Below are 119,076 nucleotides of genomic sequence, written 5' to 3' on the forward strand. Positions count from 1 at the left end.
CCCGCGCGCGGCGGAGGACGACGAGGCCGCCGCGCGACGTCACGGGCTCGTAGCCACCATCTCCGTTTCCATCGGACCGGGAGAAGAAGCGGGCGACGGCGGCGGCGATGGCAGTATCCCTATGCCGCGGCGAGGCGGCGCGCACGAAGCGGATGCGCCCGCCCCAGAACCCGTACAGGGCGCCGATGAGGAAGGATGGCGGCAACTGCGGCGGCGCCGCCGCCGGTTAGGTCGTCGTCGTCTCCGCTCACCCGACACATGGCCGCTCCGGATCACGCCGTCCGGATCGATCTATATCCAAATCCAAACCCCGCGGGCTAGGGTTTAGCTGACGTTGTGGAGTAGAACGGGGCGCTTATCTGATTTGGACTGAACTAGCTAAATTAGCTCGATCTTTTGATATTTATAGAAATACAATAATTTTTTTCTGGAAAAATATAATGATATGTTAGACTTTAAACATACTCCCTCCATTTTTAAATATAATTAAGTATTGGATTGAACATATCTTTATTACTTTGAATCTGGACAAAAATTTGTTTTGATTTGTAATACTAGGATGGTTTGTCTAGATTTTTTATAATAAGATATATACAGTTCACTACTAGGTTGGTATGTTTTACGATGACAAAATATTTTTTTCATCTTATTAAACATTATTAAAATTTTATGACATGCATTTTAAATATATTACATTTTTTATTTTTACGTGCATTCAATTATTTGTTTTATTTAAAAAATAGGATAAATATACAAAATATATGTCATGCATAAATTACTTTTAACAGTACACAAGTTAAAAAAAATGGTGCTTACATATGTTTTAATAAGATGGATGGTAAAATGCCATGTCAAGAAGTCAAAAATGTATTTTTTAAAGAAAATGTCATAGTTCAAAATGGAGGAATTATAATTTTGGAGTACTATTACAATTATTTAAATTATTTTACTGGTGGTAAAATAAACCATGTGCAAGAGTTTTGGGGATGGAATGAGAGTACAGGAGAGATTATGTATTTCATGAAATTTCAACACAAACCAAGAGGAGCTTGATAAAATTTAAACATAACTCGAATGGAATTGTGAATCCATGAAGTGTGGCCTCGTTAAAATGAATCTTGAAAAGAAGTCATGAAAGAGACAAATATTGGCATACATGACTGAACCGCTAGAACATTACATGCGAATAGCACACGAAACATTTCATGTTTCACCAACATTCTGTACGCTTCTGATTACTGAAACCAATTTAAGGGAACTCTAAACTCTCCATAGTACGGGAATACAAATCCTGACACATAAGCAAAATGGCTCCAGATTTAAGAGCAGAGCACACGAACCTGAATCATATTCAGGACAGATAGTTGCCTTCAGCAGCGCTACAACGTACACTCCTGAGACAGTAGCAGTCTTACAAAACAATGCACAGAGCATCCAAAAGTGCAAGAGAAAACACAAGTAGTTCAAAAACTGAACCCGACTGCATCTAGGACAAATCAGTACGCAATCTAGAGTCATCCCCACCAATGGAACAGATATAATTAAGCTCCCATTTCTTAGATTTAACGTCTGGATATACAGACCATAACAACATCACGGCTAAAAACTTACTCCACACGTTCTGAAACATCAATCATTTGCAACCCCCATTTCTTCATGGGGAGGAAACCAAATCCTGAAAAGTAACAATAAACTTGTGTAAGGCTTCTTTTCAGGAAAAAGAAAAGGAAAATCTTAGTGGCTTATACAGTAATGACTCAAAACAAAGAAGTTAAATTAGAATAACATGAGTCTTTATCTAATTTACAGAACATATCTTATTAGCTACTAGTATAAGATGGCAAAATAATTGTGTTGGCTATCTGGAAGACAATATATCTGACATTTGAACATTTCCTCCTACTAAGCAAAACCAAGTGTGCTTTAGGCTAGATTGTTGGAATCGAAACGTATAAGCATTTGACACAAAGTTCTTGCCTCTGTATAAACATGATACTTATCAGTCTATACATGATGATAAAGGAAAGAAAAAAAAGTGTCTCGTACAAATTTCCTTATTAAATAAAGGTGTCAAACTTTACAGAGCTGACTGGACTAAAAGGACAAGACGAACCAGTACTGGGACAACAAATTGTCCAGTACTTAGAATGCCAAACTATTAGCTGGTAGCTTAGGGAAATGGATAGCTTTTATTCAAACAATTATCTCAAAATTGTTTCTTCGTTTTTAATATTAGTCCAAAAATTAAGAAGTGGACATACTAATCACAAACTAAGATACTACTGGTGCAATTTGTTTACTAAATAAAATCTCGGATATATTTCTTGCACATATCAGACCTAAAATTTGCTTACCAACTAGCAGAGCTCAAAAAATAACACAGACGAAACCTAGAAAGTTACCCAATAAAAACTACCTAATCAAGATACACATTAATTACTGGATTACATAAAGAGAAAAGAGGTTTAACAAATGTGTGTGCAACTAATACATTTCTTAGACTTGCACGTTTTAGTTAGCTTGATAATTTATTCACATCTTATATACCTAAACACAGAATTATGTGAAGCAAAGTAAGATAACTTACATCTAGGACGTCTCTTAGTCTGTAGGACGTTAATCTTTTCCAGAGGCACGCTGTTTTGGCTCAGGATCTTTAAAACTGTATTAACTCTTTCATCACCTTCATGACATTTGATTTCAACAATCTTGAGGTTCTTAAATGGGAATGCTTGTTTCAATGGCTTGTCACTATCTTCAATTTCCACAAAATTATAAGGTTCCTGTAGCAAGTAAACTTGTTGCTAACACAAACCAAGAAATAATTATAATTGTACAAAGCAATCTATCAGGAAGATATGTACCGTAGAAAGTTGAAGAGTGATCTTCTCTACAAGTGGTGCGTGCTCAAGAAGGCAAGCTAGCTCTGACATATTAGAATTCATGAACCACTCATTGACTAACAAAGTCTTTAACTTGCTAAACATGGGGCACCACCTCAGATCCCTTCTGAACATAAACTGGACAAGATGCAGTGGAGAAAGATGAAGTCAAGAATTACTTTGGAAACAAAAGGGAATTGTGCATCTGAGAATTAACAGCCAAAAAAGTACAAGTGATTATTTTTTTTTATCATATAAGCTCCTCTAGCTTATAGAAGTATGTCTAATTATATATACATTGGCGATTGGCCATATTGGATATGTTAATAAGATATACTATACTGAACTCCATCTAAGAAATTTCTTTAACATATCAATATAACTTTTCAATTGAACTAAAATTTAAACTGCAAGGGGGTATGGAACATAGTATGAAAAATTGAAAACTGTATTGAACTTCTTTTCTTAACAAAATATCAACCGCTTGGAATGCCATCAATGAAACATGATAATTTACAAGTATTTGCCGATGGAAATGTAGAAAAACACCTTATCTGAAAATAAATTAATATAGGGACATATGACAATGGATGCAAATATTGCAAGATAAGTAGTTGGATAATAAGAAGCAAAACAGCAGGGATGTGCCAGAAGTTGAGACATACCACCCTAGACTCAGCTTTCAACTCCAAAGTCGAAGTGCCTGATAAACCTTGAAGAAGCACACAACCGTCACAATCAATGACCTTATTAGCACCGCAATCAAAACATCCAGGATCACCACATTTCCCAAATTCAGTGTTCACACAACGATCCCTACAGTCATCACTTAGACTAACAGATGCTGTAACCAACAATGGCATGTCTTCGAGGAAAGGAGTAGCGCCCCAGAAGTGCTTTAGTTGCAGTGAAATAAGACTTGGGACAGAAATACGCGTGCGGAACTTCCGATTAAAACCACACCCATCCATAATCATATGTTTCACTGATGGGGACGAGATCGTGTGAGCATGTATGAATCCACCCCAAAACTTCAGGTGCTCCAATGCTGGACAACCCGAGAAATCAACCAAACTGTCTTTGATCTTCACATATTTAAGCTCCAACACCCTCAGATGCTTGGAGACGAGAGGCAGGTCAGGCAGGCACAATGGATCATCCTCCACATAGATCTCGACTCTGATCCACTGAGCTTGGCACGACACGGCGTGCCGGAGCCACAGGCCGACGTCCGGATCGTCGGGTAAATCCTGGTAGGATTCGAACTCACAGCAGTCGAAGTTGATCACGCAGGCGTCCAGCAGCGCCGCGCGGTCGCGGAGGAGGAGCAGGTGCTTGGCGAACTCGTTCAGCCCACGCACCGTCCGGAACCCGTCGTTGGGGAGGATCTGCAGGAGCGGCGCCGACCTCCAGAGGTGGCGCCACCGCCGGGAGAGCGCGCTCGTCTGCACGGCCTGCCGCGCCGAAAGCAGCGAGACGACGCGACGGAGCAGGTCGTCGGGTAGGTCCCCGATCTTTACCCTCCCCGAGCTCGCCGCCGACATTTTCCTCATCTTGGCTCGGGGAAACATTCCGTCGAACAGGGCGGCTGCACTGCGGATCACGAAACAGAGCGGCGGGTTGGAAAGCCAGGAGAGGAGGAGACCCGGAGAAGAGATCAGCGGTTGTTACCGGTGAGCTCCACTCGCCGTCGCCGGTGGCGGGGGGCGAGATTGCGCGGTGGAATTGGCGCGCGCTCCCTTCTCTTTTCCCGCGCGAGGGCGCGTTTTAGGGTTTCTTTTCACAGCCTTCGGCCCAATCCGAAGCCCAACACCAAAAGCCCAAATTGCGTCGTGCTCCGCTCAACTTCGCTGATTTCGGGCCGGGTAGCCTTCAATTCTGAGAAGCAGCTGTTTGTTAGCCAGCTTTCGAGAATCTGGAAAAGCTCTGAAACTCAGCTTCTCCAGCTTCTGGCTTCTTAGTTCATTTTTCAGAATATGTAACTACAGATTCTCAGAAGCTGTGAACTGTTTGGGGCAGCTTCTAACAGAAGCAGCTTTTAAAAAAAGCTGCAGCTGGGACAAGTTCCCCTAAATAGGGCCTTCATTACAATAGCATGTAAGTATTCTTGAGCATTCACCCATCTTAGAAAAGCTAGTCCTCCAACTTTTTTCCAATGTATGCAAAATCTCTGAATAAGCAGTTCTTGTGTTGTCCAGTGCTTCGTATACATCATCGATGATCATGGTGAAACTTTTTGTCTATTCAAGGGACCTAAACATAAAGTTGGAAATGAATGGAAGTCGTTATCAATCAGATGTATCAGCTGCAGTGTTGGAACATCTTAAGATTGTGGAAATCAAATGTGAAGTGGTTGATGAGAGAGTTCACGAAGTTTTGAAGTTCCTGAGTACACTAAACATATGTAAGATAACCGCCGGTGCTCATGCTTGTTATATTTATTAAACTTCAGTGACACGTGGGACAGAAATTCAAGAAAGTAAGAAACTCCTGGTTAGTTAGAGAAGTAATGAATTTTCGGGATGCCAAATCAGTTGAGAAACAAGAACTTTGCAGTTTGTACTTCGTTTTCTGAGGGCAAAGGGATAACACCAAATGAAACTCTGATACTGTGTTCATTGAAATAGCACCAAATGTTATCTTTTCTTATTACATTTCATAAATCTCACCCTCAATACTAAAGTTTTCCATATTTTATTCATTTTCTACAAATAGTTTTATTTAAAAACCAAAAAGAGGGATGGTAGCGATCACAAGTTTAATTGTTTCTAACAAATTGGAAAGAAATAGTACTGCCTCTCAACCATCTTTCCGGAGAAAGCTAAAAATAGTTTATAAATTTGCAGGCTCTTTACGAAGCACTTATGTGGCACTGGTACATATGATTGAATACTGATTTTCTATAATTCCCAACCGATATATATTAAATAAATTGGTGAAGTTAGCATAGGTCAACCGGTTAAGGTTTTCTTATGGAAGTAGATCATTCGGATTAAAGTTTTAGATTTGATATATATATTTATATTTACGACTAATTTTGTTTAGTGATAGATAACGTACTTGTCAACAACAAGAAGTCCTTTCTAGGGTGATCATAAGCATAGTATGCATGTATATCTTCATAAGGCAATCATAGGTGTAGAGTATGCATGTGTGTTTATAGGGGTGAGCATATACGCACTGTGAGTTTCTACGTTTCTTAGAAAATCACTTGAGGATATATATTATTAACAATATGGAGTAATAATTATCGTTAATTATTTTTGATTTTTTTCCCATTTGAAACTGCAAAAGCCTTTTCTTCTGGCCCGGTGCTCCATTTGCGAATTTTTTTTCATTTTTAAATTTTTATTTTTTAATATTTACAGAAATATTATACCATCTAAAATATTTACAAAAATGTCCCCTGCCGCCCAAGTGGAGAGCGGCAAGGTGTGCGCATTTTGCACTGAGATCCCTTGTCGCTCTCTGTAAGGGCTGAAGGGGGTAAATGCAATTTTCACCCGGCCAAAAATGTATTTTGCTAGTTTTTTTCCATCTTGTCCGTCCCTCACGTTACACTGCCGCCCTTGGTCCTGCCGGACGGCAGGGTCTTCTTCTGTAAATATTTTCGATATAATATTTCTGTAAATATTAAAAAATAAAAATGTAAATATGAAAAAAAAATTCCTCCATTTGCCTTCCGAAGTCCAACAGCCATAATAACCCAACAACCCTTTTTCTTGCTTTTAGGGCGTTCTCTGCTCCTCAACGGCTCAAGCTCAACCCAACCTCCCCTCCTCCGTCCAGGGTCCAGCCAGGCGAGGCGATTGGAGCCATCGGCGGCGAGGTGAGCTGAGGCGAGGTTGAGGGAGTGATCAACGAGCGAGACGCAAATCTTTCCCTCCCCTCCTCACCACACTGGGATGATTTCTTTGTTCCGCAGGTGCTCACCAGTCGTTCGACGGAATGCCTCCAGCAAAAAGGGCCAAGAAAGCGGCCGCGGCGGGCGGAGGCGACCTCATCGGCGCCCTCCCGGACGCGATGCTGCACCGCATCCTCTCCCTCCTCCCGGCGCACGAGGCCGTGCGGACGTGCGTGCTGGCCCGGCGGTGGCGCCACCTCTGGAGGTCCGCCCCAGGCCTGCGCATCGTCCGCGCCGCCGGCCGGCCGCCGGCGACCGTCGAGGAGCCCCAGGGGTTCGTCGACCACCTCCTGCTCCTCCGCGGGGGCTCCCCTCTCAACACCTGCGAGCTTTCCTTCGATCAGATCCGCAGACAACACATTCCCCGCGTGAACCTCTGGATTCGTCACATTGTCATGTGCAAAGTCCGAGTGCTCGTGCTTCACCTCAATCCTTATTGTCATGAATTGGACGAACTGCCTCTGGTCTCGCAGCACCTGACGAGGTTGGAGCTTTCTGGTCTGATCTTAAACGACAGCTTCCTCAATTTCTCGAGCTGCCTGGCATTGGATTATCTAGAGATTGTCCAATGTTACTTCTCTTCTCTGACAAAGATCACATCGCAGTCGCTAAAGCGGCTAAGAATCATTAAATGCTATACTGGTTCCCGCCCTCATGTGCATGCCACAAATCTCGTTTCACTGCATCTGGATGCCATAACAAGGACTCCTGTGCTTGAGAGATTGCCATCATTAGTGAAAGCAGACATCAAACTTAATAGTCAGTGTCGCGATTTCTGTAGTTTTATGACTTTTCTGGGGGTTGCAATCATGAATTCTGCAGCGGTTGTCGTGGCGTACAAGCTGAGAACTGCGTGCTTCTGCGAGGTTTATCAGAAGCTAAGAATCTGGCATTGGTAGCTGAAACTAAAATGGTACGCCACATGATCATATTCACCTTTGCATTTTATTTAACAGTGAGGATCATTGATCTTTTCCATATGCTCAGTTTGTTTTCAGAAGAGACTTGAAGTGGTGCCCTATCTTTAGGAATTTGAAGACTTTGTTACTCAATGAATGCTTGTGTGTGCCTTCCGATTTGAGTGCGCTAGCATGCATTCTTCAGCATTCACCTGTTTTAGAAAAGCTCACTCTTCAACTTTTTTCGATGGTATGCAGATTTTACGAATGAGCAGTTGTTGAGCTGTATAGAATTACTGTGCATCATTGATAATATTGTTTTCTGTTCATTCCAGGGACCTAAACATAAAGTGGAAATGAAGGGAAGCCGCCATCCATCGGGGGTGTCAGCTGCAATGTTAAAATATCTTGAGATTGTCGAGGTCAAATGTGAAGTGGTTGATGAGAGTGTTCTCGATGTTTTGAAGTTCCTAAGCTCACTTAACATATGTAAGATAACTACTGGCACTCATGCCTTTTATATCATTCGATTTGCATTTAAATGTGGAATAGAAAAGCAAGCAACTAAGAAACTCCCAGGTTAGTAAAAGAAGCAGTGAATTTTTGGGATTCTAAATAAGTTAACAATTGTCATATGGAAACATATATGTAGATAAGAGTCTTTCATGTTTTCCATGTGGGAATGAATGAAGAAACTATGTCATTGGAATAACACTGAATGTTACATCAATTGGAGAGAAAAATTAATACCCGCATTACATATGGTGGGTACAGAACAAAAACAAGTGTTAATCCTCAAAGCTGTACTTGATAAGTCCTCAAAACTTGCTGCATTCATGAGATGTTGACATGTGATTAGTTCAGATCATTATGTCTGAATTGAGTTGTTTCGAGCAGCAGCAGTGAGCTTTGTTATTGTTTTAACTGACCTTCTTATAAGAGAAAATCTAAGAAATGCCATTGACAAGCGTTCAAATCCTAGAAATGCCATCGACAAGTATGAGTTTCAAGAAATGCCATCGTATAAACAACTTTGTCCCAAAAATACCATCGCCGTTAGGGTTCCGTCCATTTTGCGCCGTTAAGTTCTATAGGATGTACAGTGTATATAACGGCGCAAAATAGACGGAACCCTGTCATGTTTTCGTATAACGTATGTCAAGCTTTCAAGTGAAATTGTTATGCGCTGAATCTTATTTCTGCCTCTTACGTTTCCTCGTCATGTTTTTTTCTACTCAGGCTTCACTTTCAAGAAATAGAAGGGTTGGGAAGAAGATGGACGTACTGCTCGAAGGAAATGGAATGCTCCATCAGGGAAGCACCCACAATACTTGAAATTACGTGTTTTATCTGTGGGATTCTGTTGAGATCTGCGTGTAGGAACAACATAAGTCAGCTATGAGTTTGTAGTTGTACCGTTTTATGTGGGCATGGATTACCGTACTACTATCGTATCTAGTCAATACCCCAGTTTATGCCTTGAATCCGTGGTTCTATTTTTCTTAAGCCATGATTCATTCCTTGATTCCCATAAGCACAAAATTTAACATGCTTCAAAGTTGATGTCCCATAATATAATATGGCATGTTGATTCCATCTGAATCAAACTGAACTTACCAAAGGTCGACTTCCATCAAGTTTCACATCAAAAGAAACCGGAAAGGTATGGCCATGGGTCGTAACAGAATTAAACAATGCACCTTAATTTCTTTCCAACCGGAAACTGTGAAAACTTTAGGACCGTAACACGGTAACAGAGGCTGTGTTTAGTTGTTTTGGCAAAAAAAATTTGATGTATACGGATACACATTTGAAGTATTAAATATAGACTAATAATAAAATAAATTACAGATTCCTTATGTACACAGTGTGATAAATTTATTAAGCCTAATTAATCCGTCATTAGCAAATGTTCATTGTAGCACCACATTATCAAATCATGGTGTCGCAATTTACATGCAAACTGTGCAATTGGTTTTTTTGTCCATATTTAATGCTTCATGTATGTGTCCAAACATTTGATGTGACAAAAAAATTGAAAGTTTAAAGGAAACTGAACACAGCCTGAATTAAACAGTGTACCTTAATTTCTTTCCAACCCAAAACTGTGAAAACTTTAGGCGTCCAAAGTGATCATTAGATTTTGCGAGTTTCTCCGCTTAGCTTGTAGGATAGTATCATCTAACGTAGTAAACCTGGCAAAGATGAAAATCAATAAAAGGACTTGAACTGAGCAGCCATTCCTTTCAAAGACAAAGACCACATTCTCCAAAGAATTACATCTGGATGACACATGCTACTAATCAGTCATACAAGCAGCATTAATTAGGACTGCATAGTCAAAAGAGCAGAAAGTATACAACATATACTTGTGGAAACCACTTCTTCAGTTCAGCGTAGAGAAGACGTCCCTGTGGCCTCAGAGATGTTTCGATTGCCCCTCATATACCGGGCCTCACACCACAGTTACCACTTCTCATCAATGATACTCCTTAGAGAACCAAAAAGAAAAACATATAAAAAAGAAAAACATATAAATAAAGAGAGAGAAAAGAGAAAGGGGAAAACTGAAAAAGAGAAAAGAGAAAGGGAAAAACGGAAAAGAAAAAAAATTGGGAGAGATTGGATTCGAAGAGAAAGGGGAAAACTGAAAAGAAAAAAAATTAGAACCCTGGTACATGGGGTTACAGCTGAAGCCTATAGGTGGTTCATTGGAAATGAATGCACAATAATTTAAATCGTCAGGACTTCAGTGCCAAATTAAGCTATGATGACTACCAATCCATGCCACCTCGGATTAGAGCTTAGTGCCAATGACGTTGGTGCTGAGACGTTATAGATCAACGCCAAGATCCATGGCGCTGAGTCGACGGCCTATTTTTAATTGAAGTTTTTTTAAGGACTAGTTTCAAAATAAGTTTTTGAGAAGGATCAATTTGTAAAAAAAAAGGGTACTCCTTCTGGGAGAAAGTTCCACGTCTTCTTTCCACCATTTTATTCCTCGCCTCACACCACAGTTACCGCTTGCGGCTTTGCCATCACATCACTAGTTGCTTGGGAGCTCTAACAGCATCAACCTATCATGAGTCATGAACAAGACCTGCATATAAACCTCCGACGTTTTGAATAAAAACCCCCTACATTACTTCCTATTATCGGGCATGATCATAGCATCTTTCTCAGTATTTTGTTTCACTGGTGAGAAAAATTGCTAGCAGAAACCTTTTCTCGAAAACAAACACATGGCAACCACAGATCAATTAGTGATTGGCTGCTCTTCAACCTACGGAAAACTCCGAATTATTATCAGTTGGACAAATTGCATCGATTTCCAAATCTTTAAAACCGATTTCAGGGACCAAACTCTACCTTACTATTGGGCCACGTGGAGCTCTGTAAGTTTGCCAATGCCCTAGCCAAGAATCTGACACGTGTCCATGTGGAGGAAACACTGGTACTAGGTGGGAACCGGAAGTTTCACCGTGAAATTGAAAAAAAAATGCATTGGCGTGTACAGCCCAATCGCACATGCCTGCCCTAGGCCTGGTCGTCCGGCGCCGTTGTTGCTACATCATTTTGCATTGTTGCGTTATCAGGCTAAGGGTGCACAGAGGACCAAGCAGAAATATATTTCTACAAAATAAATAATAAAAAAACTAAATAACAGAAATAAGGTGAAAGATTAGATGAAAATTTGCAATACTAAGAACCATTATTTCTTCAAATGTGTGAAGTGAGTATAACTCAACTGGATAAGTTACTCGTGGTGAAACCAGCCCAGACGACGAGTGCTCGTATTTACGGCTAATATTTTTTTTAGTGATAGGCAACATATCCATCAACAACGATGCAACTATGAGCCGTGCTGACTTTATCAATCTCAAAATATACCGACCTAGTCTTTTTAATATGCTCATATGGGTATGGTTCATAGGCATGAGTGTATGCGCGTTGTAGGCGTCTATGTTTGTACCGTGTTTAAAAAAAACAAATTTCTTTGAATGTGCATTTTACTATTTTACCTTATACACCATTTTTTGGTTAATAAAATTGCCACAGTTTTGAGGAAACATAATATTGCCGCATCTCATTATTTGATATGAAGTTTGCTAGAGTGATAAATATACCTCGATAAGAGGTACGTAAATTTTCTACATTCCAAATAAGCACTAAATAAAATATACATGTTATAAATTTATCGGTGCGCCAACAGGCGCGCTGATTTTTCTAGTGATTCTTGCAAAGGAGAACCCAGTAAAGGCTCTGTATCAAGGTTCATGGTGCGCCGTTTCCCAAGTGAGGAGCCTCTGTTTTTCAGCTGCTGTACAAGAATGAACGAACCTATTGCAAATAAACCAACGGTAACCCTGCATATTAGTCATTTTGTCACTGTCATCACCATCAGCACTGCAACAGCTATCCATCCACATACTAATAATAAATCATGCCATGATTATACTAGATAGGTCACCGAGACATCCAACTAGAACATATAGGCCTCGGTCGAGGACTGAGGTGATTACCACGTAAAGATAGGTCCATGCTACATGATCCAGGCAAGTTTACATTACCAGTCCTAAGCTAGAGGTGATTAGTAAGGTGAAGCCAGGTCCATAATACTACATGATCCAGGCAAGTTTACATTAACAGTTCTAAGCTGGAGGCCAATGGTGCAGGCGCACTGTGCATCTTTCTGGTAGACAAAATACAGCAACCTCGTTTTCCATGTTTTCCCTTCTGCTCGAAATTGAACCCTGTACAAGCATGAAAAGCACAAATAAGCACTCAAGAAGGGCCATCTGGGCCCAAATGGAAATTTCTTAAGTTTCAACTGTTTTGCAAGAGGAAATAATTGCAGTTATCAAATATGCAATGGGTAACCAATGCCTTCTCTTCTCGAATACATCTTGTGCCCCAAATGCGAGCAGAAGTGGCACAATTTCTTGTGAGCATGTTATCCATCATAAAATTCTCTCACACATGGTCTACTCAACCAATACATTCTTGTCCGAAGTTTCTCCCCTAACTGATAATCGAAGGCGCTGCACCCCAGAGGCCTGCCCACTGCAATCTATGTGAGCATAGCAACACATGAACACAGGGGTGGTACTCCTTGCCTCCTTGGCCATACTCCTGTGCTGTTTCGCTAATCTGCCAGATAATTTTGGCATTTTGATTGTCCAATCTAATCTGTAATGTGTACTGTCACATAAAACACAACTGCTGCTAAAGATGGACGGATGGATGGAAAGAGTGATGGTAGTGTTGTCAAGATATTTGGTCGTGACTTTTCCTGAATGCAATTTCATATTCACATTGATATTTGTCTTTTCTCTAAATCCACATATTTTCATATATACCAATCTGTTAACTCAAACCACCGGAGATAGAAAGGACTGACTGCACATCATAATTAAATTTAAGAAAATGTTGTCTCAACTCAATCTGCTTTCCAATGTCACTAAAATGAAAAATCTGGTGTATAATGTTTCTAAATTTTTTACCTTTACATTTAGATTAAGTATATAGTTTCTTCATTGCTTGGGTATATCTAAACATAGGGCAGTTGCAGAAAAAACAAGGTTCACGAGAGCGAGCAACTAATTACCTTACAATGGAATCATGGCTCAAATGTCAAATTAACCTTTCGATATTAAATTGCACAATATATCTCCCCCAGGTAATCAAGATCTTCCAAAGTTTGAAAATCTCTTCTTGAACAGATACTGGGCATTTAACTTCAACTATCCTAAGATGCCGCAGTACAACTGGTCTTTTGAGATAGCTGGATATATCCACAGTAGGGCCATGTATCTGTTCCAAACAAAATATTCTATACAGATCAATTATGCGTGTGATATACAAGGTAACACCAATTCCTATCTTATTTGGAAGGTGTATATGGCACATACATACCTTACGGAGTTTAAGTGTGAGCTTCTGTACAACAGGTGTCTGCTGAAGAAAGCAAAGTAGTGCATGGAAGCCACCGTCCAAATTATAATCACTGAGTACCAACGTTCTTAAATTACTAAATGTGGGGCACCATCTTAGATCCCTTTCAAAGGTCAACTGAAGAAAGTGCAAAGAAGTGAAATCAGTTCAATATTTGTACTAGTATCGGATGCAACAACAGCAAAAATGAACACAAGTATTAAGTATAGAAAGAAGATCACATGTATGAATAGAGGTGGAAGCAATTGCTACCATACATACCATCTGATAGGAAGGTGACAATTCCAAATATGTGCATCTTGACAAACCCCTGAGAAGCAGACAGGTACCACTGATGTTGTCATTATCACGGCAGTTCGCACACAGACCACATAGTGCATCATAATTGTCCTGATCAGAACAGTTGCCGTTATCACTACTATTGTTATCAGAACTGTTGCCATTGTCACTACTGTTGTTTTCAGAACTGTTGTTGTCATTATCACAAGAGTTTTCACATGGACGATGACATTCCCCACAAATACCTTCAGTACAGTGGTCCACAGCAAACCATCCAAGCCTGACAAATGCTCTTTCTAAAGATGGCATGCTTTCAAGGAGGGGTGTTTGACCATCACAATCATTTAATACCAACACTGATAAAGATTGGGAGAAGATCTTGCCAACACTGATAAAGCAAGCACGCAACTTCAGATATTCTAACGCCCGCACAGCACGAGAAATCCAGAAATTTGCCCTTGAACTTTGCCTCGCTAAGCTCCAATCTCACCAAGTTCTCCGAAACGAGAGGCGTGCCTGCAAGCTTAACGTGAATGCTGGTTCCAAGATTGATCAGTAGCACTCGAAGCTGCCACACATTGTCCAGAACATATCGGATCCACATGTCGACTTGGGCACCATCCATGTCCTTGAAACCATCAAAGCTGAACCTGCACTCATCCAGAGGACCCTGCTTTCGGCTGAGCAGCAGGTGGTTGACGAACTTGCTCAGCTTGTCCACAGTGGCCGGCGAGCTCCCCCCACTGCCGGTGGTACTAAGAAGATGGGGAGACCTCGATAAGCCCGCGATGCTCAGGCGACGGGTGGACTTCCAGAGCTCGCGCCAGCGCCTGGACAGCAAGCTCGTCTTCACAGCCTCGTGGGTCGGGAGGAACCACAGCACGCGGTGGATTACCTCGTCGGGGAGGTCGCTGATCCGGTCGCCGCCACCGCCGCTCCCCACGCAAGCTCTCTTGCTCCCGCCCCGTGTCGGAGCCATTCCGTCGAACGGGTGGCGGGCGTCGGCCGACCGCTGCTGCAGGAGAGGAGGGGGACGTGAAACGTGAGCACGAGGAGCTCCAAGCGTCGAACAACAGGTTGGTTCGCTGCAAGTGAAGTGCTCACCTCCCGTCGTCCGCTTCGCTCGCCGGCGGCGGCAGGAGGATCCATGGAGGGAGAATGCGTGGCGCTCCAGTCGCCGGCGACGAGGTGTGTGCGTCCCGGGGAGAATTTCGTGCGGAGATTGGAGAGAATCGAGAGGGGATATCGATTTCGGTCGAGAGACGGAGACGGGTGGGGAAATTATTAGGGTTTCATCAAATGCGGCGGTAGGCCTTTCCACTGGGTTAGTTCAGCTACAGGTCTTCAGTGGTGGTTGGTTCACACCAAAATTAAAAGTTTGGTTAAATTAGAACGATACGATGAAGAAAGATAGAAGTTTGTGTGTGTAGAAATGTTTTGATGTGATAGAAAAGTTAGAAGTTTGAAGAAAAAGTTTGGAACTAAACTCGGCCCTTGTTTAGTTCCCAAATTCCAAAAACATCACATCAAATCTTTAGATATATACATGAAGCATTAAATATAGATTTTTTAAAAAACTAATTATGTAGTTTGAATAGAAATCGCAAGACGAATTTTTTAAGCCTAATTAGCCATGATTAGCCGTAAGGGCTATAATAACCCACATGTGCTAATAACAGATTAATTAGGCTTAATAAATTCGTCTAGCAGTTTTTAAGTGAGTTATGTAATTATTTTTTTATTGGTATCCGAAAAATCCTTCCGATATCCTGTTAAACGTTCGATGTGACACCTAAAAATTTTCTTTTCGCGAACTAAACACACCTAAAACGCACCCGATCCCCGGTTGACTGTTGACACTTGACACGGCCGGGGTCAGTCAAACAGTCACCCACACAACACATTTTTCTTTATCGCCCCCTCAGAGCAAGTTTATAGTTTAACACATCATTGGACTCGTCAATCTTCAGATGTTCCAGCACCGAGCAGCTCCAGAAGTCGCAGAATCTGTTGGTTAGCACTATGCGAAACGAGCTCTAGCCTCTTCAAGTGCCGGGAGATCGACAAGAGGCAGGTTGTCCACCTCAAAGAGTCAAAGTCCTGCAAGTTGTTTTTGGAGCAAGAGAGCCCGAACCCGGGACGCAACGGCATGGCGGATCCAGAGACTCACCCGGCCGGCGAGCGGCGTACGTCGTCGTAGTCGTGATCTTCAAACCAGAACCTGAGCTCGCGCGTGTCGAGCGGCGCCGGCGCGCAACCCGCGGAGGAGGAAGAGGTGGTCCATGAACTCCATCATGTCTTGCACACGCGCCATCTCTCTCCGTCGTCGTCGTCGTCGTCGTCGCCGTCGCCCCCAATCCTCAGGCCCGGCCGTGGCGGACTTCCAGAGTTCGCGCCAGCGCCGGGCGAGCACGCACCGGCACGTCTGCACGGCGTCCCGCGCCGGCAGGAACGAGAGCACGTGGGTGGAGGTCCTCGTTCGTCCGGCAGCGCGCCGATGCGGTCTTCGCCGCCGTCCGGATCCGCCTTCTTTGCCCCTCTTCGCTGGAGGCATTCCGTCGAACGGGCGGCGTGCGCTAGCTAGCTCTCTGCGCAGAGCAGGCAAGAAACTCCTCAGCTTCAGACGACGAGAGAGCTAGAGAGAGAGAGAATGACGGCGCACTCACCGGAGCAACGCCGCGTCACCTCGCCGGAAGGGTTCAAGCTTGCGCGGCGGGGCTCGCTGGCGACGGCGATGCGCGGGGCGAATTGGTAGACAGACGGTAGGGTTTGGCCGGTTTTGGAGATGGAGGCGCCGAGGCTGGCAGCATATCCTCTGAGCTGTCACTGACATATGGGCCTGGGCCTCATGCCAATGGGGTGATTCTTTTTTAAAAAAAAACTTTATTTTTCTTAAAAAAACAATGGTGTGATTCTCTCTCTCTCTTTTTTTTAAAAAACAATATGCTGTGATTCAAAACCTACATGCAATGAGTCATACCCTATCATAGGAATTGTATAAGATTTGAACAACTCCTATCATAATCAAAAGATCAAATAGGAAAATTTCTTATAGGATTTCAATCCAATAAAATTCCTCTAAATTCTTTAATTAAAAGGGACCCTTAACGTACATTCGCAGTTACAACTTATAAAACTTGAATTTAACATTGCATGTTTATGAAGTTATATGTTTCATATTAACACATCTTATTATTTTTTTCATATTTTTATAAATATTTAAATGACATATGCAATAAACGAGGAATGAAAACACTTTCTCTTGTGTATGCAATGCACCCATATCAACGTGGAACTCGAGATTATTTTTATTCAAATGATAATATATTACTATGCCACATGATTTTTAGGCTTATCTGGATTGATAGACAATTTTTGGCCATACCCAAATGTTGACAACTTTTTAATACAGAGTAGTACCAAATGAATGTTTTGTTTGGTATCAATTTTTGTCATACTAGTTTAAATTACATACTAATAAATTTGATACGGTCACTTGTCAAGGATTCGACACTACCAAAATTTGGTACAAACCAAACATGTTCTTGATTTTTTTTTTAAAAAAAGGACTACAATACTAACACTTAATTCAGAAGAGCATTTTGACTATCACTGATGGCAGCTTAGAAAACGAGATAGATCATTAGTATATAATTAATTAAGTAATAATTATTATAAATTAAAAAGTTAGTTTATTTGATTTTTTAAAAAAACTTCTACATAGATTTTTTTTAAAAAAATAAATACATTGTTTAGCAGTTTGAGAATTGTGCTCACGGTAAACTAGGGAGTAGCAAAATCTAAACTCATATATGAACTCAGCCTAAATATAGCATCCAGTAAGAGAAAAAAAATCTAGCTATCATCTATTTTCATCTAGGGCTTAGCCTAGCTGGGGAAATAGTAAATTTCCTAGAACCAAATTAGTTTTGGCATGTGGCACATAACTTAGGTATTACGGTCTTAATATTTCATGAAACCACATCGTTGACTAATTTAACTAAACATTCGAGCACAATGAAAAATAATTAACTTAGATGTCTACAACATTTATACAATGGATCAAACAAGATATAAAAGTCTAGAATTTATATGTATAATATATAACAAAAAAATTGTTTAATGGTGTGGCTTTGTGAAACTATTGAACCATAATGCATATGGTTGTGTAACACGTCAAAACTATGCAACATGAACTTAAAGTATATGGGTTCAAATTTACTTGGGGAAAATCAAAGAGGAGGAGTGTGGCCCTTACAGGGGCAAAGTGTCTATCTGAGCTTATAACTTAACTTTCTTTGTACAACTCTTCCTTTTTTAGGACATGTATATGCTGTTTTTAAGGCTCCGTCTTCGGCCGGTTCATTAAAAAAAGGAACATATGGACGAGGCATGGCAACTTTGTAACATCAAACTTAATCCCTCCATTACAATTTATAAATAATCCAGTGATAGTAAATCTGTCGACAGTCCAAAATTTGTCCACCCCTTCTAAAAACTGAATCCTGTAAAAGAAAAGGAAAGGCACATTAAGTTCAAAATCAAGTATTATCTAGAGAAGTACTCCAGTGTTCAGTAAGTTGACAAATAAACTTTATGGAACAGATTTTGATCAGTATAAATTTTTGCTTGCCCACCATACAGCTTAATCTCATCGATATGTTACTTATGCAACATGAAATGACAAAATGTTATGGACATCAATTATCATGGATGGAGTAAGGGTCCAAAGTCAAGGATAAAGACAAGATAGCTCTCATCCACATCGGCCTTGTCCTGATGGCTACGAGATCTTTTAATAAGCTAGATCTAATTTTATAATCCTATACAATTAATTTTACAATCCTGATGGCTACGAGATCCTTTATTGCTTAATTAATAATGGGGTACATGGGGGAGGGTCTTCCTGCTACAACACCGCACATACTACTTTCCTAAGAAATAATATCTGTAATTATTAATTAAACCAATTATTTTCTAATCGTATTGTTAGTTGTTAACGTGCATTGTATTGGTCATGCTACAATTCCAATGCCCATAACAACTGATGTTTTTGTCATCAATGGGAATGTGAAGTTTCAATAAAACACAATCAGCTAAAGGTTTGCGTTCAAGGATAAAAGAAGAACCAAGAAAAAGCTAAAGGAAAAATATACATGTGTAAAAAACTCCTAACAGAAAGGGGTGACTGAGTGAGTACTGTGAAAATAATGTACTGGAGATGTTATTCATTGGCAATGCAAATGCATACAGTTAGCTCGTATAAAAAAACAACCAGATGATGCAAAATTCATTTCAACAAAGGTGTGCAACCATAACAATTCTTTAATAAATGTGAGGCATATTGTTTTATCGAATTGCTGCATAGAACGACCAATGGAAAATCGGTCAAGCATTCATTAAATTTCCCCTACAAGGTGTGCAGTTGATGATTTGCTACTTCTTCCGTTGCAATCGAGGATTTGTAACCACCAAGATGTAACTAGCTGAGATTTTGCACTCTTGGTGTGTAATTGTATTTTTACTTAAAACATGAACATGTAAAAATGGAAATGCTCATGTACCAGCTATTTTGTAAATTTTATTAATTCCAAAGCCAACCTTTTGTAACATGTATTCAATGCAGTCGTTCTTTAGGTGAGAACTAATCAGGAGTACAATATCCAGAACTATTAAACAAATCAACATCTTGGCATATACTATATATGCAACCCTGTTATACTAAATAACCCTATCCATGCATTTGTGGATATACCAGCCAGTTTATACCCGTGACCCACCAAATTATCTTGTAGTCCTACTGTACTATATCATTTTCCGGATAGACACAAGAAATTGCTGCTTTCATTCAAACACATAAAGGTGAAGACATTTTTTTAGATAAACCGAAAGTGTAAGAGCAGTTCTTAGTTAGCTTACGTAAGTTAAATGCACACAGGAATTTCAGAACTTTGGAGACATTCTCATTGACCTCTTCGCATTTGACTTCCACTATATTAAGGTGCTCCGGTATTTCAGCTGGTCTGTCCATCATACCAAAACTCCCATTCATTTCCACTTTATGTCCAGGTCCCTGAAGAAAACAAGGGCATTATACCAAGCTCAATCAATAGTGTATAACAACTTTAATCTGTTAAGAGAATACATACCCAGGAGAAAAGATGAAGAGTGAGCTTCTCAAGAACTGGCGAGTGTTTGAGAATGCAGCTTAATGCGTGGAACTCAGGAGCCACACACCAGTGGTCATTTAGCAATAAAGTCTTCAGCTTGCTAAATGTAGGGTACCATTTCAAGTCCCTGTTGAAAATAAACTAGACAGAAAACAGGACATGCAAAAGATCAACTAATATTACACCGAATACTATGTATAATCCAGTTAGTGGCATTGCATATGAGAATTTTTGTTTGAGACTTTGAGCACCTTTGTAAGTGTACAGCAGTGGATATAGAAACTACCAACAGAACAATGGGACTATAATACGTACTACGTAAAGGAGTTGGGGACAAAACAAGTGTGTAATCATACCGTTCTGCAATGAGCTACCAATGCCAAATTCTTTGCTTCTGATAAACCTTTCAGAAGAACACAGCTTCTGTCATCATTTATAGGGTAACAGTAGTTACAATCCTCAAAACCACAATAACCAGAGCCAGCATTTCTACAAAAGTCGGAACATCCAGAGTTGACCGTGATGGTTGCCTCCACCAATGATGGCATGCTCTCAAGCAGAGGAGTCATGCACCAATAGTCATCCAGCTGCAGTGAAACAAGACTTGGGACACAAATCCGAGTGCGAAAATTCCTAACGGCCCCAAAAGAGCAGTGACTGATGCTCAATTGTTGCAGTGACCCGGCAGATGAGCTAATCATGGGGCATGATATCATGGAGTCGGAAATCTTCAGATGTTTCAGCGCCGAGCAGCTTGAGAAGTTACAGAATCTGTCTGTTAGGTCGAGTTTAAAGAGCTCTAGCCTCGTCAGGTGGCGGGAGACAAGAGGCAGGTCGTCCAATTCAAAGACTCCACCGGCAATGCTTCTGACCACGAGATGCCGGACCTGCGAGGCAACAGCATGCCGGATCCAGAGATTTACCCGGCGGGTCTCGTCGTCGTCGTCGTAGTAGTCAGACCAGAACCTGAGCTCGCACATGTCGAGAGGCTCGCATCCGCGGAGGAGGAGGAGGTGGTCCACGAACTCCCTAATGTCCCGCACACGCGGCTTCTCTTCCACTCGCCACCAAACCCAATCCTCACTCTCGCCCCCAATCCTCAGGCCTGTGGCCGACTTCCAGAGGTGGCGCCAGCGGCCAGCGAGCACGCACGTCTGCACGGCGTCCCGCGCCGGCAGGAACGACAGCATGTGGTGGAGGATCTCGTCCGGGAGCGCGCCGATGCGGTCTTCGCCGCCGGCCTGGTCCTTCTTGGACCTCTTCGCTGGAGGCATTCCGTCAAACAGGCTGTGGGCGCGCGGGCGCTCACTGGCGCCGGAGAGATACGGTTCAGCTGCAGATGACGCAGGAGAGAGATGCGCACTAGCTCACCCGAACAACGCCGCCTCACCTCCCCGGAAATGGTTTGAGCTTGCGTGCCGCGGCTCGCCGGCGTGGGCGACGGCGACGGCGACGCGCGGGGGTGGGGGAGAGGTGTTTTGGGCCTTTGGAGATGGAGGTGGCGAGGTAATTCTAGTAACGGGGTAAGTAGCCGAGGAGTAGCTGTTGTTTTTTTTTCCTAAAAAAAAGCCTTTTAGTTTCTGGTTTCTAATTTACTTTTTTTTTAATTCTATAACTGTATTCTCTGAATTTAGATGAGAATTTAGATATATAAATATGTAAGAGCAGGTACAATAACCATGTTCATTAGGCTCCATGAAACGCCACATCAGACTTCAGATGAGCTAGAAGAGAGATTTAGAGAGAGAAAAAAAATGTCGGGGACAAGGTGGGTCTCCTGAGTTACAGACTTTCTCGTGAGATTTATATAAACTCTCCGGCACAATCTTCAAAGCAAGGTGGGTCTCGTGAGTTACAGACTTTCTCGTGAGCTATAATACAAATCAATGTGTGTGTTGCTTATTCAGATTCGTTGTATTTGGTTGTATCAAATTATCTCGTACGATTCAGATTCGTTGTATTTGGTTGTATCAAATTATCTCGTACGATGGAGGGGTACCTAATAGAGAAAAAAAAATAAGAGAGGAAGTTGGGACCCATCATATAATAAAATAAATTTTCTACATAATATAGGAGACAGTAAATTCTATTATATATTGTAAAAGTTATCAGTTAAGATATATACAGGTGACATGTCTAAAATTAGAGCCAGCAACTGATTGTACTATTCAACATCCATTAGAATCAACTGAATCTTTTACATGCATTTGGTATGCACCCCATGATGGCATTACCATTACCTACTCAGATAATTATATAAAATTTTAGAATTATAATAATATAAATTATATGCCACAAGTGTATGCACGAAATTAGTACAGGGCTAAATATAGTGTGCATTTGAATAAAAAAACATGCGAGAATAGTAATGCACAGTACAAATACATTTTTTTTTTATTTTGTTTGTCCGAGTGTTAATGGAATACTTGTCTTGATTTGTTTATCCGAAAATTTCTCGAGACCACGAAGTGAGCGTAGGTGACATATCCATTAACAACGAGACGCCCATAATGGCTTTATCAATCTTAAGATATGCGCAGCTTAATCTTTCAGAGGTGTTCATAGGATTGGGTGTGCGTGTATGCGCATGTTGTAAGCGTTTGTATTTATACTGTGTTTCTTAAAGACAATGCCTAGACTGTGCACATACATATATGCAAATGATTATAGATAAAGTGTTCAATAACGAGACATTCGTTATGACTTTGTCAATCTCAAGTTGTCTCCGGCCCAATCTTTTAGAGGTGTTTATAGGGTTGTGAGTGTGCATGTGTGAGCGTATGCATTTGTACCATGTTTTTCTTAAAAAAATATCTCGAGACCAAGGCGCACACATATATGCAAATGATTATAGACAATGTTGAACACTACAAATGGAACCATTGAAGGGGTCTAACAAACATATAAAAATATCGAAGGAAGCAGTTAACATCAGTTGACTGAAAACTTCAATTTCAAACGCCAAAATGACATTTCAAATTCCAGTATAAAATAACGGCTGATATTGTATGGAGTAGCTTGCTTATAGGTTACGGCCATTAGCTAGCATTGCCCCAGTGACCTCCAATTTCGGTCAAGCAACATCTTGTTCAAAGAAAGCTAGCTTGTCAGAAATGTCTGTCATTTATGAGTAGTTGAGAAATTATAAGTTTCAAGTAGAGTAAATATCATTCAAATAACTTAAGATGCTTTTTATGTATTTGCAACATTTGTTTAGGTTAAGTTTATTACTTCAAGGTTGGCCTCTTTCTTAATTTGTTTACCGGAATCATGTGTTGGTCATCTTGTTTAACCAAAGAAGAGTTGCAATTCAAGAATGCTTTCTTTCGTATGATTTTAGTTTGATATGGTTTATCTTGATCACCATACATGTTGTACACCACTAGATTATTTATCTTTCTTCCTTAAGCACACTTATCTCCGATATTTTTTACAAACTCTGGTTCAAATATTCAAACATATCATTTCTGTTAGTATGTATTGTACAAAACAATACTGCCACAAAGTTTACCACAAAAGCAAATAGTGTGCCTTAAATAGCTTTTGTACAAACCTAGCTAAGGTTCTACTCCCTCCGTTTTATAATGTAAGTCATTTTAGTATTTCTCATATTCATATTGATGTTAATGAATCTATATAGATATATATATGTCTAGATTCATTAACATTAATATGAATGTGGAAAATGCTAGAATGACTTACATTGTGAAACGGAGGAAGTAGTTGCATTTCCTTCCTTGGCAGTTGGTCCATAACGTGCCCTAAGTTTGAGCGGAATGCAAGTGTAACAATAGGCGAGCCAATTAAGCTGATCAAGATATGCTGAAGACACACTAGTCTATTAAGAATTTCAGATAACTGATCAAATCCGCACACAACAGAGGTTTACATCTGAAACAGCAAGGCATGATAAACAAGGAACAACTAGATGATCTAGAGCTGTAGAAAAGTGATATTGTCCACTCTGACTTAAAGAAATTGTCAGCAATAACTGCAAATGAAAGAAAAAAATACATATAGCTGAGACATGGCAACTTTGTTGCATCAAACTTAACCCCCTCCACTCTAAATATATATATAATTAAGAGATAGTAGACTGGTCGACAATCCAAATTTATCCACCCCTACAGAAAACTGAATCCTGTAAAAGAGAAGGAAAGGCACACAAAGTTCAGAATCAGTTCTCATATAGAGAAGTTTTCAATGTGCAGTTTAGTTGACAGATGAAATATGAAACAGATTCTGATGAGTATAAATTTCACTTGTCCGCCGGGCAGCTAAATCTGATTAATATGTTATTTATGTGATACGAGGTGAAAAAAAATGTTATGGACGTTAATTCATGGATAGAGGGTTCAAAGTCCAGGATTGGCAAGATAGTTTCATCTGCAAGGGCTAATCCTGGTGGCTGGGAGATCTTTTGATTAAGATAGACCTAGTTTTGTGATTCTTTATCTGCTTAATTAATAATGGGGTACATGGGTATTTTATATGGAGGGTCTTCCTGCTACAACAACGCAGATGCTACTTTCCTAAGAAACCATATCTCTAATTATTAATTAAAGCAATCTTCTTTCTAATTTTGTTGTTACTCTATTAGTACTGTCCTTGCTACAATTCCAAAGCCCATGACAACTAATGGTTTGTCATCAAATGGGAATATGAAGTTTCACTAAAAACAATCAGCTAAAGGTTTGCTTTCATAGATAAAAGAACCAAGAAAAAGATAAAGGAAAAATCTATGTCTAAACAGGGGTGACTAAGTAATGAGAAAATAATGTACTGGAGAAGTGCTTCATTGGCGATTCAAATGCATGCAGTTAGCTTTATGAAAAAGAGAAATGGATGATGCAAACGTCATTTCAACAAAGATGTGCTGCATTACGACCAATGGAAAATTGGATTCATTCATTCATTTTCCCCTAGAGGATTTGTGCAGTTGATGATTTTCTACTTCTTCCAATGCAATCAAGCATTTGTAAATTATTTTAGCTAGAAAGCTAACTTTTTGTAACACCTATTCAATGCAGTTATTCATTGATAGAAAACTAATAAGTCCAATATCCAGAATTATTAAACATATCAACATCTTGCCATACTGTGTATGGAACTCTGTTTAATGAAATAACCCTCTCCATGCATTTGTGGATACTACCTGCAAACAAAATGGCTTAGATTTTGTTCGTGCTACGTACCCACCAAATAAGTGCGGTGTATTCATTTCACAATTTATTTAGTCCTATTTTATTTATTTTTTCTGATAGACACAAAATAATTGCTGCTTTCATCCACACAGAGTTGAAGACAAATTTTAGATAAACTAAAATTAAGCATTAGAACAGTTAGTTAGCTTACGTATGTTACATGCACACAGGAACTTCAGAACTTTGGAAACATTCTCATCGACCACTTTGCATTTGACTTCCACTATGTTAAGGCGCTCTGATATTCCAGTTGGTCTGTCCATCAAACCAAAACTCCCATTCAATTCTACTTTATGTTCAGGTCCCTGAAGAAAACAAGGACATTATACTAAGGTCAATCAATAGCGTATAACAACTTTTAATCTGTTGAGAGAATATATATACCTTGGAAAAAAGATGAAGAGTAAGCTTCTCGAGAACCGGTGAGTGTTTGAGAATGCAGCTTAATGCATGGAAGTCAGGGGCCACACACCAGTGGTCATTTAGCAATAAAGTCTTCAGCTTGCTAAATGTAGGGCACCATTGCAAGTCCCTTTTGAAAATAAACTAAACAAAACACAGGACAAAAGATCAACTAATGTCACACAGAATGCAATGTACAACTCAATCATTCGCATTCTATATGAGATCAAAATGCTGTTTGAGATTTAGCTCCTTTGTAAATGTCCAGCAGTAGACACAGATAGTACCAACAGATGAACACAAGAATTAATGGCTCTATAACATATACAGGAGTTAATGTTAAAAGCAAGAATTTAAGCATACCGTTTTGCATTCAGCTGTCAATGCCAAATTCTTAGCTTCTGATAAACCATTCAGAAGCACACAGTTTCTGTTGTCATCGATGGGATAACAGTACTTGCAATCCTCAAAACCACAATACCCAGAATCAGCATTTCCACAAACGTCAGAACATCCAGCGGTGACTCTGACAGTTGCCTCTGCTAACGATGGCATACTCTCAAGTAGAGGAGTCTTCGAATTGCTGTCCAGCTGCAGTGAAACAAGACTGGGGACACAGATTTTAGTGCGGAAGCTAGTACCGACAACGAAAGAGCATCGAGTGATGATCAAACGGAGTAGTGACCCGGTGGATGATGAGATAATCCTGGGACATGATACGGTGGAGTTGGCAATCTTTACATGTTCCAGCGCCGGGCAGCTCGAGAAGTTGCAGAATCTGTTGGTTAGCTCGAGGTTAAAGAGCTCTAGCCTCGTCAGGTGGCGAGAGACAAGAGGCAAATCATCCAGCTCAAAGCTTCCACTGCAGATGTTGTTGAGCACGAGATTACGAACCTTGGAGGCAACAGCACTCCGGATCCAGAGATTCACCCGGCGGGCATCGTTCTTGCTCTCCTCGTCCTCCTCGTCGTCGTCCTCGTCGCTGTCAAACCAGAACTTGAGCTCGCACATGTCGAGAGGCGCGCACCCGCGGAGGAGCAGGAGGTGGTCGACGAACACCCTGATCTCCCGCACGCGCGCCGTGTCTTCCTCGTCGCTCCCAATCCTCAGCCCCGTGGCGGACTTCCAGAGGTCGCGCCAGCGGTGGGCGAGCACGCACGTCTGCACGGCGTCCCGCGCCGGCAGGAACGACAGCATGTGGTGGAGCACCTCGTCCGGGAGCGCGCCGACGCGGTCTTCGCCTCCGCCGCCGTCCAGGTCCATCATCCTCCGGCCCCTCTTCGCCGGAGGCATTCCGTCGAACAGGCGGCGTGCGCGCTGCACTGCGAGCGCATGCAAGAAGCAGGTTCAGTACGACGCAATGCAAGAGAACGGGAGAGAGATCGAGAACGACGGCGCACTCACCGGATCACCTCCGCCTCCGCCTCACCGGAAGGATTTGAGCTCGCGCGCCGAGGCCGACGGCGAAGCAGGGGGCGGTGCGGCGGGCGAGGCGGCGAGGTATGAACCAGGTTAGGGTTTTCGGGGATAGAGGCGGCGGCGAAGGCGATCGAAACGTCCGTTAGAATAGACTGGGATATTCTACACTTGTCTAATCTGCTGTGCATCCCCCGATTGCTGTAGTTGGAGACTTGGAGATAAAAGGGGTGAAAATAGTCGCGGAAATTTCTAGCGATATTAAATACTCCCTCCATCCTATTATAAAGGATTATTTTCTTTTGGATAAATTTAAGGATAGCAAATAAATACTACAATGCTCACATTAAATGATATTTGATTATAGGTGAGTGAGTAGTTGAGAGTTAAAATAGATAAAAAATTGAATTGGAGTTTATTGATGTGACAAGTAGTACACCAAAATCTCTTATATTATGGTACAACTAGAAGGGTAAAATCCTAGGACGGAGGGAGTATGCTCGTTTCCGATTTTTTATACGTTGAGCAATATGAAAATGGTTGGCAACAAAAAAAATAATTATGGAAGTGGAAAAAAATGATTTTACAGATCGTTTTCAAATTTTATCCTTACAACAAAATTATAATTACCATATTCCTAAATACGTTAATATTTATGATCCATTTCTTTATTTGACTCGTAGTTTAATTAGAGACTCATCAACAACTCAATCCACTTCCTAACTTGTGTACAAAGTTAAAAAGAAGATAATTTGTAATTAACATAGTGTAACCTTGAATTTATTTCGTTATATTGTATAGTTATGCAAAATTATATATTATGATTTTATGGTATAATATTTTCGATATGTATTACGCCATCCATCTCAAAATATAACTACTTTAGCCTTCAGAATTTATCTCAACATATAATAACTTTTTCACCAACATTATCTTCCCAACCAATCGTAACCTTCCACCATTCAATTTTCTACCTACTTCTTTTCATCCAATCAAAACCTTCTTCCATTCAACTCAACATACTTTCTTAATAACCATGCCCAACCCTATAAGTAATTATATTATGGGATAGAGGTAGTATATGGTTTCAACCATACTAACATGTTTCCACCAGTATGGTTTCCATTCCCTATTTTTGATATTTTCAATACTGTTTTCATTTATGGCTTTGTTGTTTTCGATTATATTTCTAGGAAAAAAAATATGGTTATGGAAATGGTAAGACATTTTCCGACCGTTTACATCCATAGTTTAAGACTTCGAGTTTACCTTGCAATAAGCCTTGTACACCCTCCAATTCAAAATGCATGTATGACGCTGTAGATTAATGTTGACGTAGGTTTTGACATAGATTCGGGAAGCGGAAGCATGAGACCAAGAAAAGGCATATGGATAGTGTGTAGTGGCAGCGTAAAAGTATCTACCATATATTCTCGATGCACCAATGGTGGAGGCATATGCTTTGACTTTGAGAGATGGCTTACTGTTGGCCCTAAGCTTGGGAATCAATAGGTTTGTTATTCAGTCCGATTGCATGCATGTTGTAATACCATGTTCAATGGAGTATTTTCGACAACGATGACGCTAGCTTGATATAAACGAAGAATGTAATCTACTATGGAGAGATTTTTATAGCATTTCTATTGAACATTTTAATAGGGAAGCAAACAAAGTTGCTCATGAATTGGCCAACGTAGCTTTTAGTAGAAAAGATTTTTGTATTGGGTCCATGAACCTCCTGACTTTATTCTAAGCACTTTAGTTAACAATGTAACTATGTTGTTCGAACAATAAAGCTACCAAATGACATTCTCTCTAAAAAATAGTAAATTTCACTTTAGGCCACATTTTATTACCAATGTTTCACTCTGAACCACCCTTTCACTAATGTTTTTATTTTAGACTGGGTAATGTTGCATTTGTTGTACTTTGAACCACCCGATTCTCTTTCATGCATATAAACGATCTCGAGTATGTTGGCTACTATTCGTCAATAAACTCTCATAACTACGTAAGATTATTTCTTTAACATATAACAAGTTGAATGTAGATGAATAAAAGAGTTGAAGGTGATCCAAAGTGCTACAAAGGTAAAGATACCCGGTCGAAAGTGAAAACATTAGTTAAAGGGTGGTTCAAAGCAAAATATCAGTAACAAAAAGTGATCCAAAGTAAAATTTACATTAAAAATAACTTGGTTGAGAGTTATTGCCTTATTGGACTTCTTTTTCCTTATCCTGGCTGTTTGAGGGAAAGAAATGCAAAGTATCTGCTTTGCACATCAATTTCGGATCAAAGCATTAATTTGGAACTAGATAGACACTAAGAGTTATTTGTATATCTCAAATTACACTAAGAGTTATTTCGGATCATGAAAAATGTTAAGCTCAAATCATGAAAAAACAATCCTCTAAATTCTATCATAATTTTAGTTTTTTTCCTTGTTGTAACGCACAACCACTTTGCTAGAATAACTTAATAAATCACATGGTTAAATGTTGCCAATGAAATATAACTTACATGTTGTGAAAAAAAAATCGATGCTCCGAATTTTGATAGATTGACTGGCCAAGGTGGATTAACAAATAACCGACAGGCATTCCTAACAAATAACTGACATCATTAAGTAGGCAAACTTCTTCAAAAGTACGTTCGAATATAGACAGCATTGGACATAGTGTTCATCCTATTTCTGCAAATTTAATATGTGATTTACTGGTAACTATTCGGGGAATTTGCAAATTTGCCATTGGTTTTTTCAATTTTGCAAGGATACCACTCGAATGACAGTTTCAGTGGCATTTTTATAATTTTCTAGTGGCAGTTTTGCAATAACGATTCAAAGTAGTGGTAATTTGGAATTGCCGCTAACTATTTAGTTTAAGGATTAATAATTACAATAAATAAAAAACTCTGGGCGGACGAAGAGGTCGTCGACGTCAGGGGACCGAGCAGCACTGTGAGGAACCAGGCATGGGTAGTCCCGTACCAGTTTATCCATCGTGCAGAGCTTTTGATCCAATAAGAACCCATAGGCACTAAAATGCAAAGCATTCTCCGAACATATCTAACTCCAATAGAGTTTTCACCTATGGGTAAACTGACAAACAGGTACCATTGCCATCCCTAATAGCAACCAGTTACGAATCCAGAAGTCTGCCCTTCAGGCTACTCACGGAGAAAAACACATCATGTTATCATCCTTGTGGTGTCAACCTTCTGAATAATCAAAAGGTGGTGCATCAATCATCTTCATCTTCGTCATCCTCTTCTTCCTCTTCCTCCTCCTCTCCATAAAAGTCGTCATCATCATCTTCCTCATCCTCTTGGTCATTGTCATCACTGTCATCTTCTTCAGAAATCTTGACTTGCTCAAAACTGAAAACTGCATGAATATGAAAAGCGTTGTAAGCTCCATTCACAAATTCACTTAAAGTTATAATTACTTCAAAAAGAGAACTTCAAATTCATTGACAAATTTAGTCCATTGGATCAGTTCTTCAAAATACAAATTGACATAACTACTTCACTATTTCTCCAGCAATAAAATCTGATTATATCCACTACTTATTCAAAGAAGAGAAACATAATAAAATGCCCTCCCTTAGAGAATGCACTGGCCCTTTACAGCATGGTTGCATCCTATACTGCAGAGTTGATGGATTCTCTATAGCCTAGCACATGATAATAAAGAAAACGACATGGTCCACGGACTATAACATGATAATTCTGGTAATTAGTAAACAAAGATGCTTACACTCCAGACTTCATTAGACATACGCTGTGGTCTCACAAATATAATATGGTGATGCCAAAAAAACATTGAGATATCTTGGCCAAACAAAAAAAAGCTAAGCAATCATATCTAATTATTGGCAATCATAACTAGCTGCTCTGACTAGCAAGATGGCAAAGTGCAGCCGTCTGGCATACTCGACACCTCTGGTAGGGTAAGCTTTAGCACTATAGAAGAATAGTATTTTTCTCACATTAGTAGAATTTGAAAAGGAGATAAGCAGCCTATGAGGTACTTTGTTCACATGGTAAATGACATGCGAGCGAGTTGTAAGAGCAAGACAACAAGTAATAAACTGGAATTCAAGACGACAGCATCGATATCTCAAAAATATATAACTGATGGGAAACAAAATCAATCAAATGTTTGAAACATATAATTAAAAACATATTACAAACATGTCATATTGGTTATGTGATGCAAGAAAATTTTAAGAAGTATTTGTATAGCTTGTGGATACTACCAAGAACCAACCAAAATGGTACATTAGATAATGTCTTCCAATGAGATCAAATACAGAGCATGCTTTCATTTCCCATTTACCCTGTTCATAGCATACATTTCCATCTAATAGTTGGAATACTGCTTCTTATGTTTCATGCATATGAAGGTAAAGGAAAAATTCTGAAATATAGAAAGAATGAAGTATGTTATTTACGTATGTTAAATGTAGACAGGTACTTCAAAACTTTGAGTACTCTCTTATCAACCACTTCACATCTGATTTCAACTGTCTCAAGGTGTCCTGATATTGCAGCTGATCTATCCATTGGATGACAGTTTCCTTTGATTTTCATTGTATGCTTAGGACCCTGCCAGAAATACAAACATTTTTTTCTAATATAAAAAAAATGTTTAATGACTTCAACAAGGTACTAGTTGTCCAATTAGAGAAGGTATACCTCGGAATAGAGCTGAAGAATGAGATTCTCTAGAACTGGTGCATGTTCAAGAATGCAGGCTAGTGCACTAAACTCATCAGGCACACACCAGTATTCATTGAGTAATAAAGTCTTTAACTTGCTAAATGTAGGGCACCATTTTAAATCCCTATTGAAAATAAACTGGACAATAGAAAAAGAAAGGATAAACAAGTCTCATACTGAATAAGATAATTCAAAAGACAATAATTGACTAGAATGGATGTGAATAAGATAATTCAAAAGACATCTTCATGAACATCCAGATGTTGATATAGAAACAACAATAGAAATAATGGGAAATATAATTGAATTAACATGCAAGCATACCGATATGGTTCCATCAATCAATGCCAAAGTCTTAGCTTCTGATAAACCATCCAGAAGAACACAATTGTTGTCGTCCTTGATGCCATGACATGACTTACAGTGCTCATTACCACAATCACCGGAGTTAATATAATCATACCCACAACAATCATAAGTCCTGTGGACAACTCTGACAAATGCCTCAACTAATGATGGCATCCTCTCAAGCACTGGAGTACGGCGATAAAAATCATCAAGCCGCAGTGAAACAAGACTTGGGACACAAATACGAACCCGTGATGTTTGACTGAATTTGCAGCGAGTGATGCGCAGAAGTTTTAGGGACTCTGATAAGATCTTGTCACATGGCAACTCACAGCGGTCAAATTCTAGATGTTGCAAAGCCGGGCATCTGGAGAAATCAAGGAAACTTCCCACCATCCGTACACCGTGAAGCTCAAGCATCGACAAGTGCCGTGAAACAAAAGGCAGGATGCCTAGATTAATCTGGTGATAGAAGGCTGTATTCTGCCGGATGGAGACCTGGAGAAACTGAACCATACGCAGCAGAGCATGCTTAATCCAGAGGTTTAGCCGGGATGTCTCGTTGAGGTCTTCGCTGAACACGATGAACCTGAGCACACATGTGTGGAGAGGCACACTTTCACGGAGCAGCAGAAAATGGTCCACGAACCCCTGGAGACCCTTCACGGTCCACAGCTTCCTCTTGTCACGGTCACCAATGCGCAATGCCGTGACAGACTTCCAGAGGTCGAGCCACCGCTTGGCGAGCACGCACGTCCTCACGGCATCCTGCGACGGCAGGAAGGAGAGAACGTGGTGGAGCACTGTGTCCGGGAGAGCCCCAATGTGGTCGGCGTCGGTCGGCAAAGGCTCTTCCATCCCCTCCTTCCCCGTAGGCATTTCGTCGAACAGGCCACGGGCGTTAGCGCTCTGCGAAACAGAAACCGATCAGACGACTGAAGAAGGGGGCGTGGATGGCCCGAAGAGGCTGAAACACGGAGGACGCCTCGCCAGTGCGGGCACAGCCACAGAGCACCTCGCCTCGCCTCGCCGCCGGCACCGTCTCCACCGGCCGGAGTTACAGCAGCAGCAGCAGCAGGGAGACGCAGCACGGCCCGCTACCAACGGCGGCGACGCTCGCTGGGTTCGAGGCGATCGGATCGCGCGGATGGAGGAGAACCAGGCGAGGGATCACCGTGGAATGGAAGAATCGGGAGGAGCGCGGCGGCGGCGGCGCGACGACCCCGAGAAAAGGAGGAAGGCGGTGGTTAAAGAGAGAGAGAGAGAGACGTGTGACACGTGTCCACGTCTCACGGAGGCGATAGGCCTTCACTTCACTTCGGCCTTGTTTGGATGGGCCTAGGCCCATACACGTTCATGGGCCTGTATGAAAGCCTATCCAAACGAGGCCCTCCTTTTTTTTTTTGCGAAATAAGATCACAGAGGAATTTTTTTTTAAGGTAAAGAGAGATTTCATTAATGACTATACAAAGGATTACATCCTTGGTTCAGGACTTCAGGAGATCAAGAATTTCTGCAGGAGCACATAATCTTCATTCCGCATCAATTCCTGAACCCATTACCATTTGGGCTAAAGCAATGAGCTATCTTGTTAGAATATCTCGTTATCTTGTGCATCTGCATCTGTGTCAAACACTGTGACGGAGCGTGGGGCTCCTCACCGGGAGACCGTGCAGGCCCCCTTGCCGGTTCGGCCGGGGGCCCTGGGTGAGATTCTAAGCTCCTAGTCTGTGTGTGGAAGGTTCGCGAGAATGGAAACACACAAGACACGGGCGATGTATACAGGTTCGGGCCGCTGAGAAGCGTAATACCCTACTCCTATGTTCTGGTGGATCTGTGTATGAAGAAGCTACAAAGTGCGAGCCAGCCCCCGATCGTTCTGGGATCGTTTTTTTCTCCTCTCTCTAAGTGGGCAAGGTCCTCCTTTTATATCTCAAGGGGATACCACATGCACCATCTCTCCCTCTCTTTCTTTTGTGTGGGGACTCATCCTCTCTTCCCTCCAACTTCACTTCTCTTCATTAATGGATGGAGATTTGTATGGCTGCCGTCCGAATGACCTTCTGATGGGACGGCCCATACCTACCTCCACTTCCGCCGGAAGCAGGCGCGACGTGGGAACATGGCTGTCTGCTGACGACATGACCATTGTCAGACCGGTCACAAATCGGTCATTCTTGTCCACCACGTGTCAGTTTAACAATCTGCATGTTCCCCCTTCTTCATACAATATCTTGCCTGTAATGGTTAGGATGAAGCCTGGCATATATCTGACCGGAACCAACGTGCCATCTCCAGGAGCTAACACGCCGGCTCCGGCTAGGGACGAGTGCTTGGAGGCTCTCGTCCTGACGGGATGGGGCGAGGCGTGCGTCAGACTGCCTGTCGCCACCTAACCCACGATCTGACCGGTCCGTGACTGATCACAGACCGGATGAACGAGCGCGCTGCACTGCGTTACATGCGGCGTGACGCGCTCGTCCAAACCGCAATAAATGCGGTTAGGTGAGCGCCGCCGCTGCGCTCACCTAACCCATACGCGCGGCGCAAAATCCACAAGGGGTCGGGGCGCCCCAGCCCTCGGGGCCGAAACGGGAGCGGTCCGACCCCCTCGGGGAGACAAAGAGGAGGGCGAACACATCACCCTCGGGCCCGACGCCCCCCGAGGGTGCCAGGCCACGTGGGCGATTGTGTCTGCCTCAAGCCTCTAGTCATGATACTCCCGGTCCCATGTCACCGACAGTAGCCCCCGGCGTTATGCCAGGGCGATCGCCCTCCCCGAGGGAAGCGGTCGGGCGTGACGCCACTTCTAAGGCCTGGTGACAGGTGGGGCCGGTTCCTACAGGTGCCGTCGAACTACATCACCCAGAGGGCGGTGTGAGGCAGCTGCGATGGGCTCGAGCTGGCCTCGGGGGCGGAGACGAGCTCGGGAGCTGGGGTCCACTCCACCACAAAGTCGGCGAGGGCCTGGCTCTTGATCGCGTGGCTTGGTTCAAAGCGCAAATCGAATTCAGAGAGTTCGATTGCCCATTTCACCACCCGTCCAGTACCCTCTCGGTTATACAAGATTTGGCCGAGGGGATAAGACGTAACCACCGTGACCCGATGCGCCTGGAAATAATGGCGCAACTTCCTCGAAGTTATCAGGATAGCGTAAAGCATCTTCTGGGCCTGAGGGTATCGGGTCTTGGCGTCCCGGAGGGCCTCACTAACAAAGTAGACGGGCCGCTGCACCTTTCGGTGGGGCCGATCCTCTTCGCTAGGGGCCACATCTCCAGGGCGCTCTCCATCCGAGAGGCCACGCGGGGCGCACTCGGCTTCTGTGCCGACGACCTCGGGGTCAGAGGGCGACAGGCGCGGCCTTCCCACAGTGGCCTCGGGGCCATCCTGGGGGTCGGGGGCGCCTGGCACCGTCGGACAAGCAGGCGGAGGGCCAGCTCCGGCCGTCGGGGGCCTTGGGCCGCCGTTCGGCTCGGGGGCCTCTCCTCCCTGCTCTCTCTTCGGGCAGAATCCCGGCGGTCGCAAATCGCGCGCATCAGCAAGGGAAAACCGACCGACAATAATGAGCGGCCCCTCGGCTCGCGTTTGCCTTCAACTCCGACGAGGAGTGCGGTGACGACGGTGCGGACGACAGCGACGGCGAGGCCGGCTACCCGGGCGCGTCGGAGTGAGCCCCCAGGCCTCCGCCAATCTTAATAGCTTTTCCTTCTTCTTCCGAGGCCTTCGGGCCCCCTTCTTGTTATAGGCTGATTTAATCTGCAATCAAATAAAGAGGAAATTTTTGTGTCAATTTCATTTGTTCTGTGTATGAGACGAGGATGGTCTGTGCCACGGTCCTTCTGTGTCTTGGCTTGAACAAGGGCTCGTGCCTAGGTCCCAGCCTCAAACGGCGCGGGTCAAGGCTAGTGCCTGGGGAGATCCACATGTCGAGACTGGCCAGGCCGGGAACGTGGTGACCGAGGGTTATGGGTGACCCGATTGTGGGTTTTTGCCGATTCCCTCCCGGAGTTCACCACGTCCCGGGGCACGGCTCGGTTCTGGGCCCCTTTTGGCGATTTTAGCCGACCCGAGCCCCCGAGGGTGGGATTGAGCACGAGTGACCTATTTCAAGTCAAGATTCTTCAAAAGGAAACAAAAGCACAGACACAGCCTTTAGGAAATCGAAAATGCTTTTATTGAAATACGGAAGAGAAAAAAGATAAGCCCCCGGCCAACCTTGCACGCCCGAGGGGGTGCGGGGTTGGCCCGAGCCCAAGACCTGACACCCGACCCCCACTAGGGGTAGAAGCGACGAAGGTGTTCGATGTTCCACGGGTTAGGCAGCTCTGTGCCGTCGCCCGTGGCCAGCCGAACGGAGCCCGGCCGGGGGACGCCGATCACTCGATACGGACCCTCCCACATTGGTGAGAGTTTGCTCAGTCCAGCACGCGTTTGGACACGGCGTAGGACGAGGTCGTCGACGCAGAGTGATCGGGCCCGGACGTGGCGCTGATGGTAGCGCCGCAGGCTCTGCTGGTAGCTCGCGGCTCGAAGGGCCGCGCGCCACCTTCGCTCTTCCAAGTAGCCGAGGTCAGGGAGCGTCGGCTTCCTTCTTTTTGTCGCTCGCAGGCCTCCCCTTTCGGGTGGCCAGCGAAACGCCTTCGACGGCGAGGACATGACCCTCGTCGTCGGAATGGGCTGACCTCTTCTTCCTCCTCCTGTCACGCCGCCCTGTCCGAGCAGCAGATCCGGGGACGGCCGAAGCTGCCACACCGGAACCGGAGGGGTTCCAGGTCCATGCCTCTTCCTTACGAGCCACTCGGTCCGCGAGCTGAAAAAGCTCCGCGGTAGTCTGGAGCTCTTTGGAGGCGATCTTTTCGATCATGCGGTTGTGCCGCACACCCCCCCTGAACGCGTAGATCACCGCGTGTGCAGGGATGCATGGTATGGTGTTGCAGACTTGACAGAACCGCTGAATGTATGAGCGAAGTGACTCATCATCCCTTCGCTGGACTGCATGTAAGTCCGCTTCTTCACCTGGGCGCGGATATGTGCCTTGAAAGTTCATGGTGAACTGTTGGCACAAATCCTCCCAAGAGTGGACGGACGCGGGTGGCAAGTTCATTAGCCAACCCCGTGCCTGTCCCTTCAGGGCCATGGGAAAGAAATTCGCCATGACCCTGTCGTCACCCCCGGCGGCCTCGATCCCGGTCGTGTAGACTTGGAGAAACTCGGCGGGGTTGACGCTCCCGTCATATTTTTCGGCGATGGTGGGCCGGAACCTTGGGGGCCAACGGACGTTCCGAAGGCTCGCCACAAAGGCTCTACAGCCGACACCACCAACCGGGGGCACGAAGGGCTGATCCCCGCGTCCGTGTTGATGTGACACTCCGGACGAGGAGGCGCCCTCCGTTGCGTGGGCAGCACGTCGACCATTACGCCGGCGCTCGATACTGATGCGGGCATCCGGCCCCCCACGCAGATCTTCCTGGGTCGGAGGCGCTGACGAAGGAGTGGCGGCCGAATGGCGAGCAACAGCCGCCGCTCGCCGCGCCCTCCGCCTTGACGACACGGAGCCGGTGGTAGCAGCGCCAGAGGTCTTGGTGGCGGAGGACCGCCCACCAGCACCTAGGCGCTGCCGTGCCGTCATGACCAAGTTGGCCACGTCGTCCAGCCAACGTTGGGCTGGAGACTCCGGGTCAGGGACAATGGGCGGGTGACGTAGGAGCGCGCCCGCAGCTTGGAGCGCGCCCTGGGGCGTGCTGCCGTCGCCGTAGACGAGGAGGCGACGCTCCCCACCTCGCCGCCCTTCCCCATCACCCGTGGATGTCGAAGTCGCGGATCCTTCGACCCTCTCGAGCGCCTCCTCCCGCCTAGGACTTTGGCGTGGAGGGGGCGGTGGAGTACGAGCTCGACGGCGTGGGTTTGGCTCCCCGTCGTCACCGCTAACACTCGGAGAGAGGTTGTGCGCCTTTGCTTGTTCAGCCATTGGGCTGAACAGGAAAAGCTTGGCGCACACGAAAGAGTGCGAGAGCTTAGAAGAACACACGCAGAACCCCCTACCTGGCGCGCCAGATGACGGCGCGTGGGGCTCCTCACCGGGAGACCATGCAGGCCCCCCTTGCCAGTTCGGCCGGGGGCCCTGGGTGAGATTCTAAGCTCCTAGTCTGTGTGTGGAAGGTTCGCGAGAATGGAAACACACAAGACACGGGCGATGTATACAGGTTCGGGCCGCTGAGAAGCGTAATACCCTACTCCTGTGTTCTGGTGGATCTGTGTATGAAGAAGCTACAAAGTGCGAGCCAGCCCCCGATCGTTCTGGGATCGTTTTTTTCTCCTCTCTCTAAGTGGGCAAGGTCCTCCTTTTATATCTCAAGGGGATACCACATGCACCATCTCTCCCTCTCTTTCTTTTGTGTGGGGACTCATCCTCTCTTCCCTCCAACTTCACTTCTCTTCATTAATGGACGGAGATTTGTATGGCTGCCGTCCGAATGACCTTCTGATGGGACGGCCCATACCTACCTCCACTTCCGCCGGAAGCAGGCGCGACGTGGGAACATGGCTGTCTGCTGACGACATGACCATTGTCAGACCGGTCACAAATCGGTCATTCTTGTCCACCACGTGTCAGTTTAACAATCTGCATGTTCCCCCTTCTTCATACAATATCTTGCCTGTAATGGTTAGGATGAAGCCTGGCATATATCTGACCGGAACCAACGTGCCATCTCTAGGAGCTAACACGCCGGCTCCGGCTAGGGACGAGTGCTTGGAGGCTCTCGTCCTGACGGGATGGGGCGAGGCGTGCGTCAGACTGCCTGTCGCCACCTAACCCACGATCTGACCGGTCCGTGACTGATCACAGACCGGATGAACGAGCGCGCTGCACTGCGTTACATGCGGCGTGACGCGCTCGTCCAAACCGCAATAAATGCGGTTAGGTGAGCGCCGCCGCTGCGCTCACCTAACCCATACGCGCGGCGCAAAATCCACAAGGGGTCGGGGCGCCCCAGCCCTCGGGGCCGAAACGGGAGCGGTCCGACCCCCTCGGGGAGACAAAGAGGAGGGCGAACACATCACCCTCGGGCCCGACGCCCCCCGAGGGTGCCAGGCCACGTGGGCGATTGTGTCTGCCTCAAGCCTCTAGTCATGATACTCCCGGTCCCATGTCACCGACACACTGCATCGCCGCTTTAACTTATGAGATTATGCCACTCCAATATACTCTTGAGACACTTGTTGCGTTTAAATCAGTAACAACGCTGTCATTGTCCGATTCTGAGATCACAGAGGAATTATGAGATCACATAAACAAGTTACAGAAGGAAGTGCAAAGCATACCGATAGCTGTGTTCAGTGGTGATTGTTGGGAACCTATCATCAACGCAAGGAAAAGAGCGATCCATTAGTGTATGATTAATTAAGTATTAGCTATTTTTTTAAAAAAATGGATCAATATGATTTTTTTAAGCAACTTTTGTATATAAACTTTTTTTAAAAAAAACACACCGTTTAGTAGTTTGACAAGCGTGTGCGCGGAAAACGAGAGGGGGAGTTGGGAACTCCTGTATCAAACACGAGAAGGGGGAGTTGAAAAACTTTTTAAAAAACACACCGTTTAGTAGTCTTGAGTATAGTCGAGAACCCTAACGAATGCATCAACTAATGCTGGCATCCTCTCAAGCACTGGTGTCCAGTCACATAAGTCATCCAACCACAGAGAAACAAGGCTCGGGATATCGATATGCACACGCGCAAGGTCTCACTGAAATTGGAATCAGTAATGCTCAAGAGCTTCACGGAGCTAGATGAGATCTTGGCACACTCAAGTATACAATAGTCAAACACTAGATGCTCCAATGCTGGACAGCTCGAGAAGTTGAGGAAGATGTCGTTTAGCTTTTGTACCGTGAAGTTGTAGCCTTGTCAAGTGCCGGGAGACAAGAGGCAGCTCATCGATCGGAACCGGGTCAAAATTGACATCATTCTGGCAGACTCCCGAGCTCGAGGAACCGAACCTTGCGGAGCAGAGCATGCCTGATACCAGAGGTTCAGCCGGGCAATGTCGTCGATGCCCTCGCACTCACGGAACCTTAGCACGAACGTGCCGAGAGGCGCGCTGTCACGGAGTAGCAGCAGATTCTCAATGAACCTTCGGCGTTCCTTGATGCTTCCCAGGGTTGATCTCCGCCGATGCGCAGCCTCGTGGCGGACTTCCAGAGGTGGCGCCAGTAGGAAGGAGAGCACGCGGTGGAGCACCTCGTCCGGGAGGGCCCCTATCCGGTCGACGCCGGTAGAACAAGGCGCTCTCTTGGCCTTCTTTCGCTGACGCATTCCGTCGAACAGGTTGTGGGCGTGGGCGTGGGCGCGCCCCACTGCGATGCAAGAAGCCAAGAACCCGCTCAGGCGACACAAAGAGCGGAGATACCGGGGGGAAACAAGCAGAAGTGGCCTCTCCGGGTCGCCGTCGGCAGCTTCGCGTGAGGCGACGGCGCGGCGGCAGGAGTACGTGTGAGGATGAACGGAGGAATCGCCGGATCGGAGGAAGACGATGGGCAAGGGCAGTGAGGAGATGGAGCCTGACAAGTGGGCCACCCTGTTTTTATGTTCAAAAAGAGAATCTGAATTCCAGCACAATTAGGGTTGTTTTAATCGCATGAGTGAAAAAAAGAAGGAATGTGAAAAACACATTATTCTAACAGAATACAAATAGAGGATTATAAAACGTAAAAAAAAAACTCATGAAACACCGTTTGATTAGATTAGCAGGAAAACACACAAAATCGGATAAGAGAGATACACTCGAAAAATTTTTTTCAAGAAATTAGAGCTCTTGCTAAGTTTTCTTCAAAATCTCTATAGAACTATCCATTTCATAGAAATTTCAAAGGATATGATAGTATTCTTTTCTCTATTTCAAAGGTCTTCATAGAAAAAATTTTCCTTCCAAAATAAAAACCTCCAAAATTTCTTGGTTTTTTCTAGAAATCAAATGGATCCTTGGTATGTGAAAGGATAGGATGCTTTTTTTTTCTGAAAATACTCTTATTCTTGGCTTCGAAGAGAAAAAAACAATGCTATCATCCTTGTGGATTAGGGCAGCACCACTGTCTGAACGATCAATCCATCAAATATAACTAGGCATGCAACGAACTAACTAGGCTATTGACATGTTAATAGCAGCTCAGCTATTGATTTGAGTCACAATGCATATAGCTTAGATCAGTCAAGAAATCTAGCCAAAAAGAAAGCAAACAAACTAAAACATGCATGATCCAGAGAGGAAAACAGCATAAATGTAGCCACTGGAGCCATTCTTAAAAGGGATAAATTAGCACTACTTGGTGAAATAGGTCCTTTTACAATCAATTTCAAACCATCCGCATATGAGAAACCCATTTCTAGGTAGACACTAGACAATGTAAACGGCCCATTACAAGGCAAAGCTAAAGTTCTTTGAAGAAACACATAGAGGAAAGATAACGTAGTTCCCAGCTCAAACTTCTAATTGTCAAGAACTTGTGCATCAAGCCTTTTTCGTCATCATCATGATCATCTAACTCTCAATCGTCGCTTCCTCCAAACTGAAATCTGCACAATATGAAAAGTGCCATGCATTAGAATTAAGTTCATAGCCATCCAAGGAAACCTGAAATGCACTAACAGACTTCTATTTAAGTTCATAGCTACTCAAACCACAAATTAACATGGCATTTTGTTACATTCTAGGAGTGACAGCTAGCAGTAGTAATGCACCAGTTCATGGCAAGAAAAATAATCCAGTGGCTCCTCAGAACAGAGTTACAGCCTAAATAGCAGAGTGGCATTCAGTGAAGGAAATTCTCAAAACTGTAAAAGAAAAGGTATGAAGATCTTACATATTTTAAATGTTGACAGGTACTTCAAAACTTTAAGAACCTGACCATCAATCGCATTGCATTGAACTTCAACTATCTGGAGGTGTTCTGATATTCCAGCTGATCTCTCCATTGGATTGAGAATTCCTTTAATTTTATTTGTACGTTTATATGCCTGTAGCAAATAAAAAACATTACACAAAGATAAATATAAAATGCGTGATGCTAAGTAATAACTTTACGAGGCAACAGTTGTCAATTTAAATAAAATATACTACCTGGTAACCAAGCTGGAAAACGAGTTTTTCTAGGGCTGGCGAGTGTTCAAGAATGCGAGCTAGCATGTGAGAATCATCAGGCACACACCAGTACCCATTGAGTATCAAAGTCTTTAACTTGCTAAATGTTGGGCACCATTTCAAATCCCTTTTGAAAATAAACTGAGCACCATGCAAACAAGAACATAAACAAATCCTCAGGGTTCAAATGGATATAAGCACCGTAGAAAGAAATAATTGGATAATATAACAGACTTAAAGATGGAAGTGCAAGCATACCGATTCATCTTCGTTTATCAGCACCAACATCTTAGCTTCCGACAAACCTTCCAAAAGCACACAATTTTTGTTCGTGAAACCATAACAAGATTCACAGCCGTCACGACCACAATCCCCAGAGTCAGATTCACCACAGAAGTCTTCACTAGAGCTTGGGACACTGACAAATGCATCAACTAATGATGGCATCCTCTCAAGCACTGGCTTACGGTCATAGATGCGATCCAGCCGCAGAGAAACAAGACTCGGGATATCAATACGAACCCGTGAGGTCCCAGCGGGGAAATTGGAAAACGTGATGCTCAGATGTTTTACGGAGTTAGATGAGATCTTGGCACACTCAAATACGCATGACTCAAACACTAGATGCTCCAATGATGGGCAGCTTGAGAAGTCAAGCAAGCCGTCGTTTAGCACTATACCATAAAGCTGTAGCCTTGTCAAGTGCTGAGAGACAATAGGCTGCTCATCTATCGGAACCGGGTTGCCAAATTCCTCTTCCTGCCAGACATCGAGTCGAAGGAACCGAACCTTGCGGTGGATAGCATACCTGAACCAGACGTTCAGCCGGAATATGTCCTCGAAGTCATCGTCGTCATACCAATTGAACCTTAGCACGCAGGTTTCAAGAGGCGCGCTATCACGGAGTACCAGCAGATGGTCAAGAAACTCCTGCTGCTCCTTCACACTCCCCAGATTGCTCTCGTCCTCGCCAACGCGCAGCCCCGTGGCGGACTTCCAGAGGTGGCGCCAGCGCGGGGCTAGCACGCACGTCCGGACAGCATCCTGCGCCGGTAGGAAGGAGAGCACGCGGTGGAGCACCTCGTCCGGGAGGGCCCCTATGCGGTCTCCGCCGGCCGATCCCTTGGCCTCCTTCCGCGCAGACATTCCGCCGAACAGGCGGCGGGCGTCGGCGCCACCCTGCGGAGCAACGAGCCAAGAACCGATCAGGCGACACAAGAAGTGCAGAAACTAGCGTGTGCGAGCAGGAACGAGGCCTCTCCGGGTCAAACCATTAGCATGCAGCTCACCCACCTCGTGAAACAGGAGCGCGCGCGAGGAATCGCCGGCGCCGCCGCCAGCGGAGGGAGCTCGGATTTGGGCGGACGAGGAGACGAAGAGGCGAGAAGACGACAGGTCGAGGAGGAGATGAGAGAGGTTGGTGCGTTTTCAATGCGGTGACGCCGACAGGTGGGCCAGCCCCATGGCGCCGTTTCCACTTTCGGAAATTTGGAGATTCCCGCTCGTTGCGTTCTGCATCAACAGAAACCAATCAAACCAATATGGTTTTGTGTGAAAAATTGTACTCATTCCAATTTTTACATATAATAATTCTGATGTGATTTTTTTTCTGAAAATACTCCAATTTACATGCTATGCAGCTCCTTTAAATCAATTTAAACATATAACTGGTTAATTACTCTCTCTAGTAAACTAGCGTACTGAAACAAGTTCGGATGACGGTGGTCATTATAGGTGAGTACGGCGGTACTTCCAGATGAAATATCTAGACCCCCTTTGTGGTTATTTTGATGATCAATGATAATATGATCATCGGAAGTGTATGATGATCCATCCGTCTAATTCATAAAATCGTTGCACTTAGCTTGAGTGCAAACGGCTGCTGCTTGTGTTGCTGGGAGAAAGGGAGAGAAAACCTCTCGTTTTTCATGCCGTTTTCTGAACTACTAAACAATGTGTTTTTTTTAAAAGTTTCTATAGGAAAGTTATTTTAAAAAATCATTTCAATCCATTTTTAACTTTAAAATAATTGATACTTAATTAATCATGCATTAATAACTCATAAGGATCTTCCCAATCTTCCCTTTCTCTATCCCAACGGGATTGTTTCAAGGTCTCACGGACAATCCGATTTATTGGTGATTGAGTCGGATTGTCATACCAGCATTTTTTTTTCCGGAGGAGGACGGACGAAAGGATCCTTGCTCGGATTGTCCGGAGCAGTCAACAGACAATTACGGTAGAACAGTTCGATGCTTATTGGATTGTCCGACCTTTTCAGGCCAACACCTATAACGTTAGTTACCGTTACTAAAGTATAAAGAGGTGGAATATCCGCTCAAGTGTTGCTGATAGCAAACAGCTACCCCTCCGCCCTATAAAACATCAACATCTGGGGATGAACCTGGACAAGCATTTGTCCAGATTCATTTCTAGGAGTTGTTTTCTTTTTGAAACGGAGGGTGTAGATGACTTGGTTTCGGGTATAAGGTGGTGTTTGGATTTAGAGACTAAAGTTTAATCTCTGTCACATCAGATGTTTGGACACTAATTTAGAGTATTAAATATAGAATAATAATAAAACTAATCGCATAAATGAGAGACGAATTTTATAAGCCTAATTAATCCATAATTAGCACATGTTTACTATAGCATTATATAGGCTAATCATGGATTAATTAGGCTCGATAGATTCATCCCGCGAATTAGTCCGGGGTTATGGAATGGGCTTTGTCATTAGTCTACATTTAATACTTCTAATTAGCGTCAAAACATCCGATATAACAGGGACTAAAAATAGTCCCAGTAATCCAAACACCACCTAAATAGCTTATGTCCTTGTCTCTTGGAACCCTATACAACCTGAGAACCTTAGTGGAGTATCCAAGAGCACAAAGAGTCATTCAAGAGTCTACTTTGTGAGAGGATTACCACTAGAGTGTGTTTTACATCTTGTTGATCTAGTGTGCATCCACCAAAAAAATTGTGCTTAGAACTCTATGTTTTTTTAAAACTGCTTAGAACTCTAAGTAAAGACTACATTTTAATAATCTTGGCATCTTGGCGTGCCTAGCAATTCTTGCATGTGAATCTGGTGATCTCTCAATTCTCAATAAGCTTGTGGGAGAACAACTAATTATTTTGACATGTATAACGGCATACAACCTCATTGTTTGCTTATTGGCTTACAAGTGGCAACTAAAAATTGAATTTTTTCATATACTTGAATTTTACTCTACTCTTAACGCTTTAGAAGCCAAGGCCCAAGGTTCCAAGGTATTGTAGTGCAAATCTCCACACATGGCTTCTTCAACCTTTTTGCTCTTTCTCACAATGAATAATGTATTAGAAAGGACTATTACAACGTAAATTTGTTCGGTGCCTCTGGCGAATTCAAATTTACAGCTAGGTGAGCTCAAAACTGATATTATCTGCAATATCACCTACTTTTCCCCCTCATGTTTTTGTCTCGTAAAACAGTCTAAAGTTCCAAATCACATGGTTCGGTATTTATTTGCGTTTTCTCGGATTTGATACATCTAAATGGTGCATCCATAGAGCACAAATGCTTTCAAGGATTATATGATGTTTGCAGTTACTGTACTGTAATATTGGGCTTTATCAGCTGCATGAGGGATACTAGGCGCCTGTTTACCAGACGATGTAGGTTTATCGGTACAGAGGACTGCATTGTCAAAAGAGCAAAAACTAAAAAAACGTCGAACAGCAGGTAGAAAGTAACCCGCATTACAAATCCAAAAGTCTGCCCTTTAAGCTACTCGGAGAGAATAAAACACCATGGCATCATCCTTGTGGTCTCAACCTTCTTAATAATCAAAACAGTGGTGCATCAAACATTTTCCTCTTCCACTTCGTCTCCATCTTCATCGTCGTCTTCATCTTCATAAGGGTCTCCATAAGAGTCTTCATTTTCGTCTTCGTCTTCATGAGAGTCCTCATCTTCATCTTCCTCCACTTCGTCCTGGTCATTGTCATATCCTTCCAAAATCTCGATTTCCTTAAAACTAAAAACTGCACAAAGAAACAAATAAGAATAGCACAGTAAGTTTCAAGAGGTCCAACCTGAAAATTCACTCCAAAATAAAAACTTCAAATCCATTGACAACCCTTCAAAATACAAATTGACATAAAGACTTCATTACTTCTCCATAACTAAAATCTGATTATGTCCACTACTTCATTCAAAGAAAGGAAATATAATAAAATGCCCTCACTTGGAGAAGCATTGGTCCTTTATAATATGGTTGCATCCTATGCTGCATAGTTGCTGGTTTCTCTATAGCCTAGCACACGACAAGGAGAAAATTGCATGGTCTAGGGACTATACGGATACTTATGGCACTTCGTAAATAAGATTTTTGGACACCAGGCCACACCAGGCGCTGGACATAACAAATAAAATCTAGTGTCACCGAAAAAGACTACCTTAGGCAAACAAAACTGCTAAGCAATCTTTCCCAATTATTGTTTTCTAGTAGCTGCTATGATATAACCAGGATGGGTAGTGCAGCAAGCTGTCACACTCAGCACCTCTGGTACGGTAAACTGATAGTTACAGCAGAACAAAGTTTTCTCACAATAATAGAGTTTGACAACGAGATAAAATGGTATGCGAGGTAGTACTTGTGTACATGGCAAATGACATGCAAGTTATAAGATGGCAACATCGACTTTCACAAATATACAACTGATGGGAAAGGAAATCAAATCAAATGATTGAAAGATATAATAACATACATCTAACATACATGTTGACATACTAGTTATGTGATGCAAGAAAATTTTAGAAATCTTAATATGTTTTTGTAAGTAATACTAGCCAAAAGAGTAGTCTAGATAATGTCTTCCCAATCATACCAAATACAGTGCATGCTTTCATTTCCCAATTAATCCATGGTCCTAACATCCGTTTCCCAAGAACTTACAGTTTCGATACTGCTTACTACATTTCACGCGTATGAAGGGAAAAGAAAATTTCAGAAATGTACAAAAAATGAAGAATGTTACGTATGTTAAATGTAGACAGATACTTCAAAACTTTGAGTACTCTCTTATCAACCGTTTCGCATTTGATTTCAACTATCTCAAGATGTGCTGATATTACAAGTGAACTATCCATTGAATGGCAGTTTCCTTTGATTTTCATTCTATGTTTAGGTCCCTGTCAGAAATTAAACATTTTAAGGTCAATAGAAAAATGCCCAAAAATATCAACAAGTAATCAATTGGCCAATTAGAGAAGGTATACCTTGGAACAGATCTGAAGAATGAGATTCTCTAGAACCGGTGCATGTTGAAGAATGCAAGTTAGTGCACTAAAATCATCGGGCACACACCAGTATTCATTGAGTAACAAAGTCTTTAGCTTGGTAAATGTTGGGCGCCATTTCAAATCCCTTTTCAAAATAAACTGCGCGGAGTGCAAAAAAGAAGATAAACAAAAACCACAGAGTTCAAGTGGATATAAGCACATTAATATAAATAATGAGATAATACAAACAACTTAAAGATGGAAGTGCAAGCATACCGATCCACGTTCACTTATCAGCCCCAACGTCTTAGCTTCCGATAAACCTTCCAAAAGCACACAATTGTTGTCCTTGATACCGTAACAAGATTCGCAGTTCTCATGACCACAATCCCCAGAGTCAGACCAAATGCAATAGTCTTTAGTCCAGTTGAGGACTCCAACAAATGCATCAACTAATGATGGCATCCTCTCAAGCACTGGAGCCCTGTCATGGAAGCCATCCAGCTGCAGAGAAACAAGACTCGGGATAGCGATACGTACCCGAGATATCTCACTGAAATAGGAATTGGTTATGCTCAAACGTTTTGCAGAGCTAGATGAGATCTTGGCACAGCCAAATTTACATGACTGAAACACTAGATGTTCCAATGCTGGACAGCTCGAGAAGTTAAGGAAGCTGTCGTTTACCCTTATATTTCGAAGCTGTAGCCTCGTCAAGTGCTGGGAGACAAGTGGCATCTCATCTATCACAAATGAGTGGTAGTATCCGACGTCGAGCCAGAGGAACCGAGCCTTGTGGATAAGAGCATGCCTGAACCATAGGTTCACCCGAGCTGTGTCCTCGATGTCCATGTCGCCGTAATAATCGAACATTAGCACGCACGTGTCGAGAGGGGCTCCATCACGGAGTAGCAGCAGACGGTCGAGAAACTCCTTCTGTTTCTTCACGCTTCCCAGATAGTCGCAGTCCTCGCCAATGCGCAGCCCCGTGGCGGACTTCCAGAGGTGGAGCCATCGCCGAGCCAGCAGGCACGTCCGGACAGCCTCCTGCGCCGGTAGGAAGGAGAGCACGTGGTGGAGCACCTCATCCGGGAGGTCCCCTATGCGGTCTCCCCCGGTCGAGCCAGGCGATTCCTTGGGCATCTTCCGCGGAGACATTCCGTCGAACAGGTTGCGGGCGTCGCCGCGGCGCCACCCCTCCCCTCCCAGCGTAGCAAGAACAGCTCAGGTAACAGTAACACCAGGAGCGAGGGCTGTAAGGGTCAGGACCAAGCTGCCCACATCGCCACCGGCAGCCTCCCCCCGGCCACCGGACACCGACCAGAGAGTGGAACGCGCGGCGCCCGCGTTGCAAGGATACGGATACGCCAATGGCGCGGCGCGACGCTGGAGAGGAGAAGCGCGACACGAGCGCGGGAAGCGGACGGAGAGCTCTGGATCGGAGGGGAGGAAAGGGTGGGATGCTGTGCTGGGTGGAGAAGACGGAGAGTTTGTAGTCAGTTTCTATCTCTACTGAGGTGAGTCATGACTGGGGAGAGCCTGGGAGTCAGTTTGCTGTGCATATAGTTTTATTTTATTTTTTTGTTACTAGCATGAAAATAAAGTTAGGACGCGGGAAAAAATATTACCGCATTATTAATTGAGTTTTCATTATTATAAACTTACAAATAAATTTATCTAATATTTTTAAGCAACTTATATAAAATAATTATTTCATATCAAGCTTATAGCCTTAGGTTGCGTTCGGTAGTCCAATGCTGCCCTCCAGCACAGAAAACGGAGTGGTCCATTAGCGCGTGATTAATTAAGTATTAGCTAATTTTTTTCAAAAAGAATCAATATGATTTTTTAAACAACTTTCGTACAGAAACTTTTTTTAAAAAAAGCGCACCGTTTAACAGTTTCAAAAGCGTACGCACGGAAATTGAGACAGGAGAGTTCCGAACCTGGACTAACGAACGCAGCTTAATAAGCCAAAATAAGTTATTGGGAAATAAAAATTAGTTTCTAGATAAAACTTTTATATATTGGTTCATAGCGATTTAAAGGGCAATGCTAAAAAGAAATTACGTTGAAATATCTTAAAATCAAGTTAAAAATTTAAATTTTGGCTTTTGCTTTTACTTATTAGGCTAATTGATGGGGCTCTCAGTTTAGAGCTCATTTAAAATATATTTCCTCTGTCCCTATATAAATGCACTCTAATACAGGATGTGACATATCATACTACTACGAATCTGAATATAACAGATAAAAATAAATTACAAGACAGATGATTACAAAATAAAAAAATATAAGAATAATCGTTTAGCAGGATAAGATACAAGATGGATGAGAGATAGACTTAAACTAAAATTCCAAAAACGTTAGAGCTCTTGGTAACTTTCCTCCAAAGTCTTTATATGATTGTACATTTCATAGAATTTCAAAGTCTTCATAAATAAAACAAATTGATTTAACCATTTGTTTTAAAGGTCATTTCAGAATTTTTTCTACAGAATTAAAATCCTTAAACTTTTTATGTTTTTCCTATGAATTAAAAAACCCTCGGAAGCAGGGGCGGATCTACCCATTAAGCAGGGTAGGTCGACTGTCCCAGCTACGACTCGTGTTGCCCCACACCCTCAAACCCCCCCTAACCCCTTATAATAGTTGTGGACCATCAAAATTAGGTATAAGAAGGTGTAAGCACTCAATAGATGTTCGTTTCTTCACAACATACGCACGCCGCAAACAATGATTGAGACAGTTATATGCGATTGAACTATAAATACGATATGTGTTGTGTTTAATTGCTCTTATCGAGTGAACATCTCTTTTCTCCGCCCCATCTATATTTTGAAGTTGCGTCCACCACTGCTCGGAAGCCCAGGTAGTGAGCACATGGAAGCTTAACCTTCTTAATAAATCAAAACAGTGGTGCATCAACCATTTTTCTCTTCCTCTTCCTCTTACTCTTCATCTTCATCTTCATCTTCGTCTTCGTCTTCATCGTCATCGTCTTCGTCTTCGTCTTCATTGTCTTCGTCTTCATGTTCGCCTTTGTAAGAGTCTTCATTTTCGTCTTCAAAAGGGTTTTCATAAGAGTCCTCGTCTTCATCCTCATCTTCCTCCTCTTCATCCTGGTCATTTTCATCTTCTTCCAAAATCTCGATTTCCTCAAAACTAAAAACTGCACAAAAACAAATAAGAAGAGCACAGTAAGTTTCAAGAGGTCTCACCTGAAACTTCACTTCAAAACAAAAACTTCAAATCCATTGACAAACTTAGTCCATTGGACCAATCCTTCAAAATCCAAATGGACATAAAGACTTCATTACTTCTTCATGACTAAAATCTGATTGTATCCACTACATTTAAAGAAAAGAAACAAAATAAAATGCCCTCACTTGAACAAGCATTGGTCCTTTACAACATGGTTGCATCCTATAATGCATAGTAGTTGGATTCTCTACAACCTAGCACACGGCAAGAGAGAAAATTGCATGGTCTAGGGACTATGTGAGTACCCATGGCAATTTGTAAACAAGATTTTTGGACACCAGGCTATAATCACCAGGCGTTGTGAGCTCAACATAACAAATATAATCTAGTGTGACAAAAAAAAATTACCTTAGCCAAACAACACAACTAAGCAATCTTGCCCAATTATTAATTACTAGCTGCTATGATACAACCTGGATGACTAGTGCAGCAAACTTGCATACAGCACCTCTGGTAATGGTAAACTGATTATCATAGCAGAACAAAGTCTGTGAGGTACTTGCATACATGGCAAATGGCATGCGAGCTATAAGAGCAACTAATAAACTGGAATTCAAGATGGCAACTGATGGGAAAGAAAATCAAATAAAATTATTGAAAGATATAATTACACACATACTGGCATACATGTTATCATACCGGTTACGCGATGCAAGAAAATTTTAGAAATCAGAATGGTTTTTTCGAATACTACTAGCCAAAAGAGTAGAATAGATAACGTCTTCCCAATTGTACCAAATGGAGTGCATGCTTTCATTTCTCAATTAATCCATGTTCCTAGCATCAATTTCCAAAGAACTTCAATACAGCTTGCTATATTTCATGCATATGAAGGTAAAGGAAAATTTTAGAAATATACAAAGAATGAAGAATGTTTACGTATGTTAAAAGTAGACAGAAACTTCAAAACTTTGAGTACTCTCTTATCAACCGTTTTGCATTTGATTTCAACTATCTCAAGGTGTGCTGATATTACAAGTGATCTATCCATTGAATGGCAGTTTCCTTTGATTTTCATTCTATGTTTAGGTCCCTGTCAGAAATTAAACATTTTAAGGTCAATAGAAAAACGCCCCCAAAACTTCAACAAGTAATCAATTGGCCAATTAGAGAAGGTATACCTTGGAATAGATCTGAAGAATGAGATTCCCCAGAACCGGTGCATGTTGAAGAATGCAACTTAGTGCACTAAAATCATCGGGCACACACCAGTATTCATTGAGTAACAAAGTCTTTAGCTTGGTAAATGTTGGGCACCATTTCAAATCCCTTTTCAAAATAAACTGCGCGGAGTGCAAAAAAGAAGATAAACAAAAACCTCAGAGTTCAAGTGGATATAAGCACATTAATATAAATAATGAGATAATACAAACAACACAAAGATGGAAGTGCAAGCATACCGATCCATGTTCACTTATCAGCCCCAACGTCTTAGCTTCAGATAAACCTTCCAAAAGCACACAATTGTTGTCCTTGATACCATAACAAGATTCACAGTTCTCATGACCACAATCCCCAGAGTCAGACCAAATGCAATAGTCTTTAGTCCAGTACAGGACTCTAACAAATGCATCAAGTAGTGATGGCATCGTCTCAAGTACTGGAGTCCTGCCATGGAAGTAATCCAGCTGCAGAGAAACAAGACTCGGGATAGCGATACGTACCCGAGACGTCTCACTGAAATAGGAATCGGCTATGCTCAAACGTTTTGCAGAGCTAGATGAGATCTTGGCACAGTCAAATTTACATGACTCAAACACTAGATGCTCCAATGCTGGACAGCTCGAGAAGTTAAGGAAGCTGTTGTTTAGGCCTATGTTCTTAAGCTGTAGCCTCGTCAAGTGTCGGGAGACAAGTGGCATCTCATCCATCAGAAACGGGCTGTGATAGCATATATCGACGTCGAGCAAGAGGAACCGAACCTTGTGGAGCAAAGCATGCCTGAACCAGTGGTTCACCCGTACTGTGTCATCGAGGCCCTCGTCTCTAAACCAAACGAGCCAACGGAACCTTAGCACGCACGTGTCGAGAGGTGCGCCATCACGGAGTAGCAGCAGACGGTTGAGAAACTCCTTCTGGTCCTTCACGCAGCGCAGATAGATATCGTCTTCGCCAATGCGCAGCCCGGTGGCAGACTTCCAGAGGTGGAGCCATCGCCGGGCTAGCAGGCACGTCTGGACAGCCTCCTGCGCCGGTAGGAAGGAGAGCACGTGGTGGAGCACCTCGTCCGGGAGGGCCCCTATACGGTCGCCGCCAGTCGAGCCAGGCAATTCCTTGGCCTTCTTCCGCTGAGACATTCCGTCGAACAGGTTGCGGGCGTCGCCCCCCCCCCCCCCCCCCCCCCCCCCCCCCCCTGGCGTAGCAAGAACCGCTCGGGCGACACGAGGAGCGCAAAGTCCTAGCGTGAACGAGCAGGAGCGAGGGCTGTTCTGGTCAGCACTGCGCAAGCTCACATCGCCGCCGGCAGCTTTCCCCCGGCCACCGGAGACCGAAGAGAAGAGAGTGGAACGCGCGGCAGCAAGGATACGCACGCCGACGGAGCGACGCTCGCTAGCCCGACGAACGGTCAGGTCGCGCGGAGGGGAGAGAGAATTCCGGCGAGGCGAGACGGATGCAGAAACAGCGCTGCGATGAGCGGAGGAATCGCCGGATCGGAGAGAGACGTCGGCTGGGTGGTGAAAGTTTTTTTTAAAAAAAAAACGGGAAAAGGAGATGAAAAAGGTCGAAATTTTTTTAGGCCGTAGGTTTACTTCACGCACATTCTTTTTCTTTTTTTTTACGCTTTTGTTTTTTTATCTGAGGCCGCACCTTTTCATTAGCGTTTGTTTTTAATTGCTTTCAATTTTGTGCTATTACTTCCAACTCAAAATTTAACACTTTTAACTGATATTTGAAAACTTAAAACTCATTTAAATTTTTCTACCCATTTTAAACCTTCAACTCAATTTTTTTTAAACTTTCAACCCAAAATTTTGAAACTTTCAGTCTGAAATTCAAAATTTTGAAACTTTTATCTTAAATTTCAAAACTTTCAAATACAATTTTCAAAAAAATTAAATCATTAAAAACTTTCAACTCAAAATTTAGAACTTTCACTTCAAAATTTAAAACTTTCAACTATAAAATTTAAAAATTTCAACTCAAAATCTTGAATATTTCGATTTCAATTTTAAAACCATTAACTCCAAAATTCAAAATTTTCCATTCTAATATTTTAAAACATTCAACTCTACATTCAAAATTTAAATTTTCAAATACTAATAATCTATTAAAACAAGTCACGGTTGGTAGTAATTGTAATTACAGTTAATCACGTCATTAGCGCTAATCGGGGGCGTCGTGTGCGCGGGTTAATTAATCGGCGCAGCTGCGCCTGCTAGCAACCGTGGTTGAGTTTTGAAGAATTTTTTTCATTTTTATTTTTTAAAAAATATTTACAGAAATAATCTATCATCGGAAAAATTTACAAAAACAGATCCTACTGCCCTCGAGCTGACGTGGCAGACGGCGGCTCGACGGTCGGTGACGGCCGATTGAAAAAGTTGAATGGGCGGCAAGGGGCCTCCACGCAAAAAGCCAGCCCGGAAAGGGCCATTTTAATGGCAAATTGCATTTCGCCCAAAGCGCAAAATGTGCACATGGCGCCGTCGAACCGTCGTCTGCCACGTCGTCTTGCTGCCCTCCACTAGGACGGCAGGGTCTATTTTTGTAAATTTTTACGACGATAGATTATTTTTGTAAATATTTTTTTAAAAAAATTAAAAAATAAAAATTCGAGTTTTGGAGTGGGTCGGCTTTATTTTGGTTGGGCCTATGGGGGTTTTTTTTGGAATAAGTTCACTTTGGGTCCCTCTATTTGTCGCTCAGACTGATTTTCGTCTCTCGACTGTAAAACCGGATACGACCCATCCCTAACTTCCGAAAACCAGGCAAACGAGATCCCTCAGCGGTTTTGAAGGTGGTTTTAGCTGACGTGGTTCCTATGTGGCTTGTTTGTCTAGGTATTCGTCCCACGTGGCATTGATGTGGCGCTTACGTGGCAATTATATCTCAGAAAAATAATAAAAAGCATGGCCCCACATGTCAGCTGCACACACAAAAATAATTTTAAAATGGTGGGGCCCACGTGGGCCCCACATGTCAGCCTCACTCCACTCTTCCCTCTCCCTTCTCTCTCTTCTTCCCTTTCCCCCTCTCTCCTTCCGGGGTAGCGGACGGCGCGGGTGGGCGGCGGAGCAGGCGAGCTCCGGCGGCGGCGGCGGGCATGTTTGGCGCCGCCCCCCGACTGGAGCGCCGCCGGTCCGCGTGAAGGGAAGTCCGGGGAGGTCCGGCAGTCGGCGGCCGGCGGCGGGAGCGCTGGGCGGGCAGATGAACGGGGCGGCGGCGGGCAGAGCGGAGCGCGATGGACGGAGTGGCGGGGCGGGGCGGGCAGAGCGGCGGCACGAAGCCGAAGGGGCGCCAGCCTCGTCATCGTCGTCTACCGGCGCGTACCGGCGCGAAGCCAGTGGGGCGCGCGGGGCGGAGTGGGGCGGCGGGGACGACATGATGCGTGGCGCCGCGGCTCGTTCGGGTTCCATGGTCCCCGCCCTCGTTCGAGCAGTAGGACGGACATGGTCGAGCTCTACCGGAGGGCCTTCGACGGGCTCGCCGCGCCCTTCTCGGAGTTCTTGGGGTACCGCGAGGACGGCGAGGATGCCACCGTCCGCTGGCTCGACGCCCAGCCGGCCAAGTCCGTCGTGTACGTCGCGCTAGGCAGCGAGGTGCCACTGCGCGTGGATAAGGTCCACGAGCTCGCGCTCGGGCTGGAGGTCGCCGGGACGCGCTTCCTGTGGGATCTGAGGAAGCCCACTGGCGTCTCCGACACCGACCTCCTCCCCGCCGGCTTCGAGGAGCGCACGCGCGGTCGCGGCGTCATGGCGACGAGATGGGTTCCTCAGATGAGCATACTGGCGCACGCCGAGAAGTCGTCGCGGCAGCGATTCGTGCAGTCGCGGTGGAGGAAGAAAGCAGCAAAGCGTTTTAAGCCAATACCAAGAAGATGCAGGAGATCGTCGCGGACATGGCCTGCCGTGAGAGGTACATCGACGGATTCATTCAGCAATTGAGATCTTACATGGATTTTTTTTCATTTTTGTTTTTCTTCGTTATTTATCAATTCGAAACCGCAGAACGTCTGATTCTTTAATTAGTGGAGAACTTAACTTTGCACTCAGATTGACAAATTGTACAGGCAAGATATCAAGATCATGGGCTTTTTCATCTCCAAACGGCGAGGGCGGGGACACGGCGGCTCGTTCGAGTTCCACACGGCGGTGGAGGCGGCGCAGCAGGCCATCGCCACCAGGCACGTAGAAGGGCGGCGGACGGCTTGGCGAACGGCGCAAGAAAGAGATGGCCGCCGCCGCCCCATGCGCCTCGCGCGCCGTTGCCCGCCGCCGGCCATGCGCTGTCCGCCGCCGCTCGCCGTGCTGGACACCGCCCGGCGAGAGGAGGGAGCAGAGAGATGGGGAGAGCCGGAGAGAAGGAAGAAGAGGATTGGATTTGGTCATTTGAGAATGACTTGTGGGGCCCACGTGGGCCCCACCATATTTATTTTTTTTAGCTGACATGTGGGACCCACCATTTTAAAATTATTTTTTCTGTTGCTGACATGTGGTCTCACGATTTTTATTATTTTTCCGGGATATAATTGCCATGTCAGCGCCACATCAATGTCACGTGGGATGAAGAACTAGTCAAAACAAGCCACATAGGCGCCACGTCAGCCAAAACCGCCTTCAAAACCATCGAGGGACCTTGTTTGCCTGGTTTTCGGAAGTGGGGGGACGGGTCATACCCGGTTTTGCGGTCAATGGACGAAAATCGGACTAGGCGACAAATAGAGGGACCCAAAGTGAACTTACTCTTTTTTTTTTTGACGAGAATGCTAATTCACGCGTGCCAGCGTGCACTTCCGGTCCACACGGCCCACGCGCGCACGTTTCTTTTCTCTTTTTTTTTTGTTGCGCTTCTTTTTTTCCTTTTTTTTTTCTCTTTTCGTAGTTTGCTGCCGCACGAGTATGACAAAAAATCGTAATTAGTTTACTAGTGATTAGTTTCCTATTTTTACTAGTAATTCCTATTTTTACTATAGTAATTTTTAAATCTTAACTTATAATTTTTAATTTTGGACTTGAAAGTTTTTAAATCTTGAGGTAAAAATTTTTAAATCTCAAGTCGAAAGTTTTCAAATTTTTCAAATCTGAACTTAAAAGTTTTCGAATCTCGAGTTGAAAGTTTTCGAATTTGAGTTGAAAGTTTTCAAATCTGAGTTGAAAGTTTTCAAAATTTGACTTTAAAATTTAAATCTTAAATCGAAAGTTTTCAAATCTAACTTAATTTTTTTTTCAATCTGTTAGTAAAAAATCTTTAAAAAATCTTCAAAATATTTCCTAATTACTGTCTTTAGTATTAAGTGTTAACTAATAGTGTTAAGTGCTAAGTGCTAAGTGCGTGCTAGCGGCGCGTGCGCCTGCTAGCCACCCCTTTTTTTTTTTTGAGACAAAGAGGCTAAGCCTCCGATATATTACTTTACTAGTATAGCCAACTACTAGCTTCAAATCATACTCCCTCCGTTTTAGGTTATAAAACGTTTTGACTTTGGTCAAAGTCAAACTGCTTTAAGTTTGACCAAGTTTGTAGAAAAAAGCAGTAACATTTTCAACCCAAAAAAAATTATTATGAAAATATGTTTAATTATTGATTTGACGAAACTAATTTAGTATTAAAATATTACTATATTTGACTATAAACCTAGTCAAACTCGTAACAGTTTGATTTTAACCAAAGTCAAAACGTCATATAACGTAAAACGGAGGGAGTAGCTAATTCGTACAATAGTTAGCTATAAACAAATACTACACTATTAATACTTGGTCCCACGTGTCATACTTACATTTCGTCTTGGAGTCCGTGTTACGGCTGACTACGAATCTGTAGCTCACTGTTCTTCTCTTTTTTCTTTTATCTTCTTAAAATATGTTTATCGTTGGCTTATAGTCTGCTATTGTATTTGCTCTAAGGCTAAGGCCCTATTTAGTTCCCAAAACAAAATTTTTCATCTATCACATCGAATGTTTGAACACATGCATGGAATATTAAATGTAGATGAAAAAAAACCAATTACATAGATTGTGTGTAAATGGAGAGATGAATCTTTAAGCCTAATTGTGTCATGATTTGATAATGTGGTGTTACAGTAAACATTTGCTAATGACGGATTAATTAGACTTAATAACTTCGTCTCGCAATTTCCTGGCGGAATCTGTAATTTATTTTTGTTATTAGACTATATTTAATACTTTAAATGTGTGAAGCAACAATTTTTGCCAACTAAACAAGGCCTAAGTATGTTCGTTGTACAGCACAGCTAAAAGGAACATGCATGTATTGAAAATATAAGCACATATTGATTTATTTTATTTTATAAATAAATCATGATATTGAGCATGTAAACACATAATCGCATCATGCGATATATAATTGTAAACTAAAACATAAATAGTTCGAATATGCGAAACATGATGAATGCGTACGGATGGTTTCTGTCGTTCGGATACATAGTAGAAAGAACTCGCGATACCAGACGTTGACGACGGGCACAACACCCGAGCGAAGTGGAAGATGAGCCGTGGTGGACGAACAACAGGCAATCACACGAAGCATTCCCTAAAAACCTTATTACCGCATTCTCACGGTGCAGGACGTCGAAGGCAAAGGTTTCGGAGACCTACTATCCCGATCGCCAGTGCACGTCAGCGAACGGAACGGAGTAGACTACGTGCGATGACATAGTACAGAGAAGGAGGTAAATTCTAGATTGCTTTGCACGTGTGTTACGAGGTGGCAGCGGCTCGGTTTATATAGAGATATCAGGACACGTGATTAGGACGCCTTCATAATCTCCGCACTACATAACCGAACCGGATAAGTCGCGTGTAACTTATTTGGTCTCCACGCTGCTCCACGCACTAGATTATTCGGTGCGTTTCTAAAAACTAGGTTTCCAAAAACAAAATCAAATTTTGTAGCAAAACAAAACCTCAAAAGGAAGTTGCATTTGTGCAGGGGCGATGAACCAATTTTGGTAGGCTATTCATGTGCATGTCGCATACACGCATTGCCTTACTTGGCCAAGCAAGGCGAGCAAGTGTGTGTCTTGCTCTTGTTATGACCACGGTACATGTCTCAAGTGGTGGCTAGTAGAGTAGTCTTCCTTATAAGGATGCCTCCGCTTTAGAATAGGCAAAATGGTAAACATTTTCATGCCATGCCGTTTTGTGTTGTGGGGGTTTAATGTTCTTTTAAAAAATTAATCTTCAAATAGGTCAACACCAGTCTATTAATTCTAACGAAACATCATCCAAACTATCTTGGTTTTAGGAATTGAGTATTTAGGTACGTGCCATATAAGGCCTTGACGACAATTAAGGGATAAAAAGTGAACTTATTCATCATAGATTCGCATGGCCTGGCCCAAAACGAGCAGACCCATATCCGCGGTAAGCCTCACAATATATAAGACAGAGAGAGATGGGAATGGGAGCTGTGGAGCCTAGGTTTTCCTTCCAATCCGCCGCCGCTCACCACTCGACCGAGCGGGGCACCCACCTCCGGAACCAGATCCCTCCTCTCGCTCCGAGCTCTCTCGCGGTCTCGCCACTGTGCCGGCCGGGTAAGCCCCTCTCCTTTCCTCTCCCTCTAGATCTGAAATGCACATTTTTAGCTAGCTAATCCCATCGTTTTCTCGTTTACTACCGGCATTTTTTCATTGGTACTTTTTCTTTTTTTAGATCTGAAATGTCCTCGAGTGAAGGATCTAAGTGGGTTTCGCGATGTGTCTTTGGCTCCCCTCCGAATCTTTCTGAGCTAGATGAGTTGGCGGTTCTTTATCATGAACAAGCTGCAAGGAACACTAGAGACTACGTTAGAAGCTGGATCTGCCCCGACTGTAGGAAGGAGTACAAGCCTATTCAAAACATGCTTGTTGATTTGCCGCCTTTCAGCTGTGATGACTGTGGGTTGAAGGTGAAATTTTTTCTCATCATCATTTTCTTCTAACCATGACTCTCTTTTCTTGTATTTTTTCTCCGCTAACCATATACCTCTCTTGTGTAGAATGATGCTGCTTATGAGTGGAGAATTACCCAATGCCTGATCAATGGAGTTTCGTTGGACTTCAAGGTTTATGACCAAAATCGTAAACGTACGTAATTCTTTCTCGTTTTCTTTTCTCTCTGTCTGTTCTTTATTTTCTTTCACATCTTTCCGTCCTTTCATTTTAACTCTTTTTTGGGTCTCGGTATGTTCTCTATTTTCTTACACTTTTTTCCCTCAAATCACTATCATCACGCCACATTGTATTTTCCTTTTTTTCAGCACACTGTACCCTATATTCAGTTGCTGCCACAATTGACGCCACTCGTAGGGTAGAAGGGGCCAAGAAAGGATTGATAATCTCCACTCCACTTGACGTACCAGAGATGGCTAAAACATATGAGCAAGTCACTGGTTTTGAGCTTGGGAAAGAACCCCCGGAGGAGTTGTTTGAGACGTACGACAACTGCTCTCTCATTATGGAAGTTGTTAAAGCTCATGGGATTTCTTTTCTCCTTGGAGAATATGATACCTTGCTTCAAAATAAGTGTGTTGATTTACCTCCAATCCCACGTCTTAGGATCAAGAGTTACTTTCGTGTTGACCGTAACAATGTTCTTCTTATTACTCGATTGTTGGCGAGTGGGTATCCCTTGACAGCTGGAATGCTTCATGGCACCTTATATTGGTATCTTAAAGGTGACCAATACTATTATGCTCCTAAATGTGCAACTACTGCTGATGCTCACGCGATTACATTGATTGGATCTGGGTTGGCTTCTAAGAACAATATGCCTGAGACGTTCTATTCAGCCAGAGATTCACATGGGACTAAATCCCATCCTGACCATAAGATGCGTGACTTCGGTGCAGACTTTTTTCTTTGGGCATGTGATATTACTGATGTTTGGGGTCTTAGGGGCTGTTTGGTTTCCAGGGACTTATTCCAATTCCATGTCACATCGGATGTTTGGATACTAATTTGGAGTATTAAACATACACTAATTACAAAACACATTCCATATCCTTGGACTAATTCACGAGACGAATCTTTTGAGTCTAATTATGTCATGATTTTGACAATGTGATGCTACAGTAAACTTTTTATAATTATAGATTAATTAGGCTTAAAAAATTCGTCTCGCGGATTAGCTCTCATTTATGAAATTAGTTTTTTTATTAGTCTATGTTTAATACTCTAAATTAGCGTCCAAACATCCGATGTGACATGAGCTAAAAAGTTTTAGCCCCATCTAAACACCCCCTTACTCTGGCATGAGTAGCTTAAGCTTTGGTGGAGACTTATTTCTGGCATGAGTAGCTTAGGCCCTGTTTCTTTGAGGGACTTTAAGAAGAAGTCCCCCCACTTAAGTCCCTAAAAGTTCCTAGAGAAACAAACAGGAGGGACTAAAAAGTCCCTAATAGTGCATTTTCCAGAAGTCCCAAATGGAGGTGCTTATTGGGAAAAAGTGGCTCTATTCCAGCCACTGCCCCTTCACGCCAGCCATCCCTATCCATTTCCTCGCCCACTCTCTTTCCTCGCCTTATCTCTTCCTCGCGTCGTCTCTCTCTCGCTCCTCACAACGCCGCACCCTCGCCGCCGTCTCTCTCTCGCTTCTCACAACCCCGCGCCCTCGCCGCCGTCCTGCGTTAGCCCCCACCGCAGCTACGTGCTAGCTAGTCCTCTGCCCGCCGCTTGGTTCGCCTGGTCTCGTGCAAGCCGACGCCGCTCGCGCAAGCCTCACGAATCGCGCATCAACAATGGCGGGTGGAAATCCTCACGATTTCTTCTCCCAGTCGTTCAATGAAGCTCCAACGGGCCACATGGACGGTTCCGACTACGGCTTCTCGCAGGGGTCTTCAGGATATGGTGGATCTGGCGCCGGCATCCATTTTGGGGGAGGGGGATCGGGGGGCCTCGATCTGAACTCCCAGGCCGACGCCTTCCCTGATTTCGCCTCCTACCAACAGATCCTTCAACCGGGTAGCCTTGTGTTACCTCCGATTCGGGCAGGGAGCAGATCCACAGTCCCCCCGTCACGTCCTCCTCCAGCGGCGGGAGGGGGACGTGGCAGAAGTCGTGGAGGGAGAGGAGGAGGACGAGGCCGTGGCAGGTCGTTGACCAATAGCGCTGGATCTGGCAGGGGAATGGGAGGATTTGTTCCTCCTGGCTCATCGTCTGGCCAAGGAGGCGTCCGAGGTCATGGGGCATCCATGTCGCACAGCGGGCCACCCGCCTTCAACTTTGGAGTCTTCGGAGGAGGACGGCGAGCCGGTGCCTCGTCGTCTCAAGGGACAAATGTGTCCGAGGACGACGGCAACGAAGAAGACGAAGAGGACTTTGGTCCTGATGGTTAGCATATGGTAAACCCCCCATGGTTACTTTCTGTTATGTTTGATTTGTTCTATTGCGAAATATGTCAATTGTTGCTCATGATATTGATACTGCTATGCATGCCGTGATCTAAGCATTTGTATTACAGTATATGTTGTTCATTGGTTAATTTAGGGTTAAATCATGTTTTTCTTTCCTAGAATACGTATGACAAGGCAAATTGGACAGAAGAAAAAACTTACACATTGTGTGAAATAGCATGTGAGGAAATAAGGGATGGGCATTGTCCTAGTGGAGCATGGACAACTAGAGGGTACCAGAATTTGAAGGCCAAATATTTCCAAAGGGCTAACCTAAGGCATTCAACCAAACAGATAAAGAATAGATTCACCCATCTAAAGAATTATTACATTGCTTGAGTGTGGCTGAACCAACAAACTGGAGCTGGTAGAAGTGCTAGTGGAGAAATAATTGCATCAAATGCTTGGTGGGAAAAAAAAATTAAGGTATGCAGTTGTCAAAAATTTAGCTAGTTTACATGATTTTAGAGTTTTCTGTGATATTGATTTAGTGTCAATACAGGAGAAGGGGGACGCCAAGAAATTTCGCCATGGCAACCCTGAGTACTTAGATTTTCTTATAGAGATATTTCAAGGAGTTGCAGTTGATGGTTCCACAGCATACATCCCTGGTTTTGAAGATGAAGATGAAGAGGAAGGAGAAGATGAAGCAGGGGATGCAGGGGAGGCAGCTAGAGGGGAAAGAGCTGTAGGTGATGGTTATGAGAACAGCCCCATGAGCACTAACAGCAGGAAGAGAGGGAGTAGCAGCTGTGATGTGTCCACAGCTTCTAGTCCTGGGAAAAAAAAGCAAGAGCCCAGTGGTGAAGCTCATGAAGGGGCCGCTCAATTCTTTCAACTCTGATTGTGATAAGTCAAATACCCTAATTACTGAACTTGTTAACAGCAAGAAGTTAAAGGAGCAGAAGAAAGAAGAAATTGCTGAGTCATTGACAAACTGTCAGAGGTTGGCAGTAGAGTGTGGTGCAGCAGAAGACAGTGTGGAATACTTTTGTGCCACATAGTTGTTTGCTTCCAATCATAACAGAGTTATGTTTAAGAACATTAGCACTAAAGAAGCAAGATTTATGTGGCTGAGGAGATGGTGCCAGCAGAAGAATTTGTATTAGATGGTCCCTTTCTTTAGTTGCATATCATGGGTCTGGTCTGCATTAGTTGTGTCTTAGCTGCATTAGTTATGATTTACTTTTGTGTTGAACTATCAACTTGTTTGATGTGATGTGACGTAATGAACATGTGATGTGTGGACCTATTTAAACCTTCCCTTCTCTTCTTCTTGAAGTTTGTTCATATTATATTTATGATGTGCTTTCTTTCTATGCATATGTCACTCCTGCAGGATGGTGAAGGCAGTGGTGATGAACATATCTCTGAGGAAGATAGCAGTGATGATGAGATTGATCTTATCATTTATATTTTGAAGAAAAGAGAAATGGACAGGAGAAGAGCATGTATGCTTGCCGCCATGATTGGTACGTATTACTTGGAACTTTACTCTAATAAGGCTCCAAGAAGGGGAGCACCTGAGTCTGGACATGATTGGGTTATGAGAACATTAGCCAATAGAACTGCTTGTTACAACATGTTTAGGATGCACAGGCCAGTTTTTGAGAGGTTACATTCTGTGCTTGTGGAATCATATGAGTTGAAGTCGACAAACAACATGGATTCCTTGGAGTGTTTGGGTCTTTTTTTATGGATAGTAGGTGCTCCCCAATTAGTTAGGCAAGCCCAAGACAGATTTGTTAGGTCTCTTAATACAGTACATAGTAAGTTCAAAGCAGTTTTGACCGCTCTACTGAAACTTGCACAAGATATCATTAGGCCAAAAGATCCCTTATTCACAACAGTCCATAAGAAATTGCTTTCTCCTCAGTACACACCATATTTGGATAATTGCATTGGAGCAATAGATGGTACTCACATCCAAGTTGTGGTGCCAAATTCAGCTGCTGTTCAACATAGGAATAGACATAAGGAGAAGAGTCAGAATGTTATGTGTGTCTGTGACTTCGATATGAGATTTACTTTCGTGCTTGCTGGGTGGCCTGGTTCGGTTCATGACATGAGGGTATTCAATGATGCACAAACTAGATTTAGTGCCAAGTTTCCAAAGCCACCTCCAGGAAAGTTTTATCTCGTAGACTCAGGATACCCAAATAGGCCGGGTTATCTAGCACCATACAAGGGTATAACATATCATTTCCAAGAGTACAACGAAAGCACATTGCCAAGGGGAAGAAGGGAGCACTTTAATTACTGCCATTCTTCGTGTCGGAATGTCATAGAGAGGTCATTTGGGGTCTTGAAGAACAAGTGGAGGATTTTGTTTAGTTTACCTAGCTACTCGCAGGAAAAGCAAAGCAGAATTATCCATGCATGCATAGCACTTCATTATTTCATTAGAGACAGTCAAATGGCTGATACAGAGTTCGACAATTGTGACCATGATGAAAATTATGATCCATTGGGTGGAACCTCTTCTCCATCTAGCGAACCAACAAACGAATTGGACTCGCGTGTCATGAACCAATTTCGGGACTGGATTGCCGATGGCTTGTGGTATTTGAAAGGAATGTAATGAATGGTTCAATTTTTCTTGTGAATTGTATTTGGTTTAACTTGTCAATTGAACCATGAGTGCTTGTAATTTGTAACATTGAAACTTCTGTGATGTATTTCAACAACTTGAGATGTATATGAGCTTCTTTGAATTTCTGTGATTGGGCTGTGATATTGATGATGAAATTGATGTGGGGGTTATTGCTTGTGATTCGGCTTGTTGAAGGTGTGTGTTTGTCCAAATTATGATGGATTAAATCATGTGATGTTGGGGTCAAACATTGATTTGGCTTGCATTTGGTTGTGCTGTCATGCAGCAACAATGGTTTGCTTGTAAAATGCTAGCAGCGGCAGCAAACAGCATGCTGCAGCAAGGGCATGGTGCAGTCCACTTTGCATGGTTTTAGGGGGTAATATGGTCATTGTGCAGTGCATTTAATGAACTTAAGTCCCTTTTAGTCCCTATAACCAAACAGCCATGAACTTAATTGATTAGTCCTAAGACTAAAATAAGTCCCTAGGACTTATGGATCCAAACACCACCTTAGTCTTTGGTGGGGACTTATTTCTATGGGCATGGTGTTACTGATGTTTTGGTGTCTTAACTCTGGCATGACTTAGTTGTTAGGAGCATGTGGCTCAGATGTAATTTGTTGTTGGGAGCATGTAAGAAACTAGTAGTAACTAATTATATATGGTATTCTAATCATGTGTTGGGATTACAATATGTGTAAATGTTCCTTAGATTTTCTATTTGCATGCTAATATTTTTTATCAAAATGTATTCGGTTGGATTTGAATTTTATTTCATGTGTCCTATAGTATGCCTATGTTTAGTTCCCAACTTTTTCTTTAAACTTCGAACTTTTTCTTCACATCAAAACTTTTCTACACACGTAAACTTCTAACTTTTTTCTTTAAACTTTCAATTTTAGTCAAACTTTCAATTTTAGCGTGGAACTAAACACACCCTACGATGTTATATTTGGTACTACTGGTCGGTTACTTTCTTTGAACAAACAATAGTACTACACCTAATCCTGTGCGCGCCACAAAGATTCAAGGTATGAAAGGAACAAAAAGAAAAAAAATCAATTCATTCAACGAAAGAGCGTGTCACATTCAGGTCACAGCGTGGCAAGCTTCCGTCTCCACATCGACTCTTCGTTCTCCACGTTGACTTAGATATAGATCCACCGTCCATCTCATCCGACAGTGCATACTCTCCAATTCCTTTCTTCTTCCTTTTGCTCCCTTCGCTCCGTAGTTTCTAGGCCAACGGCCGTCGTCTGCTTATAAACTACTTCGATCTCATTATGGTAATCGCCGAAGCAGAAAACACGAAGGGGCTCATCAGTCATCACAAGCAAATCTTTTGGCTTTGTACCCCGTCCGGCCGTCCCAGACTTAGCCTTCTTGGCCACCAACAAAATCCAACGCCGTGAAGCCATCTCGTCCATGGAGCGGCGATGGCGAGCACGTTTGATGATGATATATGCCAACATGCCAACAATACGATGTGCGTCGTCGTGACTTGTTGTGATGGTCGAGTATATAGGTGAGAATGCATCGGTCCATAGAAGGCTGAGTCAACGTGGGTGAGAATGCATCAGTCCATAGAAGGCTGAGTCAACGTGGCTGAGTCAACGAGTGTATTTTAAAAATTGCTGCTCACAATCGGTGATTTGGGTAGAGATCGTGCAAAAGGAGAAACTTCTACTGGCTTCAACAATCAGTCAACTGTCATTTTCCTTGTTACAACAGCAATCTAACTGAGCTGTAGCGTATTTTTAGCAACAACGTAGTTACACCTTTGCAACGGCAGAAATTTGCGATGTGGCTAGGAGTGGCGACAGCCATGGCTGCCGGCGGAGTGGAGGAGGAAGAAGAAGATGAAAGAATTTCAGGGGAACACGAGTGGGACCATCCGATGAGAATGGACGGCGGATAGGATGGAACTGTACGGCCGATAGCAAAGTTAGAGGATCCGCGTGGCGCTTCCCCTCAAGAGTGGGCTCATACATCTCCAGTTCTCCACAACTAGGGATGAAGACGGTCGGAAACGATCGGAAAACAGCCTCAACCATTTCCGTAATCATATTTTTCTCGGAAACGAAATCGGAAATGGTAAAGTCGGAAACAAAAACGATATCGGAAATATCGGAAAACCAGAAACGGAACAATACGGACGGAAACATGTCGGTACAGATCGGAAACCGATAACAAATACGGAAATATTAAACTATAAAAACATATATTTAACTTTACATAAGTATGTTATATATATACATAAATTCAAGCTTATACTATATAAATTATAAATTAACTTCATTTTAGCCATGTACAGAAGTTAGAGATTTTATTGAAGAGTCATTCAATCTATAAGCTGTGGGTCAAGTATAGACATGTCCTATAATATCGACATATTTAGAATACGGTAATTACCATATTATAAGAAACGGTAATTTCCGCAAGAATACGGTAAATACGGAAACGATCGGTATAACAACAAAACCATTTCCGTTTTCATTTCCATATTTTTTACCATTTCCATTTTTGTTTCGGTCGATTACCATTTCCATATGGCTCGGCCGGTAGAAAGTCGAAAACGAACGCCGGTCGGCCGGTAATTACCGTTACCGTTTTCACCCCTATCCACAACCATAAGGATCCACACAGGCGGGTTTACGGGTGATCTCAAAGGCCTTGAACTCATATCGAGGACATATAACTCATCGGGATATCATTTTTTGAATTCCTCTATGATTTCGGCTACACGTGCATTCCGCACGTGGTCCCACCACAGCACGAATAGTCGTCTCGTGTGTATCCGGGTGTGCCTGCATTGTCCGAGATAACAACCGATTTCTTTATCTATATACTCATTAAACGTTTATATAGGCCATGCTTGTGCCAAATTTTTTCAATTTTGCTATATAGTTGTCGATAAATTTTCTCCTCAAAATTTGACATATATAATTACAGTACAATCATTGTGTAATTACACTGTAACTATAATGTAACTTGTATGAGACTTTAAAAAATCTCTCCGTAACATGTTATTTTGGTAAAATGGAGGTTGTGGGAACAAATCCTTTCACATATGTGTGTGATGTGATTTTTTTCCTCACCAGAACAAATCTTGTAATAGATCTAACGATTCAAAATTACATGAAACTTACATACAAGTTACATGCAAGTTACAGTGTAATTACATACAAATTACAGTGTAATTACACTACGATTGTACTATAATTACATCTGCCAAATTTTTAGAAGAAAATTTGTTGACAAATGTATAGGTGGTCCCATTTTTTTATGTATATGGACACACATTTGAAGTATTAAACGTTACAGATTTCGCATGTAAACTGCGAGACGAATTTATTAAGCCTAATTAATTCATCATTAGCAAATGTTTACTGTAGCATCACATTGTCAAATCATAGTGTAATTAGGCTCAATAGATTCGTCTCGCCATTTACATGCAAACTATTCAATTGGTTTTTATCGTCCACATTTAATACTCCATGTATGTGTCCAAATATTTGATGTGATGGAATTTTTATAAGTTTGAAGGGAACTAAACACCGCCATAGGTGGTGTCCGTTCTATTGTGTGTATCCGCTGGCATGCGGGACCTGCAATGTTGGTGGAGGAGTTAGGACAGTCCGGTCGATCCTTTCCCGCCCTGTCTCTCGCCGGTCGCATCACTCCCCGCATGCCTCTCCATCTCGCTCTCGCGCGTGTGCTGCTGCCACCGCGCCACTGTGCCTCTACCAACGCGAATCGACACGCTGAAGTCCGGTCGATCCCCATCCCACTTCCGTTTCCCATCTCTCGCTAGTCGCACGCGCCGCTTCCTCCGCCCTGGATTCACCACCGGTCCCACCGCGCCACTGCGCCATCACCGTTGTGAATCGCTCTCAGGTGCCACTGTGGTCCCCCTTGCTCGTCGCGGGAAGCTGTGTTTGGAGCAGATCGAGGGTGGCGGTGGCCGATGGGGCATGTGAAAGTGTGATAGGGTTCAACACAATAGGTTGGTTTATCACATATGGTAGAGTACATATAGGCACATGCCTTCCATATCTAACACAACCAATTTATAGAACAATATCGGAGGAGATAACGGAAGAATGGCAATGGATAAACACAATCTAACACCTCCCGCAAGTTAGAACGTCGGTGGAACGGATATTCAGACTAGATCGAAACTCCGAAAAGATAACATTGGGAAGCCCCTTGGTGAAGATGTTGGCGAACTGAGACGTAGTGGGAACATGCAACACCCGAACGGACCCGGCGGCGACGCTTTCACATGTTTAGTGCGTTGGTGTTGCACCGGGTTAGTGGCGAGATAAACAACACTCACATTGTCACAGTATACCGGTGTAGAATGACTCGGAGGGGTATGGAGCTCATGAAGAAGCTGTCAAAGCCTGCAAGTAATAGCCGCAGCATTAGCCACTGCCCTGTACTCAGCCTCGGCGCTGGAACACGATACAGTGCGCTGGCGCTTGGAAGACCAAGAGACCAAGTTGTCGCCAAGGAACACGGCATAACCTGAGGTGGATTTCTGAGTATCTGGACAACTTGCCCAATCGGCGTCAGAGTACGCACTCAGGTCAACTGTGGAAGAGCGTCGAATGTGAAGATCATAGTCAACTGTGCTGCGAACATAGCGCAGGATGTGCTTGAGATCAGTGAGATGCAGCTCCCATGGGTCATGCATGTGAAGACAATCCTGCTGCACAACATGTGAGATGTCGGGCCTGGGGAAGGTCAAGTACCGCAGGACTCCGGTAGTCAATGGGTGTTAACGACCAAATTTGGTAAGCCATGAATTAGGTTCGACATTGGAATTGAAGCGGATTCGGCAGGGAATCATATTCCAAGAACAGAGTGCGCATCGGCTGCGAAGGTATCGGCTGAAGATCGCATCGGCTGAGATGGATCGGACAGAAGATAGCCGATATAGCCGATTTCGCTGAGATGATTGCGTAACCATCTCTAGGAGTGCTACACAAGGATTGCCACGATAGACAATTGTATCTATTAATTAGGATACTTTAAATAGTTTCTTTAGAGATATGTGTGGGCAAGAGTCTACCGTAAAGACTTGTTCGTATCTTAGAAGTTTGTTAGAGATAAGAGTCGTATCCGACAAGGACTGATTATGTATCTCGGGTATAAATATAACCCGATCCCATGTGATTTAGAACAACAGTTCAATAATACTTTCGGCGCATTGCCATCCTTTTTTCTACTTTCATTGATTCGACAAGTTCTTGCTTTCGGGTTGAGCTGCATCGATTTCGATCTTCAACAAGAGGTAAAGCTTGTCATGACGGCTTGCATTCTCGGGATTAGTGCTTCCATCTTCATGATACTCTAATCTTGTTTATGTAAATCGTCGAGTTATCATATATGCTTTATAATGTTTATTGATATTGTAACTTAACCCGCGATCGGCTAATATCTATTTCTAAAGAGTAGCTGATAGAGCTAGGTTTCGTTGTTAATTTAGATTATATAGAATATCTACCATCTTTTAGAGGTTTTCGTCGTTTTGTTTAGATCTTGTATTTATTCTTATGCTTAATGCTGCATTGGTTGGGTTCGATCTGTTAAGTAATATTCATAATTGCAATATCTAAACTTATCTTATGATTACCAATAGAGATAGTATCGGGTTTCAGCCGATCTTACCTGATTTAGCTACCTTCTCTTTAAATACTCACTTGACATACTAAATCCGCCCTTTATATTAAGATCTTATTGCACTGAAGTATATTTGGCTTGTTGTTTGATATATTTTGCCTGTTTTAATATCTTAATATAGAGTGGTATCGGAGTATTAGCCGATACATGTTAGATTTATTTGATCGGCTATGCTATAAATGTGTATATAATTTTTATCTTAAAGCATTTTAAGTATAAGTGATTTATACTGTCTCGACTTGCTGTTCGTTCTATTCCAATCACTTAGCTTAAATATGTTTCGAGAAAAGGATTATATATTGTTAATATCTATATCTGATCGAGTAGATCCAACTTTATATTGCTTTATTCTTTATTGCCGATCTATTAATAATAATACCGGCTCAATGTTTAACGATATGTCATTGGCTACTAGCCGATCGGCTATCGTTTATGGATTTAACCACGGTTTCTTTGCGTTTCTTTCTTATTGATTGCAGGATCAAATCAACTGGTATGCCTTTGAACTTAGGAGCAAGATTTAGGACCTGCACTGGAGTTAAGCAGATCTCCTAGGCCAGTATGTGTTTTTCGCATCAACAGTGGGGTCAGCAATCGGATCACCATCGACGAAAGACCGCTTGGTGTTGGTGTCAACAGGGGTGGATCACGGCTTGCAATTTGTCATGCGCACGCTCCAAGACCTCGAGACAGTAATGGCGTTGGCTGAGATCGGGATGGGCCAGGTCGAGGTCCTCGTTGCCTTCGTTGTCTTCCTCTCGCCCAATCATCGGCCGCCTAGCTCATGCTATCTCTCATCGTCCTCGTGGCCGCCACCCGTGCGCCGGCGGTTGTGGCGTCTGGAGATGGTTTCCGCGCCGACTGCTCGGTAGTGGCGGATCCAGAAAATTGATTTGTTGGTGTCATAACGTATCTACTGGTGTCATAGTATGTTAATTATGCTTAGATCATAGTGTTATAATATATGGATAAACAGTTTAACTATAGGTTTTGCTAAAAGTCGTCGGTGTCGCCTGACACCGGCCGTTTCATCGTAGATCCGCCCCTCGCTGGCCGTCGCCTCCTCCTACTTCTCCGCGGTGCCCGCCTGCACTTTCATCGTCGGCGCCATCCCCTACCCGCAGTGGCGATACCTACGACGCCAACCTCACCACCGCCACGTGGCTGGAGGCCACCAACACGTACCCGCTGAACAGGTTCCCTGCCCCTCCAGGGGTCAATTTCACCAGTGCTATGGGTTGTTCGTCACCTACCCGCTTGGGGCCGGGGGAAATTTAACTATTCGCCACTTTTAGATTGCGCAATTATCCAAATACCTATTTTAGTTTGCACATATTTATTTCCCCTCTTAAGAGATGTCTTCTTAACTATTTACTACTTTTACCCACGTGGCATGCCAACATGGCAACGGGGTGTAGAAACCGGTGTGGGGCCCGCTAGTCAGCCTCTCCTCTCTTGCCTCTCTCCAGTCCAGCGTGGCGCGGCACCACGCCCACTGCCGCTGCTACGCCTCCTCTGGTGCCACCGTTCCGCCAGCGACGCCGCCACAAGGGGCCCGTCCGCCGCTGCTCCGCCTCCTCCGCCAGCGCCGCCGCCGCGAGGGGCCCGTCCGCCGCCGCTCCGCCTCCTCCGCCAGTGCCGCCGCCGCGAGGGCAAGCTTCCTCCTCCGCCGGCGCCGCCGCTACGCCTCCTTGGCCATCGCGAGGAGCCCGTCCGCCGCCGCTACCTCCTCCTCCGCCAGTGCCGCTGCTACGCGTCCTCCACCGACGCCGCCGCTCTCTTCACCGCCTCCGTGAGGAGCCCGTCCGTCGCTGCTACGCCTCCCCCTCCGCCGGCGCCGCCGCGAGGAGCCCCGCCTACCGGCTGCCGCTGCTCCTCCTCATCCGTCGCCGCTGCTCCGTCATGATAGTGCAACGCCGGATCGGAGGGAGAGAAGGAGAGAGGAGAGGCTGACTAGTGGGTCCCACACCAGTTTCTCCCCTTCGTTGCCATGTTGGCATGCTACATGGGCAAAAGTAGCAAATGTTAAGATGGTATCTCTTAAGAGGGGTAAAAAAAAATATGTGCAAACTTAAAATGTGCATTTAGATAATTGTCCAATCAAAAATGGCAAATAGTTAAATTCCCCACTGACGGACAGCCGCTCGAATCGGTGGCCACATAGTATGGGGTTCTCATCATTGGCGGAGATGCAGAACGACCCTGGAATGGAGGCCCTCTCTGGAAATGGGGTTGGGTTCATCCCGGTGAAAGGTGACTGGTGAGTCCTGATTTCTCGGTTTGATTTGAGCATGTAAAACTGTGAGTTCTGTATGGGTTTGGGTGACAATGGTTTATTGTAGGTAGTTTTTGAAAGGAAGTGGAAATATGATGAAGTTTTATTTCTGCTTGAACGTACTTAGCATATTTAATGTTCTTAGCATATTTTCCGTGATTGGAACTTCAGAGTTAAATCATACTAGCAAATCGCCAGTGCGTTGCTACGGGTGTAAAGTATATATCACACATACATACTCTATAAAAACGCAAAAATATTCTCGGATTGCAAAATCATATGTCAGTAACGAGAAGTGGCTTGATGTTGAGTAATATACATTATGTCACATGCAAACTGTACATCATACTTCAGTGTATAAAAGTTTCAATCACAAATAAACTTAGGAAAAAGTACGAATTACCCCCATAACTATCATAGTCGATTGAATTACACCCCTAAACTTAAATGCCAGATATTTCACACTCTAAACTTGCAAAACCGAACGAGTTACGCCCTACTCTAAACCGGAATGGTTTTTGTCCTACGTGGTATACATGTGGCGCTAACGTGACAATCCAATCCGAAAAAATAAAAAAAATAATATGTGCCCCACATGTCATATGGAGTACAGGAGTAGTACTAAACTCTCTCTCTCCTTCCCTTTGATGTCGCGGGCGAGGCGTGGCGCAGAGCCAGACGCGGCGTGGCGGCGGGGACAATGGGGATGGCAGGAGGAGCCATGCTCGCCGGTGAAGACCAAGGAGAAGCTGCGCGCCAGCAGATGCGGAGGAGAAGCCACGCACGCTTGCGGAATCGAGGAGGACTCGTCGCCATGGAGCTCGCGGCAGACTCGTCGCCACAGAGCCCGTGATGGCTGCAGAGGGCAGCCGGCACAGTTGGGGAAGGCGGCTCAGCTCGGTGTGGGGGGGGGGGGGGGGAGCGCCGTGGAGGTCTGCGACGACGGCGACCACCCCGTTCCCGTGGGCTCCCTCAAGCGCCGCGTGCCGACGTCGCTCCACCACTCCATTGGGCCGACGACGCTGCAGCCGTGGGAGGATATGGGTATGGACCAAGCAGCGGCGAGGCCGGTGACGACGACAAGCTAGGTGCAGGCCCTCCAGGAAGGTGACCACCGTGGTGGCCGCCAGCGCCACGACGGCGCGCGCCATCCCCGCAGCGCCGATTAAGGGGGGAGTAGATGGAGAGGGGAAGACGAGGGAAGAAGGGGAATGGGAGGGAGACCCCCGCGCGCCTAAGGTCGTCCACCCACCTTCATGAGCCGCCGTGAATGCCAACCGCCGGCGCACCCCCACGCGCCACCGCCCACTGTCCGGCCACGTGCCGCCCTGTGTCCTTGCGCTAGAGAGAGAGAGAGAGAGGCGGTATGACAGGTGGGGAATAGGTGAAGAGGAGGGAGAAGAAGAGGGGTTGGGCTGACAAGTGGGTCCCATATCTTTTATTTATTTGTTTTGGCTGACTAGACTGTGACGTATGCGTCCACCCAAAACCACCTTGGATCATCCTAGGGGGTAATTTATCCGATTTATAAAGTTTAGGGTTAAAAATAACCAGTATTGGAGTTTAGGGTGGTAAATCGGACGGCCGCAATTGTTCAAGGGGGTAATTCGTACTTTTTCCATAAACTTATAATGGACTAGAAAAATGCCCGTGCGTTGCAACGGGTAAATGCTATTTTAATCTTATTATTGCTATACGGTATAGCTAGGGTGAAATTCACCGTTGGAATTCGCTTGGATATTTTTTTTAGAAAATCAAAAGCTGCGATTAGGAGTCCGACTTTTATCTTAAGTTAGCATGTGAGCTTTTTTTTTTAAAGAAAATATTATACGATTCCTTTTATATTTTCAAAAGCAATCGAACTCAAAATCCGATTCAAACATGGATTTGTATTTCCAAAAATGAACAAACCTGAAAACTGAATCAAATACGGATGGCGTACCAAAATACTAGCAAAAACATCTTCAATTTTTATAATAGTAGAGATTAGATTTGGAATTTAACTATCAGAAGTTTAAAGCAAATATGACAATCAGGAGTGTTGTTTAGCTTTCCATAGCAGCAATAGGGGTCCACATGTTGCAACGGCCTGTATGTTGGCTCACTCCCGAACATCGATCACCTCACCTTTGCTGCTTTAGCTATGGTACTGGGCTACTGGCCAATTTCATCCGTACTTTAGGACTTAGTATCCATTTTTCCGTTATATGTTTTTAATCTTTTTTACCACTAAAGGACACTAACACGGGTTCGGTCATATGTAAAGGGAGGCAAGCCTCATCTCTATCAAGTAGGACCCCCGTCACAGAACAATGGTTACTGATATGGTAAAATATCTCAATCGGGCAACGGCGGATCCAGTGGGTGGTCCCCGGACCACCCAAAAATTTGGCGACGGACCCTCACTACCTTATATCCGATTTTCCGATTTTATAGAAGGAAAAAAACCAATCGCGATTCTAATGGCGCGCGCACGCAGAACGCAACCTGGATGGAAACCGAAGCGCCGCGCGCCTACTCGCTCGATCAACTCCTCGTTTTTCGCTTTGCAGTTAATTCGCCCCGGCCGTCCGCATTCGCTTCGCAAATCGCAACAGTGCCAGTTGCCCGCAGACGGCAGTCACGGAGTTGCCCACTTGCCCTAGTCCCGTAGTCCGTCGCCGCGCCGCGAGGAGAGACCGAGACGGCGAGACTCCGAGCGAGGACAGAGGAACCGGTCAATCGGAGCCAGCGAACGAGGTTGGAGCGCCGGCCGCCGCCCGACACCCCGGCCCCGACCCCGACGGCCAGACAGCGGTGCTCGGCCGCCTGCGCCTCGGCCCTCGGCTGCGACAGCAACCGACGGGGTCTGTCACAACTTTAAAGTTTTATTTGTATAGTTTTATTATTACCGTATGTGTATCAGGTGAAAGTTTGATGTGTGCTTTGATCCTCACAATGTCAGGCCGTCAGGTGCCAGGGCCTCATGGACAGCGAGGCAGCAGCGAGCGATGTATTCTTCGAAGTGGATGAGAAGATATAATAAACATTTTCGTGGTCATTAGAAGGCGATGACCCGACAAAAATAAAGAGTACTCCTAGCATGGTAATCTTCTTTAAACTTTTATCGGCATATAAGTTTCTTTAAGTTAAAATTTTACTCAATTGCCAATTTTATATATTTTAGGTTGTTTTATTAATAAATCATGGGTACACTTATAATCTATTATATTATCTATATATTAGCATTGTTAGATTTACGGTGTTTAAAAAAAAATTGGGTCGGACCACCCATAACCTAAATCCTAGATCCGCCGCTGCAATCGGGCATCCGGCCGTTACGGATGATACACATCTCAATCGGGCCAACACAAAAGCCCGTCACGGATGACTTTCATCTCAAACGGGCCTAAACTATAGTCTATCATGGATGACTCTCATCTTAATCGGGTCTAAATTATAGCCCGTCACATATGAGAAAAAATCGCCAAAAAAAGAAACCCTAGCCATAGGCGGCGGCACCGCCACCCAAGCTCGTCGGCCGCTCCCGCCGCCACCTGCCCCTGTTCCTGTCGCCGGCACTGGATCCGTCGCCCCCGCCGCTCGCTGTCGTCGCCGGCAACGGATCGGCCGCCTCCGCCTCCCGCCGCCACCGGATCGGCCACCCCCACCGCCTGCCGCCTGCCGCGCCGGATCGGCCGCCCCCGCCGCGCCAGATCCACGCGGGGCGGGGCCACCTGAGGCGGCAGAGCCTCCCTCGCCGCCGCAGTGGTGAGAAGGGGGGAGGGGCAGTAAGGAGGGCGGGGAGCGGCGATAAGGAGGGGATGGCGGGCACCGGACCGGCTGCCCCCGCTGCCCTTGGTGACGGATCCGCGCGAGGCGGTGCCGCCCGAGGCGGTAGAGTTGTCCCCGCCGCCGCGACGGTGAGGAGGGGATGGCGGTGGTGCCGCCGCCCGAGGTCGTCATCGCCGCGGGGGTGGGCGCCGCCGCCGGATCCGTGTTGGAGGAGGGCGGGGGAGTCGCCGACAACGACGGAGGGAGGTAGAGGCAGCAGATCCACGCACGCATCCCGCCGGCACCAGATCGAGCTCCCCCTCCGGCCATCGAGGCCGCGGCCACTCCCGCCCACTGCCGCGCGCCGCGCCCGCCCCGCCCTCCTCCAACGCGCCGCTCTCGGCGGCTCTCGGTCTGAGAAAGTGAGAGAGATAGAGAGAGAGAGGAGATAATAAGTGAGAGAGAGAGAAGAATGATAGGAGAGGAAGAGAAGATAAGGTTAGATGTGAAAATTTTTGAACTGGTGGAGAGGGAAGGAAGAGGGACCATTTTTACATACGGGCCACTAAAGCGTCCTCATGCAAAAATTATTATTTTTTGCATGTGGCTCTTTAAATTTTAAATCGATTTTTATGGCACTAGATTAACTCATATAAAAAAGTTGCCAAAAACAAAGTTGTAGAACTCATTGAGATCTACCATTTTTCTTTTGGTCATTTCTCCATCTGGGTTTGATTGAAATATATAAAATTTGAATTTTAAAATGAAAGAAACTCAAATAATTTTTTGGGTAGTAAATGATTTCAAATGGAAAAGTCATCAACAACAACAAAGTTGTATAACTTATCAAGATCTATAACATTTATTTTGGTCATTTCTTCATCCAACAAAGTGATAGTAACATTGTTTATAAAATTCACATATCTCTCATCTGGTTTATAAACTATAACACATATATGTAAATTTTGGGAACAATATTACTAACACTTTGTCGGATGAAGAAACGATAAAAATAAAAGTTATAGGTCATGATGAGTTATACAACTTTGTTGTTGATGACTTATTTTAGTTGAAATCATTTAGTATTTGAAAATGCTGTTTGAAGTTGTCGTATTTTTAAATTCAAATTCAAACTTTTCAAAAAAAAGTTATATAGAAAAAGGACTAAATAAAAGTTATCGATCTTGATGAGTTATACAACTTTGTAGTTGATGACTTTTTTAGTTGAAATCATTTAGTATTTGAAAATGTTGTTTTGAAGTTGTCATATTTTCAAATTTAAATTTGAACTGTTCAAAAAAAATTATATAGAAAAATGACCAAAATAAAGTTGTAAATCTTGATAAGTTATACAACTTTGTTGTCGACAATTTTTCCATTTGAAATCATTTAGTATTTGAAAATGTTGTTTGAAGTTGTCATAAGTTGTCATATTTTCAAATTCAAATTCAAACCGTTAAAAAAAAGTTATATAGAAAAATAACCAAAATAAAAGTTGTAAATCTTGATAGGTTATACAACTTTTTTGTTGACAATTTTTCCATTTGAAATCATTTAGTACCAAAAAAATATTTTGACTAATAAAATGAATTATTATACTGCAGTTAATTATTTTGCTATAGATCAACTCACAAATATAAACATTTCATATGAAAAATAGAAAAATACTCATCGGTGATGGACATTAGTTAAAACCCGATAAAGATTAAGTCATCTCAATCGGTCATTTAGTATAGAGCCCGTCACGGATGAGTCATCTGTGACGGGCCTAGTTGTTATCTCAATCAGGCCCATGTTAGTGCCCGTCACGGTTGATGGTCATCCGTGACGGGTGCCAACTTGAGACCCGATTGAGATAACATTCCATATCTCAATCGGGTCTAAACTACGGCCCGCCACATATAGGTGTCATCCGTGACGGGCCTGAGATTTATGCTCATCTAACATGTCTGTGCAACCATATCTCAGTCGGGTGCTTTTTCATCCTAATTTAGATGACTTCCTTATGACGGCCCGCTAATTCCAGACATGTTAGAGACCGTCACAGATGGAAGGTTCTGTACTCGTGGGAGTAATAATCCATAAACTTTGTGGATATTTCTAGAAACAATTCACACATGTTATATATAGTTCATGACAAAGTAACCAAGAAACCAACCCAATCGTACCCGCTATATATGACAGAGATTAGTAGCACTATAAAACGGGAAAAAAGGTGAAAATTACCAAAACCACTTCAAATGGAAGGTCTGACGTGAATTGTTTCACCTGATCTACTCACCACCAAATTGAAACGCCAAATCACTGGAGGATGCATGCGAATTCAGAACAGAATATTCACAAAAATTGAGATGAACGACAACAGTAATGCGTCAGTTTGCTCACCAAGAATCAAGAAGCGGCCATATGTTGTTCAGCAACCAACATGGTCGTTGCGCTCGGTTATCCTGCTCTCCCTGTCCATGAGCCGTGCCCCTTAGGTGCTCAGTTATGCGAGGATTGCTCGGAACTTGCTGCCTCTCACCCGTGGACATGCAGCGTCTTGTCCTATAGCTGCGACCAAGTGTTCTTCCATTCCATCAACTCGATCATAGTTAGCCCTGAGATTCGAGAATCATCATTAGTATGATATAACTATGAGGAATATGTAATTCTACCTAGGCATTTGTAACTTACAAAAGTTACATATAACCACCGGTCGCATGAGCGGGCGAAGTTGCAAAGGCCGCGCAGACTTACCACGAACACCAATTAACTCGTTGATAAGACGCGTCAACTCATCACCGAGATTCGCTGCGCCGCGACCACCAATTAACTCGGTCATGACGAGCGTCAGCTCGTTAGACCCGAATACCGGGAAGTTTGAGTCAATGATACGAGAGGTTTTACAGCGTTTGCAAGATACTTGGAGGTATTGAGACATGAAGTAATATGAACCGTTGATCAAGAGAGGGGCAAGATATAGAATAAAAATTATCGTAACCAATGGTAATGAAGTAATTAACTACTCCATCCGTCAAAAAAAGACAAACCCTGATTTCCGTGCCCAACGTTTGACCGTCCGTCTTATTTGAAAAATTATGAAAAAAATTAAAAGACAAGTCACGCACAAAGTATTAATCATGTTTTATCATCTAACTACAATAAAAATATGAATTATAAAAAAATTTCATATAAGACGGACAGTCAAAGTTGGACACGAAAACCTAGGATTTGCCTTTTTTTTGGGACGGAGGGAGTAGTGAATATTGCCATTATCGCTGAATTGAATACCTTGCTTCGTTGATTGTTGATGTAAAATAGAGACAATATGTAATTCTACCTAGGCATTGATTAGATCTACACGGGAAAAAAATCAGGTTGTGTCTTCTTTCTCTTCTCCCACACTGCTTTGTTATTACTAGGGTTTGACTTGGTTCACTAGAAAAAAAAATCAGAGAGAGGACTGTCGACATGGTCGAGGATTGAAGCGCAGACGAGGTCGGCCGGTCAATGGCAAGGCGAAGCGCATCCGCTAAGATTCCATTTACGCAGTTGATTAGTGATTTATATAGCTCACAATTTCATTCATATAAGAGACTGGAATGAGTTCTTCCCCTGTTCTTCTTTGAGGGTTTGAATAGGTGCATTCGCAACGAGACACGGTCATCATGGTTGAGCATTTGTGCAATTTACAGCGAAGATATCTCTGGATATTTGGCCTATGGTGCGGATGTTGCGGCCGGCCTTCTAAAGTGGCATGCACTGGACTGCATGCATGCACATATATGCCCAATAAATGGACTTGCAATCAGGAGGTGGTTTTCATTTTATCAGATATGAGGTAAATTAGGGACATGGTTATTTTCGGGTCAATATTAAAATCTAAGTATATGCATGACATTATAAAATAAGTTATTTAATTCTCTAAGACATAATTTTTTTGTTAATTAGTTTATTCTACAAAACATGTAAATAACATAATGAATGATTACCGACCGAATCTGTTCTTAGGAAAAAATTGTAAATCTTAAAAAGAACATGTAAATAACATCCTGGAGATGATAACTACAAGTACGATGCGGTACCTATATAACTAGAACTAATACTTAAAACAATTATACCCTTCTCTATCTCCTAGAAAACTATATTTTTACTACCTAAGTACCTATGCCAATATTTTAATACTTTTTAAGTGATACCTTTTACTGTGGAGCGTTGAAACCTCTCCAACGATATTTGCCTCTGGGAGAAGCTAGGCAGCTAGCGGCAGTACGACGACGTTGTAGGAGGCAGGGATGAAAACGGACGGAAACTAGCTTTAGCTTTATTATATTCGTTGTCATATTTTTTTTAAATCGGAATCGGAATCGAAAATTTGGATACGAAAATGAAATTGAATATTATCGAATACAGATATGGAGCGAATACGAGATGGAACGAATACGGTAGCGAATATTTACCGTTATATAAAAAGCCCCTCAAATTAAGTTTCTTGATCAACAAAGAGATATCACTTATTATTTTAGTTCAACATCTCCAACATTTATGTCGTCAATTTTATAGACGGTCTCACAACCATATGTGAAAACCAATTTTCAGGGCTGTTCCTCTATGAGATCCATATGCAAATATGATTATCATTTTCTATTCTCAAGACCTTTTACTAGATGTATAACTTACTTGCCATTGTATAAATTGGAGATGTTATTTATTTTACTTCACATATTTGAAACTTGCAATATTTGTTTTATGCTTTAAATGCTTTCAAATACAAATGTTATAAACTACAAAATGGTAGATCCCGTTGAGCTCTACAACTTTGATATGGAACACATCTCCATCATATATCGTTTGAATTGTAGATCTGAAACTTTGTAAAAATTAATATGATATATTATAATGAATATTTAGACCCTTAAATGACCTTAAGTAATAAAATAGTCAATAAGAAAGTTTAATATCTTATCGAGCTCTACAATGTTGATATAAAGTTTGTCTTCATTTGATTCTTTATGAAAAAATTATGTATATGCACGTGTTTTTTCTAAAATTTGCTCAATGTCTACGATATCCGAAAAATTTCCGGAGAGTTCCGACCGTTTTCCGATTCCGACGGATAGTACCCTTCTGGGGAAGTATCAGGTGCAATCACCTAATTCGGTGCAATAATGCAACTCTCATTCTACACCGTTGGATCGAGAAATAGACGTCCGAGATTCGTCCACGTCACCCTGAGTTAAAATTTAACTCGCAGATTCACTCATGAGTTAAAATTTACTGAGAGTTAAATTTTAACTCATGGTGACGTGGACGAATCTCGAACGTCCATTTCTCGATCTAACGGTGTAGGATGAAAATTACATTATTGCACCGAATTAGGTGATTGCACCGGATACTTCCCCGTACCCTTCCTGTATTCGTTTTAGTTTCCGAGAAAAAAAAATCCGAATTCGTTTCTGAATCCGAGAATTTCCGGATAGTTCCGACCGAAACTATCCGAATCCGAAAAATGGTATGGACGGACGGAAACTATCCGAACCAGTTTCATCCCTGGTAGGAGGCGACGCAGCATACCACACCACCATATCGCTGCTGGCCGCTAGCCTACTTACGTTGAACGTGAGGACGCGACACTACTAGGAAAAGCATTATTGCAAGCGGCTGAAAAGGGTCTTCGCAGGCGGGGCGGCCGTCCGCCTGTAAGCCAACGACTGTGAAGATCGCCGATCTTCGCAGGCGGGCCGGCCGTCCGCCTGCGAAGATAATTTTCGCAGGCGGACGTTGGCTAGTCCGGTCCGCCTGCGAAAATAGGAACCGTCCGCTTGCAAAAAAAAAAACTTCCGCCTGCGAAGATAGGTAGAAAATATTGAAATTTAATTATAATTTGGCCGTAAATTACTTTTAAATTATTTATTAGAAATTCTTGCAGGTACATATATTGGAAGAGTATCAAGCATTTGGTACTGAGAAATCTACTTATATTGCATAAATCAAAAGTGTTGCCAAAATTTATATATTACAATATTGTTTTACATTGTCACTTCAAATAACGTCATCTAGTTACATTATGGCATAGCAGTGTTCCACTCCCGAAGATCCTTGAATTCGTCACTTGCCGCTAGGGCACCCTCTGGGTCGAAGAAATCTCCTTTGACATGACATCACTCATGTGGATGAAGTGGCACAGATCACGCTGCACACTTGTGATACCTGTATCGTCAAAGCTTGTTCAACATTCTAATCTTGGCAACTGCATGCATTGAAATTAATCAATATATTAGTATCATAAATATCAAGAGCTGTCTAGTACATAGTACAGAGACTTACATCCTCCGCGTTAGTCCTGTACCGTCCATTAACCCTAAGGAATTCGCACGCATAATACCCGCAAAGGACCGTTCCTCGCGGTTGCTTGTGACACTGCAGGACATATCATAGAAAAAAGTAGTTATAATTTGCAATTAGTGAAACTATTGGAATACATAAAGTGAGTGGAGTATTACCGGCCAATAGGTACGTACTAGCAGCTTCTCCTGTGTTCGGGTCTGTTCTCCACCCTTGAACTTGTAGTGTTGGTATGCACTGTATGGATGTCATACCGTTTCAGAGTAAGGAGGATATTTATTTGTAATACATCCATATACAAATGCAAGAGTCATAATAACTTACTACTGTAAGATTGTTAGAAATTCTTTGTATTGCTTGTGATTGTAATCGAGAGGATCCAAGACTACCACGGTTCCGTCTTTAGGGTGGATGAGTAAACAGATATAATTATCGCTACATATTAACAACATTATAATTAGTTAGTAACAGCTAAAATAAGACATATGTGTACAAGATAAATGTACCGGACTTACTTAAAATTATAAGCGGCCATGACGACTCTCTTATTTTGAAAGTGCAAGAAGGCTTGTCCAATGTACTGTGCGATAGTAATCAATTTCTCCTTGTGCATGCCCTTCTTGTATTCTGCTATCTCTTTCGGATTCTTGCCCTTCAGCTGGTCTGACCCTGGTGCTAGCGTAACGGTATGCTGTGTTTGGCAGATCCGAGTTGGATCCAAGAAGCCGATGGGTTCTTTTTTCTTCTTAGCATCCATGTATTGCATCCTACAGAAGAAGTTTGTTAGTAACAATCACATGGATTTGTATTGTACATATTTTTCATCTAATTAATTAAAACTCGTACTCACATGCACCAAACACCGACATAGTTGACGTCCATCTTATCCCGACGATATATGGCGTGGAGATCTGAGAAATCTAGCCATACGTAACCTTCTTCGCCGAAACAATCTGCCGGTGATCGAGCTGTTATATTGCCCAAGCCTTTCTTGCTGGCCTCCATGTAGAAGTTATGTAACCTTCTCATCTCCCATGGTGCTTCTTTCAGTGCCCATTCCGGCAAGAGTGCTTTCCCATGTTCGTACTTTTCCGGGCAATCATCGGTTGCGAAGTATGTTGGCCCGGCTAGCTCAGAAGCCTTCTGGGGGTTGTCATCTCTGAGCTTGGCACGTTCCTTACCCCCTCTGAAGACGGTTAGCATGAACTTCTCCTTGTTCGCATCTTTTTACTTGGAGTCGTGGCTCCTAAGCACTCGTGGCACCTCGGGTTCTTTCGCAGGAGAAGGGTCTTCAAATATCTCTGGCTTTGTACCATCCCATTCCAATCCTGGTACTTTATCTTTGTCTGACCCGACTGATGCCACAAATTCCACCTCTGGTTCTGCCACTCTAATCTCTATGGGCACATCCGGCACTTGAATCTCCATGGCTGTCTCCGGCGGTGCAATCTCCTTGGCTGTCTCCGGCAATGCAATCTCCGGTGGCACTTCCGGCACTGGATTTTCCTTATCCATCTCTGGATCATCCGCCTTATCAGTCACCTTCCTCTTAGGAGGCCTCGGAGGTTTTCCCAAACCCGGTTTAGGCAACACAGGTTTTTCCCCGGCGTCGGTGCCCAATCCAAAGAATATGTCATTCTTGTGCCAGAGAATTACAAGATCGACCGCATCCCCAAGTACGGATATACCATCTGCAGTCGGGTAGTCAATGTCGTAGGACTCAAACCCTTCGTGGACCACTTGTGGCTGCACCTTGGCATACGCATCGGGTATGAACTGTTCATTGTATGTTCTACCAGGGATAGCAATGGCTGTAGCGGCCTCAAGAGTTTTACCGGAGCGTCCAATGGGAACGTGCAATCTGCAGGGTGTATTCTCCTTGAGGTCATCGAAGGGGTAATCTGGCTCAGTTTCTTTGGTTTCGGGGCGAGGCAAAATCATGTGCTTGATGCAGAAATCCATCATTTGCTTTTCAAACTCCGCAGCCCCTTCGTCTCTAAGTTTATCCTTGTACGCTTCACGTTTCTTGTGGGGGTCATTTTTGAACCCTTCCTTCCAACTTATCTTGCTCAACACACCTCGAACCCTTCCCCCATGCTTAGGAGTTCCCAGCGCCGTACTTAGCACATCTTTCTCCCTTTTAGGCTTGAAATATCCTTTCTTTTGTGAACTGGATAAATTTTCTATTTTATCGGCAACACTCTGCAGCTCCGGATTTTCAAACGATACTTTTCCCTCATCCGTGATCTTCGGAGTTCTAGCTCTTACCCAGTTCCTTGATCTCTGTGTCCACTCCTCCATTGGTACCGGTTGCCCCTTCTTCCTCATTTCCTCCTCCTCTTTTGTCCACTGTTCCACCTTTGGTGCGTAGCCCGCGGAGCCTAAGCGATGAGGAAATTTGTTCTTCTTGGCCAACTCTGAATACTTTTGGCTCCTTTTAATTTCTTCCGGGGATTTCTTCAAGGTCAGAAAGTCGTCCCACTGATTGGGGGTTATGTTGGCATACGTCGAAAACGGTGTGCGTCCCGTCTTCACAAATTTCTTGTTCAAGGTGATTTTCCAACCACGCCAAGACTTGGCCATTGTTTGCAGTGCACAATTTCTCACCGCTGCCTCTGATCCTTCCGGGAACTGGAAGATTTTCTTCAACTCTTTCCACAGGACTTCCTTATCCCCATCCGTTACATGATCCCAGTCCTTGACCGTGATGGAGATCTTCTCCCTTACTATTATGCCACACTGTGAACTGAATTTCGCACGTGCCGTCTTAGGGGCGAGCGGCTCTCCTTTAGGCGAAACATGGGTAACAACATGGAACCCTTCATCCTTTCTATTCACGCTTCTCTCGCCCTTCCTTCTCTTCGCCTTTGCTGACCGTTCGCTTTTCTGTGTGCCGGTTGTGTTAGCTGGTACGTCATCGTCTTTCGACGGAACTTTTTTCTTCGGCTGCCGTTTTGATCACCGTGGCGCCGTTTCCTACGAGAAGGTATGGATGGAAGTTTCGAATTAGCTCGGGCTAATAGCTATCACTGTGAACATTTTACGCCAATAGTTTACTTACCCCTTCTTTAGGGGGAATGTAGTCCTTGTCGCCTTCTTCACCGTCGCCCTTTTTCCTTCTCTTCGGGCTTGGGCTTGGACAAGGATCGCTTAGCGACGAGTACTCCTCGTCTTCGTCACCTACGTCGCTGTCGGAACTACCATCCAGTGGGACCGTTGGTTCCGGAGCAACCACAACAGCAAGGGATTGCTCCTGCTCCCCTAAACCCTTCTCTTCAGTCCCTTTAGTACTTTCGGCCATCGTTTCAAACCTCTAATATAAAAAAAAAGTGTTATCGTCAACATTTTATATTACTCAAATTAGTACAAACTAATTAATACAAAAATAAACCGTGTATTAACAATATGTCGTATGAACAAATATAAATGCGAAGAGATTTCCAAATTTAACTAGCACTTACTATTATGCGAAATTAATTAGTACAAACAAATTTAAATAGCGAAAATAATGACTACTTACTATTATTCTAAATTAATTACTACAAACAAATTTGTACAAAATTTGATATGTTATTATCAAGTAGTGCACTAATTCACTTCCTTATTTCATCGACATGTTGACTAAAAAAAATGGAAAAGGCAAACATATCCTCCACATTTTTTAAAAAAAATTGTTAACATACCCTCCAACATGTTATTTAAAAAATTTGACAAATTCACATATCCTGCAAAATTGAACATACCCTCCCAATTTCATTAACATATCACCCACATTCCCAAATTCACATTCACAATCAACATATAACCCCTCATTCACATATCACCCACCCCTCACACCCACATGCACACACATATATACCCCCTCACACCCACATGCACACACATATAAAAGGAAACACCCACATGCATGCACGTCCGTGTTGGATGAACGGCCGACGACGAGCTTCGGTCGTGGACGACGAAGGAAGGGCCGGCGACGAGGTTCGGCCGTGGACGACGAATGGCCTACGACGAGGTTCGGCCGTGGACGACGACCGGCCGAAGACGTCGTTCGGCCGAGGACGTATTCGCTCGTGGACGACGATCGGCCGATGAAGCCGTTCGGCCACGAGCGGAGGGGTGACCGACGGCGGTGGAGGGGCCGACGGCCGGCGCCGGTGGAGGGGTGGGCGACAGCGGTGGAGGAGCCGGTGGCGGCTGTGCGCGCGGTGGAGGGGCTGGCGGCGGCCGTGCGCGCGGTGGAGGGGCCGGCGGCGGTGGAGGAGCCGGTGGCGCGCGGTGGATGAGCCGGTGGTGGTGGAGGAGCCGGCCGGTGGCGGTGGATGAGCCGGCGGAGGAGGAGAGCTCGACGGTCGGCGCCGGCGGCGGCAGAGAGCTCGACGGTCGGTCTCGGTGGTGGACGACGACGATCGGCTGTGGCGGAGGACAGTGGTCGGAGACCGAAGGTCGCAGGCGGGGCGGCGGCGGAGGACGGTGGAGGCGTGCGGCGGTGAAAAATTTCGGCAGCCTGACGGCGCCAAATTTTCTAGGGTTCCCGCCTGGACTTAGAAATTTTGGCGCCGCGGGCTTGCCCTTATATAGGGCAAAGATCTTCGCAGGTGGGCGGTCCGCCTGCGAAGATCATCTTCGCACGCGGGCCGTCCGCCTGCGAAGATCTCTTTTACTATCTTCGCAAGCGGGCGGTCCGCCTGCGAAGATCTTTTTAACAAACTGGTAATTGCACATAAAAATAATTACACTTTTCAAATATTACTAACTTTAAATTTTTTTAACTAAATTTTCACAATTCAAATGGTAATTGCACATAAAAATTAGTACTTAGAAATTAATATGCAAAATGTTGAGTACAATTGTTCGTCAATTTGCGATACGATCACACATCACCTTACATACGACCATTACATAACTACTAACTTCTTAGATGCTTACATGCCACTCAACAATCATTACCCTTTAACATTTTTGCCCACACCGTCCGTGCGCATGTAAGGCTTCACGGTCTTCTGAGTAGATGTCTCGACATTCTTAATCTTCTGTACAAACTGACTATAAAGTGGCATACTATCGAATTGGTTGTAATCTTCGACATCTTCAACCCCATCCACTCCCAATATCTTTTGTTTCCCTGGTAGCACTATATCTTTCTTCAAATTTGAAGGGTCTTTCACATAAAACACTTGTGCCACGCGATTGGTGAGTACCCAAGGATCATCCTTGTGACCCACACTCGCAAGGTCAACAATAGTAAGACCGAACTTATCAACATTTACCCCGTTCGGGTATTTTACCCACTGGCACTTAAATATGGGGAATTGCATTGTGTGCCCATAGTCAATTTCCCATATTTCTTCAATAAACCCGAAGTATGATTGTTTTTCCCCGGCTTCATCAATTGCCTCCACACGGACACCGCTGTTTTGCGTATAGGTCTTATTATCTCGGGCTCTTGTGCTAAACGAATATCCATTAATGTCATATCCCTGCCAAGAATTTACTGTAGTTGATGGACCACAAGCCAACCGCTTCATAGTTATTTCATCGGTAGTTTCTCCCTCAGGTAAGTCTAGGTCTCGCAACCAATCTATGAAGAGACGCTTGTGTTCTTTCATTATCCACTCGGTGGAGCGACCCTTATTGTTAGCTCGTATTAGTTCGATATGTTGATCGATGTACGGCTCGACGATAGCAAACTGATGAAGCACGCTGAAGTGAGCTTCTTGAAATGATTTGTGATCATGGGTGACGAATCTCTTCTTTCCTATCGTTCCCCTGCCACTCAATCTGCCCTCGTGTCGGGGCACAGGTACTCCAATTGCATATCCATCCTTGAGATAATCGATACAGCACTCGACAACCTCTTCAGTACTATAACCCTCAACCATTGATCCCTCTGGATGTGCATGATTTCAGACGTAACCCTTCAGAACCGCCATGTAACGCTCGTATGACCACATTTGATGGAGGTACAATGGGCCAAGCGCAACCATCTGCGGCACAATGTGAACAATGAGGTGCTCCATCATATCAAAAAATGACGGAGGGAAACACATCTCAAGTTGGCACTGGGTCTCATGTGCGAATGTACGGAGATTTCCTAACTCTTCGAGACTAATGACCTTCTGTGACACTGCGTTGAAAAAGTAGCACAACCTTGTGATAGCAACCTTTAAATGCTCCGGTTTTATGGCTCTTATTGCAATTGCAAGAAACACGGTGAGCAAGACATGGCAGTCATGTGAATTATAACCAGATACTGACAAATGTTTCATTGATACTAGTCGACTGATGTTTGATGAGAAACCTATAGGCACTCTGACATCACGGAGTGAGTTGCAAAATGACTTCTTCTCCTCAGGTGTCAGTGTGAAACAGGCTGGTGGAAGATATACTTTGCCATTCTTTTCTCCTTCTTGAGGGTGTAACTCTTCCCTGATTCTCATCTCGACTAAGTCCATCCTTGATTGCAGACCATCTTTAGTCTTCTTCGGCATGTCCAACAATGTTCCAACTATGTTGTCAAACACATTCTTCTCTAGATGCATGACGTCTATGGCATGCCGAACCTCCAGATCTTTCCAGTACGGGAGGTACTTAAAAAATATGGAATGCTTCTTGAATGGGGGAGGGAGTTTATCATCTGGCTTCGAACTGTCATCTTGCTTCTTACTATCCCTTCCTTCGTATTCTTCTCGGGTTTCTTGTGCTTTGTCCCCTTTGATGGTTTCTTAGTCATTTTTCCAAACTCGCAAACAATTTTCTCTGTCATTGCACACACATTTTTCTCCCGATGTAGGTTTTGGTGCAGGATCAGTCTCTTCAGTACCATCGAACTCCGCCTTCATCTTACGGTACTTGTGATTTATGCGTAGGAACCACCGGTGCAGCATGTACACAAGCTTGTTGGAACCCGAGAGATACCTATAGTACGTTCCATTCAAGCAGATCACACATCCTGTTTTACCTTTAATTTGACCTGAAACTGAAAACATTGCTGGATAATCGTTAATGGTCACGAAGATGATGGCCTTCACTGTGAAGTATTCCCTTAAGTACTCGTCCCACACTTTCAATCCCTCTTTCCATAAATCGGCCATATCTTCGAACAATGGTTCAAGAAATACGTCTATATCAATACCAGGCTGACGGGGTCCCTGTATGAGGATACAGAGTAGTACGTATTTTCACTTTTGACAAAGTCAGGTAGGAAGATTATACATGGTGAGAAGCACTGGCCAAGTACTACGTGAACTGCTCATGTCTCCAAAAGGATTAACTCCATCAGTACTCAGGGCAAATCTAATGTTCCGTGGGTCTTTAGCAAACTCTCTATACTGCGCATCAAAGTTTATCTATTGACGAGCATCTGCCAGGTGTCGAATCATCCCATCCTTCTTGCGCCCTTCTTCATGCCAGCGCATTAGTTCCGCATCTCGCGGGTTTGAGTATATCCGTGTAATGCGGTCTTTCACAGGAAGGTACCACATCACAAGCTGCGGGATTTTTCTCTGTCGTCCCTCAGTTGCTTCAGAGGGTTCTAGGCCAGTATTGCTATTCGACTTGTACCGGCTTGCACCGCATGTTGGACATTCATCCAAAGAAGCGTACTCTTTCCTGTACAATATGCAGTGATTTACGCATGCATGAATCTTTTCCACACCAAGTGAAAGGGGGCATATGAGTTTCTTTGCTTGATATGTGCTGGATGGTAGTGAGTTAGGCCTCGGTAGCATTTTCTGCAGGAGTTCTAAAAGACTGTCGAAACTGGTATCAGACCATCCATGTCTCGCCTTTAATCTCATAAGTTCAAGAACTGACCGGAGTGTTGTGAAATCACTGTCACAGCCCTTCGACTCATCGTACAAAACTTCCTTTGCTGCCTTCTGTAAAGCTTCAAAGTTATTTAGCCCTCTTGCCGACCCCATCAGCACCTCGGGTTCTGCATGACGTAACATTTCCTCTAGGTCGATTTTGTCCTCAACAGAACCATCATCATGCACCATGTCTTCAACTTGTGTCGGAACTACATTTTCAGGCCCGTCCACTTGTTCTTCGCCATGACGTATCCATATTTCATACTTGTCCATAAATCCACGAGTTACTAAGTGCTCCTTCACTTTAAAAGCATCGTCAAAGTCCCAGGCTATTTCATTCTTACAGTCAGTACATGGACAAATTATCTTCCTCATATTGTTCTTCTCAGCGTGAACCTTGGCAATACCAATAAATTTAGCCACTTCGTTTCTATATGGAGACAAAAACCTCGGCCAATGATACATCCATTCCCGACTTTCCATATCTCTAAAAAATATACGTAAAATATTTGCACAATTAATACCAAATTTGTAGGGTTTATTGAAAAAACTTATCGCTATTCAAAACTAATTAACTAAAGGTTAAGTGTAAAGTAATAAAAAATCATAGTTTATTTCAATTTTTTTTTACACAGACATGCCAAATTAGTACATTAGGAAAATCTAACAAAATGAAATCATCGGCATATTACAAAATACTATAACTATTTTTTGATTGCACCGAATAAATAGACATTTAAAATTTTTTTCTCTCTCTATACATGACAAGATCTAGATCTAGATCTAGAACTACGTGGTGGATATGATAGCAAAAAATTAAAAAAATGAGAATTTATGTTACCACATTAAACCACTACAACAAGAGGCATCAAGTATTACACATACATCTAACATAAACATATGAAAAGAAATAAAATTAAAAAACATGGAGCTCTTCCTTCAAAATTTTGGATGCATAAATCCATTACAAATTAAGGTCTAAAATCTTAAAAAAATACATACCTAGTGTGAAAATGAGTAGATCTAAGTACCGTAGAAAAATCCCCCGAAGATTTGAAGTTCAAAACCTCCCCCCCTATATTTAAGTCACTTTAGGAGAGAGAAACGTCGGGGAGAATGAACAGGGCTCAGGGAGGAAGAAGACTATATAGGGGCATCTTTGCAGGCGGGCCATATAAGCGTCGCCTGCGAAGATCGATCTTCGTAGGCGGACCATATAAGCGTCGCCTGCGAAGATCTATCTAGCCAGGTCGTCCGAGTGCCGCGCGATGACGGGCGAGATGAGCTTGGCTTGCTCCACTTCCGCTGCTCGCGTCTTCCATAAGGACAATGACGTACATAAGCCAGATGCCGAGTTTTCACCAGCTGTTTCTCAGAATTTTAAACTCCTCGAATAGGCTATAGTATATGTCAAGAATCATTAGATCAAAATTGGACTGACTAGGGCTGAAACGACGGAAATGTCTCATCCTTTTTCACTGGAAAATTCGGAATCACAACGCTTGGGCCCAAAGCCGCGCACACGCACGAGTGGGAGTCGGACGATGTACCTAGCCGCCGGTAAAAACATATCCAATTTTTATAATAATAGGTATATCAGTATATGGTACTCCAGCATTTTGTTGTGCCTTTTATTTTATGAAGAAACTGGGAAATTGATGAAGTTTGATTACTGCCAATTTTGTTTGCTTGTAGGAGTACCTGTGATTGATTAAAAGTAATGGAGTAGCTGAGGTTTTGTTCAACCCCTGTCACATACTATTTCACATACACGGATCGACTTTGTGCCATGGTATGTGATAGTTTTGATGTTTGGGGAGTGGTTATCTAACAAGTTCTGTTAGCAGGACTTGTAATGGGGTGCCTCATGCTGTGAGTCCTAGCTCAAGTGATGTTGAAGTTACTCAATGATGAGCTCTTATCAGAATGCCCAATGTAAGTAGGTCTAGCATAAAGGGATTGATTAATCTCACAGACTCACACTGATGCTTGCTTATCGATGGAACAATAATAGGCATTAGCATGAAACAAAAGGCATTATGCCTTTTCTATTTTCAAGCATTTAGTTTGCCAACATTGATGTTATGTACCCTTAGTAGTATTATGTAGTAGAATATTATTTATTTCATGTTCTTCGATGACAAATTTACACTACCTGGTGTGGTTCGATTTTTTTAATTTAAACGAAACGGCGAGCTGCCATTTTCATTGAATAGAGAAAGAGTAAAACTATACAAGTGTACATAGTGAAAAAGGAAATAACTTACATGCTCAGGACCTTCAGTCCGAGCTTAATAAACTCTAGCCAACTGCCGAGATGTTTCGCACCCGCCAAGGCCCAAGTCTTGGCTTCTTCCTTAATTTTGGCTAGGAGGGTGCCCGCGGGTAGCTCTTTATGATGGAAGATTGTGGTTCCTTTCATTCCATATCTCCTTGACGACAAACAACAATAGTGTCCGCAATGCCTTCTTTGGCGCTCCGATGGTGCCTGCTGTATTCTCCCACCACTTAAGGAGGGTCGTTGCTTGCTGCCACTGGGACGGCATGTAGTTCGAAATTGAGGAATAGGTTTTTTTTTTCGCGCTTCTCTTCATGCCGGACAGAGTTCATGTTTTGGCCTTGATGGCCGAACGATCCACTTTGGTGCTGAATATTTTGTTCGTTGTTTCTGCAATGGCAGGGAGGTATGCGTTTTTCAGGCTGATCACATGAAGAATCACACTAGGCTGTGTTCTTTCTCATGGGTTCCCAACCCACCTTTCTCGTTTTTTACGTGCGTGCCTTTCAAACTATTAAACGGTACACATTTTACAAAAAGTTTATATAGGAAAATTACTTTAAAAAATTATATTAATCCATTTTTCAATTTTTTTAATACTTAATTAGTCACATGTTAATCTATCGCTCCGTTTTCCATGTGGAGGGGAGGATTCCTCATAAACTTTGATCCATAAGGAGACTCGTGCACTTTCCGATTGCGCTTGTTGCTGTGGCTGTTTGTGTCACCACGGCGGCGGCGGCAAAGGTGCCGGCGATGTATGTATTCGACGACTCCACGGCTGAGGCTGACGTTGGCAACAACAACTACCTGGCCGGCACCGCCGTGCCGCGGGCAAACTTCCCACACAACGGCAATGACTTCCCCACGTCGTAGCCCACCTGCCGGTTCAGCAACGGGTGCAACGGCGTCGACTTCTTGTGAACGCCCTCGGCTGTGCTTCCCGCACGGCGTGCCTGTGGCCGTCGCCTCCGTGCCGCGCCACCCTCGGCCGCCGCCGCCGCCACCTCCGCGCGCGCGCCCACGGTCGCCGCCTCGCGCGTGCACCCGCCACCGGCGCGCTAGGGTTTTGACCTGCAAACCAACGCACTTAGTGGGAGACGCACAGGGTGGGAGACTCACTCAACCTTATCCATTCCCTCAGGGGTACAAAGATAATTTCATAATTCCTAAAGCTTTTTTTAGTTGCTTTTGTATTTCTTTAACACACAACGTGGGACTGACCGATCGGATGTCACAAGTGAGAGTAGACGGTTGCTTCAGATTTAAAATGTGGGAGTAAAACTACAAACCCTAAAAAGTAAGGTAAACCAGCAATTGGCTTTTAAAGTGGGGACACAGATACAATTGTCCCTTTGGTTATGCATAAAGCAAGATGCGACAAGTATTTTGGATTGATGATACGTAGGATTTTAGTCCAGCTCGTGATTGTTGTAATAGCACAACACACATCGGTTTTATGGCTGTTATTTGATCTAGTTATTGATAATTATAAATTATGTATTCTGGCCTGTCACTACAAGATCCAAGTAATACTGGCATTTTGGTACATGGGTGCTTTGCAGACAATTTATGTAAATTTCACATACACAATCATTTGGTATGTGCTTTGTTGGGCGTCCTTTGTGCATTAATTATACTTGATCTTAGGGCCTAAAGAAATCAAGCCTTAACAAATCCTTTTTTATGAAAAAAGGTTCATGTTATACAGATAAGATGTACTCGGTAACTATTTGTAGATAATGATAAGTTGTAGCTGTTTTAAGGATTTGATGTGACTTCGAAATTGTATATATTGAACTATAATATGCATTCAATATTCATTCATCTGGAAGGATTACAATGATGGTGGTTGTTGGATTTCGTGGGTAGGGCACCCGAAGGCTACCAGAACTCGACAAGTGATACACATCATATATAGCAACATCTACAGTGTTAGTAGTGTACGAGCTCTTCAGATTTTCCTTAGCTACTTGAGTCATCTAGAGCGTTGTTATTGCAGATAGCTCACTCTTGTTACAGGATCATATTCTTCGGTTTGGATTTTATTTATACTTGCACTAATGAATGTAAGGTTGAGTGACATAGATGTTCTATGCAGAATTCTCAAGGTTTTTGATTGTGCTTATTCAGCGAGATTTTCATTGTTCGTGTACTGCAATACACATCATTTTTTTTCTGTTGCAACGCACAGTCACTCAACTAGTATATATATATAGATGGTTCTTTCTCCTGCGATGACTATAGGTACAACTATTTATCGAGATCTGTCATTTTGTAAGTGATCATTACTCAGTGGTTCTCAGGAACACACTCATATTGGCAAAATGACCGTGCAACTCTTCTAGGGGACTTGAACTGGATTTTCACTGCTATCACGGTCCACGAATACTATTTCATGCAATGTTCTTTCTTCATGGTACTTATGGTCATTTTACTAAAAATTAATGCCACTGGTGTGTTGCTTTTCTGATTCAATTTTATGGAGCTGTTATGATTCTACTTTCACTATGCAGATCTATTCCAAAGACTTCTCAGGCAGGATCTTTTGGTTGCTACTCTCTTTTGCAACTTCTTTCATTTTGAGATAATCATGCGCTCTGCAAATTGCTCCCCAATTTCATACCCTTTGTTTTTTTTTTGATAGAACTTTTCATACCCTTTGTTGCCAGCTCGCCAGACTCATCCACACATAATTGATGACACCAGATGTCCTCATTTTTGCTAACTCTCTTTGCTTTTTTTTAATGATTTAATACTTCAGAAAACATCAACATTTGTTGTTGTGCCATTTGAGGACTAATACTTCAGTACCATCACTTTGTTTATCTCCTACTGAAACCACCCAAGTCCATTTTTCACGGAACAGTTGACAGACACCCTGAAGTGTGGCTTGATCATGGCTCTGAAGACAATAAACCCCCTGAACAGTTACCTATTGTTCTTCAGGAAAGCCACTTTTTTTCCGACCAAATCTTGATGCTACTGTTGTTTTTGTTATTTGACATGGTATATGACTCTACAAATAAATTGGGTGAACGTCTGAGAGAATTGTTTACTCTGTGTTTTTTTAGCTGATTATATGCGTAGAAGAACTCTTAAAAGTTTGATTATTGGTAAAATATAGGATCGAACTATTCTGTTCTGTTCTGCTCTGCTTTATAAGATGATAACTGAGTTCTGGATTATAGGAACTTGATTAATAAATGTTGTGCAGAATATTTGTTGATTTGTGGTGAAAAGCTTTGCAGGAAGAATTAATGCCGCGTACTACATATAAACTTTTTCAGCAGCTTCATTCAATTTTGTACGGCATGCGCTGCTATCAGATCTGTCATTCGAGCGGTTTTGCCTATATTGTTAGTTGCACCATTCTTGTTGTTAACGTTGGGCACTAATTGGCTCACTTCGTTTTGGATTGCTGAGCACATTTGATTTGGGCGTTCTCAGCTGCACCATTGCAGAACCTACTCCTGGACAAGGTATTTTGACACCAAATATTAATTCTGGATAACTTGCATGTTTCAGATGACTGCTAAACATCCACAAGAAATAATTAAAAATAAGTTGCATTGAGGCTAAAAAGAGAGCTCTCTTTAGATGAACACGAGAGCCTTTTGGGTAGTCTTAAGTTCTTAACATGGGATTGGGGGCGGCAGAGTTGACCAACAGACGGCAAAAAAATATGGTGGCGCAGGGGAACACCACATGATAATGGTACTAATACTACTACCTCTGAAGAAGGCGCACCGCACCACCTAGCCTTGAAGTTTAGTACTACCTCCGTCCTAAAAGGATTCACTTTTGTGCACGAATGAAAAATGAACTCTTTTTGGATGGAGGTAGCTAGTATCAAAATACTGAACAGTTTAGTATTTGACCGAGACGACAAGCCATAGATAGGCGACAGGTCGAAATCGGCCGCCAGTGCAACGCACTTGGATCACCATACATGCATCCAAAATGATAGGTGGCCTCGACGCGTAGAAGAGACTTTAAATGGTCATGTCCACTGCTCATGGTCTTCTCCAATCCATGGCTTTTCAGGATTCCCTTACATTCAAAGCCCTCGGTTTGTAAGCTCTCTCTCCCACTGCAGAGTCATAGCAAGTTCATAGAGTTGAGAGCATATTGTTATATAAGATCACTGGGATATATAGGGACCTGCAACAAGAAAATCATATCTCACCATAGGGTTTGCCTCCAAAAAAATGGGTGATACCGATGCTCTTGATTACTGCCAAGGGAAGTATCGGTTGAATCCAGCAATTCCTGGTAGCCGCTCCTATAAAAGAAAAGGAACAGTCGTTTGAGGTTTTAGTCCTTGCCCTACACAAACACTAAATCCTCATATAAGCCATCCTAATCAACCTAAATATCATTCCAATCATCATTCCTAGTTAAAAGCTATAAATGACTCAGAAAACAGAAATTACCTCGGTCTTTGAATCCGGTTTAGGCTCCTGGTAGGACACATTTGGAACCGTTGGAGTTTCAATGTCATCCAAATTCCTATCACTCCATTCTAGTTGGATATACATTCGATTTGTTGCCGTCATTTTAACGAAGTGATTCAGAATCATTGCGGCAGATTGATATGTCAGGAATTCCATCTCCAAGCACCTTTTGCCGCTATCGTCCAATGCCGCTCCTCTCATCCTTAAGATTGTAGCTTGCTTTCCCACAACACGATGGACCGCGGGTGCAACCAGATGGAGTGGCAAGGATTCATATACGGCACTAAACTTTACGACCTTCAAGGTTTTGATACCTTTGGCCAAAACAGCAGTAGGCACCTGAGAAGACAATTAGATATGTAGGGGATGAACTTAATTATATCAAATAGATAAATATGATCTTAAATAATGACTCTAGACAGGATATGATATATAGAACGATATGCCTCATGCAAGCAATAGTACTCCCATAAAACTATCAATATTACTTATTTTTTAGCATAAAGGATGACTTAAGCATACTAGAGAGATGTCAGATTAGATGTTTCCTTTTGCCCCTTGTGAAATCCAAATTCAATATAAACACAAGAAAGTACAGAGTCTTGTCCATTATAATTTACAGATAAGGGTGTACTCATAGTACATGTTTCATGTCTACTCTCTCTGTTTCACACTATAAGTCGATTTGACCATTTTCCTTCACTAAATTTATACAAACATATAGAAACATTTTGAACACAAAGCAAACATGCTATCAAACATTTAATGGAACTAATTTTGTGTTATACTAGATGTTACTAAAATTTTCTATAAATTTATAAATTTAGTTAAAAGTAAAAAAATTGACTAAAAAAAGTCAAAACGACTTAAATGGAGGGATATATATCTCTACAGACATAAAAATTCAGACCCACTATTTGGGAATTAGCCAGGCCCACTTATTGCTAATTAGCCAGGCAGGCCCACTAGCCAAGCCCACGAAGCACACTATTCTTCTTCCTCCAGCCGCTTTTCTCAACGCCCCACGGCCGCCCCTCTCTCGGGCTGCATTACTAAGCTGCTAAGAGGCCGCCGGAGGAAAAGCCCCATGAATTCCAACTAGCCCTAGCCGCGCCCCTCGCAAAAGTCCCTAAACAAACTTATGACAAAAGAAACACACACACACAGAGACAGTAGGAGTACTGATGATTACCCTATTTGCAGTCAGAATAATAAACAAATTAATTAGGCATACGAGGAAAAACGTTGGTGTTTAACTAACCAATCAAGTGGATAATCCCATAGAAACCTACTAATTAATTAGATCTCGGATATTGCAATTGGATCTGGAAACGGAAATACATCTAGCTAGACGCTAGTCTATGAAGCAAGACCTTTACGTGGGTTGAGGGCGGACTGATTGCTGTCGCTGGCTTGCCTCCCCTGCCCCTGCCCCTGCCTCGGCCTCTGCCGGCCGTCGTGGCGGCTCTCGCGGTGCCGGTGCTCGTCGTGGCGGCTTTTGCGATGGCGCCGCTCGTCGTGACGGCTCTTGCGCGCAGCTCCCGCCTTTCAGCCATGTCGCTCATGTCGCCGGCCGCCGCCTCGCTCCGAGCGTCGCCGATCTCGCCTGCGTTGATTGCGGCGTGGGAGAAAGGAGAGGACTAGTCAGTGTAGAGAAAGAACCACCTCTCGCACGGAACGGGGGTTAAAGAACTCTGTCTGCTCGCTCTCCCTCTTGTACAGAATGGGGACCAAGAACTGGGATGCTTGCTCCTCTCTCTCTCGTTCTCCTCCGCTCGTGACTTTTCCTTTCCTGTTTTGGGCAAGGTACAGAGGGAGGGTTTTGCCGTTTTGCCGCTTTAGGTAAGGAGAGTGAGAGAGGGAGGGAGGGAGGGATGAGGAGGGTTCGGTCCGGTCTCCCATAGAGAAGACTCCTTTTGAAATACTGAGAAACACGTGTCATGTTCTTAGTGGACTAAAGCTGTCTGGCAGGGCTAGCGCTCTGCATTGTTGTCTTGTTGCACAAAACAGGGTTAGACAGTTAAAAAGTTATCTAAAATAGAGTTAGGCTACATTCCTTTAATTCAAAAAAATTTTCAACTAACTTTTTTTCTTATGGTTTCTTGGGTGATTAGCTAATAAGATCCCTTAATTTTTGTTCTATAATCAATTTAGTTTCTAACATTTCAATTTTTCTAAACAAGTATTTAAAATCTATCACTTGGCTCAACATAGTACTTAAACCCATAGAAATCACCACGCTGATATGCCATGTCACCGTCGCACGCAAGAGCAACAATTAAATGACAATTCTACCCTTATATATATCTCTATCTCTTCTCTACTGCCTTCCATCGTCCGTAAAAAAAAACCGGATGAAAAAACCAAGAAAAAAAACCGGGCGAAAAAAAGTCCGATCCAAAGCGAAAAAACCGAGAGAAAAAAATGTCCGATAAAAAAAAGCCTGTCCGATCCAAAAAAAATACGAACCGGGCAAAATAAAACCAAGCGAAAAAAACACGGCTAAAAAACGTCCGATCCAAAAAAACCGGAGAAAAAAAATGTCCGATCCGGAGAAAAGAAAAAAGGGCAAAAAGAAAAAAAATCTGTCCGATCCGAAAAATATGGGGCAAAAAAGAAAAAAAACGAAATGAATCTCAATCTCTATCTCTACTAATTAAAAATATAAGATGTTTCCTTCGTCCGTAATTAAAAAAATCCGATTCCGATTCCGATTAAAAAAACCCCGCCAAAAAAGTAACCCCACGCGCGCACAGAAAAAAAAAAGGCAAACGCCGTTAGCAAGAAAGACGGAAAAAAGAAAAGAAATTTCGATTCCGATTTAAAAAAAACCGTCCCCAAGAAAACGGCGAAAAAAACATCTAAAAAACGCGTCAGTGAAATATCCGGCAAAAAAAAGGAAAAAAACAGAAAAAAAAAAAAAGGCCAAAACGCTATCAGCGAGAAAAACAGCGGAATAAAAAAAAAGAAAAAAGCAGAAAGAAAAAAAGACAAAGAAAAAAAAACGCCGTCCAAAATCTTAATCTTAACTAATTAAAAATTTTAAATTTTGTAGCTTTCCGATCATCACACTGATTTTTATTCCATACTGCCATTTTTCGTCCGTTCGCAACATCACGATCCAACTCCAACCAAAAACAAAATCTCAATCCAAATCCAAATCGGAATCATCACAAAATCATCCAAAATATCCAGAGATATAACGAGAGGAGATGGAGGGACGAGCGGGAGGCCACCGTTTCTCCTCAACGGACCTCCTCCTCCGCCGTCATGTCATTGCATCGGGGATCAGCCGAGCCGCCACTGTGCTGCCCGAGAGCCGGGGAGCAGCTGCGCTGCGGTTGCATTGGGAAGTCGCTGACTCGCCTCTGTTCCAGGAAGATGCCGGGAGGGAGAGGGAGGAGCCAATCCTGAGCCACTGTGCCGCCGAGGAGCCACTGACTTGCCGGATCTGGCGAGGAGTGGGACGGCAGTGGCACCCCGACGAGGAGGAATTAAAGAAGCCGGTGGTTGGGGGGCTGGAGGGAGGGGGAGCGGCACCGCTGGAGAGGGAAGGGCATGGAGAGGCACCGCCAGTGGGGAAGGGGCATGGAGAGGCGCCACCGGTGGGGAAGGGGCATGGAGAGGCGCCACCAATGGGGAAGGGGCACCTCGAGGTGGGAGGAGGAGCGTCGTTGGTGGGGAGAGAGGAGGGGCGTCGCTGCTGGGGGACAGAGGCGACCTGTGGTGAGGGGAGGGAGGGGAAAATGAATTAGGGTTAGGGATTTTTTAACCCCGACGATTTTGATGGATTCGGAACGTTCCAATCTGAGCCGTCCATCAAAACGAACGACTCAGACCGATCCCGCGTTGGGCCATCCTCCATCTTCGGGCCGCATCATTGCTACGCCGCGCGCGGGCCAGGCGGTCCAACAAAGCACTTAGGTTGGACTTTTGGTTGGGGCCCACACAGCAATGAGAGGAGGAGTGGGGGGAGTCCAATTAGATGTCCCGCTGGGCCGAACGATTTCTTATAGGTTGAGGCGGAGGGGAGGAGAAGGGAGGAAAGCGGGCTAGCTCGGTTGCGGGCAGAAAAAAAAAAGGGCTGAAAATGGCCTAGAGAGAAAAGATTATTTTTATTTAAATAAATGTTAAAATGATGTTTGTATTATCAAAATTAGCTATTAAACTCTAGAAATTTCAATAAAATTCCAAATAGCGTAATAATCATGGAGAATTCAATAAATTTAAATCTATATAATTTTATTTCGCACACTAAACTAATTTAATTATACATCTACCTACTTAAAAAAATACCCAAATATTTCCGGAAATTTGTATTTCAATTAATTACATAATGTAAATCTTTCTCATTTTTTTCTCAATTTTGTGGTCTTTACAATTCCCGTTGCAACGCACGGGCATTTTTGCTAGTATACCATATGAAAGGGAAAGAAAAACAATAAAAAAGGCAAAATTGACTATAGTATACTCAAAGTTTATGTTCTTTGTTGCAGAACACTCAAAGAACGTGTATTTGCTTAAAGACACCAAAAAACATGGAAATTAGTTGATGAACACTGGACATATTATTTTATTATATCATGTGCAAATAGAGAAATAAACTTTAAGAAAATACAAATTTGCCTATGGGACATGTTTGTTTTTAACCCAACCAGGTTCAGTTCGAACTGGAACCATACTAAGGGAGTGACAATGGATCAGATCGGGGGAGTGAAAATGGTCTAGGTTAGATTTGCACCGGACCCAATCACCTTACAACCTATGGACACAAGGGCAAATTGGTACATTCCACACTGTTTCTCTCTCCGTTTGCCCTTGACATAATAAAATAATGTGTCTAGTGTCTAGCAGCTAATTATCATGTTTTCGCTATGTCCTACATCAGATATTTGTTTATTTGGATGTCCTATAGCAAACACCGTGAACTTTAAGTGTTACGTAGCAAATTTTGCCAAAAAATAACATTGTTTCTATTATGAGTTGACCTGCGGTGTTATTTTTGGTTTAGAAGAAGTTCCGGATAAGGAAGGACAACTAGAGTTCTATATGGAAACGACAAGGACTACACGGATCGTATCCATACTTGTCTCCCTAGTTCTACTTGGACAAGGGTGCATCTATGGGTATAAATACAATCCCCTAGGAGGAGAGGGGACAAGCCACGACACAATGACACAGATCGATACACAAGCCAACACACGCCGCCGGATATCGACATCAGAAATAAGTCTAGACAAACCCAATATGGTGTCTGCCGAGGCCAACAAGAGGGATGTAGCGCTATCTCAGATCTCGCCAAGTGCAGATTCAAGGAGAAAGACTACCATGTCGTCGACTATGAGTTGGTGATCCATGCCGCCAAGTCGACAACAGTTAGATGAGTTATCCTAATTATTGTACTTGTGTGATTATGATGAATAAGAGCAATACCGGCTTCGGCCAACAGGATGTAGGGCTATTACCTGTCAGATAAGGGGCCCGAACCTGTATAAAAATCCCTGTCTCAATCTCTTTTACCTCAATCTCGCATATACCCTGGTATCAACGATCCCCATACCATCCAAATACCGTAGTCACGATCTCACTTGTTGACATAACCCAATCTGCTCATCCAAATATGTAACACCCTGAAAATTTCGAATTTAAAATACAGAAAAAAAATGTGGAATGATCAAAAATATTTTTCAAATTTCCCTCATCCTGGTATTTATTGGATTTTCCTTTCTTTTTCTTGTTGTGCCAATGCCAAAATTAAAATCAAATAAGTGGATTAAATTCAAATTCTAAATTAATATATGAATTTAGAATAATATTTATTATAGAACCATGATTATGAAATAATATAATTTAAGAAAATATTTGCAAGTAAAAGGAAATACTAATTATCTCCCTAAACACCCTTTTTACGCGGTAGCGCTAATACGCGCACAGCGCTTGGAATACTAATTCGAGCCGCACATGCCCGCATCTGGTCTCCTCTTTTTCCGTTTTCTCTTCCTCCCTTTCCTTCCGATTTTTCAGGAGGAGACTACCGCCCGGACGTTTGATGGAGCGCAAAATATCGGACGCTACCCGAGTACTAAGTCAGCAAGCTAATCACATAACTGCTAAATGATGATACTACATGCATGCATTGATTAACCCATACTAGTAACCTTTGAGATGATTTATTTTTCAAACCATTTATCTGATTGTCATTCTGATTATACGGTTGTATTCATTATAATTAAATCTTTACAACAAGATCTCACAGGGTTATATTTTGATTGAAAAATTATATATGTTTCAATCGTTAAGATTTAATGTTTCGCGTGTTAAAAATAAATGTTTCATCTGTAATTTTATTATGTTGCACATTTTAAGTTTTTTATCCGATAGGTGTGGTTTTACTGTTGCACACGGGATCAATAAATATATTATGATGTTTCATTACTTATTTGTGAATGTTGCACATCATATTATTATGTTTCATCAAGTATATTGTATGCAACAGTTATAAAGAATCAGTGAAACGTAAGAAAATATCTACTAAAACATATAAATAATACTACGAGCAACATTTTGTTGCAACAGTAAACTTAAAATTTATTACAAAGTAAAATTCCATTTGAAATGTTTATTTCTCACACATGAAAAATTTAATTGCACCTGCTGAAACACACACATATATATAATTTTTTCATCAGAAATATAATCATATAAGATCTTATTACAATAATTTTGCTAGAACATGAAAAAACACCACATGCAACATTACAAATAACTATGTGAAACATAAACCAATATTTATTGAAACATTCCAACAACACCGTGTGCAACACTAAAAGGAGTCAGAAAAAAGTCATCGGAATACAATGATGCACTGGTGGAGAACCATCTTTCGTCGGTCAGGCTAATTCCATAATAGTCCCAGTTGCAACAAAAACCGGGACTAAAGATGATCTTTAGTCCCGGTTAAAAAGGGTAACGGGCATATTTGATCTTTAGTCCCGGTTGGTACACCAACCGGGACTAAAGATCATTTTTAGTCCCGGTTCAAATGCTGTCAGGGCCTGTCAGGCCCCCCCGGGATCTTTAGTCCCGGTTAATAACACCAACCGGGACTAAAGATCGTAACTTTAGTCCCGGTTAGTGTTACAAACCGGGACTAAAGATCCCGGCGATCTTTAGCCCCGGTTCATAACACCAACCGGGAGTAAAGTCCCACCCCTATATATATATATGTCTTCTTCCTCCTCCAGCCCGAGCAAGCTTCAAAATTTCTTGGAGAAAGAGGGGAGGTCATGCCAAAATTTCTAGTGAATTTATTGTGTTGATTATATACAAATCGGAGGTGCCTAAAAGGTTAGCAACTTCATCCTCCAATGTTTCTTTTTTCATATTACATTTGGAGCCATGTTTTGCACACCTTTTTGTCTCCAAAATTTTGTTGTTAGTTGATGAGAGAGAAAATTTGTGTGGAGAAGAAAGAATATATAGAAATTTAGTTTATTTGGTAAAGAAGGTTTTATAAAAAAGTTGAGAAGGAAAATATAGTGAAAGTTAATCTTGAATAATACAAAACAAAGTAAAATGAAAAATTAAAATAAGTACAACACATTAATATTAGTTTAAAACTTTATAAATAGTAAATATATAATTATTCGGTGTAATATTTCATAATATTCGTATAAATAATGATATGTCATTATTGTGTGACTGTTGAAAGAGTTTGTAATTATTTTATAATTATTGTATGACTGTCTTTATTATACGAATAATTATGTGTGCACGATTTTTTTTCATGTCATGTAGATGGATCGGCAATGTATGTACGCTGACCGCTGGTCCAAAGAGTTTATTGACGGCGTGCATTAATTTTTTAGAGTGGCCGAAGCTAACAGGCAAAAGGGTTTTATTTGTTGTCCATGCAATAAGTGTAAGAATCAGAAGGAGTATTCCGCATCCAGGACTATTCATTTCCACTTGTTTGAGTCGGGGTTCATGCCAAGCTAAAATTGTTGGACATCCCACAGAGAGCAAGGTGTTGAAATGGAAGAAGATGAAGTGGAAGACGACAATATTCCGGACTTTGCTCAATACGCTGGATTTGAAGGAAATCAAACGGGCGAGGAGGAAAGGGATGCTGATGGTAACAACGTTGCGGATGATCTTGGTCAGATGTTGCAAGACGCCAAGGAGGACTGCGAAAGTGAAAAGGGGGCCCATAAATTGGACAAGATGTTAGAGGACCATAGAACGTCGTTGTACCCAGGTTGCGAGCAGGGGCACAAAAAGTTGGATACCACTTTGGAGTTCTTGCAATGGAAGGCAAAAAATGGTGTTAGTGAGAAGGCATTTGGCGATTTATTGAAACTCGTCAAGAACATTCTTCCGGAGGGAAACAAGTTGCCCGAGACAACGTACGAGGCTAAGAAGATAGTGTGCCCTCTAGGACTGGAAGTTCAGAAGATTCACGCATGTCCGAATGATTGTATCCTATATCGCGGTGAGGAGTACGAGAACCTAGAAGCATGCCCTGTTTGCAAAGCGCTACGATACAAGATTAGACGAGATGATCCAGGAGAAGTTGACGGGCAGCTAACGAAGAAGAGAATTCCTGTTAAGGTGATGTGGTATTTCCCTATAATACCACGGCTAAGGCGTTTGTTCAGGAACAAGGGGAACGCTAGAATGATGCGGTGGCACGCTGAAGAGCGTCAACAGGACGGGATGCTGAGACACCCCGCCGATGGTTCGTAGTGGCGAAACATCGACAGAAAATTTAAAGACTTTGGAAAGGACGCACGAAACATACGGTTTGGTTTAAGTACGGATGGCATGAATCCTTTTGGAGAGATGAGCAGCGGCCATAGCACTTGGCCCGTTACGATGTGTATCTACAACCTCCCCCCGTGGCTATGCATGAAGAGGAAGTACATAATGATGCCGATTATAATTCAAGGCCCCAGGCAACCTAGTAACGACATCGATGTGTACCTAAGACCACTGGTCGAAGATCTTAAACTGTTGTGGAAGAAGGAAGGTATCCCCGTGTGGGATGAGGACAAACAAGAGGAGTTTAACCTACGAGCGTTGCTGTTCGTAACCATCAACGATTGGCCTGCACTTAGCAACCTATCCGAGCAGTCCAACAAGGGGTACAAGGCTTGCACTCACTGTATGGATGAAACAGAAAGTACATATCTTAAGCACTGTAGGAAGGTTGTGTACATGGGTCATCGTCGATTCCTTGCAGCAAACCACCCGGTACGGAAGAAAGGCAAGCACTTTGAACATAAGGCGGACCACCGTACGAAGCCCAAACATCGCAGCGGGAAAACAGTGTTTGCTATGGTTAAAGATCTTAAAGTAGTGTTTGGAAAGGGGCCTGGCAGCCAGCCTATAGAGAGCGAAGATGGTCACGCGGCGATGTGGAAAAAGAACTCTATATTTTGGGAGTTACCCTATTGGGAATTCTTGGACGTCCGCCACGCAATCGACGTGATGCACCTCACTAAGAATCTTTGCGTAAACCTTCTTGGCTTCCTAGGTGTATATGGAAAGTCGAAAGATACACTGGAAGCACGTAATGATCTGAAGCATATGGAACAACGCGGTGACCTTCACCCGGAACCAAAGGAGAAAGGAAGCCATTACTTGAGTCCAGCCAGCTACACTCTTAGCAAGGCAGAGAAGGAAAGTATGTTTGAATGCTTGGAGAGCATCAAGGTACCGTCTGGATACTCCACGAATATAAAGCGAATAATAAGCACGAAGGAGAAGAAGTTCACAAATCTAAAGTCTCATGACTGTCACGTGTTGATGACACAGCTGCTACCAGTTGTAATAAGGGGTATCCTCCCAGATAATGTCCGGGCAACAATAACAAAGCTATGTGCTTTCATGAACGCAATTTCGCAGAAGGTCATCGATCCTGATAGATTAGAAGCCCTGCAGAATGATGTGGTGCAATGTCTTGTCAGCTTTGAGTTGATATTTCCACCTTCATTTTTCAATATAATGACGCATCTGCTATGTCACCTTGTCAAAGAGATCGGTATTCTCGGTCCTGTGTACCTACACAACATGTTTCCTTTAGAGAGGTACATGGGCGTTCTGAAGAAGTATGTTTGTAACCGTGCTCGTCCAGAGGCAAGCATCGCCAAGGGGTATGGAACAGAGGAGGTCATTGAATTCTGCGTAGAATTTATCGAAGCCCTTCGCCCAATCAGGGTACCTGAATCACGCCATGAAGGGAGACTACGGGGAAAGGGGACTCTCGGAAGGAAAGCAATAATGACGGTAAACAACAATTTATTCCGTAAAGCCCATTTCACGGTTCTGCAACAATCTTCATTGGTGGCTCCCTACATCGAAGAGCACTTGGCTCTAGTTCGCGCCAAAAACATCGGTAAGTCCGATACATGGATTACAAGGCATCACATTGATACTTTCTCCACGTGGCTGCGACAACATCTCATGGGTAACGAGACGATTAACCAACAACTAGCCTTCCTGGCGAGGGGACCATCTGGCTCGATCGCGACATTCCAGGGATATGAAATCAATGGGTACACATTCTACACGAGGGCCCAAGACATGAAGAGCACGAACCAGAACAGTGCTGTTCGTATCGATGCCATCGGACACTATGGTACGACTGGCACGTATTACGGTGCCATCGAGGACATATGGGAACTTGACTACGGACCTCTCAAGGTCCCTCTGTTCCGGTGCCAATGGGTTAGGTTGACTGGTGGAGGCGTAACGATTGATGACAGTGGGATGACAACGGTTGACCTTAACAAGGTTGGATACTCGGACGAACCTTTTGTCCTTGTCAATGATGTAACCCAAGTTTTTTACGTCAAGGACATGTCTAGCAAAGGAAAAAAGGGCAAAGTGACTGACGAGCCGAAGCGCCACGTGGTTCTTCCGGGGAAAAGAAAAATCGTCGGAGTAGAGGACAAGACTGACGAGGATTACGATCAGTTTGATGGGCAACCCCCTTTCACGGCCGACCTAGTGCACCTCAAGAAGCAGCCAAGAATTTTGTACGCCACAGCGGTTGGGTTGTGAGGGACAACATGCCTGTCAGCACGGTGTACTGGCGCAGAACAAGGGCACGCGGGGATGATGACAGCTTTGTCCCGGACTCAGAGAAAGAGATGTTGTGGACCACAATGCTCGAGACGTTCACGCTACCCGCGGGTACGGAAAACTTAGTGAAACAGTGGACTCTGAAGAAAATGGCAGAACAGTTCCAGAGCTTCAAGGGAGATCTCTACAAGAAATACATCCTGAAGGGACTAACACCGAACTTCGACGTATTCCCAAAGCTAAGGGATCATTGGGACGAGTTCGTTGCTTACAAGACAGGGCAACAAGGGCAAGCGATGATGGCTAGAAACAAAGAAAATGCCGCCAAGAAGAAGTACCATCACCACTTGGGGTCAGGCGGATATAGCGTCGCGAAGCCGAAGTGGGAGGAGATGGAGGCTAGCTTGCTTGAGAGGGGTATCGAACCGGCCACCGCTAATTGGCCGGATCGATCGAAGTTCTGGTACTATGCTCACGGTGGAACGCTTAACCCAGTTGATGGCTCCCTTGTCTTCAGCGATCAGATACACGAGGCTGCCAGTCGACTAACGGACGTAGTGGTAGCCTCTTCTCAGGGCACATTCCGACCCGACAGAGAGAAGGATGAGCTGTCACTTGCCCTACAGACTCCCGAGCATCCAGGACGAACACGAGGGAAAGGCGTGATTCCCTGGAAGATTGGATTTAAGGAGGACATCCACACGTACAGGAGTCGGATGAGGAGCAAGAGAGATACCGAGGCGAAGATTGCAGATCTTGAGTACAGGGTATCGAGCTACGAGCTCAGCATGCAAGAGGAGGTGGCAAGGAAGGTGGATGAATGTATGGCCGCACATCGGTCCCAGGATCCCCAGCCGTACATTCATCCTGCAATGGTTAGCCCATCAGGCAATTGTAGCAGCTGCGCCTCAACGGGGCAGGTCGGATCACAGAGCATGGACGCCATGCAAACCCAGGACGAAACCTCCTGCCCCGTTGATGAGATCACGCAGCGGACACCATGTGAGCTGCATATTCCCTTCAAGAACTTATCAATCAAGGTATGCTCGTAGTTTGATGATTTTTGACTTGTACATTCCACAAGTTGCTGCTTAGGTTGATTACTAATAGATAACCTCTCATCACGTGAAGGTGGCGTCGGGAATGGCCATCCCAACGGACCCTTCCGGGACTTACCACTGCAGGCCGATTCCAGCAGGATACTCGAGGGTCGAAGTTGAGCTGGTGGAAGCCGCGTACAAGGACCTCGAGTTGGACTACCCAGGAGGGGACGGTGAGACGCATCTACGAGACACAAGCCACGCCATCATACTATGGCGCAAGCGGTACATCATCCTTCCTGGGCGACAAGCGGCATTTCGTGCACCATCTCCTCCGGCTCCGCCATCTCCTCCTGCACCATCTCCTCCGGCTCCTCCGCCACCTCCTGCTGCACCATCTCCTTCGGCTCCTCCGCCACCTCCTGCTGCACCATCTCCTCTGGCTCCTCCGCCTCCTCCGCCTCCACCGTGTCCGCCTGCACCTCCCAAGACAAGGTCTCGCCAAGCTCCACCGCCTGCCCGCACAAGGGCAACAAAGAAGGCGAAAGTTGACGCCACCAAAAACAAGGAGCCACCGTACGATTGCAGTCAAGAGGAGCTCGATGCTTATGTGGCAGGAGAGGTGAAGAGGCAACTCAAGCCTCGGAGTCCTAAAAAGAAGATACCTATTGACCCGAGCATGAAGACCTTCTTCAAGGGAATGTCCAAAACAAACAAGGAGGCGTTAAAGATATCGGACTATGATCGAACACTTCAAAGAGCCTATCACAAGAAGTCCAAACCAGTCCCTCAGCTTGGAGAACAACCAAACCAAGAGGTCGAGCCGTTGGTGACCGGCGAAGATTTTGGCATAACGGATTTCATTGCAGACACCGGTCTATCTGTGGATCAGTTGGTTGGAGCCGCACCAATCCCGAAGGCGGAAGTGGCATACAAGTTTGAACTCGGTAAACCGCTTGTCAAACCTGAACAGCTGGAGTCCCTACCGACACAGATGTACAAATTCCATGAACGGTACATGGAAATGAGCGCCAACGGTAGAGAGATGTTCGGGGCGAGGATTAGAAACCCCGACTTCTTGCAAGGAGACGATGTTCTCTGGATCCATTTCAAGGATCTCTTCGATCTGTACCAGTTGGACGCCCTCGACGTCTCTCTCTTGAGCGCATGGATTTTGTGAGTATCTTTGAGTTCGATTTGTTTCGTTCAATAATTAGCTCCTGGCATATATGTAAGCAATAATACTTTCCTTTCATCGTTGCAGAATGGAGATTCAAAGGGCCCGACGGCGGAGGGTCTACGATACTGGGTTCATCGACCCTCGGAAAATCAACTCCGAAATGGTTGACAAGTACGAGAAAGACACAGAGGACAATCTCGTCCATCTCCTAACGCAGCAGCATTTCAAGACGTACATATTACTGCCGTACAACACAGAGTGAGTTTTTATTGTCGTTGACAAAAATTTCATTCCCATACATATAGCATGTACATTTTCGATCATATATATCTCATCTCACGCATATTCCAGATTCCACCGGGTCCTGTTATTCTTCGACTTGGATGCATGCAGAGTCACTGTGTACGACTCAATGAATAAAGAGGAGAAGATTTTTGACAACGTCTTCAAACTGATAGACAGGTAATATAATGCCATCTATTCCAAAGTCGCGGGGAATCTATTGCTATTATGTTGATCTCAGATAATAATTAATTAATCATTGCTTGCAACTGCATATGTAGGGCTTGGGATCGGTTCCGTCAGTTGGTCCGCGGGACTTGGAAAGAAAAACTTGGACGGAGGTTTCATTTTCCAGTGAGTACATGCATGATCCAAAATTATATTGAATTGAATCTCTAATTACAGTTAATATAAAGAGTATATTAAATCTCTCTTCGTTTCTCGTGTAGTGTGCAAAGCAGGAATATGGAACTAACTTATGCGGCTACTACGTATGCGAGTATGCCCACTGCCTATCAAACCAAATATGCACAACACGAGAGCTCGATGTACGTATACATAAACCATTCAAAAGTTCATTGCGTATCGATTTGTTAAGTTGTTTATTAATTTCATATATTGATACGTCATTATTTTCAGAATGATAGCGTATTCACATGAGGGATAATCTCCCACACAAGGATTTTATCACGGCTGTTCAAGAACAACTGATGGGATTCATCAACGGAGAAGCCCTTATCCCGACGGTGAATTCTACTACGACGGATCAACAATACATAACGTCGGTCCTTCCTCTTCTGACATAACGCCGGCGTCGAAGTCGAAGTCGTAGTATAGCTATAGCTACCGAGCAAAATGAATTGTACTATATATGCATGTATATATATATATTTATATATGTACACATTTGCTTTTGTGTTAATATATATTTTGGTAACATATATATATATATATATATAGCACATAAAATGTTAAGTAGCTTTAACTAAACATATGTGTGTGTATATAATATATGATTTATACATACACATATATATATATATATGACTATATATGTATTGTAACATATGTATGTGTGTGTGTGTGTATATATATATATATATATATATATATATATATATATATATATATATATATATATATATATATATATATATATATAATCAACCATGCAGCAAACAGGGCCATGCAAAAAAAAAAGGTCAGATCACCAACCGGGACTAAAGATCGATCTTTAGTCCCGATTATTTCACCCGGGAGGGACTACAAACGGTTTCTCCACCAGTGATGGGAGATCTTGTTTTAAAGATTTAATTATAACGAATCCAACTACATACTTTATTCATAGTTTGGATAAATAGTTCGAAAAAAAATTGAATTCTCAACCATTATAAACAGTTGTATGTACGGATACACCTACACTAACTATGTGAACGTTCGATTTCTTCCTTCCGCCCGGACGGCTGACGTGAAGCATTTTCCGATTTTTCCTCCCCACCCCTTCTGATCAAACCAACCAGATCAGCTACCGTTCGTTACACCAAGTAACAGAATTACTGCTTTCGGTTTTGCTGCTCCGCACATCCCTCTCACTCCTTGTTGGCCATAAGACCTAACTAAAACTGTAAAAGGATTACTACTAACCGCCTCTCCTGCGTCTCAGTAGGCCTAAGTAAAAGAATTATACACAGTAAAAAATTCGTTACACCGAGTAACAAAATTACTGCTTTGAGTTTTCCTGCTCCGCACATCCCTCTCACTCATTGCTGGTCATAAGACCTAGGTAAAAGGATAACTACTAACTGCCTCTCCTGCGTCTCAGTAGGCCTTAAGTAAAAGAATTATACATGGTAAAAAAAAAAGCGTTTGACATTTGTATCAGTCCTTCCAGTAGTAATTTTTTTATTTATCAGGTATAACTTTAGGTTAGTAACTTTTTTATTAACATGTATTTTGTGATCAATAATACATTTATTTCCATATATCTAATGAAATGTTAGTAAAACAATTTTCTATTGTCCTAATACCGGATAAAAATCTTTTTACTCTACATAGTATCGCATTGAATCATACAAATCTCTGTATGGAGAAAAAAAAATACACATCTAACAAAAGGAAAAACAGGTATGCGTCTCACAAGCACGGCAACAGCAAGACAACAGAAAAACATTTTAGTATTTTACCCTTCATTCCAGCAATCATGTTACAGAATAAAACAATTACTCGAATACTCACTCTGAATAACTTGTGACATTAACTTCCAAAGGAATAAAATAGTTACAATGAAAAAGAATGCAGCAAGGCACCACGTCCGACAGCTTCTCGACTTGCTGCCGGACGATGTCGGTCGGCCTGAGAGGCGTGCAGGCAGCAGCTGGGACGCTAGCTCCGACGAGCACTTCACTACCAGCGGTGATACAAAGGCGTGTTCTACCTCGTTCTTCAGTGCATGTCGTCCAGCCCGCTCGCGAGACTTCGAGCCTATTTGGTTGGTGTCTTCTCCTTCATACCTAAGAAAATTATAAGCCTGAGTGGCATATTCAAGGATGTAATATATGTTGCCTGGTTAGGCAGTCTGAGCCCGTGCTTGTTTGGTTGTCACTGGTTCCTAAGGAAAAAAAATCCATCATATGTTTGATCATTATTCTGGCTACAACCAATTTTTTTCTGAAACAATTATTACATTGTGCTGTCGAGTAGTAAAACGATTATTCTGGCTATGCTAAGTATTACATTCCTGAGAAAAAATAATCATTTTACTGATCATTGTGATAAGTATTAATATCCGACACAATTTTTTTTGCATGTAATTGCATCTCGTACAACCAAATTAATCTAGCACAATGAATCCCTACACAAATCAATCATATACAGAAGGAATGAAAATTAAGGTAATCTAAAAATACGGGGGGAAAGGAAAAAGAAAGCAAAGAATGAGCCGATAGTTCACCCGTATTGCAAATCGATCTGCTTACTCACCAATGGGTGGGAGAAATCCTTGGCTGGCGACACGGCAGCGACGCTGCTTTGTGTAGCCACCAAGATCCAGCAAGGAAATCATCAAGAAGGAAAAAAAGAAGAGAAAAGAACAGGAGCAAAGGGATCCCCAGATCCATGTCACATCCATCAAAGAATGGAAAAAAAAGGGGAAAAGAACCGGAGTAAAGAGAAGTAAATAAAAAACCATGCATCCATCACCCTTGCCGAAATGCGGTCGTCACTACCGACTCTCCTCCACGGCCTCCGCGATGACCTCCTCCCTCCTCGGAGTCGGAGGGCACCACCAAACACTGGCCTGAACCTACAGCGTGCCATCCCTGCCCGATCTGACCGCACGTGCATCGAATCCGTCCTGCAAAACACCCATGCACCCTCCTTTTTTTTTTTGCGAGGCACCCATGCACCCTCCTTGCTTCACCGGCTGGCGATGACGGTGACGAAACAACCCCTCATCAGTGCAATGCCGTTGTGCGGCGGAGTGGAGAGGGAGGTTGGTAGATCCATAAAAAAATGGGAACAAAACTGACTGGGATGATGGATGGTATATATGGATAGAATAAAATCGAGTAGTAAAACGATTATTCCAGTAGGGTGGGGGAGGGGATGGGATGGGAGGGGCGGAGTAAAACTATTATCCTGGTTAGGTGGGGGATGGGAGGGGAGGGGCGGAGGACGTGGGTGTGGTGTGGGTCAGGACGTGCACTACGTGGACTCGTAGAGGCGCTCGAAGTAACTAGGAGCACAGTGCGCTCCTAGTAGTAGTACTACTTTTTATGAATTAATATTCCTTTATGGAATTATTTTACAAATGAATGGGAACTAATATTTTATTTACTAAGAACCACTTTGTGAAACTAAGATTCTTAAAGAACTAATTTAAAAGCCTTTTCTCAAAATGTCTAGTTTGTCCCCCTTGTGGGTCCAGCCCAGCCCAAGAGCCTCAAACCATTAGTCTCCAAAAGTCTAGAGGTCGTCCTTCCTCTTTTTCAGTTCCTCTTGCTCCCCCTATCGGCCCAACTAGATAGTGTTAATGTCAAAATTTGGTAAACCCCGAAGTCGTCATTGGCCTAGAGTCAGTATCAGCTTCAGAGTCCTGGAATCGGCTGATGGGAACTGTTACTTGCCAGGAGTCGGATTCTTAGTGTATTAGGTTAAAGAAATTAATCGATTAATCAATTCGGTTATTTTGAATCTGATCACGCCAAAGATATCTGATAGTGCAAAGAATTTTATATGAATGATATCGGAAGAGTTTGAAGGTTCATGAAGTAAGTGGCCCTTTTGCATATTTTTAGTTTTCTATACATAAAATTATTAAAGAACCATGAACGTTCTGATTCATAGGAACGAAAATAAGTGGACCTTTGATTCATATGATTGGTAAAGGATTTCCATAGGATTCAACTTCTTATAGATTGTTTCATACGTGTCCCTTTGATTCATAGGAAAGAAAGAAAACTTTCCATAGGATTATATATTCCTATAATTCACATTTAGTAGGAAAAATAGCAAGAGGTGTGATTTTTTTTTGAATTTTTCTTTGTTTTTCCCATGACACTATCAAATGACTCGTGTGTAACTTTCATGTGTTTGTTGATTCATGTAAATTTTGAGAAGCATACAACTTCAATTCATGTGTTTTTCTTATCTTGTGAATCAAAGGGTCTATTGATCCCAGATTCCCAGTGCTATATTTCAGCTAAAATTTTTTTCTGTAACGAATAATGGAATAAGTTAAAGAGATAGGTCCAGAAACTAACATATGTTTGTAACTTTTATTTTATTTTTGTATATTTCTTTCTACGATTCACCGGTTGTGTTTTGCTTTGGCATGTAGTTTCGAAGCTAACATGAGTGGCGGAGCTTTGGAATGTGTTTGTTGATTCCTGTAGACTCATGTTAACTCATCTAATGAATTAATGATTTATGTTTTGGAATCATCTTTTTTTAGCTATCATTTACTGTAGAAATTTCATCATCAATTTATTCAACAATATTAAAATTTAGGGATTTGCTATACACATCTGCCTGCATTTTTTTTTGGGCAATTGTGTTCTTAGCCCTAATTTACAATTGTGATTTTACTCTTCTTTTTCAAACTATGTGATTTTGCCCTCATTTTTTGAAACTAAATGGTTTGTCTGCCCCTACTTTAGATATCTATTAGGTGGAACTAGATTAAATGGGTTGAACAGAATAAAAAATGACTTACAAAATGCTCCCGATCCCCTTTCCAACCTCCCTCCCTCCTAATCCCTAACCCTAGCTAGCGACGGTGGTGCACGCGGGCGAGCGAGAGGCGAGAGCGAGGAGCGCACAGCGTGGGACTGGCCAGCACGCGGTCATCGCGGAGCAGCACGGGGTGAAGTAGGCTGGGCCAGCGCAAGATGGTGATGTCAGGCTGAGCTAACGCATCTAGCGTGGTGGTCACTGGGCTCGTCGGCATGATCAGCCTCGGCCATAGGTGGAACCTCGACTGGTCACAACCCGCTGCAAAGTAGATGAGTACACACGTACTGCTGCATATATGTACTCCCTCCGTCCCAAAATGTACAGATTCGTACTCCTAGGATGGGTCTCATCCTATCCTGAGTTGCTACATTTTGGGATGGAGGAAGTAGCTAGCTAGGCTCGCCTACGGCATGATGGTGACAAGGAGGCAGTGGTGAATCCAGGACTGAAATAGAGGATAGGCTCAACGTCGAAGAACTAAAGTTAATTTATGGGGATGTGTTGATTTCTTAAACATAAAACAATAGAAACAAAACACAGGATCCTTTTGGACACTAATTTGTCGAATTCCGTTGAAATGAGCTTGAAACCTTACCATCTTATGTCTTCCAAACAAAAATATGGTCAGGTGCTCTATTTGGAGCATTCAATAAATATGCCATCCTTACTTCATCTCTTATGTCAGGAGAAAAAATATTAGGCATTCTTTATGCGGGATCAGCAAAAATTTCATTACGATCAAATTGTACTTGAGGCTTCTTTGGTTGATTTGTGCTCTCATCACTTGGAATTGGATGGGTACTAGTTAAATTGATTTGCTTGCATAATTTAACAACGTTTTTTTCTTCTCCATTGCAAACCTAAGAATAAATCAAAACTATGAATCATGAAGCTCAAATCTTGTAAATCCCATCATCTAGCTGCTGCTGTTGAAAACAGAGATGAGGTGAGGACTCACCGCTAGCGGCTTGACGCTTGCTCTGCTAGCTGCTGCTGCTTGCCCCCGCTGCGACGCTCCCTGATGCCCTTTGATGGATGGATGACCTGATAGCCAGATCTGCTAGCTGCTTGCCCCTCACTGCCTGCTGCTCGCCCCTCGTCGCCCGGTGCGCCGCTACGGCGCTGCGCCGCCGCCTGTCTCTGCCTGCCCGTGCACAGCCTCTGCCTGCGCCATGCTGCTCGCTGTCGCCGCCGGCCCGCCGTCGCCGGTCACGCCGCTAGACGCTAGGGTTGGTGGCTTTGTAGCGGCTTGCGTGATTGAGGAAGCGAGAGATCGAGGGAATCAGCGAGCTGGAGTAGATGGGCTATCCATGAAGTGACGAAGTCAACTGGGCCACAATTGGGCCTAATATTTTTGTGCGTGCGTACCGCTTCGCTGGCCTTCTTTCTCGACGCCAAGCGCTGCCGCTGTTCATCTTCTTCCCCAGCGAACGCCGCCATGATTTCTCCCGATGGTTTGTAAGATGATTTATCTAGTTAAAAAAATTTCGCAAAAATTGGAGGGTAGGCTAGAGCCTGATGGAGCCTACCTGCTAGAATCGCCACTGCAAGGAGGAGAAAAACACGAAAGAGATGAACATTTGAGTATTATTATTGTTTTCTACTTCCCCTTCTTCTTTGTCACTCCAACTTTGGTTTTTCATAGGAAAAAGTATGAATTACACCCCCGAACTATCGTGGTCGTCCGAATTACCCTCCTGAATCACAAAACCGGACATTCTTCACCCCCAACTATGCAAACCGGACGAATTACCCCCCCCCATCGGTTCAATCCACGGTGGTTTTGGTCTACGTGGCGTACGCGTGGCAGTCCAGTCAGCATTGTATTTATAAAAAAAATTACGGGACCCACGTGTCATACTCTTCCTCCCTCTCTTATCTCTCTGTATGCCTCACTTTTCCTCTCTCTCTCACGGGTGGGTCGGCGGCGGCAGGCAAACACGGGCGTCGGGCGAGGAGCTGAGGCCGGCGACGGGCGGGGGCGGAGGCGGTAGCGGGCGACGGGTGGGCGCGAGGCTGGCGACGGGCGGAGGCGGCGGGCGGCGGTCGAGGAGCCGAGGCCGGCGACGGGCGGTGGCGGAGAAGGCAGCGGGCAGCGGGTGGGCGCGAGGCTGGCGACGGGCGGGGGCGGAGGGGGCGGCGGGCGGCGGTCGAGGAGCCAAGGCCAGCGATGGGCGGTGGCGGAGAAGGCAGCGGGCGGTGGGTGGGCGCGAGGCTGACGACGGGCAGGGGCGGCGGTCGAGGAGCCGAGGTCGCTCGAGCGCCGGCGGGCGGCGAGGAGCCGAGGCCGAAGGTGGCTGCGTGCGGCGGGCGCGGCTCGAGCGACCTCCTTCTTGCTGCCCTCACGCGTGCGCGCGTGCAAGGGGCTTGGAGAGCGCGCCGCTAGCCCACTCGCGGCGGCGGCGGAGGAGAGGCAGCGGTGACGCGAGGAGCCGCGGCCCCCGTGGGCCACCGTAGACCCCTCGCGCCAGCGGCCACCGCGTGCCTACGACGAGGAGGAGGAGCCCGCCGCCCACCGCGCGTCCCCGCTCGCCTGGTCGGCCTCCGCCTCCGTCGCCGGCCACCGTCGTCCTCGGGCCCCCTCCGCCACCCGCAACTGACTCCGCCCCCGCGCGCCGCCGTCCTCACCTCACTTCTGCCATGCTCCTCTGCCGCCTCCGCCTCCGCG

The 119,076-nt window shown here is 43.7% G+C and overlaps 11 protein-coding genes and 2 long non-coding RNA genes across 15 annotated transcripts; 3 read left to right on the forward strand and 10 right to left on the reverse strand.

Moving 5' to 3' along the window:
• Positions 1 to 1,274: 1,274 nt before the first annotated feature.
• On the reverse strand, positions 1,275 to 4,602 carry LOC107276800 (F-box/FBD/LRR-repeat protein At5g56420-like). Its single transcript, XM_066305748.1, has 4 exons — positions 3,548 to 4,602; positions 2,865 to 3,020; positions 2,588 to 2,804; positions 1,275 to 1,675 (listed from the first exon to the last, which is right to left on the reverse strand). Coding segments are annotated over exons 1-4 (1,281 nt in total). The 5' UTR covers positions 4,454 to 4,602; the 3' UTR covers positions 1,275 to 1,673.
• A 1,679-nt stretch (positions 4,603 to 6,281) lies between these two features.
• LOC107279285 (F-box protein At5g03100-like) lies at positions 6,282 to 8,227 on the forward strand. Its single transcript, XM_066305425.1, has 5 exons — positions 6,282 to 6,314; positions 6,615 to 6,711; positions 6,808 to 7,699; positions 7,774 to 7,935; positions 8,021 to 8,227. Exons 1-3 carry the CDS (start codon positions 6,282 to 6,284, stop codon positions 7,683 to 7,685), a joined length of 1,008 nt encoding a protein of 335 aa, XP_066161522.1. The 3' UTR covers positions 7,686 to 7,699; positions 7,774 to 7,935; positions 8,021 to 8,227.
• Positions 8,228 to 12,117: 3,890 nt separating this feature from the next.
• On the reverse strand, positions 12,118 to 15,178 carry LOC9268819 (F-box/LRR-repeat protein At3g26922-like). Its single transcript, XM_015761260.3, has 6 exons — positions 15,024 to 15,178; positions 14,410 to 14,934; positions 13,902 to 14,030; positions 13,602 to 13,757; positions 13,294 to 13,499; positions 12,118 to 12,439 (listed from the first exon to the last, which is right to left on the reverse strand). The coding sequence occupies exons 1-5, from the start codon at positions 15,066 to 15,068 to the stop codon at positions 13,320 to 13,322; spliced, it is 1,035 nt and encodes a 344-aa protein (XP_015616746.2). The 5' UTR covers positions 15,069 to 15,178; the 3' UTR covers positions 12,118 to 12,439; positions 13,294 to 13,319.
• A 2,933-nt stretch (positions 15,179 to 18,111) lies between these two features.
• On the reverse strand, positions 18,112 to 21,622 carry LOC4350008 (F-box/LRR-repeat protein At3g26922-like). Its single transcript, XM_015761166.3, has 4 exons — positions 20,446 to 21,622; positions 20,069 to 20,230; positions 19,839 to 19,992; positions 18,112 to 18,424 (listed from the first exon to the last, which is right to left on the reverse strand). Exons 1-4 carry the CDS (start codon positions 21,361 to 21,363, stop codon positions 18,411 to 18,413), a joined length of 1,248 nt encoding a protein of 415 aa, XP_015616652.1. The 5' UTR covers positions 21,364 to 21,622; the 3' UTR covers positions 18,112 to 18,410.
• A 2,287-nt stretch (positions 21,623 to 23,909) lies between these two features.
• Positions 23,910 to 27,258, reverse strand: LOC107279454 (F-box/LRR-repeat protein At3g26922-like). The gene is made up of 5 exons (XM_015761202.3): positions 27,100 to 27,258; positions 26,059 to 27,017; positions 25,678 to 25,839; positions 25,445 to 25,598; positions 23,910 to 24,230 (listed from the first exon to the last, which is right to left on the reverse strand). Exons 2-5 carry the CDS (start codon positions 26,986 to 26,988, stop codon positions 24,214 to 24,216), a joined length of 1,263 nt encoding a protein of 420 aa, XP_015616688.1. The 5' UTR covers positions 26,989 to 27,017; positions 27,100 to 27,258; the 3' UTR covers positions 23,910 to 24,213.
• A 2,698-nt stretch (positions 27,259 to 29,956) lies between these two features.
• On the reverse strand, positions 29,957 to 33,400 carry LOC4350009 (F-box/FBD/LRR-repeat protein At5g22700). The gene is made up of 5 exons (XM_015759895.3): positions 33,197 to 33,400; positions 32,158 to 33,090; positions 31,810 to 31,971; positions 31,566 to 31,719; positions 29,957 to 30,496 (listed from the first exon to the last, which is right to left on the reverse strand). Exons 2-5 carry the CDS (start codon positions 33,058 to 33,060, stop codon positions 30,354 to 30,356), a joined length of 1,362 nt encoding a protein of 453 aa, XP_015615381.1. The 5' UTR covers positions 33,061 to 33,090; positions 33,197 to 33,400; the 3' UTR covers positions 29,957 to 30,353.
• Positions 33,401 to 41,446: 8,046 nt separating this feature from the next.
• On the reverse strand, positions 41,447 to 43,717 carry LOC4350011 (F-box protein At4g09920). Its single transcript, XM_015760545.3, has 5 exons — positions 43,613 to 43,717; positions 42,578 to 43,498; positions 42,299 to 42,460; positions 42,042 to 42,195; positions 41,447 to 41,754 (listed from the first exon to the last, which is right to left on the reverse strand). Exons 2-5 carry the CDS (start codon positions 43,463 to 43,465, stop codon positions 41,720 to 41,722), a joined length of 1,239 nt encoding a protein of 412 aa, XP_015616031.1. The 5' UTR covers positions 43,466 to 43,498; positions 43,613 to 43,717; the 3' UTR covers positions 41,447 to 41,719.
• A 2,171-nt stretch (positions 43,718 to 45,888) lies between these two features.
• Positions 45,889 to 49,132, reverse strand: LOC9271926 (F-box protein At4g22280). Of its 2 annotated transcripts, XM_015762215.3 has the most exons (4): positions 47,868 to 49,132; positions 47,589 to 47,750; positions 47,348 to 47,501; positions 45,889 to 46,351 (listed from the first exon to the last, which is right to left on the reverse strand). In XM_015762215.3, the coding sequence occupies exons 1-4, from the start codon at positions 48,747 to 48,749 to the stop codon at positions 46,170 to 46,172; spliced, it is 1,380 nt and encodes a 459-aa protein (XP_015617701.1). In that variant the 5' UTR covers positions 48,750 to 49,132; the 3' UTR covers positions 45,889 to 46,169. The 2 variants fall into 2 exon arrangements, with proteins under 2 accessions (XP_015617701.1, XP_015617702.1); XM_015762216.3 differs by lacking the exon at positions 47,348 to 47,501.
• A 1,127-nt stretch (positions 49,133 to 50,259) lies between these two features.
• Positions 50,260 to 53,579, reverse strand: LOC107277378 (F-box protein At4g22280). 2 transcript variants are annotated; one of them, XM_015762213.3, is made up of 4 exons: positions 52,256 to 53,579; positions 51,977 to 52,138; positions 51,735 to 51,888; positions 50,260 to 50,763 (listed from the first exon to the last, which is right to left on the reverse strand). In XM_015762213.3, exons 1-4 carry the CDS (start codon positions 53,150 to 53,152, stop codon positions 50,543 to 50,545), a joined length of 1,434 nt encoding a protein of 477 aa, XP_015617699.1. In that variant the 5' UTR covers positions 53,153 to 53,579; the 3' UTR covers positions 50,260 to 50,542. The 2 variants fall into 2 exon arrangements, with proteins under 2 accessions (XP_015617699.1, XP_015617700.1); XM_015762214.3 differs by lacking the exon at positions 51,735 to 51,888.
• Positions 53,580 to 55,084: 1,505 nt separating this feature from the next.
• Positions 55,085 to 56,504, forward strand: LOC107278665 (UDP-glycosyltransferase 91D2). The gene is made up of 2 exons (XM_015761041.3): positions 55,085 to 55,931; positions 56,069 to 56,504. Exons 1-2 carry the CDS (start codon positions 55,466 to 55,468, stop codon positions 56,071 to 56,073), a joined length of 471 nt encoding a protein of 156 aa, XP_015616527.1. The 5' UTR covers positions 55,085 to 55,465; the 3' UTR covers positions 56,074 to 56,504.
• A 2,937-nt stretch (positions 56,505 to 59,441) lies between these two features.
• On the forward strand, positions 59,442 to 65,795 carry LOC9270094 (uncharacterized). Its single transcript, XM_066305715.1, has 6 exons — positions 59,442 to 59,568; positions 59,687 to 59,921; positions 60,012 to 60,099; positions 60,273 to 60,904; positions 61,255 to 61,311; positions 65,511 to 65,795. Exons 2-5 carry the CDS (start codon positions 59,694 to 59,696, stop codon positions 61,267 to 61,269), a joined length of 963 nt encoding a protein of 320 aa, XP_066161812.1. The 5' UTR covers positions 59,442 to 59,568; positions 59,687 to 59,693; the 3' UTR covers positions 61,270 to 61,311; positions 65,511 to 65,795.
• A 30,909-nt stretch (positions 65,796 to 96,704) lies between these two features.
• On the reverse strand, positions 96,705 to 99,387 carry LOC107277143 (uncharacterized). Its single transcript, XR_001541329.3, has 4 exons — positions 98,963 to 99,387; positions 97,569 to 97,928; positions 97,322 to 97,417; positions 96,705 to 97,225 (listed from the first exon to the last, which is right to left on the reverse strand). It is a non-coding gene; the product is annotated as an uncharacterized lncRNA (long non-coding RNA).
• A 13,938-nt stretch (positions 99,388 to 113,325) lies between these two features.
• Positions 113,326 to 117,683, reverse strand: LOC107279277 (uncharacterized). The gene is made up of 2 exons (XR_001541137.3): positions 117,367 to 117,683; positions 113,326 to 113,686 (listed from the first exon to the last, which is right to left on the reverse strand). It is a non-coding gene; the product is annotated as an uncharacterized lncRNA (long non-coding RNA).
• Between the last annotated feature and the right edge of the window lie 1,393 nt (positions 117,684 to 119,076).

Source organism: Oryza sativa, chromosome 11, assembly GCF_034140825.1.
Source record: "Oryza sativa Japonica Group chromosome 11, ASM3414082v1".
Classification (NCBI taxonomy): domain Eukaryota; kingdom Viridiplantae; phylum Streptophyta; class Magnoliopsida; order Poales; family Poaceae; genus Oryza; species Oryza sativa.

What these genes read in the sequence shown, in the direction of transcription:
- LOC107276800 (XM_066305748.1), bottom strand. Translation starts at nt 4,453, where the DNA reads ATGTTTCCCCGAGCCAAGATGAGGAAAATGTCGGCGGCGAGCTCGGGG. An exon ending in TGAAAGCTGAGTCTAGGGTG is followed by an intron (nt 3,021 to 3,547) that starts GTATGTCTCAAC and finishes CATCTTGTCCAG; the next exon opens with TTTATGTTCAGAAGGGATCT. An exon ending in TCACTCTTCAACTTTCTACG is followed by an intron (nt 2,805 to 2,864) that starts GTACATATCTTC and finishes GGTTTGTGTTAG; the next exon opens with CAACAAGTTTACTTGCTACA.
- LOC107279285 (XM_066305425.1), top strand. Translation starts at nt 6,282, where the DNA reads ATGTCCCCTGCCGCCCAAGTGGAGAGCGGCAAG. An exon ending in CCCAAGTGGAGAGCGGCAAG is followed by an intron (nt 6,315 to 6,614) that starts GTGTGCGCATTT and finishes TCTTGCTTTTAG; the next exon opens with GGCGTTCTCTGCTCCTCAAC. An exon ending in TTGGAGCCATCGGCGGCGAG is followed by an intron (nt 6,712 to 6,807) that starts GTGAGCTGAGGC and finishes TTTGTTCCGCAG; the next exon opens with GTGCTCACCAGTCGTTCGAC.
- LOC9268819 (XM_015761260.3), bottom strand. Translation starts at nt 15,068, where the DNA reads ATGGATCCTCCTGCCGCCGCCGGCGAGCGAAGCGGACGACGGGAG. An exon ending in CTCTCGTTTCGGAGAACTTG is followed by an intron (nt 14,031 to 14,409) that starts GTGAGATTGGAG and finishes TGTTCTGATCAG; the next exon opens with GACAATTATGATGCACTATG. An exon ending in TCACACTTAAACTCCGTAAG is followed by an intron (nt 13,500 to 13,601) that starts GTATGTATGTGC and finishes TGTTTGGAACAG; the next exon opens with ATACATGGCCCTACTGTGGA.
- LOC4350008 (XM_015761166.3), bottom strand. Translation starts at nt 21,363, where the DNA reads ATGCCTCCAGCGAAGAGGTCCAAGAAGGACCAGGCCGGCGGCGAAGAC. An exon ending in TGGTAGCTCATTGCAGAACG is followed by an intron (nt 20,231 to 20,445) that starts GTATGATTACAC and finishes TTTTCTGTCTAG; the next exon opens with TTTATTTTCAACAGGGACTT. An exon ending in CTCTTCATCTTTTCTCCTGG is followed by an intron (nt 19,993 to 20,068) that starts GTATGTATTCTC and finishes TGTTTTCTTCAG; the next exon opens with GGACCTGGACATAAAGTGGA.
- LOC107279454 (XM_015761202.3), bottom strand. Translation starts at nt 26,988, where the DNA reads ATGCCTCCGGCGAAGAGGGGCCGGAGGATGATGGACCTGGACGGCGGC. An exon ending in TGACAGCTGAATGCAAAACG is followed by an intron (nt 25,840 to 26,058) that starts GTATGCTTAAAT and finishes TGTTTTGTTTAG; the next exon opens with TTTATTTTCAAAAGGGACTT. An exon ending in CTCTTCATCTTTTTTCCAAG is followed by an intron (nt 25,599 to 25,677) that starts GTATATATATTC and finishes TGTTTTCTTCAG; the next exon opens with GGACCTGAACATAAAGTAGA.
- LOC4350009 (XM_015759895.3), bottom strand. Translation starts at nt 33,060, where the DNA reads ATGCCTACGGGGAAGGAGGGGATGGAAGAGCCTTTGCCGACCGACGCC. An exon ending in TGATTGATGGAACCATATCG is followed by an intron (nt 31,972 to 32,157) that starts GTATGCTTGCAT and finishes TCTATTGTCCAG; the next exon opens with TTTATTTTCAATAGGGATTT. An exon ending in CCTGTCTACATTTAACATAC is followed by an intron (nt 30,497 to 31,565) that starts GTAAATAACATA and finishes ATATTCATGCAG; the next exon opens with TTTTCAGTTTTGAGCAAGTC.
- LOC4350011 (XM_015760545.3), bottom strand. Translation starts at nt 43,465, where the DNA reads ATGTCTGCGCGGAAGGAGGCCAAGGGATCGGCCGGCGGAGACCGCATA. An exon ending in TTTTCCAGCTTGGTTACCAG is followed by an intron (nt 42,196 to 42,298) that starts GTAGTATATTTT and finishes TATTTGCTACAG; the next exon opens with GCATATAAACGTACAAATAA. An exon ending in CCTGTCAACATTTAAAATAT is followed by an intron (nt 41,755 to 42,041) that starts GTAAGATCTTCA and finishes CATATTGTGCAG; the next exon opens with ATTTCAGTTTGGAGGAAGCG.
- LOC9271926 (XM_015762215.3), bottom strand. Translation starts at nt 48,749, where the DNA reads ATGTCTCCGCGGAAGATGCCCAAGGAATCGCCTGGCTCGACCGGGGGA. An exon ending in TGATAAGTGAACGTGGATCG is followed by an intron (nt 47,751 to 47,867) that starts GTATGCTTGCAC and finishes CACTCCGCGCAG; the next exon opens with TTTATTTTGAAAAGGGATTT. An exon ending in TCTGTCTACATTTAACATAC is followed by an intron (nt 46,352 to 47,347) that starts GTAACATTCTTC and finishes TTCTTTGTGCAG; the next exon opens with TTTTTAGTTTTAAGGAAATC.
- LOC107277378 (XM_015762213.3), bottom strand. Translation starts at nt 53,152, where the DNA reads ATGTCTCAGCGGAAGAAGGCCAAGGAATTGCCTGGCTCGACTGGCGGC. An exon ending in TGATAAGTGAACATGGATCG is followed by an intron (nt 52,139 to 52,255) that starts GTATGCTTGCAC and finishes CACTCCGCGCAG; the next exon opens with TTTATTTTGAAAAGGGATTT. An exon ending in TCTGTCTACTTTTAACATAC is followed by an intron (nt 50,764 to 51,734) that starts GTAAACATTCTT and finishes GTTTTTGTGCAG; the next exon opens with TTTTTAGTTTTGAGGAAATC.
- LOC107278665 (XM_015761041.3), top strand. Translation starts at nt 55,466, where the DNA reads ATGGTCGAGCTCTACCGGAGGGCCTTCGACGGGCTCGCCGCGCCCTTC.
- LOC9270094 (XM_066305715.1), top strand. Translation starts at nt 59,694, where the DNA reads ATGTCCTCGAGTGAAGGATCTAAGTGGGTTTCGCGATGTGTCTTTGGC. An exon ending in GTGATGACTGTGGGTTGAAG is followed by an intron (nt 59,922 to 60,011) that starts GTGAAATTTTTT and finishes TCTCTTGTGTAG; the next exon opens with AATGATGCTGCTTATGAGTG. An exon ending in TTATGACCAAAATCGTAAAC is followed by an intron (nt 60,100 to 60,272) that starts GTACGTAATTCT and finishes CCTTTTTTTCAG; the next exon opens with CACACTGTACCCTATATTCA.